Source organism: Carassius carassius, chromosome 30 (assembly GCF_963082965.1).
Source record: "Carassius carassius chromosome 30, fCarCar2.1, whole genome shotgun sequence".
In the NCBI taxonomy this organism is placed as follows: domain Eukaryota; kingdom Metazoa; phylum Chordata; class Actinopteri; order Cypriniformes; family Cyprinidae; genus Carassius; species Carassius carassius.
The window spans coordinates 15,775,356-15,919,534 of record NC_081784.1 but is presented as its reverse complement, the minus strand read 5'-3'; the positions used below and the strand labels follow the sequence as shown (position 1 = coordinate 15,919,534).

At 37.7% G+C, this 144,179-nt stretch overlaps 6 protein-coding genes across 58 annotated transcripts in view; all 6 read left to right on the top strand.

Moving 5' to 3' along the window:
• The window catches only part of LOC132110760 (calcium/calmodulin-dependent protein kinase type II subunit gamma), a 70,612-nt gene extending 43,498 nt beyond the window's left edge, over nt 1–27,114 (top strand). Inside the window, exons 10-23 of one of the 47 annotated variants that reach the window (XM_059517634.1) lie at nt 1,665–1,787; nt 1,956–2,039; nt 2,460–2,502; nt 2,769–2,834; nt 5,583–5,623; nt 10,430–10,507; nt 12,934–12,978; nt 13,304–13,349; nt 16,891–17,001; nt 21,438–21,569; nt 22,018–22,093; nt 22,743–22,837; nt 23,153–23,401; nt 23,479–27,114. In XM_059517634.1, the coding sequence (XP_059373617.1) occupies nt 1,665–1,787; nt 1,956–2,039; nt 2,460–2,502; nt 2,769–2,834; nt 5,583–5,623; nt 10,430–10,507; nt 12,934–12,978; nt 13,304–13,349; nt 16,891–17,001; nt 21,438–21,569; nt 22,018–22,093; nt 22,743–22,837; nt 23,153–23,385 (1,173 nt within the window). In that variant the 3' untranslated portion in view covers nt 23,386–23,401; nt 23,479–27,114. Of the gene's footprint in view, nt 1–1,664; nt 1,788–1,955; nt 2,040–2,459; nt 2,503–2,768; nt 2,835–5,582; nt 5,624–7,945; nt 7,979–10,429; nt 10,508–12,933; nt 12,979–13,303; nt 13,359–16,890; nt 17,002–21,437; nt 21,570–22,017; nt 22,094–22,742; nt 22,838–23,152; nt 23,402–23,478 lie in introns of all 47 variants that reach the window. The other 46 variants (XM_059517633.1, XM_059517635.1, XM_059517640.1 and 43 more) reach the window with 46 other exon arrangements.
• A 1,198-nt stretch (nt 27,115–28,312) lies between these two features.
• LOC132110758 (synaptopodin 2-like protein) lies at nt 28,313–41,487 on the top strand. The gene is made up of 4 exons (XM_059517629.1): nt 28,313–28,616; nt 36,119–36,270; nt 36,435–37,129; nt 38,530–41,487. Exons 1-4 carry the CDS (start codon nt 28,515–28,517, stop codon nt 41,097–41,099), a joined length of 3,519 nt encoding a protein of 1,172 aa, XP_059373612.1. The 5' UTR covers nt 28,313–28,514; the 3' UTR covers nt 41,100–41,487.
• Nucleotides 41,488–45,336: 3,849 nt separating this feature from the next.
• On the top strand, nt 45,337–51,088 carry LOC132110757 (myozenin-1-like). Its single transcript, XM_059517627.1, has 6 exons — nt 45,337–45,529; nt 46,967–47,063; nt 48,817–49,004; nt 49,221–49,461; nt 50,443–50,623; nt 50,738–51,088. Exons 2-6 carry the CDS (start codon nt 46,976–46,978, stop codon nt 50,970–50,972), a joined length of 933 nt encoding a protein of 310 aa, XP_059373610.1. The 5' UTR covers nt 45,337–45,529; nt 46,967–46,975; the 3' UTR covers nt 50,973–51,088.
• A 28,603-nt stretch (nt 51,089–79,691) lies between these two features.
• Nucleotides 79,692–110,895, top strand: LOC132110755 (inactive ubiquitin carboxyl-terminal hydrolase 54-like). 7 transcript variants are annotated; one of them, XR_009424678.1, is made up of 21 exons: nt 79,692–79,989; nt 84,693–84,785; nt 88,125–88,259; nt 89,100–89,213; nt 89,668–89,750; nt 94,829–94,934; nt 95,927–96,073; nt 96,697–96,846; nt 99,157–99,325; nt 100,445–100,624; nt 100,993–101,175; nt 101,454–101,991; nt 102,069–102,205; nt 103,363–103,524; nt 103,781–103,900; nt 105,238–105,394; nt 105,675–106,558; nt 107,011–107,138; nt 107,460–107,597; nt 108,155–108,482; nt 108,518–108,611. XR_009424678.1 is itself a non-coding variant. In XM_059517622.1 (21 exons), the coding sequence occupies exons 1-21, from the start codon at nt 79,843–79,845 to the stop codon at nt 109,195–109,197; spliced, it is 4,542 nt and encodes a 1,513-aa protein (XP_059373605.1). In that variant the 5' UTR covers nt 79,692–79,842; the 3' UTR covers nt 109,198–110,895. The 7 variants fall into 7 exon arrangements, 6 of the variants coding, with proteins under 6 accessions (XP_059373605.1, XP_059373604.1, XP_059373606.1 ...); XM_059517622.1 differs by lacking the exon at nt 108,518–108,611 and adding an exon at nt 108,644–110,895 and having other exon boundaries at nt 103,366–103,524; nt 108,155–108,374; XM_059517621.1 differs by lacking the exon at nt 108,518–108,611 and adding an exon at nt 108,644–110,895 and having other exon boundaries at nt 108,155–108,374.
• A 6,368-nt stretch (nt 110,896–117,263) lies between these two features.
• On the top strand, nt 117,264–138,786 carry LOC132110754 (melanopsin-A-like). Its single transcript, XM_059517620.1, has 10 exons — nt 117,264–117,518; nt 122,984–123,126; nt 123,833–123,966; nt 130,848–131,051; nt 132,431–132,602; nt 132,855–133,016; nt 133,601–133,708; nt 135,740–136,100; nt 137,700–137,768; nt 138,313–138,786. The coding sequence occupies exons 1-10, from the start codon at nt 117,369–117,371 to the stop codon at nt 138,559–138,561; spliced, it is 1,752 nt and encodes a 583-aa protein (XP_059373603.1). The 5' UTR covers nt 117,264–117,368; the 3' UTR covers nt 138,562–138,786.
• Nucleotides 138,787–143,832: 5,046 nt separating this feature from the next.
• Nucleotides 143,833–144,179, top strand: part of LOC132110325 (LIM domain-binding protein 3-like) — a 50,604-nt gene continuing 50,257 nt past the window's right edge. The window contains exon 1 of the mRNA XM_059516878.1: nt 143,833–143,964. The gene's annotated coding sequence lies outside the window, so the exon portion shown is untranslated. The remainder of the gene's footprint in view (nt 143,965–144,179) is intronic.

Sequence of the window (144,179 nt, the reverse complement as noted above, 5' to 3'; positions counted from 1 at the left end):
CAAGCCCTGCTCAAATTTAAAAAGTAATGCAAAAGTAACGTTTAACATTACATAAAAAGTACTTTTTTTAGAGAGTAACACAATATTTTAATGCATTACTTTTAAAAATTAACTTTCCCCAACACTGCTGTTTACATTCACTTAATTGCCTATATACAGACAATGTTTAGTATAAATTAACTGTTTACGTGAATACTCATCAAGACGGGCAATCCCGCGCCGAAATTCCAGCCCTGCACTGCTCACATATCTGATGTAATTAAAGTAGGTGCTTACAAAACAGGTGTGTTGAACAAAAGGTCTGTTTATTGTGGGTTATTTGCTTGTAACCCACTTTAAGCTATGCTCATCTCAACCAGGAACAGAAATTGAATGCCCTTTTAATAAACCTGTCTTTTACTGCCCATCAAACATGTTGACAAAGATGCTCTCATGGCCCCATACAGAGATTTTAGTGCCACCACATCGACCCAAAGTGGCAAACCCAGATTGAAGCCGTTGTAAATATTTAATTGGTTGGGATAGAGAGCAGAGTTACTCAATAATAAATGATGGCAGCCCCCTCCTCTAGAGCTCAGCACAGGAACACACAGGAGTCTTCATCATTATCATCACCACTCCAAACCCCAGAAGAAAACCAGTTTAGATTGGGATATTTCCTATTAACACTATTCTATATAACTTATAAGGTTACAACAATCTTGCAGATTGCATTGTGTCGTATTTTTGTCTGTCAGCGCAGTGACCATCTGTAGCTCACAGCTGCAGTTTGCAAACAAGCCAACATGATCAAAGTATATGGATTCACCCTAATTTGATTTCATTTGTGCTTTCACCATCCCTTTTAGTCCACAAAAGCTCTCTAAGTGCATTGGTGTGTAGCATTGCAGTGTTTGTTGTATAGTGCCGTTGTCCATTTGATGGAGTGCTGTGGTGTGGGAAAGATGTGATTATGAAGGTCAGGTTTGGTTTCAGCATTTTCTGCCATCCAGGTGGAAGACACCACTTTTCCATCCATCGCTTTAGCTGCTCTGCTTTAATCTTATTAAAATCCATTACAGTCCATGGAAGCCATTGATTTGTGTGTCCATGTCTGTGTACATTTAAGCCCTCTGTTTCATACAGAAGTCTGAGACTAGTGAAAATGTTTCTATTTTTCATTATTTCCTAATGTACTGTAATACACGTTTTCATTAGTTTATATTATCAGCATCAGCATAAAGTTGATGTAACATTCATAATATCTTAGTACCTGGTTTGTCCTCCTTTTGTTTTCACATGGAACTTCAAATGGTCCAAAAAGTAGAACTCGAGGTTGTGTAAACCCTGATGATCATGTTCATGTTGAGCCTCACTGGAAGAACATTGTTTGTCCACATCAACAATTAGTGACCTAGAACTATTAAACTCATGTTTATTTCTGTAAAGCTTTTCAAAATGCATATCCTTTTAAAGTAACTATACAGAAAATGTGTTTAAATGTAAAAAATGTCATTGTGACTTAGTTTGTTTACGAATGTGATTTTTCATCATAACATTTTTGTTACAATTGTTTCAAAATCTCTTTTAACTTCCAGGTTTAAATGAAACAAACCACTGTAGACCTCACTGTATATCAAGAAAAATCTGTCATCTTCTCTTTCTCTTGTCTTTTCATGTCTTAGTTTCCCTCTCCAGAGTGGGACACTGTTACTGCAGAGGCCAAAAACCTCATCAACCAGATGTTGACCATCAACCCAGCGAAGAGGATCACGGCTGACCAAGCACTCAAACATCCTTGGGTCTGTGTAAGTGGACTTAAACCCCCAGCACTTTTCCTTGAATCTCTCAAGGCTGGTTTATATTGTTGTTACCCAACTTAACACAGTTACATACAATTTGTGTTATAAACAATCTGTCATGACGTATAGAAAATAAAGATCTGTCCTAAGGATTGATGCCTCTTTCCCACTTAGCAACGCTCCACTGTTGCCTCCATGATTCATCGTCAAGAAACCGTTGAGTGTCTGCGCAAGTTCAATGCCCGCAGAAAACTAAAGGTCTGATTCATTTATTTCCAGCACAATAAGGTTCAATATTTTAACATTTGCTTGTTTTTGCTAGCATGAATAAACGAAGTACAGTACTTTGCAGCATTTATTAATATAGATTAATGTATAATGCATATACTGATACATTTTTGTTTTACAAGTGTTAAGTATACATTAACTAAAAGTAAAATTGTAAATACATACATGAACATTAACCTAAATTAATAAATGCTTAAAATGTTATTAATTGTTAGTTAATGACACCAAATGCATTAACTAATAGTAACAAACTCAACCCAATTGTTTAGTATTACCCATTATTAATACTTCATCCAAATGTATGAATGTTTGAAAACTTTTTCCTTAGCAATGTTCATTTTGATTCCAATTCTAGATAAGATACTAACGTAGTTTTTGTGTTTCATGCAGGGGGCCATTTTGACCACCATGCTGGTGTCCAGGAACTTCTCAGGTGAATGTCTCATTAGTGTATACAAGTACATACGAGTGAGACTTGTGCTCATGAATTGAGGGATCAGTATGTTACGTTTATGTAGTTCTTTTGAAACTTTTGATTTTGTAATCTGGCCCCACTTTCCAGACTGCATAGATGCATCTGGGCTTTGCTTTAGGTTGCTTTGTTAGGATACAAATTAGGTAAGTTTTCCTTGTGATACCGGAAAGGCTGTGCTTCTGCCTTGAGTAAGCCTCTCCAAAACGACATGCTCTTTTGTCCAGTAATGGGTCGGCAGCACACCAGTCCCGCCGCCCCCACCACCAGCACAGCTGCACTGGCACAGGAAGGTATGTGAGATGGGAGCTAGGGGGCCGTTGCCCACTTTCAGCCTCAGCATGTGACCAAGGGGAGCCTGCTATACCCTTGCCAACACACGGGCACTGAAACTCTTCTGAGAAGCTACAAAATACATAGCATACGCTCCAGGGTTTGGGTTCGTTGTCTGAATTTAAGTGAATTGACAAATATAAAACAAGCTCAAATTGAAATTAAGTCCCTCCCATCCCTGAGACACATTTGTATCCCTTTGTGCTTCATGACTTTTGACCAAAGTCTTGGATGAAAGATCCCTTTCCTGTCAAAGGCGACCTTTGCCTTCAGCCTGCACTGAATGTCTTTACAAAAATGCTGTGAACTTGTCAGAAGATGTTTTGTGTCATTGTCAGCAGGTTGGGATGGTAAGAAGAGTATCACAAAAAATGTATTATGCCTTCCAAATGGTGGAAACATAATGCATTATGGGTTTGTGCTCTTGGTGATGGTCCAGGGATGCTCCGGTGGAGGTATTTCAGCCAGAGTCACCTTAAGGAACGGCGTTATACTTAAGTGTTGCATTACAGATAAAGTTGCCTTGTTTGATGTTGATGGTTTCATAAGGTGGCTCGTTCTCCTTGTATACCTCAGTCCAAAGTCAGGTCGGCTTTTGTTTAACCAGATGCACTGAATTTGTGGGTGGATTCTGGCATGCATTTGCCTGTTGTAAGAATGAATATCTACATGTATGTATTAGCATGCTCTTTAGGGAAGACTTGTTGAGAAGAACCACTCTAATGAAGTCTTCACAGTGGGGATCGCTGTGGCATCCCTCAGAAGTACCTTTCAGCATGTGTTCAGGTGTCTTTGTGCATGGAGCCCCCGAAGAAACAGGAACCACATGTCCTTTTGTCTTTTTGTTTATTGCTTAGTTTTTTTGCCTCTTTTCTTATGCATCTTATACGTCTTGTGAATGCTCTGCCAAGTGCTTCTGTTGCTTTACGACACTGATACTTAATAGTTGCAATGGTTTATTTAAGCCTCAGAAGTTAATATGATTTAATAATCAGAGGAAGTTGTTGACGATGTGATAGACTGTTATATCAGCCAGGCCATTTAATTAACTGCTGTTTGGTTATTTTGAGAGCATCGTCCAAAAAGCATTCCCACTTATGAGTTCCTTTAATTTTAGCAAATTTGTGTATGTCATGTCATCGTAAGATTTTAAGAAGTCTCTTGTGTTCACCAAGACTGCATTTCTTTGTTCAAAAATACAGTTAAACAAAAATTTAGTTAAATATTATTACCATTTACCATGAACTTTCTGTGTTAACATATTTAAATGTAATTTATTCCTGAGATGGCAAAGCTGTATTTTCAGCAGTCATCACTTCAGTCTTCAGCTTACATGATGCTTCAAAATCATTCTAGTATGCTGAGAAACAACATTTATTTGAAATAGAAGTATTTAGCAGTGTAAAAGGCTTTACTGTCACTTTTGATCAATTCAATGCACTCTTGCTAAAAAAAAATGTTATCTTCCTTACCCCAAACTTTTGAACAATAGTGCATATAGAAGCACTTTATTGGCCATCAGCCACCATGCAGTGCAGTCTATTGGAAATTGCATTGACTATCTAAAAAAAACCTCTTATCAGTCCACCACTGATCTTTTTAACTCATGCTAAGTAGTTTTTGATTCGTTTCATGCTATCAACAAGTGCAGCACACAAACTCAGTTGACCCCATTATACAATTTTAATTACAAGACCTGTTTAATTAACAGTGAAACAGGTCAGAAAAAAGGACTTATCGTCCACCCACTCTGTCCTCTAATGAATCAGCAGTTCAGCTCTAATGTGCTAGACTGAATTGAAACAGACATTGGCATTGGTTTGTCAGATCTGCATGGAGTCTTATGCAGGAGAAATGCCTTCAGTGATGACAGCAGGCCAAACAGGAGATGCCTCTGCACAGCATGGACCCAGCATGAACAGAAAATCCTCTAGTTTTACTTTGATTCGCTTGATTCTTTTGTTTGCCACAGCTATTTTTCTTTTAATCTGTTTTAATAATCTGTTGATTGATTTATCTTACTTTTTCCCTTTGCATTCTTTCCTACCTCTCTCTACTTTAAAAGGTAAGAGAATTTAGGGATGATACTTAAAAAGTCTGCTTGTGTCCTTGTATGTTTTTTGTTTGTGCATATGTGTTGGCATTGGGTCTCATTAGATCACCTTCGTTTTCAAAAACCATGTTTCTGTTTATGAGAACACGGAATGAGATGTTTATAAAATGTTTCATATCAGTCTGAGGTGATCTTTCACATTTCTTGGTGGAGAGAAACTTCTTGTCGCATTTCATGGTACTCTGGCCTCTGCTTATGGTGCATTTCACTGCCCTATGGATGGTTATTCTGGTCCTGTGACTTGTCTCAACCAGTGTTATTTTACTATTATTTGTATACTATTATAGTATTTATTCATATTTTGGATTAAAGTTTTAGTAATTTCATTTTGTGTTTTCATCATTTTTCTTAGTTTTATTCATTTAAATCGATAGATTGAAGATGGTAATTTAATTTATATAGTTTATTTCAGTTAATGCCAAGGAAACATTTCATTTTATTTCAGCTATTTAAAACAATTTTAAATATTTTTGGTTAGCAATACCATTACACTAAATGAGCGACATTCCTTTGTCAGTAACTATTCAGTTTATCAAATGTTTGAGCATTTCTAACGTTTTTTTTTTTTCCTGTTTTCTCTCCTCTCATCTTTCAGCATGTAAAAGTTTACTGAACAAGAAGTCTGATGGTGTGAAGGTAAGCCCCACACACATTTAAAAAATTCTTCTCATTACTCAAGTTCTTGAATCAGCATTGGAATCATAAAATATAATGTTTTGTAACAAAGAAATGCAGAATTCTACTGCAATTTTTAGGTTTAAAAGATTTTTCCTGTCTCCTAGATTTTCTTACAACCCGAATTCCGGAAAAGTTGGGACGTTTTTTAAATTTTAATAAAATGAAAACTAAAAGACTTTCAAATCACATGAGCCAATATTTTATTCACAATAGAACATAGATAACATAGCAAATGTTTAAACTGAGAAAGTTTACAATTTTATGCACAAAATGAGCTCATTTCAATTTTGATTTCTGCTACAGGTCTCAAAATAGTTGGGACGGGGCATGTTTACCATGGTGTAGCATCTCCTTTTCTTTTCAAAACAGTTTGAAGACGTCTGGGCATTGATGCTATGAGTTGCTGGAGTTTTGCTGTTGGAATTTGGTCCCATTCTTGCCTTATATAGATTTCCAGCTGCTGAAGAGTTCGTGGTCGTCTTTGACGTATTTTTCGTTTAATGATGCGCCAAATGTTCTCTATAGGTGCAAGATCTGGACTGCAGGCAGGCCAGGTTAGCACCCGGACTCTTCTACGACGAAGCCATGCTGTTGTTATAGCTGCAGTATGTGGTTTTGCATTGTCCTGCTGAAATAAACAAGGCCTTCCCTGAAATAGACGTTGTTTGGAGGGAAGCATATGTTGCTCTAAAACCTTTATATACCTTTCATCATTCACAGCGCCTTCCAAAACATGCAAGCTGCCCATACCGTATGCACTTATGCACCCCCATACCATCAGAGATGCTGGCTTTTGAACTGAACGCTGATAACATGCTGGAAGGTCTCCCTCCTCTTTAGCCCGGAGGACACGGTGTCCGTGATTTCCAACAAGAATGTCAAATTTGGACTCGTCTGACCATAAAACACTATTCCACTTTGAAATAGTCCATTTTAAATGAGCCTTGGCCCACAGGACACGACGGCGCTTCTGGACCATGTTCACATATGGCTTCCTTTTTGCATGATAGAGCTTTAGTTGGCATCTGCTGATGGCACGGCGGATTGTGTTTACCGACAGTGGTTTCTGAAAGTATTCCTGGGACCATTTAGTAATGTCATTGACACAATCATGCCGATGAGTGATGCAGTGTCGCCTGAGAGCCCGAAGACCACGGGCATCCAATAAAGGTCTCCGGCCTTGTCCCTTACGCACAGAGATTTCTCCAGTTTCTCTGAATCTTTTGATGATGTTATGCACTGTAGATGATGAGATTTGCAAAGCCTTTGCAATTTGACGTTGAGGAACATTGTTTTTAAAGTTTTCCACAATTTTTTTACGCAGTCTTTCACAGATTGGAGAGCCTCTGCCCATCTTTACTTCTGAGACACTCTGCTTCTCTAAGACAAAGCTTTTATAGCTAATCATGTTACAGACCTGATATCAATTAACTTAATTAATCACTAGATGTTCTCCCAGCTGAATCTTTCCAAAACTGCTTGCTTTTTTAGCCATTTGTTGCCCCCGTGCCAACTTTTTTGAGACCTGTAGCAGGCATTAAATTTTAAATGAGCTAATTAAGTGGATAAAAGTGTAAAATTTCTCAGTTTAAACATTTGCTACGTTATCTATGTTCTATTGTGAATAAAATATTGGCTCATGTGATTTGAAATTCCTTTAGTTTTCCTTTTATTGAAATTTAAAAAACGTCCCAACTTTTCCGGAATTCGGGTTGTATTATAAGGACATATAAACAGAGCTGACAGTCAAGCTAACCGGCAAATGGTTTGCATAAACCAAAATGATTAAACACTCACTGTTTCTAATTTAAAATGATTAGCTGCTTACGTTTTTTTAGGCTGATATACTTCAAGGTGATCTTGAATAATATCCCCCCAAGGAGGCCTAAGCAAAAAACATTCAGCATATTTAGACTATTCGTGGTATTTGCACATTTGTTAGTCCTGAGTCATGGCAAAATCTGTTGAAGCAGAGAGACTTACTCAGCCCTGTGCCGTCTCTGTGCATGCAGTGAATCGTCGGCCTTACACCAAGCAACTGAGAAGCAAATACTTCAAATGAAAGAAGTCTTATTAATATTAATAATTTCAGATTTCAGCAGTTTAACATTTTCAACTGTTGCTACTAAACACCTCTGTCACATCACACTGGCTTTGCAACTTCTTGTGGTTGTTTTTCTTCTCTCTGTGGGATCTAACTAGAAGCTTTAATTTTTTCTGTGTTCACTGGCCTGTTTTTATGCTTCCCTCTTTTGCCCTCCTCTGTTTCACCCTGTTCAGAAAAGGAAGTCGAGCTCCAGTGTTTATTTGATGGTGAGATCTGTTCCGTGTCTCTCCCCTTTTTCTGACTCTCGCTCAACAATTTCTCACTCTCTGGCTCTCTTTTTTTTTCTTGGTTGAGATGCTCGAGTTTGTTTGGGTCTTTTATTTGTGTTTTTTGTCTCATTATAGGATTTTGTGAGTCATAGGATCATCAAACATTAACAGAGTCATGTTCACCCATTCAACTCTGTTTTATTACATACATTTATATTGTAAGCCTGTCTTCCTTGAAACTCATTCCTCATCACCATTGCATCAGTGCTTTCTTGGTTTGCCAGACAAGGGTTTCTCCTTGACCTAAGTTTGGTCTGTCTTCTGCAAGTCTACATCCTGTGAGCTTCCTCCAGCTCGACTCGCTTCAATTTCATGGGCCTTTTAGAATCGGTAGTATGTAGCCACTGTAGCTAATTTTAACCAGGGATGAAGTTTGTGTAGAGTGGACAAAGGACTCTTACTTGGTGCTCTTCGACAGTAAAGAGAGAATTTTAAATTGGAATTGGAAGAGACTGTCTAAAGACACAGACAAACAAGCCTTTCTCTTCGGGAACTCCCCTTTTTCCCACAGTCCATAGTGCGTCAGGCGATTTCTGTTGCCATGGTAATAGCTGCAGTGGCTGTGACATCAGGTTGTCCTAACAAGTGATAAGCCCCTTGTTACGATAAAAATTGTTTTTATTTATCTTATTTTTCATTGTGATGGTTTAATTTAATTATAATGATGTTTAATTAATTTTTCCCGTGAAGAAAAAATAAATGTCCCTCTGTGGTCAAGTGATTGAAAGTAAATTAGAGCAGCAGCAGTTGATGTCTGTGAGTTAGACATGGCAGTTCTGTTTTAGTGTCATCACAGGAGAAGCTCAGTTCTAACAAACATCATTGAGACGTTTGTGCATAAATTGCCATTTCTCATGTCTTGAGTTTCTTCATCAGGTCTGGACATAAGCGCACCCTGACCTCAGTTTTACTCCCCTCTCGGCATTCATGGTCCGTATAAGTAGCCAATAACCAATTAACTATTTGTGGCCTTGAAATCAAATAATAAACTTAAAGGTCACCAAGTCCAGTTAGTGATTCCAGTTAGACTCTTGGATACAAGAATCAATCATCGTTAAAATTTTATTTTAATTATAGATTTCTTTTAAAGCTTATATCATTTATTATATTATATTGTATTATTATATTAAATTAAAAAAAAATAATGTCATATTTCAATAAAAAATGTATATGTTTTATATTAATATTTAAAATTCTTTGTTAACTAAAATTTTTAAATCAATAGAAAATTTAATTTGTTTCAGAAATGGGGTGATATAGTGGCAGCTAATTTGTAGGTCATCCAATGAAGACTGAATGCATAAATAAAGCAGTTTCCTTTTCTTTATGGCTCTTGAACTGCTCTTGGCTGCTGTTTGGCTTCAGTCTGTTTGATCAGTGTTTGCTAACCTGTTTAATCTTCTGTAAGGATTCTTGAACATTCTTCTCAAGAATCGTCTCTGTTTTACCGACGCCTCTTTTCTTTCTTTCCTATAGTCAGACCCTGCATTGATTCACAGAGTCAGAGGTCTGAGCGTAAACTCTTCTCGCTGAAGCTGTTCACTGCATGCACTAGTGGACTATCAGGGTCTTGTGGCTCCATGACAGTAACATTGCCAACAAAAGAATATATTTTAAAAAAATTGTAAATACCAAACACTTTATCTGTAGCCTTGAAACATTTCTTTGAATATGATTTGATTCCGTTTTTTTTTTTTTTTTTTGACTGGAGGAACTGTTGTATCCGTCTTCATGGATATATTCTAATATATATATAGATATGTTTACACATCTATCTACACTGTAACAAATTCTCTGCACATAGATGTTTGAAAGATGCTTACACATTTAGTGAAATTACTCTATTATTATTATTATTATTATTATTATTAAATAATAAAATTAAATGACATGCTGTACTCTGTAATCATATTTTATTGAACCATTACAAGTCCACTGCCCAATTGTAAAGTATAACAATAAAGGACATAATCCTGTAAAGAAAGCTTACTGGCTTTTGTACAGCATCCATGTTTTTATCAAGAACTGTAATGTGATTTACAGATGCATGAGAATTTTTTTCATTTTGTACTATTATCTGCCATCAGTAGTTTAAATCTGTAATTCCGTATAATCTGCATATAATCTCTCATAAAAACAAGACCACAGTTGAGCGTCTTTCATTAAGTCAAGTACAGCTAAAACTGCATTTTTCATCAAAGTGTAATATTAAAGGTGCTCAAGAGTGTTACTTCTCTTACTTCTAAGCAGATTTACCCATACAGGTCCTCTTACGTGCTGTACTGTGGCTCGAGGCGTCACGTATGAGCTGAGGCTGTCGGTTCTTGAATGGCACTGGACAAAAGTCATTTTGTGTTGTCATTGTTTTTTTTTGTTTTTTTGCCCCAGCCACAGACAAACAACAGCAAAAACAGTGTAGTAAGCAGCAGCACCAAAGACAGCAGCATATCATCCACTGCACCAATGGTACCTCATCTTAACTTTTTATTTCCTTCACTCATAGTCTTTCCTTTTCTTAGTCCTTAAGTCTATGTTTAGTAAAAGGCTTTATCAGCTCGTCCCATACCTGTTGTTTTGACTTCCACCACCCATCGCTCAATCCACTCAGATGAAGATGTGTGACGTTGCTCATGGTTTTTGATGAGCTGAACTAAAACATCTGGTTTGTGCCTGTGGATTTCTCTCTGGCTTCCTATTTTACCCAAACAAACTCCCCTGTACTTGCTCTGGCCATATTAAAGTGAGATAACACCTTTTTAGGCTAGTGAAATGTAGATAAGAAATGTCCAAGGGTAAAACAGGATCATTTTATGTCAGGAAGCAATGCTGTTCTGTTTGTTCTGAAGATGCAATCCCTAACTTTGCATTATGGTTAATTGCTCCTTTGACTGACGAATGGCTGTTACTGGTACGGCCCAGTTTATAGCCTTCAAAGGACATGAGACATCTAAAAGTCTGAGATCATGATTTAAAAACTATTTAAATACCAAATATTTAATTGGTATATGTGACCCTGGACCACAAAACCAGTCTTAAGTCGCTGGGGTATATTTTTAGCAATATCCAAAAAACATCGTATTGGGTAAAATTTATCAATTTTTCTTTTATGCCAAAAATCATTAGGATATTAAGTAAAGATCATGTTCCATGAAGATATTTAGTAAATTACCTACTGTAAATATATCAAAACTAAATTTGATTAGTAACATGCATTGCTAAGAATTTTCAATAGTTGTATCTTAACCAAATATTGTCTGATCATAATAAACTATACATCAATGGAAAACTTATTTATTCAGCTTTCAGATGGAATCTAAATTGCGAAAATTTGACACTTAAGACTTTTGTGGTCCAGGGTCATATATATATATATATATATATATAATTTTTAATTGAATATTATTTAAATATTAAATTCAGTTTATCTCAGTGTTTGGTTTTGTCCTCAACTCCGTATTCATGTAACTTGTTAGTCAGTTTCTTTCAGTGTTTTACATTTTCAGTAAGGTTTCAGACTTTTGGGCACTACAGTGTCCCTGTCCTCATGCTACACTCTGTGATTGACCAGTGTGCACATCTTGCTCACCCCCCAGACCTTGAAGCCACTCGGGCTGACAGACGATGAGGGGTTTTGTCCGAAATGCATCAGAGGGAATGAATTTGTAATTGCCTTTCAGCATGTAGGGACTGCATCTTCAAGTCTGCGTTGACAGGTTGCTTATTAGAGGGTGTTGTGTTAGTAGTGGTGGAAATAAAGTAGAATCTAATGCGCAAGACTGTTTGTTTATATGTGGGGTGTGTATGTGCAAAGGCGGGATCAATGCTTTGTTTTTTCAGGAGAAATAACATACTGTGGCATTGAAAGCTAACTGTTTGTGCAATGTTAATCATTCCTGTTATGTCTGTGTGCTGTTGGTGACTGGGGTTGGTCTTGGAGAGAGTCTCGTCAAGCTTAATAACTACTGCTTCTTCCACTGTGTTTCTGTGGTTAACTCTGCCCAGTCCTTGCTTGCATATCCACTGACCTTCAATTGTATAATGTCTTTCTTTACAAAAATTGTAGTTATTGAGTACAGTGGCCTCAAAAGTATTTAGACACTTAACACCTAACATATATGAATACCACTGCGTGTAGAATTCTTTTGTAAATATAGGCAAACTTTATTATTTATTGATTGATTATTCATTCATTCATTTACATTAATAAATACATTTTTAATTTGGATATTTTATTTATTGTTATCGATATTACTATTTATCAAACAACAGACCATTAGTATTTATTTTAAAGAAATATAGCACAAAATATAGCACACATTTATAAATATATTATAAATAGAACCACATAACAAACAAACAAGTGTAATAAATAAATTATTATTATTTTATTAATCACTATATCTGGACATCACACATTTTCTGATTGATTGATTGCCAGACATTACTTGATCATGTTCATTATATACAGTAACAAAACACCAAGCCAAGTGGCATTTTATTTTAAAGAAAAACGGCACAGGCATGTTTATTTATTTATTACTTATTTATATTAATTAATTATTGTTTATTATTGTTATTATTTTATTAGCTTTTTACTGTTATTTCTGGTAAGCAAACAGTTAAAAGAATACAACGCAAGCTCGTTTATTTGTTTGTTTAACATAAAAACATGCAAACACATAATGGCAAATATCACTTTTTGTATATTTTGGGTAACTGTATACATATTAACCGAAGTAACTGAAATGCAGAATTCCCCAATGTCAGTGTTTGATGTACATTCATGACAATCATGACAGTAGTACAGTCTCATCATGCTAGTTGTGGAGTTAGGCTCCCTGCACCCTCTTTCCTCAGTCGTGCATGGTAAACTCTCTCCTGCCTCCCCCCAGGAACCACAGACCACTGTCGTGCACAATCCAGCTGATGGCATCAAGGTAAGCCACCTCTTTTAACTCTGTACTGAGCACCAGTCATTTGAGCTACTTCCCCAAACCTTCACAAATATGACTCAAATGAAGGGGGCTTGCCCTCATGCTGGGTTGGCTGGTTTGTGCAGGGCTTGGTGTGTTCCTGTGAGAGCTCAGTTTGTGTGTGAGGGTGTGCTGGGGTATATCTGTGCTTGCGGGTGGTTCTTTATATGTGTGTATTTGCTGATTTACAGTGTGTGCACATTATATTGTTCTATATATTTCTATACGTCTTCCTATCATCCTGCGATCAACCCTCCATCTTGCACATTGTCTCTTTCTCTCGTCACAGGGGTCTACAGAGAGCTGTAACACCACAGAAGAGGAGGACATGAAAGGTAGGAAAGGTACACTATCAGCTCCTCATGTATTCTGCATGTCTTTCTCTTGTTCTCTGGGATCTACAGAATGGAATGTGTGTCTATTGGTGTATTAATTTAAAAGGCCATTAGTAATTGTTTTAAAGGCCCTTTTTACACCTGATGTTTAGATCTGTCCTGTAACAACAAATTTTGCAGGCAGGGTCAGGGTCTTTGATTTTGTGATCACAACAGTTCCGTGCAAAAGTCTTCGATGCTTCACCAAAACGTTGCTTTCAAGACTATTTGTATCTTTTGCCTAAGTGTGTCAGTAGGTAATATCAGTTTTAGATTTCCAAAAATTACTTTTGCGAATTGTAATTATCCACTGAGATTATTGTTTGACCAAGTAGTCTGACATCAGATGGTGTCGTTGAAACATCGATATGAGCTCTGCATCCACCAACCCTAATTCAACACACCTGAACCAACTAATCAAGCTCTTACTAGGCATACTAGAAACTTGTATGTTGAGACAAGTTGGAGCTAAACTCTGCAAGACACTGGCCCTCCAGGTCAGAGTTTGGACACCGCTGGTTTAGACCTTCCCTGTGAAAACTCACCTGCCTGCAACCTTCTAGTAATCATGAAGACACTGATTAGCTGGTTCAGGTGTATTTGATTAGGGTTGGAGCTAAACACTGCAAGATATCAGCCCTGCAGGATCTAGTTTGCCCAACACTTGTCTAAGTCCATAAAACTTTGACAACTTCAAGATGCTTTGAATAACCTGCTGGCAAGCTGTTCAAAACTATACGAACGTCTATAGCTAAGAGAACTGGTGCTGGTACAAAGAATTGGTACAAAGATAAAGATGGTCAAACTAAATTTTGATTTGACTTCGCTTCGGTTTGTTCATGGGATTATTGTAGAAAACATCCTCACACTTTTTCAAAAGTACTTAAAGGGTAATTCTTCCAACAATTAAAATTGTCATAATTTACGAACCCCTTTATCTCATGAGTAAAATGTAACTATTTTACAAGGTTGGAAATTTTGTATCAAAACATACATTATGATTTGTATGGAAACAAAAAAAAAGTAAGCATGAAGGTTCATCCTTAAACCTAAACATTAAAGGCTTAAGCAGATTGTACTAAAATGTATGAATGAGATTGTATGAATTTATCTGAATTTGCCACCAATTTACCTAAATATGAAAGTTACAAACTGTGTTCCATTTACTCACCCTCATGTTGTTTTCATCTCAGAAACACAAATGAATGTACTATTAATGAAACCTGACAGATTTCTGTCCCTCCATTGAAAGCCCATTGAGGTTTTACAAAGTTCATAAAGATGGTAAAAGAAATCCATATTAACAGAGGAATTTAATCCAAGTCTTTTGAAGAGACGCGATCACTGTATATGATGAACAGATTTAATTTAGCTTCTATTCACATATAAACATTGATCAATTTATGAGATTTGATATCAAGCGGTTTCTGAGTTTGTTTACCATATTTGATAAGCAGTATGTGTGTGTGTTGATCATTGTTAATTTGTGAACAAAAAAAACTGATTTTTATGCATTTTATACTACATATTCAGTGTTTTTTTTTACTACCTCTGAATGTGATTTCAGTGAAAGGATCATGAAATGCTTTGGACAGAATTTATTACCAGGTGTAAATGGGGTCAAGAGTTGTACACTTTCCCAACACTTAAAGAGAAATAGTGGTAATGAGGGCCAGAGGGAATAAATAGATTACAGATACAGGCAAGTGAATGATTGACAGTGAGATTTATTCCTGTGCGGTGAAAGGACCTTCATGGAATGATAATTGCTTTGCGTGTGCATTGACATCCAGCTCATCAGCTGTAGATACATTGCTGGTCACTACAGCAGCAGTTATAGTGTAGTATAAGGCACCGAAACAGGGCCAGACTGACTGATTTTGATATGCTGTAAATGCCAGAGTTACCATGACACTGATGAATCACAGGTTTTGTGTTCGTATGATGAATGTACAAAATTCGTTTTACTGCACTGACCTTTACAGGCAGCAAACACTGCTTTTGACAGAGCCTCTGTATCACATCACAGTATGTTTTCTAACAGAGTCGCATGGTAATTTATTACAGCTCAGCAATAATACACAACAGTTCAACACAACCTTGGCACCATTCATCATCAGATTGGTCTTTTTGTTAAATTCTAAGCTATTCTGAGCTTTTCTATTATCTTTTGAGGGCTATTAGATAATAAAACGTTACCTTACTTAAATCACTTCTATTTAATCTGGGAAATACAAGCAGAGGTTTAATGGCTCACTAGGGCTTTAGGATCAATCATTACTTTACACTAATCTAAGTTTGATGGTCAGGCAATATACTGGGACTTAACCCTCAGAGACCCAAGTTTTTTAAGAAATTAATCATTTTATCAGCAAGGATGCGTTAATTGGTTTAAAAGTGACAGTAAAGAGTTTTATAATGTTATTAAATATTTATATTTAAAGTAAACGCCCCTTTGAACATTTCATCAAACAATCTGAAACTGTATCAGTTTCCACAAAAAAATTACTCATCACAACTGTTTTCAACATTCATAATAAGAAATGTTTCTTGAGTAGCAAATCAGCATATTTGAATGATTTCGGAAGGATCATGTGACACTGAAGACTTCTGAACATTCCGCCATTATAGGCATATATAAAAAGGTTCAAAATAGATTTTAAAAAAAATTAATAGAAAGCTGTTATTTTAAATTGTTTAAATTGTAATGATATTTCACTATATTGCTCTTTTCAGTGTATTTTTGATCAATTAAATGCAGCCTTGCTAAGTAGGAAAGACTTCTTTCAAAAAATTGGAAAAAAAATCTTACCAAGCCCCAAACTTTTTAATAGTTGTGTGTATATTTATATCAAACTGTTTAAAACACAGACTGTATAAAAAAAAAACTGGGGGGATGAATTTGGGAAAAAAATGTTAGACCGTTTTCATAATTGGGTTACAAAATGTACCCGTTTTACCTAGTTGTATCTAACATTTATTTCTTTATGAAGTATTTAATTGCTTTAAATAACTGTTCCAGTTCATCCAACAGTGGGTCTCTGAGGGATAAACCTCAGAAAGCATTCACTTGTGTCATAGCAGAGAGGCCCAAATAGCTCACATTCTATACCAGGGTGAAAATACTGTATGTCCCAGACAGAGAAGTCTTTCAGCTTTTTCTAAAACTCTGTGTAAATACAAACAGTTGTATAACATGTCCTTGTATAGAGGTAATGGAGACTTAAGGGTTTAGAAAATATAGCTTATTTTGAATAAAAAACTATTCACATAATTTTACCCTTTATAGTAATTGCTTTTTGCTCCTATGTTGCATGCACATAGTTTTAGCATGTGTTTTTGTGTACTCTTTTGTGTCTGCTGTTGTTATTTTTGGACGATTATCAAGCAAATTGTCATCATTTCATATATAAATATAACATAAGAGCCAAGCTGGAAAAAGACTTGTGGTATAACTTACCACAACAAATGTCACATTTTCCCCCCTAACTGTTTGTGTCAGTATCGGTGGGTGGGGCTAGCAATGAGACTGACAGTGCAGTGGTGAGCCAGTGCAGTGCCTCCGAGGAGCCAGCTCCTCAGCCCGAGGCCTCTCCCCCCTGCCCAGCGCCCAGTAAGTCAACTGCTACAGCAGTGACCTTATCAGCTCTTTCTACTACTCCCTCTTGGACTCATCTGATCTCTACCTCCCACATTCTCTGTCCCACTGTTCCCACTGCTGACTTGGAGTATCTCACCTTTCTAACCTTGTCATTACTTAATGTGCTACAAAATAATTCTGGCTGAGGTTGACTCACTGGTCTTCTACATTGTTAAATGCCTTAATTTTATTGTTTGGTGTCATTATGACAGGGGTCATATGATACATTTTATTTGTATTCTTGATGTATTATTGGTTTTATTAGTTTTGTTTCCACAAAAACATTAGTTCAGTTTAGTTCTGACCCTTGAATTAAACCATTTTTGTTGCTCTGCCATTATGAATTGTCCACTCAGACATGGGCAGTAGTTTTGTTGCTCAAATTTGATGCATAAACGGATATTATATGAGTGTACTGAATACTGTATTTAAAGTATTCATCTGTGTCTGTGTGAGACAGGAAGGATGCGAGTGTTTGGATTGAGTCGTTTTAGGAAATTTTCTATTTGTACGGAGTAGAAAATGAGAGTTTCCATTTATATTAAAGTATGTTTTTGTAGTATAATATGAATTAAAAATCCAGAAAATTTTGATTCCTTATGATATGACCCCTTCAAGACAATAATATGGAAAATATATTTTTCTGGCTTGCCTAAGTCATTGTGGTACTTCAATAAAAATGCAAAATGCATTGCACACTTATTAGCACAATCAAGGACAGACACTCACCTAATTTTGAGTCTCTCAAAGTCTACTATTTTCCCCTGTACTCGTGTACATCCTCACCTCTGACATGGAAAGAATTGCACTGACCTTCTCAGTTAGAGTGACCTTTTCATTTATTTATCTGTGTGACACTGAATACTTTGAGTGTGACAGATGACCAGAGGGCCCGTGCTGGGACTGTACATGACAGACATCTCTCAACACATGCACATACTGTGCATAGATCTGTGTGGCCATTACTCCTCTTGTGTTCTTCATTAATTCCTACTCCTTATGCTTCTGTTGTATCGTCTTTGCATCTCTGTCTTCTTGGGTGCATGTTGAGTTCAGCGACTGCTCAAACCATTGAACCAGACTGCTGCAGGTTTCAGTTAAAAAGAAAAAACACGAGATCTGCCACCATCTGCTGGACAGTTCAAACAAACGCTACCAGCTCTCTGATTCAGTATCTTGCAGTATTGCTACTGTAATTCTCTAGAATAAGTTCATACTCATCAGTTCTGTATGTTTTCTGTTCATTAATCAAATTCAGTAATCATGTTATTACAGAATTTTTTTCTTCAGTGTTTTCTGTGTGACATGCAGTTAGGGCTGGGCGGTATGATGGTATATTCCGTGACGACGGAATAAAATGTCTACCGTTACAGATTTTTCTATTCCGTGTATACCGTGAAGTTTAAATTAGTGGGCGTGGTTAACCTCACGTGTAGCGCGCCGGGACGTGAGAACGATTGAGAAGCTGCCTGCACACTAGTGATGTGCGATACCACTGGTTTCCGATCCGATACCAAGTAAAATCAAGGCGAGTATCGGCGATACCGATCCGATACCGATACTTTGCCCAAAAATTACTGTTTGGGATATTAAAGTAACAAGTAACGTTAGTGTACTCAAAAGTGTCACTTCATACTGAATACGAGACATATTATGGGTTCTTCTTGATTATTGATGAAGAATTATCATACAAAAAAAGAGCCAACTTACATATTTATTGACAGCATCTGAGCAGCATGTATATCTTAAAACGCCTGCTTGAACATCTTAACATAAAACAATTAACTTTCACACTTTATGGTTTAGTGACATGTTAATCCGGTCCCCTTGAAGATATTTAACCTTCCCTCAAAATTTCTCTCATTCACAGGTTTTTGTTTAGGAACAACAACATATTAACAGTTTTTCCTTTGAGTCTGCTCCTTTTTTTGCTCACAACCTCGCCTGCCTTTGAAAAGATTCACATTTTACTCCAAGCTGAACTATTGCAGACATTTTGGTCATTTAATTATTTCATTACTTATTTATTTACTTTATTTTAGTAAAATGTGTCCCTGAGATAATCGCACATCAATTCAGGTGGCCCAGATTTAGTTAGGTAAGGTTATCTGCAGAGTAGATAATTTAAATTACATTGACAAGGCTGCATTGGACTTTACAGTACGTTTGCCAGGAAAAGTATTTGATAGGTAAGAAGACAGATAATATTGTATCAGTAGAATAATACTCAGTTGTATTATTCTTCGTCTCATTTGTTTTGACTGATGGTTAAATAGAAATTTCAAAATGTGGGTTCTGACAATTATGCAGTTATTATGGTACTTCTCTAATTATGTATTGTACTAGCCATTTCAATTTGAGTCACAGCATTTTTTTTATAAAATAGAAACTGTATGTATAACCAAAGTTCTAAAACAAATTTGTTTTAAGAATTCAGGGAACTGCCGTTATTTTATCATTGTCACTAAAACCCAAGCCCCAAAATACAGCCACATCGCCTCATTTTCTCCCTAGTCTGTACCTGGATAGGGCCTGCCTGCTGCACCAAAGGACTCTGAAAGCGATGTCTGTCTCGCCCTAGCAGCACCTGTACCTCTCCTTTCCTCCTCCTCTGACCGCCTCGTCATGACGTCGTCATATTCTGTCTTGTGATTTATATGTAGATGTTTGATTAGGTTTGTGGTATTACCACAGTACCTCACTGTTTTGTTACACGTGTCACAAACCGCATCGTTTGAGTTTATGGAAGTGAAGTAGCTCCACACGTAACTTCGCTTGCGTTCAGCCATATCCAATCCGCCGGACTGACACAGCGTGACTGAACAACATGTGCCAGCAGCGGACTGAGTGTGAGTGGCTGCTAGCGACGCGTGCTCTGCACTGCAGCCAGTTGTACAGTGCCATATTACGCTCATGACTTGGCAGGCGGAAGAACAAGTAGTTCCGACTAAGTTGGCATTATTCAGATAAACGAGGGTAATTGTGGTTACTTTCCGCTGTCTTTCTATTTCCAATAAACTACATATTTGCTCCAAATTACTGAAATATCGATATTTTGATAAGATAATCGATTCTAGAACATACAAAGCTGGTATCGGAGATATCGATATTTTAGTATCGATCCGCACATCACTACTGCACACAAGCATAGAGAAAGATAAGCATGCTGATAAAGAAATCCCACAAACCAATCCCGAGCAGCAGGAGGAGGAACTTGTTCTGAAACGAGGCGCGACATCAGTTGTATGGACGTGGTTCGGGTTTACAAAGGCTGACAAAGAGCAGAAAAATGTGATTTGCAAACTGTCACGCGAATGTAACCGTTAGCCACGGTAGCACGAGTAACTTGTTTTATCATCTAAAGGTGAAGCATGTCAAAGAATACAATGAAAGCCAACAGATGTGCTCCACATCAGGTGTTCCGTCAACCTCTGGTGCTAAAAGTAAAAAACAATCTCAAACTAGTTTGGCCGAATCATTTACCATAAGATGCTTTAGACTTCTCAACAACAACTGATTTGTGGACAAGCCGCACTGCACAGCCATATATGAGCTTAACAGAGAGTTGACCAGCTTGTTTTTCTTGAACACAATTTGTAATTGTTTTGTTTGACAGAATTTGTATTTATTTATTTAATTTATTGAAGTGTTTATATTTATTAGATTTTTTTTTTTATGTTTCAAAGAGTTTAAATTTCTTTTGCTCAGGAAGTGTTTACAGTTTTTTTTTTTTTTAAGAACAAGCGTTTAGATTCTGACATTTTCCCAAAAATTTTTTACATTTTTATACTTTCTGCAAAAAAAATTTATGTTACTGAAGTTTTATTTATTTCAATGCTCCGAGAAAGTATTAATAATCTGTTCTGATATTAATAATAAGTCTGTTCTCTTTAAACTACACACATGTGGCCTATTTATTGTTATGGTGAGGTTGATCTAAAAGTTCACTCATTCACTGCTAATGCTCTAAATAAAAGAAAAATTAATAAAATAAGATGAGAGCCTATTCTTTATTTTTAAAGTGGTATTTAATATATTAAGCAAGTCCCTTTTGTTGATTTACCTGAAAAATTATTAAATTATTATTCCTTGATATATACCGCTACTGTGAAATAAAATAACTTATTCCGTGAAATAAATTTTTGGTCATTCCGCCCACCCCTACATGCAGTAAATGGCAGTGCAGTGGTTTAAGCATCGATTGCATTAGATTGATGGTCTGTGTAGCATATATTATAATCTTGGTCAGTGGTTTTCAGCCATTTTTACTCAAAACGTTTTCCAGCACAATATCCCATTATAGGATGGTTTACATCTTGTTTTTATGTGTTTATTTTTTTAGCATTTACAAATAAACACAACTCACAACTCACAACACAGCTTTGCTTATTTGTGCCATTGTCTTGCAGCCGATCCACCACATGATCTTAAGAATGTTGCTTGGAGCAGTTCAGGTCAGAGCTCCTGTCCTGATTTAGAGCCTGCTGTACCTGCTTCAGCCTCCACAACACCAGGGGGCAGCAGCGTGCACAGGCAGCAGTGTAAGTCTTAGACTGTTGATTTAGTGACAAATACAATAGTTTTTTTTCTCTCTCTCTCTAAATGCAAGACATCCCTCTGGCTTTACCAAAGTCCCAGCAGTTCACCAACCTATAACAGTCCTCTAGTGAAACATGTCAATCCGAAGGGATTATGAGTGAATCATGTGTTACATGTTTGTACTTTACGGTTGACTTGTTTACTGAACTGCTTGAAATCAGAAGCATTTAATAACCATTGCATATAACTCATTCAAGACCCCTGCTTATACTAAAATCAAGGTCCGTAGGAAAATAGTGCTCATCTTGAAAGACAGCACCCCATTCACAACTAATAGTATGCTGAACTGAATGTGAGATTTCAAGAGCAGATAGTTGGGAACAAAAAATTAGTTTAAAATAATGGTTGTGGATAAAACTTGATTGTTCCTTCTATTTCTCCGAACACCAGCACGAAAGCAGGAGATCATTAAAATCACAGAGCAGCTGATTGAGGCTATCAACAACGGAGATTTTGAAGCTTACACGTAAGTACTGTTTATATGTGCTGTTTTCTTCTACCATACCACTGATTATACAGATTTGTTTGCACTGTGCATTTTATGGATTTTCATCCTTTTTGTTGGTAGATTACGAAATACTTATAAATTGAATTAAAATCATGGTTTCTAAGGTGCATAAGTGATGATTTCTTAAATTACTAGTTTTCTACCAAACCTTTGAGAAAGTACACAAATAAAAGACAATGAAAACTGTAAACGTTAATATAGCGCATACAGCAAATAAAATCTATAGTAAAACACCTTAATTAATGATGATAGAATAACTTTGCTGGTAATCATCAAGTGTTTTATCAGTTTATTAATGGGTATTGTATATTATGAAGCACAAGCATGTTTGCTTATAACATGCATGAAACATTTTATGAAATACTTAGTTTAAATGAACAACCTGTTAAAATGACCAACAAATTAGTTGTTGACATTTTCTGTGGAAATGTTTGTAATAATGCGCAAATTTATGCTGTATTGGTAAGATGATGCCAATTTCAATATTTCCCATTTTGAAATGTGTAAAATTAAACATTCTAGATGTTTTGGGTGGGGGGGGGGGGTTATTGAGTCAAAAACCGAATAGTAGTTTGCATTGTCATCTTGGTAACCTTTACTGTTCAAGGAGGATCTGTGATCCTGGTATGACCTCTTTTGAGCCCGAGGCACTTGGAAACCTGGTTGAGGGAATGGACTTCCATAAGTTCTACTTTGAGAATTGTAAGCCCCATGATTTTTAATGTACATTTGCGATACCTATTAATAACACGCTTTCATGCTTAATAACATGCTTTCTGCAGGGCCAATGTCCTGCTGAGTTTAACTTCAGCCAGCTTGCCTTGTGGTTTCTAGGCAATTTGAAGGCCTTGATTAACTGGTTCAGGTGTGTTTATTTAGGGTTGAAGCTAAACTCTGCAGCATAGTGGCCCTCAAGGAACAGGTTTTGACATCCCTGAGTTAGAGGGTATTAAAGCTAACCTTGTTAGGCTTATGTAACAGAATTTGTCTTTATCTACTGCCTGTGTTTGACTCCAGTGCTGAGTAAGAACAGTAAGCCTGTGCATACAACCATCCTGAACCCTCATGTGCACCTGATTGGAGAGGATGCCGCTTGCATTGCTTATATCCGACTGACACAGTACATGGACAGCCAGGGCCGGCCACGCAGCAGCCAGTCAGAGGAGACGCGTGTGTGGCACCGCCGAGATGCAAAGTGGCTCAACATCCACTTCCACTGCTCTGGAGCGCCTGCCGCACCTCTACAGTGAATCACAGAGGGCAAAGGTACCGATTGACAAACACCTTAGTACCAACAAAACAAGTGAAACATTATTTAGTATTTTTTATATTCTCTCCATTAGCATGCCTGAATACTAAAGCTGATTGGAGCATTTCTTCTCCGTGCACGTCTTGCCGCCTGGAGCCCGGCCAGAAGAGAACCTCTTGAAGTTTTGAAAACGTGAGGGAAAAAAATTTACACAACAAAGAAATATATTTAAAAGTGGCAACCACTTCAGTCCAACTCTAACTGGATGTGGGGCGGGCGGCCACGGCAGCAGCCCTGCCTTCTGGATGCTGCATGCTTCTTATGCCCACACGGGGTGCTGTATTGTCTTTACCCATAATCCCATAATGTCTGCTGCCCAACATTTGGAAATGGTGTTTTAAAGCATTAGTAATATATTGTAAAATACTGAGATCTTCACTTGTGTAATTAACAGCCAGTAGAGATGGAAGTTAGAATCAGATATGTAAGCACACGCCATTTAAAGGGTAAATTATGTGAGTTTATTACATTTTGGAAAACTAGGGATGCACAATATTGAATTTTGCCGATATCCGATATGCCGATATTTTTCATTTTGGCCGATACCTATACTGATTTATAATTCTTTTAAATTTTGGTTAGATTTTAACAAGAACTTATTTGTTAGAATTAAATAAACAAAAATAAAGTTATTTTATAATGACAGTACATTGAAGATTTGAAAATAACTATAAGTAAACTATATATCAATCACTGGAATTTTATTTCTTTTTCAGAAAGATGCAGTGGTAACCTTAACATTTTATTTTAAGATTTAACATTTGTAGATGTTCTAAAGCAAAAGTAAGGAAAATCTTTTAGAGCACATTATTTGTTTAAAAAAAATCTATCATATTACACATTAATGAAGAAATCAGTAAATACAAAATTGTCATGTTTGTGATTTTTTTTTTTTTTTTTTTTTTTTTTATGTAAGCAATAGCTTCTGACCTTTAAATCAAAACATACTTATGATTTCATGGCATCAATTACTGCATTATTTAGAAACAGTCTAAATATTATTTGTGTATTTTGCTTTAATTTTATTAGAAGTAGGCCAACAGCGCCCCCTACAGAATTAAAAGTCCTTACCATACGGGCATTAGGACCTGTCGCTGCTGCTGCTGCAGGTGCTATTGCTGTTTACGCTATCATATACCTTATACCAAAACAGTGAATCTAATCATCATTCAGGCAAAACTTTGCTTTAAGAATGAGCCACACTGCTGACGTGATCTAATCACTAGCACACCCTGAGCACATGTGAGTTCATGTATTCCTCTTATCAGCAAGACATATCGGCATAATTTTTCATATTGGGCTGATGCCAATATTTACATTTAAATCCATCTTTGGCCAATTCCGATTTTGGTCCGATAATATCGTGCATCCCTAAAGAATTTTTGTTTTTGTTTTTCTTTTTTACGCAAAGAATGTGATGGCATGGCATAGCGGAGGGAACCAAAAAATGTATGAGACGTTGAAGCACCAAAGTGTAGACTCTAGACTTTGAGAAGAGGATGTTTTAATATTGCTTTTATTTTCTTTAAAAATTGAGGAATGGGGTTGGGGAAGATTTTTTTTTTTTTTCTTCTGGCTTTCTGTCGTGTTTTGGTGGATCTCTCGGTTTTTATCTTCTGAATGATGCTGTATTTGAAAGTATTTTGTGTTTTCAAGACAATTGTTTTAAAACAGGACACAATTTAATATAGTTGTGCATAAATAGATATTTATAAAAGATAAAGGACAAAACAGTGTGTGGTGTCCTGGGGGTGGGGGGGGGGGGGTGTTTAAGTGTGGTTGTGTATGTAAATGTTTTTTCTTGGGTTCAAAATGCTTGTTGCTATGTAGTGTTTTTGCGTAAAACTTCTTTACACACACTTCCACATGAGGCCTGAACTCAAGTTAGGTTGGTTTACTTGCCTTCCTGTGTGTTTGCACCAATAACCTCTCGGCTCTCTGAACCTGAAGTTGCAGAACTCTCACTTTCTTTGATTCGAGTTTGTTGTATGTCTCTTGGTCCCCAGGGGGCGCTAAACACTACACACAACATGTTCATAGCCCTTGCTCTCCCTCACAGAGTTATTACTCTGTTCACCTTTTAGGCTTCCAGCAGCTGTGCATATCATTTTTTAGACTATAAGCATGTCAAAAAAATTAAATGGCCTGTACTGTTTTGCACATAAGCTTGAGACTCTATGCTGTTCTGTTCACTTTTTGTGGACCGCTTTGCAACTTCAGGTTATGAAATCCATCCTTAGGGGTCTGTGCTCTAGAAGGAGACCCGAACTGTCACATTATCTCTCCATGAGTGTTTGTATACTTGTTCTGATCCTGTTTACGTTGTCTCATCATCATACATTGTGACTTTAAAAGACTTGTTTGTGGTTTTGTAAGATCACCTGACCATCTATAGGCATGGATTTGAATGAAAATGACTTGATGAATGCAGTTCCATGGTGTTTTGGGGTCCATTCTATGGTAGCATCTGTTCTGGGTATGTTGATCTTGTTTTATTAGATTTTGTCCAGTATAACCTGTAAATACTAATGCAGATCATTAATGAGGAATGAACTGAATGCTTAGCCATTCGTCTTCATCCAGATACTCATACACTCACAGACTTTCAGTACACACAACTCACTTAGTTAAAAAAAAATGTTGTTTTGGGTGTGTGGGAACATGTACACATTGTGCTCCCTTTAAAGCTTATCTGTGTGACTGTCATACATCTGAACACTTGTGTTATTGTGTAGATTCCTGTGTGTGAATTGTGGAGGTTTAATGTTCCCACTTTTACTCTGTGCTAAGCCATTTCTTGTGATATTTTACCTTTTTAAAGTTGGGCAAACATTGAACCCAACTCTATATATTCAAAAAAAAAAGGGAGGAAAGAGAGTACTCCTACCCTAAGGCATCTTGTTAGTGAGTTCACTTGTCCACAGATGAAACCGTCTGGCACTGTGATGTCTGCCATACTTTCATACTGTGCTCTGTTGCCCCTGCTGCAGTGTGTTCAGTCCTAGTTTCTGGCCGCTTCTGTCACTCATAGTGCGTCCTGTCAGATATGAGTGTCCTTGTTTAAAAAAAGTGCAGCTTAGTCAGTCACACATACATAAACAAAAAATAAATAATGTAAATGATTAAGAGTTGTTTCCAGATGCAGGAGTTCATTAGTTCTTGTATTTCTTATGACTGTTAGATGGACACAAACGCCTTTGTATGCGAAGTGAATAATTCCTGAACTAAATAACTTCCACAGCCAAACCATATTATGCAGTTCAGGAGGAGGAAGATATGCATGTGTAACTTTCTGGTAATAATTTTCACTGTCTGTGTTGATTAGAATTCTGTATTATATTACCTGCATCTTCAAGGTAAATGAAGTGTGTCTCTGAGATATGGTTTCCAATGTTAAAATCAAAAGCTAATTTTGTAAAGAAATGGACTAAAAGAGATTAACAAAGCTTTAGCTTGATCTGTTTCTCCATTCTTGTTGGTTTTTTGCATTGTTGGGACTACATATGCGTATATTCTGAGGTTTAATTGGATGCTGGATTTTTGCATGACCATATAATTAATAAAACTATGAATTGAAATCTATCAAGTGTTTTTTTGAATGTTGTTAAACCATCATGGATTTGTTGTTATTGAAGCATTTGGAAGTGTTTAATAAAACATTCCAACATCACTGTCTTTGCTCTCCTGCTCAGCGTGCATTTGAAGAAAAGAGGAACGCAAATGAGTGGACTTTGCAGTTGCATGCTTGACTTATGAATTCTGATATTTCAGAAAACAAGGATGCACGATATTGAGCTTGCACTAAAGCGCCCACATAAGCTACTGTACCTGCTTGAAGCTTTTTAGAGTTCATTGGTTTAGGGCATTAAACAGAGAAACGTCTTATTTATTAACTACATTAAAGCAATGTTGTCGGAGTAGTTCTCATTTCATCAGAATCATAGCTGTCCAACATTTTTATGCTCACTAATGCCGCATTTATTTGATCAAATAAACAGTAAAAATGGTAATACTAGTTTAAAAAAACGGTTTTATATTTTATTATATTTTAAGATGTGATATATTCCTGGGATGCCAAAGGTGAATTTTCTCCAGTAATTATCCTTCAGAACTCATCATAAAATGCTGATTTAGTGCTCAAGAAACATTTCTTATTTTTATCATTGTTATTAACAATTGTGCTGTGTTAGTATTTTGTATGTAACATACATTGTTTTCAGGATTCTTTGAGTACAGAAATGTTGTGTTTTTTATGCTGGTGATCAATGTCTAAATCTTGTATGTGGAAAGTGTCACTAAGTCTCATTTAATTCCCTACTCGGGTCAGGCATGTGCGTGCATGCCTAAAGAAAGATTGATTGGCCAAGTGTCCCAGTTTGGACGCCAACTGGACCGGTCTGTTGTCAATATGTTTACAGATGCAATAGTAAAACAAACTAGCTCTGTGATTAATCCCACATTATTAGAAGGTCCAGATTGTTATAATATAAAACTTAGGGAAACCTCAATCGACAGTAATCTAATTCCTTGACCACCATTTACTCAAAAGGTTGCATTAAATATTATGCGCTACTTTTTCATAGAGAGATTGTAAACATAAGTAAAATAACTAATTTCTTTCAATTTCAGACTTGATTCTACTTGTCGCTGTTCTGAATTTGTCAAAAAGCTTGACCGCTGAGCAAGAGAGGCAAAGGGCTATTTTTATATCAGTAATGTACCCCCCTCCCTTTAAGCCAGTGTTGTGAGTGACAGCACAGCTGTGGTAAACTAGCTTCTACCTTCATCCAACACCAGATTCCACTGCACAGGGAGACGCTGGGTATATTTTCTCTTTCCCTTCTATTATAGCTTCCTTTATGGCTGCGCCCCTATCACCAGCATCCAGCCCAGGGTATGGGAGGGGTTCAGCATGCAGTCGTGTTCGTGCAAGAGCAACTAGAAGGAACCCTAGGACGTAGTTGCAGTAGTAGTTGGCTTCTTTAAGGGGGCCCTGAAATAACATGGGCCGTATGTACTAAGGGCCCCCAGGCCAACAAACAGAATCAAAGAGACAAGCACAGACGCACCATGGTGGCTGAGGAGGTTATCATCACCCTGTCCGGAGGAGCACCATGGGGCTTCAGACTACAGGGAGGAATCGAGCACCAGAAGCCTCTGCAGGTGGCCAAGGTATGATTGCCGGGAAACACAACAATGACAGTACTGTACCCGACTTTCCTAAGTCATTTAGTGTTTTCAGCCCAGCATTCTTTAGTTCTAAAGAAACTTAAGATGTTTAGAGCTGCCTGCAGATGTAATGGACACCAGAAGCACAGGCCCCTGCACTGAAGTGTGGTGTGGAACTGATCCTCCACCAAAAAAGCAAAATGATTCATAGAGCAGTGACCTTTCAAGTACCATTTGAACTGAACATTAACCCCCTTAACCTTTGAGTCTTATATAGCTAATGTGCATTAATTGTACATTTTGTAATAACAATGCAAGAGTAGATTACCAGTTACAAGCCAAGCTTGCCGAATTACACTTTGTATGTAAAACGAAGAGGAACTAAAGTATTTGCTGTTTATGGCTCTAATAGTTCATGAGAAGCTAATCAAAAAATGTTATATCTAACTTACTATGAGGAAACAAGGTGTTTTTATACTACATATAATTATTTGATACTGGTTTCTACTGTGATTTTGTAATTACTTTTTTAATAGTTGATTGTGAACCTGTTCTATATTATAGATGTATGCTCTTTATGCTCTCACACACACTGTGTTACTGTAGTTTATGACTTACCTTAGCCTTTGAGGTTTCTGGGCATATTTAATAACATTTGAAATCATCTACTTTGTTTTCTATACACAGGATACAATGCCTGTATTTAATGCATTTATCATCTAATGATAAAGTTGCTTATTCATGTTGTTGTCATGGATGTTTGTAGTGTTTTGGGGGGAAAAAATGGCCCTGGTTATGTATTTACTTTAATCTGACACCTAAACTGATACCTAAACAATTGGTAACGGTGGTGTATTATGGACTGTTTTCTGTCTGTCTATCTATCTATCTATCTATCTATCTATCTATCTATCTATCTATCTATCTATCTAATGTTATATGATCAGGCTAGTTTGATGCGTCCACTAATCTTGGCTGTCAGAAGGAGTGTTGATTTTTATTGGAAGCTAGATGCTTGTCATCAAAGGTGAATTAGATTAAACTAATGGTATGGACACTCCCCCATATCAAGATGCGATTTAGTGACAGGGAAGCTTACAGATCTCAGTTCACCACTTGGTCCTGAATATAACCTTTGCATTTACAGCTGTATCCTAAAAACAATAGGTTACTTGCGTAACCCCGGTTCTCTGATAACATTAAGTGAGGTGTCTCACTATGGGATAAGCCCCTTCCGCGTATTCCTCAGAAGTCCAATTCCATTACGCCAGCCCCAATTGGCTGGCAGACATGACGTTGCGTCAGTGAGTGGCTCCCTCCTCTCGGTATAAAAGGAGCGATGCTCATTACGTCATTCAAAACAAGCACTCCTCTTCCTTGCTTCACACAGCAAGGAGGGTGATCTGGTGAGACGCCTCACTTAATGCTATCAGAGAACCGGGGTTACGCAAGTAACCTATTGTTCTCTTTCAAGCATACGTTTCGGTGTCTCACTATGGGATATCCTAACTCCCGTATTGCCAGATAGCCTGTCTCGAAGTCTCCTGCCAACCAAAGAACTATTACTGGGCTGATTAACACTTAAGGTCCAACGCTCAAAACGGCATGTGCAAACGTTTGAGCTGTAACATCCAGTTTATAGAACCTCGCAAATGTGTGCGGATGAGGACCAACTCGCCGCATCACAAATATATTGTAACGTAACTCCTTTAAAGAGGGCCCATGTCGTCGACATTCCTCTTGTTGAATGAGCACGTAAACCAGATGGAGGCGTAAGACCCTTACTGGAATATGCAAGAGAAATTGTCTCCACTATCCAGTGGGATAAACACTGTTTAGTAATCGGCTTCTCCATACGTGGCTTCACCCAAGACACAAACAGCTGATCATTCTCTCTGAACCCTTTAGTCCTCTCCATTAAATGCGTAAAGCACGCACCGGACATAACGTATTCAGCCTTTGCTGTTCTGCTGAAGCAAAAGGCGGTGGGTTAAAGGCTCTTAACTTGAGAGGAACAATAGAATTGACCACTTTGAGCATAAAAGCAGGTTTAGGTTTTAAAAACACCCCTGCGTCCCCTGGCATATACTGCGTACACGCTGAATTTACAGAAAGTGCATGAATTTCACTTACACGCTTCGCTGAAGCCAAAGCTAACAGCAGTGCCGTCTTAAACGACAATAATTTCAGGTCAGCTTTGTCCAGTGGCTCAAATGGAGTTACTGAAAGCGCATCAAGCACCAGAACCAGATCCCATGACGGAGAGATCTGTTTTGTGACTGGCAAAGCGCGAAGCGCACCCTTCATAAACCGGCACACCAATGGGTGCTGCATCACAGTTTTGTTATCAAAACCTACATGACAGGCAGATATAGCGGCCAGAAACGCCTTTATTGTCGAGAATGCTTTACCCTGATCTATCATATCCTGCAGAAATGATAGAATCACTGCCACTGAACACTGAAAGGGAATTACGTGTCTAGACGCGCACCAACGCTCAAACACACCCCATTTACATTCATAGAGTGAACGAGTGGACAGGGCCCTAGAATTCTGTATAGTTCTAATAACACTGTCTGGCAGACCAGCCGCATTCATATTTAACCACTCACTGGCCAGGCCCACAGTGCCAGGCGCTCTGGATGAGGATGAAATATCTCCCCTCCCGCCTGTGACAGCAGATCCCTGCGCAGTGGCAGGGACCATGGCTCTGCGTACAGCATATGTATGATCTCCGCCAGCCAGAATTTCCCTGGCCACCGCGGAGCTACCAGTATCATTCTCAGGCCCTCCTCCCTCACTCTGTTAAGGGCTGGAGATATCAACGCAATCGGTGGGAACGCGTATAGGAGAATGTGGGTCTATTCCCAGAGGCGCGCTCTGATCCTTCAGAGAGAAGAACAGAGGGCATTGGGCATTGTCCTGCGACGCGAACATATCCATTGTAGCTCTGCCAAATATGCTCCAAATTTGACCAATCACTTCCGTGTTCAGCTTCCACTCTCCATAAAGGGGATTTCCCCTGGACAGCGATCTGCACCCCGGTTCATGATGCCTTGTACGTGTGTCGCTCTCAGGGATAAAAGACTGGCACTGCTCCACAAAATCAGTTTGCGTGCCAAAATGTGTAAAAGGAGTGATCTGAGACCTCCCTGTCTGTTTATGTATGCCACAACTGTAGAGTTGTCCGTTCTCACGAGAACATGATGTCCTTTCAGAAAAGGAAGAAAATGCTTCAACGTTAGAAAGACGGCCAGCGTTTCCAAGTAGTTTATGTGACAGTGGCTCAGATGGGGACCCCATCTCCCGTTCACTGCCCTGCCCTCGTGAATGCCCCCCCATCCAGACAACGACGCGTCCGTCGTTATTACCTTCCTGGTCTGGACAACGCCCATCGGCACCACTTGTACTAGAAAGCACGGGCGCCGCCAGTGACGCAGTGCCAAGATTGCCGCTGACGTCACTCTCACTCTTCTCCGGGAATGCCGTAACGGGTCTAGTCTCAGACGAGCTACTCAGCGTTGAAAAAATCTCATAAATAGTCTGCCTAAAGGGATGACTATTAGAGCTGAGGCCATCAGACCTAATAGTCTGAGGGATGTGCGAAAAGAAACAATGTTCCCTTTCCGAAATTCGGCCAGGCATTTCGTAAAATGTATTACTCTCTCCTCCGACAGTCGCGCTCTGAATGTCACTGAGTCCAGTAACAACCCCAGATACGTTATTGACTGCCTGGGAACTAAAATACTCTTTCTGTTGTTTAATTTTAATCCCAGTTTTTGTAGATGTTCCAGGAGCACGGCTGTGTGATCTCTCGCTTTGTGCTCTGATTGAGCTGTCACCAGCCAGTCGTCTATGTAAGTAGCAAGACAAATGCCTTTCTCCCTGAGCGGAGCAACGGCCGCTTCTGTACATTTCACGAATACCCTCGGACTGAGAGATAAGCTGAAGGGAAGGACTAGATACTCGTATGCCACGCAGAGGAATGCAAACCTCCGAAATTTCCTGTGGGGTGGATATATTTTTATGTGAAAATATGCATCCTTCAGGTCGATTGACGTAAACCAATCGCCTGGGCGCACCAGTTTCAGAAGTGTAGAATGAGTGAGAATTCTGAACTTGTACTTTCTTAGGTATTTGTTCAGTGCACAAAGATCTAATATGGGGCTGAGAGCTCGATTCCCTTTTTTTGGGACTAGGAAATATCTCGAGTAAAACCCACTGTGACTTTCGTCGGGTGGAACCACTCGTATTGCCTTTTTGTTCAACAGGGAGGTAATTTCGTCCTGAAGAACAAGTATCAATGCTCCCCGCACCTGGGAATAAATTATTCCCTTGAACTGTGGTCTGAACTGCGCATGCGTGGACACTTAGCGCTTGGACAGAGTTTACATGGTTCACCACCTTCAGCGGAGCGATGACTCCACGAGGTGGTGTTACGTTGTGTTCTGATAAAGTGTTTTGCAACATTTTTTGCGGCATTATGTTTTGCAACATTTGTGGGGGAAACTGTGAAAACTTTATTGAACTCTGAGCATGTAAAGTGCTTGTGACTAGTGGGTGGGTGTACAGCTCTGGAAAGATTGGAAGGAGTTGTCTCGCTGCCCGTTTAGCTCTCAGCAGCCTTTTCCCCTCATAGCGCGACTTTGCAGTCTCAGCTACTACGGTCGGCCACGGAATGTTGAGTTTCTCGGCAGCGCGTTTGCACACGTCCTGCAGATCCACACTAAGAAGCGGAGAGGATGGTGCCCCACCCTCCCCCTCCGTGGATCCCGCCGTAACGAGGGGTTGTGCCGGTTGCGCAGGGGGGAGAAAAGGGGAATCCTCGAAATCCTCCTCCTCTTCAGAGAGAAGGAAATCCGATTGCCCCTCTTCCTCAAATTCATATGCGCCCTCCTCTTCCTCGTCCGCGCTGAGGACACCGGCCAGAGGGGCGCAGTTGTTCACCCCACTATAAAGTTGCCGTGGTGGGCAGCTCCACAGGAATAGGTACCTTAGGGGCGGGAACCAGAGCGGGACTAGCTGACATGAGGGGATCATGGCCAGACAAGCTAGCTTGGAGTGCTAACCTGTGACGGAGGCTCTTCATTGTGAAACGCGCACAGTGCTCACAGGAACCGGGACTATCGACCGCCATTTGAGCATGTTTCAGCCCAAGACATGCAGAGCAGACCTGGTGTGTGTCTTTGCATGAGATCTTGTTCCCGCATGAGCAAAGCCGTGGATCTCCCTCGCTAGCTAGGGTTGTCTGCATTGCTGCAGCCATAGTCGCGGTACTGAATGACCCTAACAATGAACTGGAATGCCGATTAAGGGGTAGGCGAAAGTGGCGTGGTGGCCAACAGATCGTCTATACGCACAGTACCAGAATGATTAGCCAGCAACCAGCGTGGAGACTAGTTGATAGCCATCAGAGTTGAGGAGGCTTCTGGTGTGAAGCGAGAAGAGGTTTTTAAGTTGTCATTGACATTGTATGACATTGCGTCATTGACATTGTATGACATTGCGTCGCTCCTTTTATACCGAGAGGAGGGAGCCACTCCCTGACACAACGTCATGTCTGCCAGCCAATTGGGGCTGGCGTAATGGAATTGGGCTTCTGAGGAATACGCGGAAGGGGCGTATCCCATAGTAAGACACCGAAACGTATGCTTGAAAGAGAACCAAGTACAGGATTAGAATCTCCAGATCACTGACCATGTGCCATGTTTTAGTCTCTAATGCACAATCAAAGACCAAAGGAGCACCCAGAATATAAAATGTCCTGTTAATCGTATAGTGACTGCAGGAGCTTTTACACAGTATTAAAACGCAGAGAATGTTACATTTCATTAACTCATCTCACTGTCTATTTAAAAGTAAGTATTTATAGACTGATTATTGCATCCTCAGTAAGGCGTGAACCTGTCAGTGTGAACAAAACCACTGAAATCAGAGCCTTTCCTCCTGTGCTGGGTAAGATGACAGACAGGACAGGGGTTTGAGCAATGCCACTGCAAGGTCCAGTTGATAAACAACACTAACACTGGCGCATGGGCAGCATCTGTTAACTGTCTGCCAGCCTACTGGGTGTTTTTTTATTTTTTCATTTAATTTATCATAGTGAAAATATTAGGATAAAATAATTTGACAGTTTAAAGTATTGTAAACAATGTTACACATTTTTGCTGACCGATCCCATCTGATATTAGCAGATGTGTTAATTTTTTAAGAACAAGGCTATATTTTGAATATATTAAATTCAGTTCAAGTTAATTTGTTTTGTGCTTTTTACGATACAAATCATTGCAAAGCAACTTATTTTAAATTAAGTTTCTACAATATTTAGTAGTAGTTTATCAGTGGTGACTGTCAGTTTGTGTGCATATGACAGATTAATTAAAGACATAGCCAAACAGACTATGAACACTATTAACAGCAATTATTATATGATGCAATAACCCTTATAGTTAAATTTGGTAGTTCTGTATGTTGATTCAGGGTTAGCATCTGAGGTCTTCTGAGGGTGAGCATCATCTCTTCTCATGTGTTCTGGATCCTGACTGAAGCTTATGTAAATCCTAGTTACGCAAAACAGAGAAACAAATTGAGACATAATTAGCGTAGCTGCTGTTCCAACCAAGTAAAATTAAGTAGTTTAACCCAAGCTAAATGATAATTATGCACTTTTGATCAGATATAATTGCAGTCCAAAATTATGAGAATTAAAAGATTAAAATTAAGAAATGCATTATTCGACTGCTTGGCGAAAGAGATGTGTTTATAATCTAGATTTAAACTGAGAGAGTGTGTCTGAACCCCAAACATTATCAGGAAGGCTATTCCAGAGTTTGGGAGCCAAATGCAAGAAAGCTCTACTCCTTTAATGGAGTTTGCTATCCTGGGAACTACAAAAAGTCCAGCGTTTTGTGACCTTAGGGAGTGTGATGGATAGTAGCATTGTAGAAAACTATTTAGGGCCTTATAGGTAAGTGATAATATTTTGTAACTGATAGGAAACTTAATAGGTAGCCAGATCTTGATTCTTCTAGATCTAGTATGGACTCTAGCCACTGCATTTTGGCATACCTGTAGCTTGTTTATATATTCCATATTACGGAGTTCATGGACTATGGAACTATGTTGGTTCAATGGGTAACACTGTCGCCTCAGATGGAGATGGTCCCTGGCTCACCTGGTTGGAGTGTGTGCTACGGTTTCCTTATACAATCTGAAGACGTGCAGGATAGGTGAGTTAGAGAGACTAAATGTGAACTATAGGAGACACTTACATAAGACAAGTGGTTTGGAGAATGGAAGGATGGATATAGAGTTAATGTTTACTCATACGTCACTGATACTCATACGTCACTGATTCTGTGCAGATCTACTTTTAAAGATGGGAAGAATCTGAAATGTGATATCAATGCCTTAGTCTGTGTCTAATCTATGGAAAATAGTCAAGGCCATTTTAAAAGACTTTTTGATCTATGCATCAATTATCAACTGCAACATTTATCCTGTAGGTGCGTAAGCGAAGTAAAGCATGTCGTGCCGGACTGCGTGAAGGAGATGAGCTGGTATCCATCAATGAAAATTCCTGTGGGAGTCTGTCACATGCCCAGGCCATGAACCTGATTGACAGCATGCCAGGAACGCTACACATCCGGGTTAGGAGGTAAACCATCCTTTAATTTGCAGTGATTAAGTGTGTCTTTAACTCAAATGGGAGCTGAAAGTAAGTGACTGTATTAACTGTACTTAGATCTCCGACCCAGTGCTGTTGTGAGTTACTGTTTCTGACCACCCCTTTGCTATTTTACCTTCTTTAATGTTTATCAGGGCACCGGCTGGATTCCAGTCAGTGGTTCTGGTTGCTCGATCTCCTTCTCCCCGCATTGATAAAGAGTACCGTGCTGGTATTAGGGCCCTGTCCCTATCCAGCTCCCGACCTCACAAGTCCAGTGTACGGCACATCCACCGTGGATCCCTGATGTCCCCGACCGGACGCAGTGGATTGACTTCGCCGCCGGGCAGTGAGGCCTACTATGGAGAAACAGACAGTGATGCAGACGTGGCTGCTCATGAGAGGCAACGCAAACCGAAACGACGTAGTCCCAGCAATTCACCTGGCAAGGCCGGTCGAGCCTCACCGGAGGGAGCAGAGACTTCAGAAATGAGTGGGTATGACAGTGCCTCGGATGCCCAAGTGTACAATCTTTTGGGGCCTAAAGAAAGAGAAGATGCAATGCCTGGTGTTGCACGCAGAGAAGTGATTTACCAACCCCCTCCGGATGGAGCCTGGTCCTCTCAGACCTCCACTGAGACGGATGACCAGAACCCACGAGAAGGCCTAATGGAAGAGGACAGTGGGTTCCAGGAGCCCAGAAATGTTCCCCCACTTGTTTCTCCAGAGAGAGCCAAAGAAGCTCTTATGCTAAGTTCTCATACTCAGTTGGTGCCCATGGTTGGGCCAGTTGACAATCCAGTGGATGAGGAACTCATATTAACATACATGGATAAAGCAAAACAAGCAAGTGAGTATATGCAGATCATTGCTCTTATGTTTGACTGGCTTCAAATACTGTCGTGAACACCTGCTTTGCTTTCTTAAAGTCACAGCTTGTGATCGCCTGCATGTAAAACCTTGAAGAGATGAGGGCTGGTCATAAGTCTTTTAGCCTGCACCAGTGTCTATATTTGTCTTGAGGCTCACAGGGTTGATAACCTGAGCACTGCTTTGCATGAGCTGGCATAAGTATCTCCAGCTGCTAATTTATATCAGTTGACAGTGCTCCTTACAGGCCTACGCTCATTCTCTCCACCTAGATCAGCTGAAATATTGGAAAGTATTGTCAGTATTCTCCATATTGTTTTCAGACCTGTACAGAAGCATCTGGCTGGAATTTAGAGTCTCTTAAATGTCATTAGTGCCAGACAAATTATCATACTTCAGAAGCCAAGTTAGTGTTCATAAAATGATATGCATACAATTAGTTACACATGTTTAACATTCCAGTGCCTAGACACTTTATTGCACTGGTATTACACTGATCCTGGATCACAGCTGCAGAATGTGTGATTGTTGATCCCAAATCAGGTGATAAACAACACATTGACATCTGTGTTTATGGCCAGATTACGTGCTGTGGAATCAAATGTACTATTAATGGAATATTACTATTAAATATAAATTATATTCAACAGATGGATACACTGCATAATTTACATGAATTCATAAAATTAATTCTAGTGATATTACATTTTAAAAGTAAAGCTATTTTCCTTGTTGTAATAATGATTAGGTTTAAGAATAGTTTAGAGGTGAGACTTGGGGTTATGTGCCATAGTACCACTTTTTATAAAGTGTACAAGCATCTTCAGAGCCACAGCTATTTGAAATTTCAAGCTCTAGCATAAATAAATAGTCATAAATCTTACAACAAACCTAATCTGGATTTTAAATATTATCAAGCTCTTCTTTAAGGACCACAATTAAGCACTAGTAAATAGATGGTAGAGAAATCAACTTGGCAGAAAAATTATGCTCTTTTTCTATAATTGTTATAGAATACATATAATGAGTGGTCCCTGTTGCAAAATGCTTTGATTACAATTTTATTGGGTTATGCTATGAAAACTTTTTTGTTTGTTTGAATTTGTTCTTTGACACATGAATTTGCAATACCATATGAAAAACTGGTCAATCTTATCTAGCCTTTTATGAATTCTTTATCTATGCTATGTTAATGGAGGGGTTGCATTTAGCAAGTACATTTTTCTACACTGTTTTTGCACAATTTTACAAGCCTAATGAGTCAGAAGAGCACTGTTGGCTTTATTAAACTCTATTTCTGACCGACATACAGTGTATAGTTATATATAAACAAATTCTTAACTCAATTCTTTCTTAAACTTTTCATTTCATGTTATGCAGAATTGAACCGTGGAGATACGATCATTGACAAGCAGGTGAAAGAGGCTCGGTCTAAGTGCCGCACCATTGCCTCTCTACTGACAGATGCACCAAACCCTCATTCAAAGGGTGTTTTGATGTTTAAAAAGCGTCGTCAACGCTCCAAGAAATACACACTGACCAGCTTTGGAAGCGTTGACGAGGACATGAGGCAGGACTCTCAAGAGGAGGATAGCATATTTCCTGGCAGTGAATCAGAATTTGATGAGGAAGGTTTCTCTTCTGCACCAGACCCCACATGGGACAGTGACTACCTTGAGATGCTGGAGAAAAGATCTGCTTCCAGAGGTCAGGAAGGAGAGGGTGGTGCTCTTAGTCCTGGTCTGAGTGATACATCTGGGAAGGGGGCACAGTTGTTTGAGCAGCAGAGGAGAAGGGCTGAGGAACATGCAAAGAAAATGGAAGCTGCGCAAGAACACTTACAAAGCCAAATGCTGGGCATTGCACTGAAAGAGAAGCAAGCACTTCCCCAACTACAGACACTTCAACCACAACCAGACCCATTGGCAAAGCCTAATGTCCAGCCACCACAAGTTGCTCCAAAACCTGCCAGACCTTCAAAAACAATACATCATGAGGTTCCACTAGCAGAGACACAAAAAATAACACAGATGAGCACATCTCTCACTGTCCCTGTCATGGTTAATGGAGATACTTCAAACATAATGGCACCAGTCCCCGCTGTGTTGCCCACAGAAACTGGGATACCTCCACAACCAGCTCTTCTAGCAGAACTTCCTACCAGCTCTGTGTTAAACAGAACTGCCCGACCTTTTGCCCCAGGCTGTGTTACCAGTAGGGCAGCCACCGCTCCTGTTGTGTTTTGCCCTACAGTCAGTAAGAATACACCCAGACCTGTTTCAGTGGCTGTGATTGCACCTTCATTCTCTGCAGCATCAGAAGAGCATGCCATGGGTGTCAACCCTGCCTCCTTTGTTAGCCAATTCACAATGAGTCAAATGAGTGCTGATGTCCCTACTGAAAAGTTACCCACACAGGCCTTTATACTTGGAAAGTCTGTTCCTCCACCTGCTTCTGTATCCCTGGAATCATATTCTCAACCTGCTCTTTACTGCTCCTCAGTGGAAAACATCCAGGTTGCATCAGTGCCACCTCCCATAGTTCAAACCCAAGAACCTACATTTTCTGTAGAAGCTGAAACAACTGCTCTTCCAGCATTCTCTGTTGACAACACAATGACCGCTGTGGCTCCTGTTATGGCTCCTGTTACTTCTCGGGCCATAGTAATACCAGCCCAACCCTTTTCTACTTTGACCTCTGCAGCTTCTGACACCCCCTCAGCAGTAACTCTGCTGTCACCTGTAGACTATCGTGAAAAATCCTCTGCCACCCATAGCCGCACTGGTATTCTTCAAGAGGCCCGCCGCCGTAGTACCCACAAGCCAATGTTTAAGATACCTGACAGCAAGAAAAACTCACCAAACCCTGAATTATTGTCTATGGTGCAGAATTTCGACGAAAGACCCAGGCATGGATATTCTGAACCAGAAAATATTACTCACAACATTGATGACAACAGGACAAGGGTGCCACCACCTGTGGCTCCTAAGCCAAGGATCATCCCAGAAATGTCACAGATCCCTCAGGCAGAGGGAAAAGGTGCAGAGTTGTTTGCTCGTAGACAGTCTCGCATGGATTCGTTGGTTGTAAACTCTCCATATCTGCAGCCTGCACCTCTACAACCCCAACAATCCCAATCTGTCATAGACCTGATTGAACCACAAAAAACCTTGCCAAACCCATCCCAATGGAAGTATTCCCCAAATGTCCGTGCTCCTCCACCGATAGGTTACAACCCCTTGCTGTCTCCATCCTGTCCTATTGGGGTGCAGCGTGGGGGTGTCAAGGTGTCTGAGCGAAGTTCCACAGGAAGTAAGAGTTGTTATGGTGTCCCAAAAGAAGGTATCAAAGCCTTAGACTTTATGAGAAGGCAGCCTTACCAACTGAATCCTGCAATGTTCAGTTTTGGTGGTGGCACAAGCACACAGTCTTCAGCCTCCTCCTATCAGAGGCAACAAAGGGAGGGCCACACTCTGACGCCACCCAAGCAGATCCCAGTAAAGGCGGCACGTGTTTATGAAATCAAACGATTCTCCACTCCCACCCCGATGTCTGCACCAAGTCTCAACCCCATAGTGATTGTACCACGCTCACAGACCACACTTGGTGAGCACATCTCTCATTCTGACATGACGTCCCCTCTACCTGAACCTGTACCTGAATCAACTCCAGCTCCTTCACGAGCCCCAGGCCTCCCAGAGCTCCCTAAAATTTCAGCTGTGCCCATCCCTCACCCCATGCCGTACTCATCCCCAGCTCCCATGTCAAGTATGTCAAACCTAAGTTTCTCTGGGCTTCAAGCTGCCAAACAGTTTAAGAGTGCCCCTGAATTAAGTTCCCTAAAACCACACCCCTTAAAGTCCCCTATCCAAGTTCCCAAACCTCGCTTTATTGCAACACGTGGGGGTATTCAGCCCCGCGTCTGGAGGCCTGGAACACTTCCTCACTGATAACGTTACTGTACATGTGGAAGAAGCTGAACCATCTGTCTCAAAATTCACATATTTCAAATATGACTTAATATAACTTGAAGATACAAAGATATTATATTGTCCATTTCAGATTAAATATAATGTGGAGTATCCCTGATAGCACATGTACATCACTGAGATGTCCATTTGACGTCTGCATTTATATCTGCAAGATGTATTTTTTTTTTAGAGTGTTTGCTCATCTTCAATACATCTTGGACGTTTCCTATCAGATGTCAAATAGACATTTAGAAAATTTCTTTAAGATGTTTATGATTTCGAATGTATGTAAAACTGACATCTTAAAGCCGTCTATCAGATGTCTGTACACAGCTTTCCAGATGAAGTGATCTTTAACAGCCATCTTGCATAGAAGTATGTGTGCTTTCTGAGATATTTGTCAAATCAAAACTTTCCAAGCTGAAAAATCCAGAATTTCTGCTAAATGTTAATCAATATGTTTAAAACCTTCAGTATTGTCAACAAAATCTATTCACTCTTTTTAATTTCTCAGTGCACGTTCACATTCATGTGAACAATTGTGGATAATTTATCTATGCTATTCCAAAGAAAAACATTGTTTGGCTTCGTAAACATTAATCAAAGTGTAGCTTCTCTTCCTCTGAACTGGCTCTCCTGATGTCACTTAGATGATGTTAATCAATAGTCAAATAGCTACTTGGTCATTGTTTTAGCAGGGGGCTTTCACACTAGCACTTTTGGTACGCGTGCGCACCTGGGTTCGTTTGATGTCAGAGTTCTGTTTGTCTAAATAATGTGAACGCTGTTTTCAAAGGCTGCTCTGTGGTACGGTTCGATTCTGATGTAAATGCAATCGTACTAAATCACAGAAGCGAGCCGCTATTAATGACATATGAACTGGTCAAACTGTGTATTTATGTGTAATTCACTTGCTTTCCTGATAGGCGTGACTAATGCACTGCAGCAGATAGAATTTAAATCTAATTTCTGCTTGAATAAATTGAGCATTACAATCCTATCAAACAGACGCATGTGTGATGTGCTGTTCTGTGTTCAAATTCTGAAGTACAAAAACGAAGCGAGCAAGACTCCATTCATTTTTCACAAACGCACCATGGTTCGGAACTACAAAAAAAAAAAAAAACGTGTAAACACAAACAAGCGCAGGGAGTGGGTAGCAATCGAGCTCGGATTCGGACCAGGCAACTGAACCTAGTGTGAAAGCACCCTAACATTAGGTCTGGCTCCCTAGTGGTATGTAGGTTAATGGCCAGGTTTTTATTTATTAAAAAAAACAAAATCAATTCAGTCAGTTCCTAATGGAAAACATCAAGATGTGTCATAATTTTTTTTTCTCATTACATATCTTATTTCATTCATATATTAGAACCAGGGTGGGTATTTATTAGCCAAGTGTGCGCAAACACACAGAGAGTCGCATTAAGGACGTAAAAAATGTTTGCAAATGTCAATTCATGTTGACTTTAAATCCAGCATATAATATTGTATAGCTGTGGATAGGCATGTATCACAGAGTATTTATTTGTCAGTGATTGCTAGAAAATGTGTTTGTGCAGTGCAGTGTTATGACATTATGACAAACATTTTACATAAATTGGATCGATAGTTTGTCTTTTGGCACCATTAAAATACTAAATTATGGTCGCTTTGCATATCTTGGGTCTAAAGCTTGATCTGCTTGACATATGAAAGCATGGGAAAAAACCTAAGAAAAAGAAAAAGGCAAGCTGAGGCTTTGTTTTGCTCTTATGCTCTTAGGTCAATCAGAAATGATATATCTCCTGGCAGAGCCTGGGCTGAACAGGTGCATAAGGGTCACAGCCTATTTGTAGTAGAAAAGTAAACAGGGTACTAGGTTTGTTCCTAAAAATGTGCTCTGACTCGATTTTTGGTCCTTATATCTGTCTATTGATATATTAAACAGATGACATTAATGAAAACTTGAGTTTTTATTTTTTTATAGAAACATTTTTAAGTGGTCAAATCAGTAAGTGTTGGAAAGGTAGAATGTTGGAGACAGTCCTAGAAAAAGACATGTAGGCTATCTGAGCACTGAAGCAAATCTGTCTCATGAAGACAGACATGAAAGTGCAAAGCTAGAACTGTTCAGGATTATCAGAAGGTTAATTAGCCAACTGGATTTACTGGAATTAGTCAGAATACTCATAGCAACGTGAAATATTTGAATGGCATGTGCGGCTTTGAGGCTGATGATTTCGAGGATGGTTTGTTTTCGGATGTGTTCCCAAAGTCCTCAAAAACATGGCAGTGCCTTAAGAAAAAAAAATCTAGGGCTTGTGACATTACGGGAACAATGGATTGAGGTTCAAGGAAGGAAAACGGTTTATATCAATGTGTATTAAATATAGAGATAGAATGAATAAATAATAATTGTAGAAACGGCAGTTGAGAATATTTCAGGATTCTTTTTTTTATTATATTTAGAAATTGAATAAGAAGTTGATATGGAGTATATACAGTGTTTAAAATCTGAGCCACAATTTTGTTTGGCTTTCCAGTTAATCCTAACATATTTTATTTTATTTTATTTTATTTTAAAGCTTTACATTGTTCAGTGCTCTTAATTTTGGCTGTTGTACAAATCATTAGATCGATGTGTCTTGGTAAAAATCTACTGTTTAATGTCTCTGGTGATTTTGTTTGTGCTAAGCTGAATTTTAGGACCTAAGTAATTCTAACTGAAAGTATCTTGTATTTCTAATGCAACGAATAGTTTCAATAAAACATGCTTGAAATTTCACATAATGTCTCTGTCTCAAGGCAAGTGACAAACTATTGCATGTAATGATGTCTCACATAAATGCACATTCAAACCAAATGTCTGAATTACTTTTCACAAATGAAGAAAAGTCATTGAATTACTCTGATTAAGATGGAAAAACTCAGTGACAGACTCTAACATTTGAAAAAATTAATTAGCAGTGTCAAAGTGTTCCTTTTAGAAAGAATCAAAACATAGATTTATGGGGTGAGAAAGATAATCACCACATGGTGGCGCTTATGTCTCACTTTTCAGAATAGAAAAAAGGCTAAGTAGGGAAATGTGACGGTATATTTCAGGTTATTTTTATTTATTTATTTTTTACAGCTTTAATAGTTTACTATAATTTTTTTAATACTGATCTAACAACATTTTCTCTCCACTAAAACTAAATCTACCCCAAAAAACCTTTACAGAAATCTTTTTGTGTTTTTAGATAAACATTTAATATTTTTTATAATTTATTTCCCCTCGGGGACTGCTGGTTGGTCCTGTACACACACACACCTGCAGATCTCCTGTTTCCTTTACAAGCATCCTCTCCTCTTGTGCATTTGCTGTCTTCCTATATACTGAGGGCTGATAATGTTCAGGCACTTTTTATGGCTGCTCCACACTTTCTCTACTTAGATTCCTTTTATGAGTGGATCCTTCCTGAATTGACAAAGATAGAGAGAATCTGACGAGTTCTCGGGTTCATACAGTGGAAATGATGTAGGTGAGAAAAGCGATATAATAAGCATCGTCTCTGAGAAAGTTGGGAAAATGTCAACTGAAATTATACTTCTTGACTGGCAGAGAATTTAAGGAGTAATGAAAGAGAATTACATTATTTATAGGAATTTTACTGTACTGAAGGATTGTGTGCGTGTATCTGTGTATATCTATCCATCTATCTATCTATCTATCTATCTATATATATATATATATATATATATTTTTTTTTTTTTTGTTGATCATAGTTTGATTACAAAGCATAACTCTAGACCCAAGCAGCTACATCAAACTTGAGAGACTGCAAATTTGTGAATTTGCCAATAATTTTCTCATTCACACCCCAGCTATTTAGAACCGTGTCATATAAGTGTAACATGGGCTGCCCTGTCCAGCACTGACCTCTCTGAGTGCTTAAATCATTATAATAAAAATATATTTAGCACAGTTTCAGGGCCAACTACTGGATTTAAAAAGTGCAAATCCTCTCACAAGTTGAAGGTGATTAATGAAAGAAGAAAAAGTGCAAATCTACCACTGCCCTTTTGCCCTGTCAAGCTATTTGATAACTATTTGCAATCACCCGGTCTCTCTCTTTCTCTCTATATTTAGCCAATGAAGCATCTGCAATAAAGATATTAGTCTCTTTATATTCCCATCAGCAAAGTGCTGTGCAGACCAAATGCCCCCCCCCACCCCACCCCCACCCCTACCTCCCATTTCATACCCGGACTCTCCCTCACCCATGAAGATCTGCCATCCAAGTCCCAACTGGATTTTGCACGCCTTGGGTTCTTGGTCCAGCCACAGGTCAAAGGTACCCTGGAATTGGTAAACTTCTTAGCAACAAACCTTTTCCTATTTTCACTGTACCTTTGAGGCCACTTCCTGTAAGCAGTCTAGAGCCTTGGTAAGTGGAATATGTGATTTTGTTCTGTCACTTTACTAATCGCACACACTGTTCAACTAACAGCTGCATGAAGGAAATGAAAACAAAACCAGCAGTAACTCCTGTTGCTGGTGTGATACCCACTCTTAAAGTTTGCAAGCATTGACGGCACATTCTTATTTAAGCTTGGACTGATTTTAATATTCATGTTTGAATACTCCAGTGCATTTTTGCTGTGAGAAAGTGGAATGTGCTAAACACTCCCACCCAACCTGGCTGATGATTTTATGTGGAATGCAAAGCCTGAAGCCCGGTGGACCCTAGCTTGTGGTTCTTTTACAGTGTGGAGTCTCACCACATGTCAGTCCATGATGTCATTTCAGTTTGAGAGAGATTTCCTAATTCTACAAAGCATTAAGTAACAGTGTACATGTGTTTATGTGTGTGTTTGTGACCAATCTTGAGTGTCTGACAATAAAGACCAATGCCACGACTTGCCACTAAAAGGCCTTGCTTTAAAAATAGCCATACCTTATTGAGTTACAGTCAAGTCGATGCAGTGATTGCCATTAACATAGCCTTAAAAAAATAGCAGATACACCGTGTGCTGGAAAGTTAATTAAAAAAAATAAAAGACAGACCTAAATTGCACTTTACCTGGACCCCCATGTCCAGACTTTAAAAGTAAAAAAAAAAAAACACTGCTCTAAAAGCTTATTAAAACTACATTTATTTTAACTATGGGATGCTTTTTTTCAGTGTTTCATTAAATGTGTAAATAGATTTGTGTTTTTGAGTGAGTAAAACCAACAAATAGCACAAAATCACACAATTCATATGCATTAATTAGTTGCTAATATATATTGATGTCTGTGCTGTTGATGTCCCACCAAAATGATGTCACTTCTTGGAGAAGGATGCCATTAACAAATTAGTTTTTTTGTTGTTGTAGGAATTGTATAAAATACTTTAGGATGGAAAGTGAAATTAGTGAATTTAGTTTTGTTTGAAAATGTTTGAATACAAAAAAGCACTGAGTATTAATTAATATATATATATATATATATATATATATATATATATATATATATATAATTTTTTTTTTTTTTTTTTTTTTTTTAATTAGTAAGAATGATCCAACCTTATAAACCATAAGGATTTTTATTTCTTGTCATTTCTTCTACGATTCCAGAGTTTGCTTTTCTGTAAGGCTCATACTAGTGAGGCTCAAACACTGTAGTCAATTATTTTTGACATCATGCATCTGTCCTTGGAATCTGAGGAACATGAGCTTGTTCATATCTACACTCTGTTCTTCTCTATTATTCCACAGAGTTTGCAAAAATGATACCTGTTAATTTACTTTCAACTAGAAACTACTCCAAACTACTGCAAAATGACAAGACAGAGACACATTTTAGTATCTGATCAAATCAACTCTGATCTCTGTTTTCCCAGTCTGGAATCATGCCTCTGTCAGGAACACCAGCCCCACCATACAAGAGAAAAAAGCTCTCCAAGATCATCACTGACCTGTCACACGTAACCCAAGATGGTAAAACACCCACAGCTTCAGCTTTATGCTTGATGTTTGCGTAATCATTCCATACTTCCAAACTTATTAGACAGATTATAAAATGTCCTGACCTGAGATAATACTTTCTGATTGCCAGGAAAGCTATTGTTATAACATAATGAAAGGGAAATACAGTACAATTTGAAGCTTCTGTTTTAATATATATTATAATGTGTGTGTGTGTGTGTGTGTGTGTGTATATTTTCCCAGAATTTTTAACAGTCTTCAGTGTCACATAATCCTTTAGAAATTATTATATTATGCTGATTTGGTGCTCAGCTGTCATCTGGCTCTCAGTTATGAATAATGGTCATTATTATGAGTGTTAAAAACTGATTTTGCTACTTAATATTTTTGTGGAAACAGACATTTTTCAGGTTTCTTTGATGGAAAAGTTCAAAAGAACAGCATTTATTTGGAACAGTTGTAACATTATAAATACTAACCTTTTTGATCAATTTAATGCATCTTTGCAGACTAAGAGTATTCTCGCTCTCTTTAAGCTTCTTTCAAACTTTTGAAATGGTAATATTTCATAGTTTCTACAAAAAGTATTAAGCAGTGCAACTATTTTCAGCATTAATAACAGTGAGAAATGTTTCTTAGGTACCAAATCAACTTATGATTTTCATAAGATCATAGAGAAGACTGGAGTAATGATTGCTGACAAATCAGCTTTGCTATGACAAGAAATCTAGTTTGAAATTATACTTTAAGCTTTTAAATTATAAAAATATTTCATAACATTATACACTGTATCATCAAATTAATGCAGCCTTGATGAGCATTGGAGACATCTTTCAAACACACACACACACACACTCACTCACACAAACGTCGAATTTGAGAATAACATGATACTAAGGTCTGGGACTAAATAACAGAATTTTCATATTATTAAAAAGTGTGTTTGTTAAGCATTGCTGACAGGTGCCAACTGTTTATTGAGACCATCATCTTCATTTCGGGGACTGTCACTAAGGTTTCTTTTGGATTTAATATGTTTTAATGAGGAGTAATATGTCAGCAGCAACATGTATCTTGTAGGTTTCATAGCTGAAATGTCAGCTGTGTCTCTGATTATTATCACTCCATCCCCTTCATCATTATAATCTTGGGACATTTACTACACTGAAAGAACATTACATTAGTGTCTCCAGCGGAAATGAAGTCTAATTGATATATTCTTTTTTTCATGCTTTTGAATGTGAGTGAAAAATTGTTGTTGTGGAAGAATGGAGTGACTTAAATGGTTTTCTTTAGGTAGTATTATTTTAATATGATGAAACGGTGACTACTGCATAGACTTGATATTGTTCAAATGATTTTATTGTTTATATTAATACTGTTATGAACATTTCCATGGAACTGCGGGTGATTTTCCAGCACAAACAGTGGGTGGTAGGATGACTAATAGCTATTTAGTTACTGTTATGATTACAATGCAGGAAAAATAGATACATCTGTATAAATACGAATGACGATACTAGAGAATCAGGGACATTATTTTTTTCTTTCCAAGTGACCATGCACAGTTAAAATATATGTGAACTGAATAGAATATTACAATGCTGATTGCACTTTAATATACCTTTCATTTACTAGTTTGCCAGATACTTTTGATCTACTTCATTTTGTGGTGTTTTGTAAAGGATTTAGACTCAGAATTTTGTCATTAAACGATAAACAAAAACTGGCATGTTAGTGAATAACAACTCTTTTTGTTTTCTAGAGTATGAATCAGAGCCCAAGGCCTCAGAATTTGACTTGGGGAAAAAGATCAGGGCACCCAAGGATATCATGCTGGAGGAACTATCCCTAATGAAGAACAAAGGCTCCAAGATGTTCAAGATGAGGCAGCTGCGTGTGGCGAAGTTCATCTATGAGAACAATCCTGACTTCTTCAGTAGTGAGTCCATGGTAAGGCAGGCAAAGAGCTATCAACAACTCTGTATTTGCTGTCAGATTATTTGCTTTAAATGATCATTATTCCTTAATCTCAGTGTTCTACATTCATCCTATTATGATTCTTTATTCTGGCCAAGTTCTTATTTAAATGGAACATTCCAAGCGTGATTTAAATGCTCATTTGAAAAAAAAAATATTCCACTAATTATTTTGTTACTCCGTGTAAAGGATAACCTCCAAAAGTTCATGCCCAGTCTTGGGGGCCAGATGTTGGTGGATGTTGGTGGCCACGTGATTGGTGGACAGATGGCTGGCCAGGCTGGTGGGGCCAGCCTAGCACCAGTGCCTCCTACTAAACCCGGAAGCTATGGAAAGGGAGCAGCAGGTGGGCTCACTGGTGGAGCTGGAGGTGCCGGAGTGGCAGGAGGAGCAGGGGGGAAGGATGGTGTGTCAGGAGATGCCTCACGGAGTGAGTAGGATCCCAGATGGAGACCTTTATACACTAGCCAGCTCTGCTCACCCACACTAGAAACTGCCATGAAGACTCACCATGAAACTTGTTAAACGGGGTTTTTATCGTTAACTAAAACTAAAACGTCACTGTAAACGAAACAAACAAACAAAAAGTACTGGTAATTTTTTGCCGTAAATTTTGTGGCCATTTTCATTAACTGTAAAACACAATTAATGAAGTGCAATATTCAAACTACAGGTAAAACAAATGTAAAAAAAAAAACAATTATTAAAAAAAAAATGCATATATTAGATGAAAAATGTAAACTAGAAATTATAAATGTTGCTTTGGCAACTGAAGTTTAAAGTAAAGCAGTAAAATTTAAACTAAAATAAAAATAAATGAAACATACAGTACATAGATAGGTGTATTTAAAAACATCAAAAACTAATAAAACTGACAAGAATATTACATTTTGTTAAGAAACTAAAATTAAAATGTAAACTAAATATAAAATAAAAGCAAATTCAAGATTTTAATGAAAACTATATTAGTATATAAAAAAAGACAAATGATAATAGTACTTCAAGGTGAAACTGAACTAAAATGGAAATAAAAACCAAATGAAACCTAAACAATCTTATAAAAATAGCAAAAGCACAAAAATTACTACAAATTAAACTAAAATGAAAATGGAACTAAAATTATACAAATAAAAGCCAATGGAAATTTGAATAGTGTTTTTAAATTGAAATTCTCATGAACTGAAATACTCGCCCTCATGTAATTACAATCCTTTTTTTTTTTTTTTTTACTCTAATGACTTACATTGTGTGGACAAAATCAGTCACACAGGTTTTGGAATGATATGAGGGGAAGTAAATGATAGAAGAGAGATTTTTTATTTATGGTAGAACTATGCCTTTAACAAATGGAACACTTACACGTTTACTAATGGAATGCAATTACTTTCAATCAGTTTATATTTCTCAATAGGTGAGGAACATTCTAAGGCTGCTTTGGAAAAAGTAGAAAAGAGAGCTGCATATGAGAATACATACGTTTCCCATTGGGAACGGGCTATGAAGGGCAATGAAGAACTTGTAGCCACAATGAAGGCTCAAATGCCAGTACCCTGCCCTCAAAAGGAGCTGCGCAAATATAAGTGCTTTAACAGGTGCGGCTGCATTTCTTGGTATAGGCTGGTCAATCTTTTCCCTTGCATGCAACAATAGTAATTTTCCAGACCTATTGTTTCCTTTTAGCCTTTAATTGGTCAATCTCTTTCTAGGAGTGCTCTGCCTTATGGAGGTTTTGAGAAGGCCACACAGCTGATGACCTTCCAGCTGCCAGACATCGAGGTGGCCACGGAGGAGCCTGAACCTGCAGTGGTGTACCATCGTGGTATTGGTTCACGACCCTCCTTCAACCGCACACCTATCGGATGGGGGGGCAGTGGTGAACAAGGCAGCATTCACATGGAGTTGGATACTATACCATTCGATGGGGAGACTGACGACCTGTGAATCTACCTGTGCACACAGTCACAATGCAACAATCGATCAGGAGAATGGCAAACCTCTCTCACTGTACATGAATCTAAATCTGCCTCTGAATGTGAGCTTTAAAAAAAAAAAAAAAAAAAAAGATATGCATGTATTGGTGGACAAATTTGTTTTTTTTTGTTTTTTTTGCATGAAGACCAGCTTAAATGAAGGTGTCAGGTGGAGAAGATTTTGATTCGCTTATGTTGCCAGCATGTTGCACTTTAGAAGGGAACAAATGAGCATGATGTCCCTTCAGCAACAATGGCATGTTAGCACCCGCAGTGATGGACTTCTTTTTTCTTTCACTTGCATACAGGTAAACAGTTTTGACTGCATTATCTGTAACCTCCCTTTAAATAAGCTAAAGTCCCACTTTAGCATTTCATTATAGTGTCATTTACAGGAGTAAATACTAATTAAAGTCATGATCATCATGCATTTATGATTATAATGTTGTGGAACATCTTGCACAGTACTGTTGTTTCTGCTATAGTAAATTACTATTATTAAAAGTAACATGTGTGCATTATGCATATTAACATACTAATCATATCCATGTCTTCACAAACATTAATGCAAACTACTTGCCCATGCTTTAATAAATAATTGATTACTTCTGTTTTTGTTGTGGTCTTACGTGAATAAGCTGTGTCGTTTGTGACTATAATTAAATTGGGAAGGATAAAGTGGGCCATAAGTATACAGTTCTCTTTAAAGCATTAAAATAAATGTATAAAATAATAAAAACAAATGAAATAAATCCAACAATAGTGGGAGCAGTAACTGAATTAATGTGACTCACAAATCTACGGAACATGTAGGCTACTTAATTTGTATTTTGTTATGTCTGACTAAAAATAACCAAGAACTGTTTCTTTATTTAAATAAAATTGAATTAAACACACACGCACACACACACACACACACACACACACACACACACACACACACACACACACACAAATGTGTATATATATATATATATATATATATATATATATATATATATATATATATATATATATATATATATATATATATATATATATGTATGTGTGTGTGTGTGTATATATATATGTCTCGCTTGGTTTTCTGGGTTTGTTTTAGAGTTACATTGCGTAGAATCATTTCCCCCAAATTTACTAAAAGTCGTTAATGGAATCGTCAATGATGTCGTTCAAAAATGAACGATTCCCACGGGTACCTACGAACCCCTGTTGTCCAACCATCCCAGGATACGGCCCAATTTTTAGTCACACTCCGTCGACACCTGAGACACCAAACATCGCGAGAGTTGGTTGCCTTGGCTGCAGCACACAGTGACGCTGAGGGATGTTTGAGGTTTAGCGGCAGAAAATAACAGATTTTTACCCTGCCGACCAGCCAGGGGGAGGATGCATACTGCAAGGTAAGGAAACCCTCCTTTCGCCATCCTATCTAAGCCTTGTCTGTTCATGCGACATGAAAGAGGGGCAGAGAAGACGTTTCGCAGTGAGTTGGGAAGATAAGACGTAGCTGCTGTTCCACAGGCATGTGCTGATCTAGTAAACAAACACAGGGATGCATCACTTCCAGAACAAATGGATTTAATAATTTACGCAGAACGGCGTATTTCAAATCGGCGTTTTCTTTTTTAGCTACGCTTCTACGAGAGGGTTGTGTTGTAATAAAGGTACGTTATAGTGCGAAGGAGACGCTATATCTCACATGCGGTGATGTGCTGACGAAGCTATGCACAATGTGCGTTGTGGCGAACACAAAGCTGCGCATCTAGAAGTTCGCTACGTACTGAATAACCACATGGTCGAACCTCGACCGTGTGGATGCATCTGTTTCCATACAGTTTATGGGATGCATGCATCAATCTTATCATACATGTCAAAGTACGCATGAATTTTTAAATTGTGGATTTCTATAACGAGTTAATAAAGCCAACATCACAGAAAAAATGAAATTTATTAGGAGGTGATTCATTGCCCGCCCCGTCTCGTGCGTTTTAACTTATCCAGCATAAGACCGTATGCCCCTCACCATTTTCAGTGACGTAGCGGTTTCTCATCCTTTAAATACACTTGATTGTCCTCTAGCCGCCAATGTCATCTGGTGGCGTTTCAGAGTTTGTGCAGGTGAGAAATAGAGAGAGTGAGTTGAGATCTGTTTATTCACCTACTGTTCTGAGGAAGTTACAAGATGATGAAATCATAATAGCATTCATAAACTTTGGATTTTCTTCCTAAATTGAACAGAATTATTAGAGTTTAATGATTTGGTTCATTTGCGTGCACAAAAATCTGTTAGTTTCCGGCGTGTGATGGTGTGTTACATAATAGAGACATATCCTTCTTGTTTAATACAGCAAAGAGGAGTGATCAAAATAGACACCCCTGCATCTAAACCTTCCCTTTATGTTCTCTCATCACTCCTCCTTTAGCAATGTCTCTGTGAAAAGTAAATAAGAGCCCTGGCATGCATGCAAAAGAAGTTTACTAATTGTTATGTAAAATTTAGAAATGAATAAATTAACATACTGATGGTCACTCCTCGAGGGCCTATGCTCCAATGTTGCCTATTCATCAGCAGACAGAGCCTTCAGTCTGGCTAATTGGTTGGGGGTGTATGGGACTCCTGTAAATTTCACAACATGCTGTTAAGGGCTTCTGACGGGAAGGGAGAGAAAAGCCCTTGAGGATAACTTTTATTAAACTTCTCAAGGTAAAGGAACATTTGAGCTCAGTGGGGGACATTCATGTGTAAATCAAAACTTTGTCTTTATTTGATATTAGCCAAAGTCTTTTCTTTTGGAGAGCAGTTTTCCTTCTCCATCAAGCTCCCAGTCTGGCTGCATTCTCAGCACTGGTCAGGATGAACCAATCACAGTCAGTTGTGATTACAGGTTAAGATTTAATTAATTTTATTATTCAATACTTGTACTTGTGTACATAAGACAAAAAAGTGGTGTGATTTATTTGCATCCCAATGGAATGGATGAATTAATGTATTGCATGAATGGTAGAAGCATATAATTAAAATGGCTTATATATAAATTAATTCTGTGTAAATGCTTTTTTTATATAATGAGCTTTGAGATTTTTATAACAAAAATAATAATAGTTTTTTGTTTCGTATAGTCTGCAGCCCAGTAAAACATGTCATGGACAGTGAGGAGATTTTAAATGAGACTGACACTGCTGCTGGCATTGCACATGTAGTTGATTTATTGCTTTTCAGTTTGCAAGTCTCACAGCAGTCAGTGTAAATAATCTTGCACATTTGGACCGTCATCACCTGTCAATATTACACAATACCCTAACAGAGACAAACTTGCATGAATTGCATATTACAGACTAAAATCTTAAACAGACTGAGTAAATACTAATAAATAAATCACACGTACATGGTCATTTTCCAATGGACAGTTTTCCTAAAAGGTAATTAAGTCACACTTAAAAATGCATGCATTTTATTGTATGCATTGGTAATAAAGTATCAACTCAACAATTGTGGCTTTACTGTCCAAAAATGATTTGTAGCCACTGTGTCTTTGTAGGATTTTACTGGCTGTGTGTTTTCAAGTTTTTGTCTGTGTTGCCCTTTTGTTTCTTATTCTTTATTAATTGTGTTTGTAGAAATGCTTTTAGAAAGCGAAATAAAGAAAGATGAATGCTTTCAGTGGTGTGCTGCTCACACACACCTGTCTGTTTCTCATTAAACTCTGTCTCCTGGCCTGTAGCTGATAGTGAGGCCCTCCTCTTACATGTAACCTGTGTGACAGTCTGGATTCATCATTATGTAACAGTCTCAGAAGCCACAAGCCTCTGCATTTGGTCTTTTAAAAATTTTAAAGGTTTTTCTTTAGAAATGCGTACAGTGAATTTTGAAGTTACTCAGTTAGCCATTACTCAAGTCTTCATTTGTCACATGATCCTTCAGAACTCATTTTAATAAGCTGAACGATTCTCAAAAAATTCCATATTATTATTAATGTTTGTGCTGTTTAATATTTTTGTGGAAACTATAATATTTTTTTCTCAGGATTTTTTTTGATAAATAGTAAGTTACACTTGAACTAGAAATCTTTTGAAACATTATTAATTTAGCCTACACTTTTTTTTTTTTTTTTACACAGTTGTTTTAACAATTTTTGGTGGTAATTTTGTGCATCTTTGCTAAAAAAGAAAAAACGATTATATTAACTTAAAAAGTTTAAACTGACCCCATTTTTTTGAATGACTGTTTAACATTTGTGTTTTGTATTAAAGTCCCAAGGTCTTTTAAAGTGTGCATTTAGCATACATATACTTTTTTGTGACAACATTATAGTTGTATTTTCTACATGTTGTGCAAAAGTAATATTTAAGTTACGTACCATGTTTTATACCTTATATTTCCATGAAAACACTGGCAGTCATTTAGAAGACAGTGCATCTGAGAATTGTGGATGACCTCCTACAGATGTCATATTGTAAACATTTTAGCTCATTGCTTCCCCTGTAAACACATTTCCTATCATTACTTCATTTAGTTTTTTATAGCTGCTTCCTAAAATGACTTGGGTAGGTCAATTACCTTTAAAAACCTGTTGGACATCAGCCAGCCTTAAAAGATTGATGTCTAAACACGAGTCTCTCTCAAACATAATTAACAGAGGCCCTGTGTTTCTTAATTTTCTTGCCGCTTTATTTAATGTCTAATTGTGAGGTGCATGTGAACTATTTGCTGTTCCCATTGAAAAGATCCACAGTAGCTTTAATGACTAATTGGATTTGGAGGCACCAAACTGAACATTAATTGAAGCTGACAATGTATTTGACATACAGGGTCATTACACAGTGTGTTTAGTGTTTAAGCCATGACATGACCTCCTGTAGGTCACTAGGCTGGTAAGCTAAGTTATGATGTTTACTGAGGACAATCATGATCTCTAAGGTAAAAGGTGACCTTGTTTTGAATAGGCATCTGTGAATCATCGAATAGGATTTTTATTTCTTCTCTCTCTCTCTCCCATCTGTTTCTGCTTAAATATTTCTGTGTATTATTGAAAAAGCTTGAGTCATGGACGTTCCTTGAAAACCATGAACTTTCTACACAGCCATGAAGACATGGGGTTGTGGGTTTCTGTAAGGAAGTCTACACCCTGTATGCCTGAAAGATGAAAAATTAAAGACTCTTTGAGACTTTACTTGGCTAATATATCTGCTATCTTGCTGATATGAAAAGAACAGCATAACCCAAATGATTTTGACCCAGACAGGCTTTAAATGAAAACACAATATCCACATTCTTATCTCAGGCATAATGATTTCACGGTTGAGGCCACAGTGTTTATAGATGATAAAAGAATAGAGATGCTTCAGGCCAAGTTCAAGCATGGAAACATGCCGAGGGACAGAAATTCTGAGAAAGCCGCCCATTTGGAACTCTGGGCTATTTTTAACCATCCCCCAGAATTCCCATGGGAGCACAGCACACATTAGTGAATGGCTACTTGTGTGTGCCAGTGGCACTGTGTGTGTACTACTGACCACTCGAGGAGCGGCAGGACAGATATTGACTGATGCTGTTGTGCAATCCAAATTTAACCCCAACAATCCTCTGTTTGAGGGCACTTTTGTTACACTTACATTTTACTTTATTTTTTAGATTTTATTTTAGTTATTGTTTATTTTATTTCATATAATGAACATTTTTAGTTTTAGTGTACTATAATAACCCTGGTTGGAATGGATGTATATCTTTATCAATATGGAAGTAACAATAAGGGCAAAATGGTGCCTTATATTATTATTTTTTTTCATTTAGCACATCACTCTTGAGTTCAGATGGTTGAATGTCAGGTTCTTAATGTTTAACTGCTTTGGTTTTAATTATGTCTAATTAGCAGATCTTTAAGAAAGGTGTACTGTAGCTATTAAAAACTGATTTTCAGGGTAATTAGTGACGAAATTAGACCTATACACTGTTTAGTTGTCCATCCAGGCAACAGCGCTACTTTATTATGACAAAGAGGATTACAGCCAAAAATATCCAATATGGCATTTCTATTGATGTTTCTGGCTATGAATGACATTTCAGTTGCTCATTTGAAGCAACGTTTCAGGGTTTAATCTTCTAAGCATGTGGACTAAATGGCTCATATAAGCTTCTATTAAAGCCAGTTTTTATACGATGTCAAAAGTTTGTATCATTTAAGAATGTGTCAGCTGATTAATATAAAATGGCTGTTGTCCTTTTTAAAATAATTAATCCTGAGGCATATGCAATGCAACACAAAAAAAAGACCTCACAAGACATAATAATGGTCGTACTTATTTATATTTGGCTGACTGGCTCTGTATTCAGTCTCAAGTCATATTTGCTATCTGAGTGAGATCATAAATGCACTGTTTGGCATTGACTCACATGACTGAGTCTGTCCAAACAGATAATGTTCTTTATGAGCTGTCACATGTTTTTTTTTTGTGGTACCCTGCCTGTCCCTTTAAAGGCAGAGAGGTGGGAGGAGCTTCTTGAGGAAACAGGTGTGTGCTGATAGGGATGATGTCATTGTTTCTGAATCACCTGGAAAAACCTGCATGATTGTCAGCAAGATATACACATTACAGCTGCTCATGACCGGATCACAGATGTTGGACAGACAGACGCTGTAAGTACACAGACAGTATAAAGCTTTATAAGGAACTCCTTTTGTCAGCCTGAGGGTTTGTTTTAAAGTTTTACATGAACTGTATGCCGGAGAGCTGTAGCTGACAGGTGCGATTGCTGCATTTTAAACATTTAGTGGCTTCATTCAGGCTTTTCAATCTTTTAATAGGAAATTCTAGAGGGTTCTGTTCATGTTGAAACACAATACTTGTAGCACTAGCTGCGTATGGAGGTCATCAGATATTAACACTTCAGCTTTTCCTAGGAGTTGTGACCCTGTACATTTTTTAACTCAGTCTATGTCACCGCACAGATTTATTTAAGCTTTATTTTATGCAATAAAGTAGTAAATTCAATTTGCACAGATCTGTTTTAGATACCATAAACTGTTGTGCTGTTTCAGAGCGTGATGATACCTACAGCGGATATGAACCTGGTACAGGAAATTAATAATAACATTAGGATTCAGAAACATGCAATGGAAACATTAAACCTGGTGAGGACAAAACCAATAAATTCCAATAGTGACCTATTTTCAATTCTGGTGTGGTATTTATGGAGCAGATGTAGTTTTAGTCAGACAGCGAGTTTAAGCATAAGGAGCCTTTTTGATAATGCATGACTCAGCCCTTGTCTGGGGTAATCACATGACCGAGTGAGTAAAGCATGCCTCGCTGTCCAGGAGGTGTCACTCAGCGAGGATGATGTCATTCAGGAAGTAGATCGAGTAAAACAGGAATAGTTACCCAGACCTCTGAATCACCTGGATTGTCACTCCTTTTTCTCATGAAGGATGTGAATGCAAATTATGTGCTGCATGAGGAGTTTGGTTCATTGTTCTGTGGTTTAGATATGAAAACTTAGATAATATATGAGAACCTGTTTCCCCACTCGTTTTCCTCTCCTCTCTTGCCCTGGAAAATAGATTTTTGCAGTCCATGCAAACCAAAAAGCGAAATTTAAAAAGTGGTTAAAAAAAAGTGACCTGCTTTTTGTAAGAACTATAAATTTTGAAGTTAGATCTTGTGGGATGATAGTTATTTAAAGAGTTTTTTCAACCAGGAAGAATAGATAACGTACCTGTAGGACATTAAAAGGTCAGCATTCAATTTTTGCCTTCAAACATTTTCATATGGGATTTTTTTATTTAACACAACACTGTTCTCATAAGAATGATTTGACTTTGTCACTAGGTCATTACTGTCTGTGGAGATGCTATGTTGTGGAGATGTTAGCTTATATTAGGAAGGCTATAGGGGTCATTGTTAATGAGTACAGTTGTGAAGCTAGGAATACAATTTGTCATGTCTTTGGGACAGGGGTGGAAACTAGTGGTGGAACTAATAGTGCAAGCATTGTGAATGAAACCTTTTCTTTTTAAACATAAGCTTTTGTCTTTTCGATGAATAGCCCATTGTGGGAAACCGTATTGGTTTTCCTTATTTAAATTGACATTGCTAAAATATTGTTGTTGTTGTTTTTTCATTTATTATTTTGTGGGGTAAGGCTATTTTCTATTAAATATTGGCAGTCATTATTTTGTATTGTGGGTTTTTCTCCTTCTGTTTTCCCTCATAGTCATGTTTTTTTGGTGTTTTTTTAATTTTTATTTATTTTTATTCTCTCAGGGTTTGTTTATTGCTGTGCAGACTGGAAGCTGTACAGCTTTCCTATACATGGTTTTTGTTGTATTTTACAGTTTAAATTCCATTTCTATGCAGTGATGTGTAAGAACCGTAGCCTCATTTCTTTCTGTAATAGAATGGTGTAGAACCTGTTTGGTTTATTCAGCACAAGCATTTAAAAAATCACTGACAACACAAAATGCCATTGTATGTTTGGCACTATCCTGTTATTCAACTTCCTCTGACATGCCCTGGCAAACTTGTGAAATTGTTTGAACCAAAATGTATATTAAATAAAATTGCCTTCATCATGGTTTATGGGGCATTGATGTCCATGCTTTAGTTTGGTCAAATCTTTTTCACATTACAGTCACCACATCAGTCATTTTTTTTCAGAAGGAAAAGCCTTTAACATTTGCCAATGTAAAGTTCTGTGTGGACTGGCCCTCCCTTCCTTTCCTTGCTTTGACCTTGCTGAAAACCAACTATATATCAGTTTAGACTGGCTCCCTGAGAAAAAATCATTGCAAAATCTGATACACTTTTTTTGTTTTGACCACAATTGTTCGTGTCATGACTGATATACATTTAAATCTTGATTATTTTTTTCAGCATAATTTGGTTAGGATAAACCTTATAAGAAATATATAGTTCACCCTAAAATTAAACACAAAAGATGATGTTTTGAATCAAACATTTTTTGGTGATTACCTCCTTTCATTGGAAGGACAAAAACACTGAGACATCTCTCAAAATATATTTTATGTGCACAGAAAAAGTGCACAGAAAAGTAAATGATGGCAGAATTAAAATTTGGGTGAACTATCCCTTTAAGCAGTTGTGAATACATTCTTAAGCCCCATTCACACTGCCAGTGATTTTGTCGTTGTATGTATGTCGACAGAGTCTTCACTCCTATTGGTTGTTGCTCAGGAAATTCTCTGTTCATTTTGTCTTTGTGTTCTGTTGCTAATGGACACTGTCACTCGTGTCACCGGAAGTGGCCAGCTCTCCGTTGAAAATGAATGGGATTGTGTCGTTCGCAGTGTGAATGGGGCTTTAGTCATATTTTTCTGATGTGTAATAGAAAATAGTTTCTCAATCTGTGACACTTAAGTCTTCCCACTCATCATATGTTTTTAATCATGAGCCTTTTGGGAGTTGCTGGCTGCTCTCCAAGTTAAACTGTTCTTATGGCCCTGTTAATTATCTCTGGGTGGAGGACGTAACTTGCCCCACACACCATGTAATTTTCATTCAATCAACAGTCAGTCAGTTAACAGTTTGGGGATTGTAAAATTGCTGTTTTTGAAATATGTGCTTGGTGCCTGTCTTCAGACTCAGAGTAAAGTTTTTTTTTTTGTTTTTTTTTTCTCCATGAGTTTAGCTTTTTTTGTCTGTATTTTAATCTATATACTGAGTTTATTCTCAAATACAAATACATTTTTGTATTTTATTACTTTTACATTTAGCAGAAGCTTTTATTGAAAGCGACTTACAAATGAGGACAATTATAGCAATCGAAATCAACAAAAGAGCAATGATATACAAGTGCTATAACAGTTAGCTTAACGCAGTACACATAGCAAGGGCTTTTAAAATAATATAATAAATAGAAAACAGAATAGAAAAAGAAGAGCAAGCTAGTGTTAGAAGTCTTTTTTTGCTTTTGTTAATAGTAATAATATAATACAAAAAGATTGGAAAGCTAGATATTTTTTTTCTTTTTTTTTTTTTAAGAAAACAAGCAGCAATTGAATAGAGTGGTAGTCTAAAAAGGACAGTTGTTAATGGACAAGCTGCGCAAATCCAAGCTGATAATGAACGTGGATTTGCGCAGCTTGTCAGTTGTGCATTAATCATCAGCGATATATATCGTGCACCCCTACTTCTTTGGAATGGCACAATCAAGCGACGTTCACTTGCAGAAGACAAGCTTCGAGAGGGCATACAAGTCTGTAGTATTGAATTTAGGTAAAGGGGTGTAGAGCCAGTGGTGGTTTTGTAGGCAAACATCAATGCCGTGTCTAAACAAGATGTAAGATTGGAGCAGAACGTTGCAAAAAGAGGATTAGTAGCACTTTAGGGGAAGGAAGCGAAGATGAAACCATAGCAGATAGCTAGGAGGGTGAGAGTGAGCGTAGGTTTATTAGTGTCACTTTAAATTAAAAATTTAATATTTAACTTGTATAAAAATAAGTTTAAGACTGGCTCACATGAACTACCAAAGTCATGTTTTCTAGGAAGCATTGAGATGAACACATTATACTATATCGAGATTTTTTTTTTGACCACTAAATCACAAACCAGTATATGCTCTCTGATTTAAGGGCCTTTCACACCAAGGACGACAACTTAGGGTGTACTCACTCTAGGCATGGTTGCCTTGAACTGAGCCCGAGCATGTTTATCGCCCCTCCCCACTCCCCTGCACTCACACTTGCACGAAAACTTTCCGGGCCGGAGCACGCTAAAGCCCCTGTTATACTTTCCGAGTCCGCTAGTGTCCGCTATGGTGCGCGTGATGTAAAAATCGTCATCAGAGAGTGTGCGTGGAGGCTCTGAACAGACGACCCCGTGCCTCCCATTTTTTATGACCGCGCGGACAAGTGCAGACCATTAGCGTACGCTTTTGGAAGTATAAATGGAAGAAGTCCACGTCCAAATTGTAAACGCGGAAAGGATAACAAAGGCTTTGTCATGTATGAGATAACGGAGAAAGCCACTTCATCTAATATTCTGCCGAATAATTAATAGTAATTAATTAATTTATAATTTAATTAGGGATGTGCCGATCTGATATTTAAATCAAGTATCGATACTGCCATTTTTCTCGGATCGGGTATCGGTCAGAGAGGGCCGATCCAAATCTGAGACTTTTTATGTTTTTGGGGTATAAAAAGTTGTAGATCTCTGACAAGCTACGCAATATCGTGTTCATTATCGAATGCTTGTCGAAGGCGATAATGAACGTGATATTGCATAGCTTGTCAGTGATCTACGGCTCTGTCTATTAAATGCTGCTCCATTTGAAAGCAGGTGGTGGCAATTTAGTGGTAATCACTGAACCAGATTTACTGACTAGATGTGCATGATCATATTGTTACATATAGCCTATCGCCCAGCCCTAATAAAAACATTGACAGCCAGTCAGAAGCCAGTCACATGACAGAATTGCAGAGGGTTCCTAATAAACATAACGCTATCATGCTTTGGAGTGGACACCATAATTGTTGTATTTATTTATTTATTGGTGTGATCATGGCCCCTTACTACACACTAGCTTATTTCATAAACCTTCTGTACATCAAGTATGGAAATTTGGATGCAGCACATGATTTATGTATTAGTGGGAGGAAAGAGCATTTGATTGGACAAAAATGTAGTGCAGGATGAGTCATCATTTGTGTTTTACTATGTATATATCTAAATGTGATTCTCCCAATACCAACCCCAACATTAAGTGTAGGCCAATTCTAGCATAAAGATACCCGCAAAGCTAAAGCACACGAACTAAAAGCTATAAAACTAGTATTTTTTGTATTTTTTATTTTTTATTGAATTAGGTCTTTGAAGTGATTAAACTCAACCCTTTTCAAGGGTGGGCACTTCTCAGTAGTTCACCCGCCCCCATTTTATGTCTGGGGACTGCAGGTAATAGCGCCGCCCCGCCCCCCCTCCCCCAGCCCGCATTAGCTCAATGAACGCGCGCCTAATGAGTCCAGAGCTCTCGCGGAGACCGGTAACTTAACTGAAGCTAACAACCAGCTGTTTCCACCAAAATAACTTTGTACGGACGCTGTTTGAATGAAACTGGTGAGTGTTTTTTTTGTGTGTGTGATGAAATGTAAAGATGAACAGCTCTGGCATTCCTCACAGGATTTGCTTCGGAAGAGACGCGTATCTGAATCCTTATGGAGCAAAGCTCCAGACATTTAGCGTTAGTCGCATGCTTCAGAGTAAACAAATGTCGTTTCCACATAACTTTTGAAGAAATGTGCGAAAGTTTAACAGAAATGCACTTGTTTCGCCTAAGCAGACTGTACGTTAGCTAAATAGGTGTAACTAACTTAACCAAAAGTTTTAAGATAAATCTAATGTTATTTTCTTCGCGCTTGTGTTTTTAACGCAACATTGAATGATGTTTCAGAGAATGTTAAACTAAACCGGTAACGTGAGTTAACGTTATTTAACAAGTGTTTAACGTCTGAACGTGTGTGATGTGATTTCATGTGAGAAAAATGTTAAACAAACTATTTTGTTACTATGTTGTGTTCCTTTAATGTTGTGGGACTTTTATAGTTATGCACCTGCTGAACTGATCATAATACCAAGATTTTACCTGTTTCCTTTTAGTTTACTATTTCTCGGAAATGATCTGTGATTACATGAGGACCCTGTGAAGTGCTAAAGTAGACAAGATGTTAGGCTATATATCATGACCGAATGTGACTCTAAATCTGAACTCTGAGAACTGAATATGGTCTGCTCAGAAATAGAAGTCTTTAGAGCATAAAGACATTTGTGTTAAGAATTCTAGACCAGATTTCTTTGTTGTGCTTAAAGTGTAATACTACATGCAGCATAAACACCTTTTCCTTACACACCTTAATGCTTTGTGTGAATTATGGGAATAACTTCTGTTAAACTGTGAACATTCAGTTACTACCAATGAACTTGTTTAAAGTCAGCAAAAACTAGATGCAGTGGGGTAGCAGTCTCCTCACCCTTCAACAATCAATCCTCAAAAGGAAACTTAAAGATCTGAAATTACTGACAAATAATTTTCAGCAGACCATTAACAACACCAAAAGTGCGTTAATTCAAAAAAAAAAAAATCCACTTAAATTCACTAAGTAAGGAGAATAGACCACAAGAGTGCAGTATCTGTTGGCTTTTCCATATTGTTACATTGGAAAGAAAAATAAAATTATCAGGAAGGACATGACACAGCAGACTGAAAAGAGCTTTTGTTACAGATATTCTTTTAGTACCAATGTTACATACAGTAACAGTAGAGAAAAAAAATTAGTATTGGTTGAGTATTTGGAAAATGTATGGCTTGTCAGTCAAAGGATTAGCAGCCTTATTATTTGAAATGGTTTGTTTCAGTACTTTTGAGTGGACATTCCCCAAACTGGAAGTACATCACCCATAATTTAAAATGTAATAGACTATATGGGGAAAAAGGTGGATAGGCTGCTAAAGAGTCAGTGGCATAAGGTGTTGCAGGCCAGCTCTAGTAGTCACATGTCTAATGGCACTAATGTGAGATCTGGCTAAACCCTTGGTCGGGTCAGCTCCAGATCAAACAGACCACACTAACAGGCTTTGGCATACAAAAAGAAAGGGCTCGTGGGAAAAGCCTGTTGATAGTAAAGCCACAGTAGCATGACAAGCGCTATGAGTTTCTGTACTATTTGTTGCTGAATTTGATAAAGAGTATATTTATTTACTGTTGATTTAATTATGTTTTGTAGGTATGCAGGTGAATATTCCTATCAGTGATGCGTGGGTCAATGTATTAATAACCCGCACCGACCGACATTTTCAACTAACCCGACCGCAACTCGGACCGCAAAAAAAGGAAAAGAAAATATTGTACCCGACCCGCTTCCTGACCCACATTTTTTAAATGTAGTAAAGTACTAGACATAGGAACTAGGCAAAAAAAAGAAAACTAAACAAACAAACAAAAAAAAAATCCTTAATATATACAAATTTTGTCAAGAATTTCTGTTTCTGTCATTTCTGTTGTTTTCTTGTGTAATAAACCCCTTCGTATGTTGCAGAAGAATACAATGTCCAGTCTTGATTATGTTCTTTGAACTTTTACTGAAGCTATTGGTGAACTCGTTTACAACTATTCAGTAGCCACGCTATACACACACACTTTTTGTCTCTCCTCATATACGTCATATGTTACGTCATACATTCAGACATAACTAATCATTATTCTATTACACTTGGGCTGTCAAAAAAAATATTTTTTCGAAATATTCATCGAATTTAAAATAAAAGTCCACATTCGAATGCGCATTAGAATTTTAGGTGTGCATTAAGGAAGCTGCCTTATGAGCCCCGGTCCATGTTCCATTCCATCTCGCCGCACGCACAGCTGTGTCTACACAACTTTCAAAGGCGGACGAGCTCGACACGCAGTATCTGCTTTCTCATCTTTCACCTCGTGTATGCGCACCGTCCGAAGTATACTTGATCTTTATCAGTGGCGCACGAGATGCGATGACGATGTATGTGCCATTGCATTATAAGGTTATGTTAGCCTATCCAGTTGAAGCCACTTAAAAAAAAAAAAAAAAGAACATCAATGTGGAGAAGATCTTGTTTACATCAAACTGAAACCAAGCTGTTCACACAGAACGCATATTTCGAGCATTTTCTAGAGGGACACCGTTGGACTCGCGTCTCGCACTTTAGAAAGACATGTAAAATTAATGTATTAATTTAATTTTCTAAAAATATCTCGAGACTTTGAGTTTTTGTTCCCCATCCCACTGCATCTCATGTTTTTAAATGAAAAAATGTGTCCTGTGTGACAGGTTTTCCGCCCTTTTTATTTATTTAACAATGCATGCATACATGATGCTGTTTTGTTTATAGTTTAAGCAACTTAATTAATAATAATTGGTTTATAAACATTATTTTAAGTATTATGTTTTTTTTCTCAGTCATGTATTCTAATGCTTTGAATAAACATGCAGTAATATTTTGCTCGATGCGCTATTTTGAGGCCTCAGAAGAGAAGCAAAAAGCTTTTCTTCACCCTAACTGAAATTATGCATTTTAAATTTGAATACAATTCGAATTTTTATCATATTTAAGTAAAAAATTCGAATTTAGTTTTTCAGCTATTTTTACAGCCCTAGGCGATTCTAGCCCGAAACTGTATGAGACTGAATACGGCAGAATTCACATTTCTGTTGTAAAAAGAGAAACATTGTGCAGAAGTATTATTTGATGTTATGCGTGTTTGTCCGAAGCTGCAGTTGCTGTGTGACGCCTGTTCAAAAAAAAAAAAACCTGGACGCGCGTATGACTTTGAACAGTGACCGCGAACATTTGGTTTACTGCAGCCGCAGCCATCATTACCAAGCGCGAACCGTTGACTCTGACAGTGAATGAGAGGAGGCGAAGCGCACGCACAGGCCATAGTGTGACATCCGTGTAAACAGATTTTTTTTTTTAATTAAAGAAGATAGCCTTCATTTGTATGTAGGCCTAGGCAATTTATATATTTACAATACTTACTTAAATATAATTAATAGTATTTTACTGCTTTTGTATTAGTTGTTTGAAGAGTAAAAAAAAAATTGGTCGGTCTTAACGCAAATGTACAATCGGTAAGTCGGTCAGACTAAACGCAAAAAAAAAAAAAAGAAATTGAGTCGTTCCTAAATTGACAGGGTCGGTCGGGTTACGGCAAACAAGAATATTTTTAAGGATGGCCCGAGGCACAAGCTTTGGCGCCCTCCAGTTCAGATGCAAGTAATCGTGCCGGGGCCTCATTACATTGTCTGCTATATATTTGCTTCTAATTTATAAAATACGGGCAATTGATTAAAACATTGATCAAAATTAAGATACAATTTATACAAAACGAAAATCTTTATCTTAACAATCTGATTTTCTACAAAAAAAAAAAAAACATTTATTGTTATTATTATCATAATTATTATTATTATTAATGTTGAGAATATTTTTCAGGTTTATTAGGGGGGATAAATTGAAAGAACACGTTATTACATTTGTTACATTTACATTTATTTGTTACATTTATATTATTTACATCAAGCTTTTGAATTGTATAGTATTGTATATTGTTACTGAAACTTCATAATTTTTCACTTGATTATACATTTAGTCAGGAATTATATTTTGGAAAAAGTCTTTGGAAAAAGTCTAACTAGTAAAATGTTTAGACGTTATGTGAAAACTAGTACAAGTAAATAAATAAATAAAAAGAAACTTACTCATGTTTATGATCTCTGCTGAATAAAGCACTTCATCCTTTTTTTCTGAGGAAATCCAAATCTCAAATCCTCAACCACATCACATCTTTTCGGGGTTAATTATGTCTTATTCTTCTCATCGTGAAGCAAACAGTAAAATAATTTAAAAAAAAGTATGGCTGGGTTTTCTTCTGTTATGGGCGTATTCAAGCCGCGCGCTTCAGTTTGAATCGTTCAGCGCGGGGGCGTGTTCACATTAGATATAATGAAGGGAGACGTGTAAAACGGACATCGCGTTGTTTTCATATGGATTTATCACAGAATATTTGTTTTCGGTGGCACTTGTTTAGTTTAAAAGCAGACATATCAAGCTTTCTATAGATATCTCTCTCATGTCTCTTCGTTGAGTATTCACGGAGTTACAGGTCATTTTAATGACGTGTTTGTAAATGAAGATCAGCGCAGACAAAGGCTGCAGACAGCACACCTTGTTTGTTATTTTTATTTTATAAGTGCACAAGTTCTGTTTTTTATTATGTCTGTATTCAAAAAAAAAAGTAGACCCTTTACAGATTCGATTGATGTATTGCTCTTATCTGTACGATCAAAACTGAAAGTGTAATTTAAGTTCTTTTCGGGGTTATCAGGAGAAAATGACTCATAACGCGTATACGCGTTAATCGACTCCAGAGGGTTAAAAAGAGTTTTCTATAAAACAAAACTTAATGAAGTCGTCAAAATCATGTTTTACCAAAAACAGCTTCTTCACCTTTTCTCTTGCCGCCTCCATCTCTACGTGCAGACTGACCTTGTGCGTCATCTTCGCGTCAGTTATTCAGCCAATAAAATTTAGGCCTATGTATTTCAAAATTGTGTCTAGTATTATATTAATTACAAAGTTTTAATTGGCATCTTTATTTCCAACGACCCGACCGTCTGTGACCCGAACATCATTAAAAATATTTTTGGATAATTTTGAACTTGAATAATTTTTGGACTTGAATATAAAAAATAAGCTAAATTAGTGCAGACTGATGGTTTCAGTAAAAGCATACCATCTATTCACAACCTTGTAACTCACAGTAGGCCTGTCTTTAAATGTTGAGAATGAATGGATAGGATTTTTTACTTCAAGAACCTAACTGTGGCACTTTGTGGTGTTCCTCGACTGACCTATGCTGACTAAAAAACAAAAAGAGCTGGCATAGTTCTTCGCCTTTGCTTGTTTTCAGCTTTTTTAATCTGATGGCTCCTTAGTTCCTGGGGTTTAATGGGACATAGTACTTTTTATACATTGTATGTATGCTTGTTCAGACACAGAAGGTTGACATAGATGGATTTGTTGAAGTGACAAAGTATTTGGATGATGATATGTAGATGAATTGCTGTTACATGGAACTTATCTTCAGGTGTTCTTCCTGATTATTTAAAAGTGGTTGTGATTTCAAACAGCTGAATTTATTAACTTGTGTTGTAAAAGCACTGAAGCCAATTCTGATGTGACCGACGGGCTAAGTTTGCCCTATAGTTACATTTGCGATCTCAGCCTCTCTGCGCTGTGGAGAGAGAGTTTGTATTGAACTGGCCCAGATTCAGGTGGCCTTGCAGCTTCACAGATGGTACGAGGGAAATGCAGTTGCTTGTGCCATACCAAAGTGAAGTGCACTGGCTCATGCTTCCAGGAGAACTACTAAACTCTCCAACTGTAGGTCACATCCTCTGATCTCCTGGCATGTGATCTGTGCCATTCCATGCTATACAGCTATTCAGTATTTTTTTTTATAACAAAAATGACTTTTTTTATTTTTTATAAATGCTGAAGTCTTCTTGGATGTAATTATTGGAATAGGACATATAAACATAAGGACGCTGTTTGTGCCTGGCTCTATCTTGTGCTTGACCCGCCCCATGTGCTTGCACCTCATCCTTCCAAAAACAGTACCAGGTCTTGGTCTCCATGGCAACCACAACCCATCCTGTCTTATTTCTGTTTAGTGGAAAATAACTGCTCCAGCCTGGACCTGTGCTTCCTCAGCACTGGGCTCCTGCTGCGGGATGATGTCAGTCTGGGGCTGATGGAGACGGTGGAGAGCCTATTACTCCGGGATGGGCCTGTTTCTGTTTTCTATCATCCTACTAAACTTCTCTCAGACAGAAAAATAGCCTGAGCTGCTAGTGTGAACATTCAAGATTTTCTTGTCCTTTCGCACTCCAGAAGCGGCCTTTTAAAAGTAGGTTAAGGCTGATTATATAAGCAGAGTTGTGTCTAGGGCTGCAACTAACGACTATTTTAATAGTCGACTAGTCACCGACTATTGAAACGATTAGTCGACTAATCGAATAATTATAAAATTTTTCTAAAATTTAGCATGAGATTGCTTTAATTCTGTGGAAAATGATAGTAAACACAAGAAAGAAGGGGGTACTTCAATGAAAAATGCATATTTTATTGAACTTTGCTGCTGATAGGCCGATTCATACTAAAAGTAAATAAAAATGCCCTGTCTAAAACCAATTAGGCACAGCACTCAGTCAGTATAGACATAAATGCATAAATAAAGAAACTCTATCATTTTTATAAAGGACAGGCACATTTGTTTTATAAGAAAAAATAAATTAAAATAAAGTTTTAACATTTAACATTTAACATTTTCTTCCTGTAAACCAGGGGCAGGCACATTAGCTTATAAAATGTGACCCTGGATCACAAAACCAGTCTTATGTTGCACGGGTATATTTGTGGCAATAGCCAACAAAACATTGTATGGGTCAAAATTATAGATTTTTCTTTTATGTCAAAAATCATTAGGATAATGATATTAAGTAAATATCATGTTCCATGAAGATATTTTGTAAATTTCCCACCTTAAATATATAAAACATTTATTTGTGTGAATGGATGCAGCACTATCGTCAATAGAAATGGACAACTTTGAAGGCTATTTTCTCAATATTTCAATTTTTTTGCACCCTCAGATTCCAGATTTTCAAATAGTTGTATCTCGGCCAAATATTATCCTATCATAACAAACAATATATCAATGGAAAGATTATGTATTCAGCTTTCAGATGATGTATAAACCAGGGTCACAAATGTACAATGTACATCCAAAACAAAACCTATTGTTATTGAAATCTTACCGAGGCGAGTCAAACTCCGTTTCATTCAACTGTCCGACGTGCTTTCTCTTTAAATGTTCATGCATCACCGAGGTTCTGCCGTGATACGCAATGACTGCTTTGCAAACCATGCAGGTAATCTTTTTATTCGCCGTATCCAGGCTAAAATGCTCCCAAACTTTAGATGTTTTGGTACACGCAGCTGCTGCGTTGGACACCGCCATTTCTGTATGTTATCGCTCAGCAGAGAAGCTAATGCACATGTGCGACTCTCGGCAGAGATTGTAATGAAGAGAGATGCCTCACTCGGTCGGAAAAAACATGTCTGGCGACAACTTCGACAATGAAATTCATTGTCGACTATTTCTATTATCGATTTTTGTCGACAACGTCGACGAATCGTTGCAGCCCTAGTTGTGTCTTATTAATGTAATTAACTGGACAGAGAAAATCCCAAACATAGCTTTTGCATTTGCTTTTTCTGTCTAAACAGCATTGTTAATTTGACAACCGAAGATAAAATGGCAAAAAGCCTCTGACGAAACTAGGGCTGTCGTGATTATGAAATTTGGCTGAGGATTAATTGTCTAAAAATAGTCATGGTGATTTGCAATTAATTGTCTGTATTATGGCTTTGGTCTTATGATGATTAATTGTCTCTCTTTTAATGGCTTTCATTATATAATTGTTATTAATCTAAGTGTTCAGTAAATAATTGTTTTAATATTTTTTTGTTATTATTTTGTAGTCTAAGTTTGCTTAAAGTATTCCAAATTCTAAGAATTGTCCAATACCGATCCAACACCAGTATTTTTTTGTTTGTTTTCTGCACCAGCGCCACTACAGAATAGTGGTCAACCGATATGTTTTTTGACAGCTGATGCCGATATCTTGGAAAGCAGGGGGGGCGATAGCCAATATGATTTTTTTATTATTATTATTATTAATATTTAAGAAATGTGAAATCATTTGACAATGGATAAAAAAACGTGTAAAAAAAGCATGCTTATACTTTATATTAATACGAAGCAACATAAGTCACAGCGTGCTGCACTCACGGTACAAATGAAATGAGCAAGCAATGAACTCCAGCAAGATATAATTTTATGCAAATGTCCAGACATTTATCTACACATCAAGTATTATAATGGGAATATATCATCTTGGAGAGAGAGTTTTACCATGCTGACTGTCATAACTGAATGAGATGTGCTGTTTGAATGCTGAGCGGAGAATGTCTGACAGCTGCAGCAGAAGGAAAATCACTTTCTGTAAACTTAAATTTAACAATGTAAATACAATTACGTCCCTCACAGTAAGATAAGAAATGGCTTTAGATGATAGGCTATATAGTGAATGAAATCTAGATCTAGTGCTCATCTGTTTTTTTTTTCTGGTGTATAACTCCCCTTTGTGCCGTATACAAAGCACAGTAATCATAAGATCAAAAATTCACAATTAAGACGGTTATTTAATTATCGTGACAGGCCTAGACAAAACCGCTTCTAAATCACTTTTGCTAAAGTAAACTGTAGAGACACTTTGACCAGATAGCTTGTTTATCATTCACTTTCAGTAATAGAAATGGGATGCCAAGACTATCAGGCCCGTCCAACCTTTACTGTCGCCCGGCGACATGTTTCCCTCAAGCTTTTGTCCCTGTTGGATATTTTCTCACTGTTGGTTCAAGTATAGTTTTGGCAAAGCAGTTGGTGTCAGACTGAGGTGTGAAGCTTCTCGCCAGTGAGACATTACAGACTTCATTAGTGGCACAAATGTGCCCTTCTGGATTGAAAATGTCAGATAGCTGTGTCAGGGTTGGTGGCTGGGAGTGGGACGGAATGAATTCTCTTACTGGCTAAATGGGCATTTCTGTTCCCGGCAGAGCCTATTATTGCAGGAATAATCCTGTGACACCTTATGTTAGATTAGGTCAGAGGATTCGTCACCTGCGTTTTCCTGGCTTTTCCTAAACTGGAAACTGCCAGGCTTGTGGAATAGCTTTGCTGTGTTACAGATGCAATTAGCACAAGTTCATGTCAGGGTCCAGTATTTCTTAAACTTATTTGATTAAATTATGCTGGATAAAGTTCTCTTTTAATAACTTTTTTTACTCTCCAAACATTTGAATTTTTTCATTTTTTTTAATATTCAAAACCGTATCCATTTTAGAGTTTTTATCCAAATACTTTTATCCAAATACGTTTTCAAATGGCTCTTTTATAGTATTTCAGCTTCTTATTCACTACAAAAATATCCAAGGAAGCTGGCATAGAGTAAACATTCCAACCTACCAGACCTGTAGAGGCTGTTAGGTGCTCAGCATTGACTGTTTGTGTGAGGTGACTGGTGGTTGAATCGTAGCCTGTTGGCCTAAGAGTGCAGTTGTGTGATGCTAGACTTAAGCCAGTGAAGCATCATATGTGATTAGAAGAACGAAGAGCTGGATGTCTTCCCTAGATCTCATGTTGCATAACAGAGTAGAGCCAAACTGCCATGGGAGCAATTGTCAGAAACCTTTAGGCTGTGGGTTTAGGTGACATGGATGGAGAAGGGTGATACTTTAATAGATCTGTTAAAGCTACACTATGTAACTTTTGCCCCTCTAGTGGTTAATACTTAAAATTGCATGTATCTTGCGGAAGAACATTGTTTTGATAGTGCTTTGGCACTGCACCTCTGCGCAAATGTATGTGGTCCATTCTTGAAAATAAAATCCAGCACTACAACAACCCATGATGAAATAACCCTTTACTATAGCTGACACTTTATAAAAAAATAAAAAAAAAACTGTAAGCTGCTTTTAGATAGCTAAATTGCTATCTGTTGGTTATAATACCTTACCTGTTGAGTAATGCCAGGTATACACAACACTGTTTCAAAGTCGTCAAAATTTGTCTGTGAATGCATAGGCATTTTTACTGAATTTAGGACTGGTGGTTCTTTTTTGGTCATTCAGTGTTTCTATAAAAAACAAATGGGGGAAAAAACTAACAATTATACTAATAAGGTGGTGGTAATGATGATGATGATGATAATAATAATAAATTCTACTAATAAGAACAGTATGAAATGCACTAAGGATTATCGAGCTGCTGGATTCATGAATATCAATCAGGTTGTGTGTGTTCGCTCAAACTGGTTCGCTGAAATCAAAACAGGGATGATAATAAAAGAGCCCCAGCCAATGAGATTGCCATTTGCACATTAGTTCCGCCCACTACCGGTGGACCTGGCAGTTCCTAACAAATGGAAGTTTTCACTTGACCCCAGGCAACCTAACTTGTGGAGTTCCTCAGGGTTCTATCTTATCTCCCGCTCTCTTCTCTCTTTATCTTCTTCCTTTGGGCTCTATTTTTAGAAAACACTATCTCTTTTCACTGTTACACTGATGAACTACAAATTTACTTACCTTTTAGTAAGAAAACGTACTTTATCATTGATACTCTTACTGCTTGTCTTGCTGATGTCAAATCATGGCTTTCTAAATACTTTCTGTTCTTGAACAGAGATAAATCCGAAGTTATTGTTTTTAGTCCCTCAGAACATTGGGCAAGTATTCAACCCAATATCGGGACCTTAAATTCCTTTATCTCTCTTTGAGCTGAAGTAAAGTCTTTGAAGTCTTTAAAATTGGATAAACGAATTAGTGCTGTAGTAGGTTCTAGCTTCTTCAATCTTCGCTCCCTTTCTAAAATCAAGTAATTTCTCTCAAAAAGCTGTTTAGAGGTTGCTATCCATGCCTTTATTACGTCTTGGCTGAATTATTGCAACACCCTCTATTTCGGTATATCAAAGTTACAAGTAGTTCAAAATGCAGCAGCTAGATTCTTGGAGGGGTGTAAAAAGTTTGATCATGCCACTCCCCTCTTGCTATCACTGCATTGGTTGCCAGTTCACTATCAAATTATTTAAAATCTTGCTGCTTGTCTATAAATCACTTAACAATCAAGCTCTGTCTTATTTTTCTGACTCACTCCACTCCTGCTCTTCGACGAGGGGACTAAGATCTGAGGGCAAATTTCTCCTCCAGACCCCTAGAACCCAGCTTAAAAACCAGAGAATCTAGAGCCTTTGAAGTGGTTGGCCCCACCCTCTGGATGGCTTCCACTTTATCTGAGTTTAAGTCATATCTTAAGACATCGTTTCTCTCTGGCTTTTAACATGTGCCTTTTGAATTGTTTTAATCCACTTTTGTTGTTGTATGGTTTTTGAAGTGTTTTTATTTGTTTACTGTGTAACGAATTCAAACTCCATGATCACGGAAAGGAGGCGGCGGACAAATGACGCGCACAAATAAAAACCAAACACAAACTAAAACCCAGGCCTGGTCCTCTCTCGTCCTTGACTGTCGTCGCTCCAGTTTTATATCCTTCCATCTCCTCCGTGGGACTCGAGACCGGTGGGTCGAGCAGGTGTTGCTCATTTCCAATATTAGATATCATTTAGAGATTTAGTTGCATATGCGAATGATGTACTCTCAGTATAGAGGGTCGTTTATGGTTATTTTTCGCTCCTTGTTACTGTTAACTTTCAGCTTTACACTACTCCTGCACCATACATGGGCTAGAATAGTCGGAGCTACATTTCTGTGTTTATGGATCTGACATGACCTGCTCAGGTATATGACAAATGTACACACAATCTGCTCTAAAATAATAAGTTATTATAGGCTTACTGCAGTTATTCAGGATATGGCAAAATAAAACTATTTATGATGTACTCACCAGTGTTTATCTTGGCAGGCATTTTTGATTTAGTCTTTATCTTGAGACGAAACTGCTTAATAGCCTTAGTGTAATTTTAGTCAACGAAAAGTCATTACATTTTTGTCATTTACTTTTTCATCAACTTTTAGTCATTACTTTTAGTCGTTATTTTAATCAAACTGCAGTTACCAACATTTATTTTTGGTAGCTATTTTATATGTAGTTTTCAAACAAAAATTTAATTTTTAACTCTTATCTCTTTAGAACAAATCAATGAAGCTTATGAGAAATTTGAATCAAGGATTGAATTTGGATATAAATAAATTATAAATTTTATAACTCATTTTTCAGATACAGTAGGTCTACTTAACATTTGTACATTTATTTAACATCTTTTGTTGGTTAACATTAATGACACTGATAGGTACTTAATTAGGAATACTGTCCCTTTAAGACGGAAGTCATGCATGTAATATTGACACACGTTCAGTTTTCATCATTTTTATAGACTGTTTCATCGGGCGCACGCTCCTGGCCCTAAGTTACCTTCCGTTCTGTGTTGTGTATATTGGTCTGCCTTCTACAAATGCATTTAAAGTCAAGGTGATGAGTAGACTGAAGTTGGGCTCAGGTGGTTATGCTGTGGGATGTGTTTCCCATACATTTTTGGAGACTCGCCACGATTTTAAAGCTGATCAATTTTCAAAAAGGCTTCATTGAATAAACATGAGTAACGTTACGTACTGCACATTTAATAATAATAATTCCTTGCATTTATATGTTTAAATATCAAAATGAGGCACGGGTGTTTTTATATCACTATTTCTGAAGGAAGACTCGCATGTTATATGCCTGATAACGCAGCGTTTGTGAGCGTAGCTCTGCTTGGTTTACAGCTGTTACTGGGGAAACCTCTATTTCTCGCGCTTTATGCATCTCCTGCTCGGAAATAATTAATTTGCATTTTCATTAAGTCCACCTGATTTACGCAGCAAACATATTTTGTTTATCAAAAAAGGTCTACTCTAGAGGGACTTGGCTGTTGTTATTGATTCTATTTGGAAGTCTACCGGAAGTTAAGTTAGGGCCACAAAAGCGCGAATTAGTGGAGCGTGCGTGACAGAGCGCACTTCTAGTGCGATTCTGCCTATCCTTAAGTTAATTGACAAATTGTGACTCCCGGGGAAAACGGGACATCTGGTCAACTTACCCCTTCGGGTGCTGAGACCATTGTTTCAGATAGCTAGTTCATGTTTTGGTAGTCTATCCATCCACTGCAGCTGCCATACTGAGACTAGATATGTAAACGCTCCTTATCCAATTGCAATCCAATGACAGGGACGCACATTTTGAAGGACAAGACCGTAACCTATAGGATGTACTATATTTTGAATGTCCGGTAGTCCTCAAATAACATTATAGTTCTGTCTCATCTTCTTAAAGATCCTTTCTCTCATCCAAAGAGAAAGGAAAAATTTAAATCGCTTCATATGACCCCTTTAACACCTTTCAACAATTAGAAAATAACCATTCACATGTCTTGTTTTTTGGATTATGTTAAGTGAATCTCTGAGACATGCTTGTTTATTGGCCTGTGGTTCACCAAAACCAAATGTTTACAAGAATTACTACAGGGCCCAGCAAGACAGTCTTAGCCACTGTCTGGAAGCTAATGAGGGCTTTACAGTAGACACTACTAGTTCTGTTTTCTTCCAGACAGGATAATCCACCGTCTGATCAGGATAATCTGACCTGTCATTCCACCTACTTCACCCCCTGCTGACCATGCATAGGCACAGTACAGAATCCACCACGAGGCTTTCTTCAGTGTTAAAGTACTTTCTATCATCCTAGTTTAATGTGCTGAGACATCTAAGAAAGTAATTTTTGTTGGAATATCACCAAACAGTATAAACACCTCTGCTCTGTGGTGCTTTCAACATTGCTTGGCTTGTTTGCATGGCCCAGTGAGGTCTGAAATATCTGGAGAGAGATATCAGTTAGCTTTCCCATTCATCACGTGGCTGTTGCTCACTGCCATTGAACAAATCTGTCCCAAAGACTAATGGGTGTTTGAAGAGAACATTATAGTATGTTTTATGTTTTATAGTATGTTGAGTGAATTTAGGTGTTAATGTGGTTTCGAAGTCATAAACCGAGACAAGGAAACCATTGACATCAGCAGTGTAAGATCAGCCACTGACTCACAGCTGGATAAACACTCATCTTAATAAAATTTCTCTCTCCAGTTCAGTTTCTATCAGTCCCTTTTCTTTGTAAATTATTTTTTTTTCTGTTTATCCATTCACTTCATCATTATCTTGGTTTCTGTCTGCCTTTTCCTGTCAGTCTGTTATCTGTGGCTTGTCTTCCTTTCTGTTGTTTTTTCCCTCTCTTGTTTTATTCTGTATTCCTTGAAAACTGCCTTCAAGGCTGTTTTCGTTAAAAGCACATCAGACAGTGACGGACGTAGCCAGATTTGTTACTCTTTGGAGGAATGCTCGAAGCTGCAACTTTTAAACTTCCTGTTAGGAGCTTGAAGTAAAAATCTAAACGTTGCAGGCAATGAATGTTGTCCTCATTGGTTGTCTTTTTCCCCTTAAAGCAAGTTTGTTGCCTGGCTAAGTGCTGCTAATATAAGCCTGCCAGTGGGAGACTGGTTTAAGAGCTTTGACTATCGTATCAGTTGTTGTTATATCAGAGTTTCATCTCTGGGAGGTCAGCTTGTAAGTCATGTGTAGGAGTAGCACATCAACGCTCAGCTTAGATGTTCTGTATGCTGGCTCGGACTGGGACAAACAGATAAATCCTTGTCTGCACCCAAGCTTTATTATAACCAGTAGGATGAGATCTGAGTCAGATTGTAACGGAAATTCCACAGCTACAGTGTTAAGACATGACCGTTTGTGTTTTCGTGGAGTGCGAGTCTATGCTCACTTGAGGTGTTCACACATACTGAGATTTTTATTGCTGTAGGTCGCTAAGTGGATCTAAGGGATAGTTCACACAAAAATACTGTCATTTATTCACTCTCATGTTGTTTAAAACCTAATTGGCTTTCTTTGTTCTCTAAGACATAAAAATAAAGGAAGACTATTATTGGTTCCCTTGGTTCACGACGTCAAACATGTTAAGAACAACTTCAGGGTGAATAAATGATATGCATTTTTTTTATTTTTATCCTCATACTTTTTTATCCGCCCAAAATAATGAAACCATCCGCAATTGATTAACTAGTGTTAAATCTCTCGTTTCGTGTTTGCTCGTTCTGTGTGTGCGAGAACAGTTTCCTCCAGCTGACGTTCCCTGCACTGCAAAGACACCGCGGATATTTCACAGACACAGGTCTTGACAGTGCGGCCGCTTCAGTCGCAAATAAAAATGGATGTGCGCAAACTGTAAAATGTTTTTAAGGTGCCAGGTGCGAATACAGCAAAATCCCTCCGGGTGAGTTTTCTTAAATTTACGCTCATAAAAAGTCTTCAATACATGAAATGGTAAAACAAACATCTTAAAGAGCGCACACTGCAGTGTCGCTGCTGTTAGTTCAGGCTGCTTCAAAGCAATTCTTAATCAGTGAATAGCGCACATTTATGTCAAGCGATTGTCATTATTCATCAACTCAAGTTCATAAGCAATGTCTACTTTATGACCTTTATAAAATATGTTTTAGATGGTTGTAAGAAGGCATTTTCTCTCTGATCTGAAAGATCAGCCCACAGTAGTATAGACATTTCAAAATAAGAGAATATTTCGGGCTTGTTTATAATTTAATTTTTTTTTCTTTTTTCTTGGCATTATTTGTATTTTTTTTTTCTGTGGACCATTTGTTGGCTATGTGTGATATATGAATTTAACTTCTATCTTTGCAGCATTTTATTATATCCCTTTATGTAAGCAGAGACTGATTGTGATCATAATCATAATTCAATAGCCAGATCAGACACTGTAACAATAACTTCTCATCCATCTTGTCTATGCTAGACAACAGTATCTGAGAGATCACGTGTGCTCCAGTGTATTCACTCCTGTTAGAAGATTTTGAAACCATTCACTTTCCATTTGCATGAAGTAAAACTTTTTTCATTACGGGACCTTTACGGGTTGTGTGTGAAAGCATGCGCACATCCCGGGTAATCACTGGCAGTGTGAAAGTGCAAAATCTAGCGACCCGGGAACAATTGCCAGAACACTTTACCCGTGTATTTGCTGGAATCGCAGTGTGAAAGGGGCTAGTGTGAAAAATGCATGAACTTTAGATTGGATTGAGCGTGAGATGTTAACTTTTTTATTTCTGTTTATTTTTCCAGATATAGTGTTGTGAAGAATGACAATTGTTTACAAGCAGGACGAGACTCTAGCAGTCAATCTGCACACTTTTGCTACTGTTAAAGGGTGTAACACAGAGCACTGCAGTGAAGATCACCACACCTCCCACAACCCAGAATCCTGAGTATAATGGTGTGAAATTCCACAACCAAATCCCAGAGAGCAGTTAACAAGGCCAAGAGACAGCATTTGCTTTTTCTGTCTGATGCAAGACGACAACAAGAAGCCAACTCCCTTGGATAATTTTTTTTCCCCAGAACAATTTTATATATATATATATTTATATATATATATATCATCTAGTTTATAAAAATTGTGGCTATTGGCAGCTCTGAATTTTCAGATCTTACATTTTTTGGATAAAACCGCAATGCATTCGATTTTGGGAAGATGAACTTGGTATTTTTAAGTGGAGGGACGATTTAGAGTTCAAGCGATACTGATTTCCTCCACCATGTCATGGAAAAGAAACTACTTTGCATCTGGCAGCAGTGGCTTACAGGGTATATTCACCCCACGAACCATGACGTCAGTCGCCCCCAGCAAAGGACTCATCAATGAGCCAGGACAGAACAGCTGCTTCCTGAACAGCGCTCTGCAGGTAGGACTACACTGGTTCTTGTAAACGCATCTTATATGTTACCTTTTATACTTTTAGAAATCTTACTTGGGTCTTTCTGAAATATACAAATAGTTTCTTAGTTGAACAAGACTCTTGACCGAAATGATTAGTCTTTATATGGTGCTTTCAGGGATGTATCTCAGATGTGGCTCAGTGTGGTCTCCATTAAACTTAGCAAACTTTGAGGACACCCCGCATGAGCTTGCTGAGATGTTTACATCAACTGTTATGCTATACTTGTAGTCTATGAGGATAAATGTTTTGCAGACTCTCATTAATTAATGACTCGTGCATCGTATGACCTCAAAAGATGCTTGCTCTCATGGGTAGATGCCCCCCCCCCTTGTGATTAGCCATTTGAAGCAACAAGTCAAGTGGCTAGATGCATATGGCAGCTGTAAGAATGGTACGCTGACTTTTCACTTGTTGTTCTCCTTACGCATGAGCACTATTAGACCAAAACTGCTGTGCCTTTTATCCATTGTGCTGCTTGTTGGAGCCTGCATTAGATTTAGTGATGATTCAAGCACTGTCTGCATTGGACCCCACAAACAACTGTCAGACGCGCACTGTCCTGGCCGGTAATTACCCTGCACAGCAACCTGCCATTACTTACCCTCTATTTTTGGATTACTGTATAATCAGCTATATGGAAATAAAGGGGCTTAGCTGGCAGATAATATGTCTAAAGCTACAAATTAGTGTCAGTTATGACTGGTTTGGGGGGTTGGGTGTTTGAGGGAGCATTGCGGCTGGATTGTCTGTTGTCATGAAGCATTAAAATATGGCAAGACAATGAACTTAAAACCTGGGGGTGAAAACATTATTATTTTTTTATCTGTAGAACAAATTGTGGTGCTTTAGCTTTCTTTAATACTTTTCTAAGGAATTGTAATTCTTATTTTTTTAAGGACTTTTTGGCTTTTAAGAACTTCAAAGTCTGTAAAAATGTTACTGACATGAGTTAATTTTGGCTCTGATGGCTTTGCAAATTATAATATAGGCCTATTTACATGTAAGGTGAGTCAGTTCTCTAGTATTGTTCTCTTTCCCTCAGTTTTCATGTTCTTTTTACATTAAGTGATAATGTCTTTTTATTTTGGCGTTACATGGCCTACAATGCAATAAGCTGTCCTTTAAGTTTTCCCAGAAACCTCTTTTAAAATCAATATAGTTCACAACAGCCATTCAATAAAATCTATTATGCAATCAATAAACTCCTGATTGAGCATAAATGAGGTTGAAGGAAGGAGAGGGAGAGAGCTATGTCTAGACTGCATGGGTTTTCAAAGCTGACGTCTTCTGGTCTCCTGCTGATTCTGAGACAGAAGGTAAGTGTCAGGATGTGTAATCAGCATCTTCCTGTTGAGTGCGTCAGCAGCTAAAGGAATGTTTGGTTTTAGGCTAATAATAAATGTTTAACCAACTTGCTACTTTTTTAGTAAAATTCTCTTAATCAGTTAAATCTGAATCAAAAAATTGCACTGTTGTATTGTTTGCAAGCTAAGGTGAGTTTGAACAACTTGTACAAAGTCCTTCAAACTCATATGCTAATCCAGGCTGCATTTATTTGATTAAAACAACAACAGAATTATTATGAAATAATATACATTTTGGTCACTTTATTTTATGGTCCAATTCTCGCTATTAACAAACCATTAAAGGGTTAGTTCACCCAAAAATGAAAATTATATCATTATTGACTCACCCTTGTGTCGTTCCAAACCCGTAAGACCGCTATTCATCTTCAGAACACAGTTTAAGATATTTTAGATTTAGTCAGAGAGCTTTCTGTCCCTCCATTGAAAATGTATGTACGGTATACTGTCCATGTCCAGAAAGGTAATAAAAACATCATCAAAGTAGTCCATGTGACATCAGAGGGTCAGTTCGAATTTGTTGAAGCATCTAAAATACATTTTGCTCCAAAAATAACAAAAATTACGACTTAATTCAGCATTGTCTTCTCTTCCGTGTCTGTTGTGAGCGTGTTCAGACAGCGTGAACAGACAGCGCCAGCGTCCTCTCCCACTAATGGCCACTAATATAAAGTGTTACCTACATTTTTATTTTGATAATGTGATGGTAAAGCAAAGCTGAATTTTCAGTAGGCAGTCAGAAATCATTTTAATATGCTGATTTTGCCCAAGAAAAATTTCTTATTGTTGAAAATGGTTGTGCTGCTTAATATTTGTACTGTATGCAAGCTGGAAAATCATTTTAAAAATTATCATTTTTAAACTCTGAACTTTTAATTAAAAATACTGACTATTGTTGTTAGGCCAGGTTTGTTCTTGAAATAAACTTGAATGCTTTACTGCTGCACATGCTGTCAAATGACCACATTCCGTGAAGGGAAGTTTTTACGTGGCCGCACACATTGTTTAATGTCTGATGAGCTGAAGGAACTCCATTTTAGTCAGTCATTGTTATTTTCATTCTGTTTCAGTCTATCTCTGTTTCATCAACTATGCCTCATCCTTTTTCCATCCCCTTGATCCGAAGCATGTAATTTATGGTTAGTAATGGGCCATGGTGTCCCTCTTTGCAGAGGGCTATCTCTGATCTGTCCAGTTTGGGGACTCATGCAGATTTGCTTGCTCTTATTGAACTAATCTTTCAAGAAGTGGTCTACTGCAGTTCACGTATTAGACATTGACAGACTCCATGGTTTCTCAGTTTCAGCTTTCGTTCTCCTAAAAGACCATTTTATAAAGTTCTTGTCTAAAGGATTCTGCTGGCATTTATGCGTTTGTTAAAAAAATGCATCACATCAGAGACTAGACAGTCCCCTCAGCATGATAGTGAGTCAGAACATCGCTTTAATGAGCAGAAGTGACCTGGGTTGTCAAGCAAACACCTGTACTTCTTGTAAGATCCTGTAGGCTTCTCATCAATATTGGCATTCTCATCCTATACAAACTCTACTGGACATTTCCAGATCTCAAAAAAAAAAGAAAGAAAAATATGAAAGGATGGATTTTGTTGTTAGACATTCTCAGAGGCAAACTCCGTAGCATGACAAGAGCTCCCAGAACTTAAGTGTCAAATCAGTGAGGTCCGATCAATAGAAGGGGACACTGTGCCCTGATGCTGAGCGCTTGAGACATGGACACACTAGCTAGTCCATGGCCACTGGCTCAGAATGTTTCTGTGTATAAAAAAAAATAAAAAATGCATGTGCACAATAAAAAAGTTAGATATGATGCTGATATAATGTATATCTAACTCCTGTCAATCTGTCCCGAAATACTCTTGCATCTTTAATTTTATAGCTCTTCTTTGCAAGGCTTCAAGTAAAACAAAAATGAGTTTATTGATCGATTGAATACTTGTGATAGTGTAGTTCTTTGGACAGATCGCACGTTTTCATGCCTGAGAAAACATTTACATTCAGGCTTTTGTTTAACAAAAACAGCATTGCTTTTCATACATTTTATTCGCTTACAGTTCCACTTGCCATGCAAAGCGCGTCAGCAAGGTCATACAGGGTGAAGGGTGATCGTAATGGCATGAGAGATCGATGCTGCTGAGTACTGTTAAGTTTTATTGTGCAGAGAGAGAGACACAGTGCCAACTGCAGTAAAACAGATGTTTTCTGATTTGTGAAATTACTCTCTGAAATTGATTGTCAGCACTATAGATTTTAAATGGATTCAAAGTAAAACAAGTGGACAGCTATGCTTAAGACTTTTGACTGAAACAAGTAGGTCTCTTAAATGTGTTGGTTTACAGGCCAACTAACGTTTGAAGTTCATTTACAGACTTTATCACTTTTAGAGTGATTAAGACATCCGTGAAGGTAAAGTTAGACAGCAGATTAATTTGGGTAACAGTTGTGCTAACTGGGACTGACAGCTCTCTCAATAATTCAGCATGCGAGCGTGTAGATCCGCCGGGCGAGCAGAGGGGATCATGGCACACACAGTCCCTGCTCATGGCAGGTAGATGGGGTCAGGTCACCTCTGTAGCCTCCCAGGCATGGCCAGATGGGAGGTGTGTATAATTGTGTGTCTGTGCATGGATTTGAGCTGCCCAGCAGGAAGCTAGCAGGTTTTTGTTTGTTTTCCACTGACATACTGCATCATCTTTCACCTGGAGATGCATACGTTCCTCAAGATGAAAGTTTAAATCTGGGAAACATGCTCATCACTTCATCTTACTCTCAGACTTTGCTTTGCTTGTTAACCTGCTCCATGTTTCTTCAAACTCTTGGATAAAGCACAGGCTTATCAGATCTTTGACGCTTGATTGGTGACACATAATTTCTTCTCTCATGTGATTGGTTGAGATTGTATTACTGGGGTTTCAAGAAAGCTGGATTTAGGAGATTGTTGAGGAAAAGTCTGTCAGCTTCAGAAACAACTTGCACAATCTCCATCTCCAACACGCCTCCTGTTTTTAGATGCCTTGCACTTCTGAGAGAGAAACTCAAGAAGAGGTGAAAAGTCAACTGCAGGCAGTGCTGAGCAGCAAGTGCTTTTTGAGCCAAATACATTTTTGATGACTAGTGCATCTCAGGCTTTTTAGAAAGGGTGGTGAGTGTCTGATGCTTGATTCAACCTTTTCTCAGCCTTTCAGAGAGCTCTCATATCATGTGCAGGCAGCATCAAAGATCAGAGGACGATGTACACTTTTTCTTTCATCTAATTGCATTACATTTTTTTTTATTTTTTTTATAGGTTCTCTGGCATCTGGATATCTTCCGGCGAAGTTTCCGGCAGCTCACCACACACAAGTGCATGGAGGACTCATGCATCTTCTGCGCTCTGAAGGTAAAGCACTGAGCCCATCAGGTTTTAACTTTATTCATGATGCATTAAGTTAATGGAGCTGACAGGGATCTCTGCTCCATTATAGCTTTTCTAATTCAGTAGTTTCCTTTTTTTAAATGAACTATAATGTGTTTCTGCCATCTGTATATGCTTTAAGATTCTGAAATGTTATCAAATATTAAATGGTTAACTTCATTGTAGAAGTAGAGAGATAATCAGCTTGACCCTTTTTTTTTTTACAGATGTATTTACATTTTTAGTTTAAAGGCATAGTTCAGCCACAAGTGAAAACTATCATCATTAACTCACCCCCATGTTGTTCCAAACCTTTATGACTGACTGACGTCTGTGAAACATAAAAATCTAAATACCTTTGTCAGTGGTCACCAAAACGTTTGTAATGTTGTGTTATAGCTCCCTTTCGTAAGTCTATAAAAAACAGCACCCAACAACTCCATTACACTACTTTGCATCCAAAAGGATAATAACTTGTTTCATGATTTGTTTGCATTTGTTACTCCACTTTGAGATATTTATCACTTTTGTGATATATGTGATAGATATTAATTCTCAGGTGAGGAATAATTAACATTAGTTAGTATAATTACTAGTTTACTTGTCTATTCTAATTCTTAGTTATTTTGTCAAAAAGCTTAAAGGAAACCAGTTCTGGATCTCATTTGTCTGATACAAAACATAAAAATCAGTGTTGGATCTTTTCTTTGTCATTTTGTCCAGGAATGGTTCCAGGAATTGTCATGCCATTTTATGTATTTTGCATAATGCATTAAAAAAAAAACTAGCCATCCCGTGTTTAACTAGAGCTGTTAGGCAAGCAGTGTTGCGTGTATGCAGCTCTTGCTGTGTCACTTCTTTTTCCATCCCGTTTCTTTTCAGTCCCTCCCTTACTTTCATTTTTTATTAGATTCCTTCTAATGTTCAGGATTGCCATTGGCATTTTCCATCAAAAGTTCAATAACTCTGGAAATTAGAGATCTCTCTCCTGAGCCCTGTGCCAGCGCAGTAGGGGGCTGCCTGTCTGCTCTCACACACAGGACTGGGACAGTGTCTATCAGCCTGTCCACTCTCTCTCATGGGTCTGGTACTGGCTCTGTATTCAGCTGTCTATCTCTTTTTGACTTTATTCCACTATGTTTCACGGTCAGTGACATAAGTGCAGTTTCCAACCTCTAAGAGTTATATAACATAGTTTTCAGCCTCCAAAGAAAAGAAGTTAATCCTGTAAAGACTCTTAATTCAGCATAGAAGTCTTTACAGCATGGGAAATCTTAGAGGTTCATATAAACCAGGAGACTCTTAATTATGTTGTTTAAATGTGGCCTAAGAGGGGGAAAAATGCTTTTTAATAGTATAATTCACCTAAAAATGAAAATTCATGCATTTACTCACTGGTGTGTGTCAGTTGAATGAATTATTTCCTTCGTAAAACACTTTCTTTTTCAATCTCTTTGCTTGTCCTGCTACTTTTTTAATACAAAAAAGTTGATTGTTTACATTAAAACTTAAATTGAATAATATTGTTCATTTTCTCTCATCACATTTGAAAAGATTTCAAAATCATAAAACGTTTTCTTTTAAATTTTGAATATCAGCTTCCCTTGTGTTCTATACAGTGCCACTGTATACTGCCAGCAAAAATTTTACCTTATCTACCCCTAAAAGGTGCATTGTGTCACAAGTTCAGTGACGCAGGTAGTGAAGATTCTCTCTCTGCCATACCATACAGTGGAAAAGCGCCATTAGTTAGAGATGCATGATATTATTGAAACCGATTTGAAAAAATTATGCTAATAAATAGCTCACAATGTGCTCGGTGAGATGGCTATAAGATCACATCAGCAATGTGGTGATTCTTGAAGTGAACTTCTTCGATGTAGACTCATTAAAAAAGAACTTTGATAATGTTTATTAGTTCTAACAAATAATTTTTTGCTTAAAACTAACCAAAATTATACAATTTTAATTTAACGACAGAAAAAAAATGGTCTGCGCTCCAGGCACTTGGTCCAAAGGGGTTGTACCTTTTCTCTTAATGACTCATGGGTGTGTTTTGGGCATAATGTGCAATAAACTAATCAGAGTCTCATCTCCCATTCCCTTTTAAAGCCAGCTGTGCTTGCAACATGCCAGATTTGCTATATACATTTGCAAGAGCAAAGACTGAACACTTCTCCAGAGAGGAAACGGGATCTGCTCATGTGCGAGGATAAAGCACACAAGCAGACCTTCTACGGGGCACAATACTAATCTTTTACATTGTAATCCTTTCATTTTAATATTTGGCATGTTTGTGTGCTGCTGTGCATTCCTGTGTGTAATAAGCATAGTTTAAGCGCATTGTGCACCTGCCTATAGGTGCATATTACTAACATGCCCTTTAAATAAATTTAAAGTACTGCATCATTGACTTTAGAACAGGTTTTAGTTGATCAATGGTGCAATAATTTTTAGTCTTCTCTAAATAACAACGTGCCAACAATGGACACACCTCATTTTCAGACCAGTGCGTTTGCTATTTAAACAACATGGCACTGGACGTGAAAATGATAACTGCGTTGGGCAGAAACTTGCAAAAAACACTTGCATTGCATTGCACTGGGTGTATGATAGGTCCCCTACTGTGTGTGTTGTTTCAAAACAAAGGGAAATATATATTGGTATTATCATGGGGTAAATGATTTAAAAATTCTTGTCATATTGGATATCGGCAAAAATCTAATATCGTGCATGCCTATTGTGTCCCTGGACCACAAAACGTAAGTCGCTTAAGTCACTTGGGGTATATTTTAGCAATAGAAAAAACATTGTATGGGTCAAAATTATCGATTTTTCTTTTATGCCAAAAATCATTAGGATATTAAGTAAAGATCATGTTCCATTTAAGATATTTTGTAAATTTCCTACCATAAATATATCAAAACTTATTTTTTGATTTAGTAATATGCATTGCTAAGAATATTCATTTTCTCTGTATTTATTTTTCACCCTCAAATTCCAAATTTTCAAATAGTTTTCTCACCAAATATCACCCGATCTTAATAAATCATACATCAATGGAAAGCTTATTTATCCATCTTTCAGACGATGTTTTGAAAAAAATTGACACTTAAGACTGGTTTGTGGTCCAGTGTCACATATTAGTACCTTTTAGAGTAGTAATTTGTGCTGTTATGGTACTACTATGAACCTTTTAGGGGTAAATAAGGTTCTGCTCCAGTGACAAACTGTGTGTAAAGGTACATTTTTTGAAGAAGTTGTGTGCTGAGGTGTTGTTGATGTTTTCTTTAACATTAATCGAGAGCTGTGGTTGTTTTTCAGAGCATATTTGTACAGTTCCAGTTCAGCAGTGAGAAGGTGCTGCCTTCTGATGCTCTTCGCTGTGCTCTGGCCAAAACCTTCCAGGATGAGCAGCGATTCCAACTCGGCATTATGGACGACGCAGCCGAGTGCTTTGTAAGGGCTCTTGACTCTCTACCATTGCCCTTTAGCTTTCCTCCCCTATAGTGTTACTGCTTTCCCTCCTACTCCCCTCCATGTCCTTGTTTGTTCCATACTCTTTATTATGCTTTCACATGCCAAATTAGACTCTCTGCTCTAGATGTAGGAGGACGTTGTGCAGTCTGACAGATTTCTTGCGAACATTGTTAGCCTCAGCTATGACTTGAGTCCACCAGTGCAAGTAAAAGGAACCTATCCTATTGGCCCTGTATTTCTATCTGTCCTTCCCTGTCATTTTTGGTTGCATGTCAGCTTTCTTGTCAATTTTTAACTCTTGATGCAAACTTTTCTTGTTTAAACCTTTGCTGTAATCTCAAAGACATGCATCTCCTATTTTGTACAGTGATTAACTTCCTCCTAATGGCTCATTTTAAAGGCCATAGCATCATAACATATAAGATAAAGAATGGCTCCCTGCCTCTGCCTCTCTTGACTGCTGGTTTAGCAACATCATACAATGTGCTGACCAGTAAGAACTGCAACCACAAACTGCAAATGTACATTTTTTGCCCCCTTAACCACTATTGTTGTCGGGCCATTATGCAAGACTGGAGACACTGGAAAAGGCCAGTTGCTTAGCAAATTTCAACATCTCCCTACAGAACACAAACCTCCCCCAACCAAACATCCTCAGCCATATCCTTCAGCCAAAAGGGCTGAGCACGCTGTTATTCACAGATAGTGAGAATCAATTAACATGAGACACGCAGGAAAGACGCATGCCGTTTCTTTTAAGTGGGATTTGGATTCAAGTACAATGATTGTTAATAATAAAGCAATATGTATATCTCACAGGAGAATATCCTCATGAGGATCCACTTTCACATCTCTGATGAGACTAAGGAGGACATCTGCACGGCCAAACACTGCATCCCTCACCAGAAGTTTGCCATGACACTCTTTGAGCAGGTGAAGCCCCTTTATTAACAAGTAGCAATCTTTTTGAAGACAATGTGAAACCCATTTGCTATCCATTTAACTTGTATAATAGGACATATTTCTGAATGACACACTTGTTGGTAGGAAATTTAAAACCGTAAAATAAACATCTGGATTTGACTGGATCATGGTTGGTCTACATTGCACATGCCAGTAAATGCATTTTTGATATTTTTGATAATCATAGATCATTTCTCTTTTATAATAGCATGCATTGATGTATCATGCACAAAAATGTATTTAATTTGTTTGCTTACTTAAATAACTCTTTGTAAGTGACATGCATCAATTGTCATTTAATTAATTTGTGTTTTGTCAGGAGGTGTGGGAACTAATAGACCTAATTTTTTATATAAAATGTTTGCCACTCGGTCCAGTTGAATAGAAAAGATTATTTAATAGATAATGTTTTGTTCTCATTTAGTGTGTGTGCAGCAACTGTGGAGCCTCTTCAGACCCCTTGCCCTTCATTCAGATGGTCCACTACATCTCCACCACCTCTCTGTGGTGAGCAAAATCATTCCTGCAGCACATACACTTGCACCAAAATGAGTGATGCTAAAGAATGAGGTCATTTTGAAAGCTGGGACCAAAAAGAGCCACACTGTGCACGGCACAGAAAACATCATGTCCTATACTCCTCACCAGCTGAGCAAATGAGCTCTCTGCCACATCAAACACAGTGAAATCAATTAGAACAGAGAGAGATTCCTCAATGGCCGAGACCACATGGCAACAGCCAGCTTAAATATTACTCTAGTCTTCTGGACAGCAGTGCCACTGCTTTTAATCATGGATAGTGAGTGGCCAGATACAAAGCAGAGCCTCACATTAGAGAAGATCCCCTTGAACCTCTCCAGTCAAACATTGTCAGCATCTGCTTTTAGAGCTGTGCATTTGCAGACACAGTCTGGATTACTGCATTCAGCCTGCCAGTGCAGCAGATAATTAACATTGTGAACAAACAGTCGTAAGCACAACAACGATGAAGGACTGCATGAATATTTCAGCATGCAGCTCTGTGATAAAGGAGGATTTTTATGGTAATAGGTGACATTGCAGTGGACAACTGCTTTCATCTGCACAAGGACATTGACTCCCTTGTCGTCCCACTACAAATATTACAATCAATGGATTAATAAATTAATACAATAATTTATTATTATTATTATTTCGCCATGTCATTTATCTCTGTGCTAAAACTTGGTGATCTCCAGGGCTGGGTTTTGACACAAATTAGGCCTATTATTATTTTTTTAATCAAGCATGCGTGCCAGTGCGATCGAATGGCTAAGACATAAAAAAAAAAAAAAAATCTTAAAATAAGATATAATCCGCAAAATTTATTCCAGTTAATATTTGTGCACACTCACAATACAAACAGAAGATTTGTGCTCTTGTAAAATAAAGCAAACAAACAGAATGCACGTTGTCATCCTTTCCTTTCCGTGAACTTGTTTATGGAGTGCCGTGACACACTTCTGTTTTACATTTTTTTTTTTTTTTTTATGAAAACAAATAATTTTATTTTAGGCCTATTACTTACAACCCGAATTCCGGAAAAGTTGGGACGTTTTTTAAATTTTAATAAAATGAAAACTAAAGGAATTTCAAATCACATGAGCCAATATTTTATTCACAATAGAACATAGATAACGTAGCAAATGTTTAAACTGAGAAATTTTACACTTTTATCCACTTAATTAGCTCATTTAAAATTTAATGCCTGCTACAGGTCTCAAAAAAGTTGGCACGGGGGCAACAAATGGCTAAAAAAGCAAGCAGTTTTGAAAAGATTCAGCTGGGAGAACATCTAGTGATTAATTAAGTTAATTGATATCAGGTCTGTAACATGATTAGCTATAAAAGCTTTGTCTTAGAGAAGCAGAGTCTCTCAGAAGTAAAGATGGGCAGAGGCTCTCCAATCTGTGAAAGACTGCGTATAAAAATTGTGGAAAACTTTAAAAACAATGTTCCTCAACGTCAAATTGCAAAGACTTTGCAAATCTCATCATCTACAGTGCATAACATCATCAAAAGATTCAGAGAAACTGGAGAAATCTCTGTGCGTAAGGGACAAGGCCGGAGACCTTTATTGGATGCCCGTGGTCTTCGGGCTCTCAGACGACACTGCATCACTCATCGGCATGATTGTGTCAATGACATTTCTAAATGGGCCCAGGAATACTTTCAGAAACCACTGTTGGTAAACACAATCCGCCGTGCCATCAGCAGATGCCAACTAAAGCTCTATCATGCAAAAAGGAAGCCATATGTGAACATGGTCCAGAAGCGCCGTCGTGTCCTGTGGGCCAAGGCTCATTTAAAATGGACTATTTCAAAGTGGAATAGTGTTTTATGGTCAGACGATTCCAAATTTGACATTCTTGTTGGAAATCGCGGACACCGTGTCCTCCGGGCTAAAGAGGAGGGAGACCTTCCAGCATGTTATCAGCGTTCAGTTCAAAAGCCAGCATCTCTGATGGTATGGGGGTGCATAAGTGCATACGGTATGGGCAGCTTGCATGTTTTGGAAGGCTCTGTGAATGCTGAAAGGTATATAAAGGTTTTAGAGCAACATATGCTTCCCTCTAAACAACGTCTATTTCAGGGAAGGCCTTGTTTATTTCAGCAGGACAATGCAAAACCACATACTGCAGCTATAACAACAGCATGGCTTCGTCGTAGAAGAGTCCGGGTGCTAACCTGGCCTGCCTGCAGTCCAGATCTTTCACCTATAGAGAACATTTGGCGCATCATTAAACGAAAAATACGTCAAAGACGACCACGAACTCTTCAGCAGCTGGAAATCTATATAAGGCAAGAATGGGACCAAATTCCAACAGCAAAACTCCAGCAACTCATAGTCTCAATGCCCAGACGTCTTCAAACTGTTTTGAAAAGAAAAGGAGATGCTACACCATGGTAAACATGCCCCGTCCCAACTATTTTGAGACCTGTAGCAGAAATCAAAATTGAAATGAGCTCATTTTGTGCATAAAATTGTAAACTTTCTCAGTTTAAACATTTTCTATGTTATCTATGTTCTATTGTGAATAAAATATTGGCTCATGTGATTTGAAAGTCTTTTAGTTTTCATTTTATTAACATTTAAAAAACGTCCCAACTTTTCCGGAATTCGGGTTGTACATAGGCTATGCATTTTCCTTAAAGCATCCCATTTTTTCATCAGTTCCATTTAGATTCAGTTAAATCATGGGTTATTTAAAGAACAAAATTAATAAAACATGAACAGCCACAAAGCAGTAAGTTGTAGGAATGAATTAACAAGTTGTAGCAATGAATCTGTCCTGTGTCCCACAGCCCTGCAAAGCGCACTTTATAAAACAGTTATCTGGTGAAATGACTTAGTTGCTACATTTCTATTGCTTTCCATGTTGAAGAACTTTGTGTTGTTTCTATTTTAATGTACTTTTAAAGTTTAAAAGCTTAATTTGTACATTATGAATGAATGATGATGCGTATATATATCGTCACCATCACTCACAGCTGCTCACTAGTGTTGGGCGATGTGGTCATTTTTCAAATTGTCACATTGTCAGCCTGTGAGATCGATGATACACAATATTATCGTGCATGGGTGGAGCAAGAGACTCTTTGTTCTTTTTTTTTTTTTTTTTTTTTTTTTTTTTTTTTTATACTTTATTTTTTTATGCAACACATGTAAAAGAACAGAACAGACAGGTCATTAGGGGTATCACAAACCATTATCTTGTTCATATACAGTTAACTTCATATCAGGGGTTTCTCTCCCAATGGTCTTGGAAGAGAAAGAAAGAAAGAAAATTATAATTAAAAAAAAAAAAAAGACATTGCAGTCGACTTGCAATAACTCACTATGTTCCATCCATACTCCTGTACCTTAACCATTTTGACCAGCACTTGTAAAATTTATTTTATATTTATTTAACTATTTGGTGTTTTAAACCGCGCAGGTGCTCGAGAGAAAGCCTGTGGAATCGCCAATAATCTAAAAAAAATATACTTTAAAACATACTGATAATCTAATGTTAAATATAAAAATACTGTATTTAAAAAGCTAGTTCATATATAGTCAGACGCAGCTGTCATATTGTGCGTCCTGTGACAAATCTGTCGCATCTGTGCACAGAAGTTATCAGTCTAAATGTTCTGCAAAATCAGTCAATGGTGAAAATCAATAGTAGATTTCATTTAAAGTCCAAAATTTGAACACTATTATTGGACCTAAACGAACTCGTTAAATATAAAGTATTCAAAACAGGTAAGTTCATATATTTGGAGTAATGTTTAATTGAACTGATGCATCAGTCATCATCGCTCCGGACCACGCACTTCATGACGAGTTTGTCGCACCGCCACAGAAACAAGAATGAGATTCATTCAAACATAACTGTGGCATTAAACTCAGTTAGTGAGGGCTTGTTTAAAATAGTGCACATATACAGGCCGTTCAGTTTATTTGTTAAAGTGCAATGAAATATCTTATATCTGCAGACGATGTACATCTGTTTGTGGATGGAGCATTTGTAACGGCCAAAAATATGTATTTTGCATGAATCTCATTATAGTGCGGTGTGCATGAAAATAAGGCGGCAGAGCAAAATTATCATCCATAGTGGTTCTCATGTAGTCCTTCTACGTCATCACCACATAGTGTGTTATAAATTAAGTGATCAGTCTTTAAGAGAAGGACTAAGTGAGAACCACTATTGATAAGTTCGCTCTGTCGCCTTATTATTTTGACTTTATTTGTAACGCCAAGAAAGAGTTAATCTCTCGTGTATGAGAAGAGCGCGTTGTCATGTACCAGCCATTAAATGTGTGGGACACCAGCTCCTCATTTTCTATCTCTTTCATTTCATGGATTTAACGAGTTATCAGAGTCAAAGCAGACAACTTCAGCGACTACAGGCTCTGATCCTCTTGCGCTTGTGCGATGTGTGTGAGAGAGAAATGCGGTGCTGAAGTGAAATAGCTGGGCAGTTTGATAGCCGAATTATAATAAGCCGCCAAATAAAAATAGTAGTTATTATTATTATTATTATTATTATTATTATTATAATCTAATACATTAATGGGAAAACAAGCCTAATTTTGTCTTGATTATCAACAGAGAAATCGAATGTTTTTTTAGAAGATTTTAGACTTGTGTAATGTCATATTTGATTCGATGTGTTTTAATATCAGTGTTTCAGATATTTTTTTGTATACACATTCTCACTCAGTTGAGCCTGTCCAGGTAACATTGTGACATTGGCAACGCTGTCTCCCTGAAATCTGCCTGAGCTGTGATGTTGCTCAAGGCATGTGGTGTCGCAGTGTCTTTGAGGTGCAGTGACCTCTGTGGCAACAATAAGATCAAACTGGTCTCAGGAGACCTCATGAATATAAAAAACACTGTACACAAACACACCTAAACACTTCTTGTCAAAAACTCCATTTCAGTTTTTCAATTTAGTAATTATAGGCTGTTTATTAATCAGAGCCAATACATACAAACACTTCACCTATAAAAACAGCACAAGCAATACACTGAAGCTCTCATATCTATCTTAATGTGTGACGTGTTGGTTATGCTACAGTAACCAGGCAGTGCGGATGCTGGAATGCCGGGAGAAGGCCACCCCAGACATGTTTGGAGAGCTGCTGAGAAACGCCAGCACTGTGGGAGACCTGCGCAACTGTCCGGTTAGCATTACCAAACTGCACCATACACTCAGCTCCATCAAATCAAGTGCTGAATAGGCATAATGAAGCCGGGGAGTGTGTATGTGAATGTGGCGCTTGTCTGGGTGTTGAATAGGATTGTGGCCATTTAAGTAATCGCTGAGTCAAAACAGGATGCAATCAAGTCTCGTGGCCCTGAGGAGGTTCAACTACTTACGCAGAACACACACTTGTTTTCATGTCAGATCAGGATTTCCTTGGATAAGGAATGATGGCTTATCACAATGCAAAAAATAATTTTCTTAATCAGTATTTCCGTCTTGTTTTTCAACAAAAAATATCTAAACATCCTTGAAACGATATGTATTTATATTATATATAACATAAGACACACTACAGTCAGTAGAATTGTTTTTAATGAAATAAATACTTTCTTTAAAGGTGAGAGTAAAGATTTATAGTGTTACAAAAGATTTTGATCAAATAAATGCAGTATTAGTAAGAGACTTCTGATATTCAAAGGAAAAACTATTTTGTTTTTACCTATTGGCAAGTATTTATTTAATTTTAAGCTCCAACCGAAACTAAATTTTGACTTCTCTGCTGTTCATATAAGACATTCACGTAGTAATGAATCATTACATTATTAGATGATGAAATGCTTGGACTGTCTGTTCACTAGTATTAATGGAAGTAAACATGTTTTGAGATTTGACACTGCAGCAAGATTTTCTGTATCTATTGAACACATTTGAAAGTTGAAGAACAATGTGTGTAGATCTGAAATGGATTTGTTATCCTGAACCTCAGACATGCTTCGCATGCAATATAAACACACACAGAATATAGTTGTTCATCTGTGATTTATGATCTGTGTCAGGGTGACTGTGTAAGTTTGGCCAGGGGGATTGGGAATTAATGGTAATTGCTAATGTAAATGTATATATGTGTTTGTTTAAGCTCCAGTATGGAAAAAAGCCCCTTTTTTTTCTCTCCACTTTTCTCCTCTACAGGGGAACTGTGGAGAGAAGCTCCGCATTCGACGTGTCCTGATGAACTCCCCAGAGATCATCACCATTGGCCTGGTGTGGGACTCGGACCACTCTGACCTGGCAGAAGATGTCATCCATAGCCTGGGCACCGTCCTGCGGCTCGGAGATGTAAGACATGCTCCTAGCCATAAGTTTAAATATCCCACAAATTATACTCAATTCTGCTGACATAAATCAGTTGATAGATGAACAAACCCAGAGCTGAAAACAGATGCTTTAGAATGTTAAGGATGGTGATAAATGGAGTCTGATAAAACTGCTGGCACTTCGTTTCCTGTCCAAAATTCCTCCTTTTTTGTCTGAGACCCCATCTTGTCTGAAAGTATGGATCGCTGTCAGGACCTTCACAAATGAATAACAACAAAAGTCACCATTTGAGTTGTTGTAGAATAATAGGACAGGTGGCGCACATGGATCAGTGATAAAACAGCAGTGCTGCAACTCTGAGATCACTGTGATGCACATAGGATTTACAGACAGAATTTGTCAAACTTGTTGCATCAATGACAATGACTCACACATAAAAAACAGTCTGCCACTGATTTCACACAGGGTGTCCTAAGTGTTTTGCATTTCACAGAGTACTGAGTTCATGTTTCAGTGTAAAATGTAAACCGTTTTAAAAAAGGCCCAAACAAATAATTACTATAAACTAAAATACATCTAGAGATTAAGAGTGGTGTGTATGTATTTATGAGTAATTAGTGACCTTTCCTTCGTTTCACCCATAGCTGTTCTACAGAGTGACAGAGGACAAGGCCAAACAGGCGGAGCTCTACCTGGTGGGCGTGGTCTGTTACTATGGGAAACACTACTCTACTTTCTTCTTCCAAACCAAAATCCGCAAGTGGATTTACTTCGATGATGCTCATGTGAAAGAGGTAATCATCTGAGCTTCGTGTAACCAGTGAATGTGAAAAAACGCAGCCCTTAGTTCTCTCGTTTGCCAGGGTTGTTCGTTAGGGCTTTATTTATACATGCCCTGATCTAATGTTCCTTGCTTGCTCTGTCCACGGGGAGTTTGTGTAGAATCATTAACTGGGATAGGCCAATGTGTTGTCTCGTTATTTAGCAGTGCCCCACAGGCTCCCAGCATGTGGTGGGTGGGTGGGTGAATGAATGTATGTTTGTTTTCTCTGTTAGTGCTTGAGTGCTGTTTTACATAATTCAGCAGTTTGTTGAATCACCTATTAGGTGTCTGTGTTAGTCTGTGTGTGCAGGTATATGTGAGGGTCTATAGAAAAAGAAGATCCTCAAATGTGCGTGTGACAAACGTGAGGTCTGTCCTAGCGTGTCATATACGTTTGAGATTACCTGTTCAGTGTATTTGATGCACACTTTTGTAATAATCAATCATTCATCAGACTATCTGAGACATCATTGTCGTAACTTGTTGCATCTTGTTTCGGATTTGACTGACAGACTGGCATTCTGACACCACAAACTTCATGCTTTCTGACCTTATCTCCACTTTGTTGCAATTATTCTGCTAATTGTAAATATAAAATACAAGAAGTTTGTATCAGTAGTCCCATATTCATAACTGTGACCACACAGTCTGGTTACAATGTCTACTATTGTAACATGTTTACATCTGCCAATGTCTTTATACAATATGTGCAGATGTATACATTGAGAGAGGCAGTGTGAGTGCCGCATACACCCGAAGCGTGCGCGCTAAAGCCTGTCAAACAGCACCTGATTATTGAACTAAGTTATCTTTTGTGCTAATACTAACAAAACGCACAAGGTTTACATGTAGACTCGGTTATGTCTAAAATGAAAGTAAACAGTTGAGAGAAAAACGTATACGTGCCTGTATATTATATGCCTGCATGTCTTATAAAGGGACAGCAGGCCTATTAAACATGCAGCCTACTGTCATTACAGGGATAGAGCACCCTAAAATTTCAATTCTGTCATTATTTGCTCACCGTCACGTTGTCCCAAACCTATATTAATTTCTTTCTTGTGCTAAACAAAAAATAAGATATTTTGAAAAATGTGGGTAACTAAAAAAATTCAAAACAATGTTTTATAATGTACAGTATGACAAATGGATATTAATTTTGAAAATGTCTGAAGAATACATTTAACGTTTACATTATTAGTATTTATTTTCAGATGAGCGCAAGGATAATCTGAATATAAAAATAGATAAAATGAAAATGCTCAATTAAATTCTCATTATCAGCTGATACTAATCAATGGACTGATATTACCAATATATTGTGCATCCCTAATTTTTACAGTGATACGTTAGCTGTATAATTCCTAAAACTATTGAAACTACTTGTAAGAACATAATCCCCCAGTTTCACAGACAAGGCTTAAGCCTAGTCCCAGACTAAAATGTAAATCTGAGCAGTTTCAACTGCAAGAAGCTTGCACTGACTGATATTAAACCATGCCTTTTTGTCTTAAGATGCACACCAGTAATGCTTTGTTCTAAGGCATGTTTATAAAAAATTACTTAAATCTCCTAATTGAACTATGGCCTAATCCTGCTCTAGGCTAAATCCTGTCTATGAAACTGGGCCAATGTGTGTTATGTCACTCAGAGTTGGTGTGTCATTCCCTTAGTTCTGAACTTGCAGAATTGTATCTTTGTAATAGCAGTGCAGGACTGTGGATCGTAGACAGTTGCAAATGAAGCAGCTTTTTCTGTGGGGTCTGGCAAGCCTATGCTGACCTGCACGTGAGCTGTGCAGACCTCTTTCAATAGCCCTCTGAAAACAAGGATATCCCACTATTGTTTACAACCCCAGCTGGTCAGTGGCAGGGTGTGGCCTACAGAGAGAAACCGCCATGATAGTCCACCGCAACCAAACACATACACACTCCCGCTCACATATTCACATTTTCGTGCATGCTTGTCTGTTACTGCGGCTCGCTCGGACATCCTGTCTGGATATGGAGGGAGTGTAGAGAAAGTCGTCCATTCGGGAAGTTGGAGTCAGGGTAAGATTGGTCTGAAAATAATGGAAACATGTCAGGCTTGAGTTTCAGTTTCAGTCTTTATCCAGAATATTTCAAACAGGTCTTTGCTTTTTAGTTTTTCACTAGGCGAGAGTTAATTTGGTTGAGCTTTTTAGGGACCGATTTTAAAAATCTGTCAAATGTATTATTTATGTATTATTTAAACTGCTTTAAAACTATACTCTGTCTCGCTCATTTTCTCTCTTTCACAGATTGGGCCCAAGTGGAAGGATGTGGTGTCCCGCTGTATAAAGGGGCATTACCAGCCTCTGTTGCTGCTCTATGCTGACCCCCGGGGGAAGCCAGTGTCAGTTCAGGATTTGGCTTCACGCCTAGACTTACATCACTACACTAAAGCATACTACGACAGTGAGGATTCAGGTACTTTCACACCAGCATAAGGCCAGTTTACTGGGCCAGTATGTTTCTTTGCATTTTTATTTGGTGCACCTTCAGGAGGAAGTTCTAAGCACTGAAGCAAATGTTAATTCAAACAAAATGAGTAATATTTCAGCACTAATTATGAGTATTCTATCTATGCGTTGCATTTTAGACAGATTAGTGGAGTTTGCTCAAAAAAAAATAAAAAAACTTGTTAAATTTAAGCTAAAGAATCAGCAGCTGTAATAACCATATATTTCATTAGGTGATATGATGTCGGTATACCAATCTACTTGAACTACAAAAGCCTGCTTTTTACTGTAAAATATACTGAAAAGCACTGTGATAATATTGGTGGTAGTAGAGTTCATTGTAAGTGACCTGTCCATAAAAAATTGACAATACTTGTGTTTAAATGGGGCACAGGATTATACCCACAAATACACTAAAATGATGCAATATATATTGGCATGAAATGCAACCCAAATCATCCTAATAGACATCATGTAGTCAAAATATAAAAGAAACAAGTGTTCAAATAATATGTAATCTCATATGATGTGTCATGCAGGGATTTATGGGAGTGCCTTTTTACTGTTTTTCTCCATAAATTATATAGTAATTTATCATTTTAACTTGCAAAATGTTACTTATAAACAATTTACTGTACAATTAAATGTAGTGCAATGTTAAACCATTTGTTGTTTTTCATTGTATATGGTAAGGTAATTTACAGTTAACCAATTAAAAATGATAAAACATTTAAATTAAACATTTTTACAAACTATTACTTCGCAGAAGAGTTAAGTGTGTTAAGTGCTATGGACATCATATTCTGAGACTTGTTTGAGGAGCAGTGTGCTGTTAATTTTCTAAGCTTTTGGACTTACCGTTTTACTGCTTGACAGACAATAAAACAGCAGAAAATAAGGGTGGACCTGAGCTATATCTAAAATTTGGGATGGGCTTCTTTGACCTGAGTAAACATCCACCCAGAATACCTAGATGTGCCCTGTCACCTCTCAGAACTCTTTCTGCCAGACACATTTTTATAGCAGTATCGGTTCTCCAGTTTGTAGCATCAGTGATAAGCATCAAATCTTCTGTTTGTTTTGTCAGGCCGCGAACCATCAATTTCCAGCGACACACGGACCGACTCCTCCACTGACAGCTACAGCTATAAGTATTCACACTCCCACCACGAGTCTATGGCCTCCCACTTCTCCTCTGACTCCCAGGGAACCGTCATCTGTAACCCAGACAACGACTCTGCCTCCCACAGCAGCCTGGAAAACACAGGTACATCAGTACATACATTCACCCTAGAATCAAACACAGTTTAGACACCATATTAGGTATTTTGACATTGAGTTGATCCATACAGTAGTTCATTTAATGTTATCTGTCTTATGCCCTGCTTTGGGCTGCACAATTAATAGTTGATCTGGTTTAGTGTTATTTCTCAAATTGCAAAGGCTGTGATATAATTACATTGCTTGAGTGTTTCAGAGTAAAGCATGGTCCTGTGTTCATTTACACATGAGCAGCTCATGATCCAGTGTTTTTAGTGTCTCGGAGTGCCTAGGTTTCACTGTAAATGTGCGCCACCTGTCCTATTCTTCTACAACAACTCAAACGGTGACTTTTGTTGTTATTCATTTGTGAAGGTCCTGATAGGGATCCAGTGCGATGCCATACTTTCAGACAAGATGGGGTCTCAGATAAAAAAGGAGGAATTTTGGACCGGAAACGAAGTGCCAGCAGGCCTCGAAAATTCGAGGCCCGGGGTGATTCAAGGAGTCGTTGCGCTAAGACAGATGAGGCGTTATCTGCCGGCTACCACAGTGAAGGTATGCAGTTAAACAATATAATGCTGTCACCACACCACAAACATTGCTGGGTTATTTTATTGGAAACCTGGTTAATAATCTGTAACTGCGTCAGTTGATTGATGCTGACAGATCATTAGTGGATCGAGTAGCATGTTGGACAATAAATGCGAGCTGCATTAGTCATCGCTGTTGCTTGTACTGGCTGTGTTGAGTAATATTAGCTTATGTTAAAATAACATTCCTCCTTCCTCCTTTTTTTTTTTTTTCTAATGATTTCCTCTCCTTCTCTTTTACAGGCGAGACTTTAAAAGAGCAGCAGGTTCCTCGTTCCCTACCTAAACCTAGCTCCAGTCGGCTTCGAGACTTTAAGGAGACAATGAGCAACATTATCCATAATCGGCCGCTTTCTGCATCATCCTCGGGCTCTCTTGGCCCACCCGACTCCACTATTAAGACCCGAGACTGGGAAGCTGACAGCACCAGCAGCGAGTCCAAGTCCAGCTCCTCTGGAGGGCGGTACCATCCACCCTGGAAGCCTCGCCGAGAGGCCCTCAACATCGACAGCATCTTTAGCAGGGAACGTCGCAAGCAGGCCGGGTATAGTCCACTAGGAGCTCTCTTGTCTGAAGACTCAGGGCCTCAGGGAGACCTGGCGGCCTCAACGGGGCAGACCATCTTTCGAGACCTACCGGGACCCCTGAGACGAGGATCAGGGCAGCCCCCACGGCTTATCCAGAGGATGGAGAGTGGCTATGAGAGCAGTGAGAGGAACAGCAACAGCCCCGTCAGTCTGGACATACCCGTTAGTGAGGGCACCAGTAATGGCACGTACAGGTATGATGCAAAAAATCTTGTCAGAACTGATAAGGATCTTTGTTAGCTCCTTATTCATCTCTCTTTTTGTTTTCCAGCTTACAAGAGGGAGGAAAGAAAAAGCCTCCTCCTGGTGTCAGCCCATCATTAAAGACCGTCACCAAATCCAAGAGCAGCAGTGCCCTACTACAGGATGTCAAAGCATCACTCAAGGGCAGCAGTCACATGAGTTTAGGTGTGTTCAGTATGAATCTGTGTGTTTATAGTCGTCATACAGCCAACATGTAGGCAATTTCACCTGTTGTTTACCTTACTATATGAATCATTCTTTCTAAATGTTTGAACTAGGTGTCACATGGCCTTCTTGCTGTTTCTACATGAACTATAAGACTATAATAAGGATAGCAGTATTGAGCAGAATCAGCTGCAAAATACATCCTGTTCCTTTCTGTGAAATATTATCTCTGTATCTGTTATGTAAACTGAGGAACATGAGTCTGCCCTGGAGAACTATCAACTGCTATACCTGTTTGTGCTTCTCCATGTGACCAGAATAGATCCCTTTGGTCACCGCCTACTGTTTGTTATATATGTAGAATTGTGTGCATGTTAAAACTATGTGCCGCTGATATCATATTCTAAGGCTTAATGCACACATACAATATTTTGACAATGCATCCATTTTTTTCCTGTCTATTTTCTTAGGACTATGTTTACATTAATAGCAGAGATTAACGTAGGAACCAGAGTTATGAAGTGACAGTGTTTATTTATTATTGAGTGGTACCTTTGGTCAGATTGGGTGTAGTTGAGACAGAGACAGTCTCAACCATGGAAACGATTCAGAATTAAGAAGAGAATCAGATATAATGGTTTTTATGTAAGCTGTCTGAGTTTAGTATTAATTATATGTTGTATTCTGTTTAATAACAATTTCATATTTTCACTTAAATTTTAGTTTGAGTGTATGTATGTGTATATATATATATATATATACATACACACACACACACACACGCACACAAATTTCCATATGGCTTTAATTTATATTTCAGCTTTAGTAGATTTAGTACTTAAACTTAGACTTATTTCAATTAGTTGCCGAGGCAAAAAAAAAATATTTACATAAATCATTGAATATTTTCAGTTTTGAAATTATCCAAAAATATAATAGATTTGTTTTAGTTAACACTAACAATACTGCATTTAAGTCAGATGGCATTTGAAAGTTGAATGCCAAAACAGTTTTTGCTGCTTACACTCATTCAAAAAGAACTCATATATACTGTATGTCCAAGGTGTCAGTAAAAAACATTGATTGACACTGTAAATGCAACAATGGATTGTCCCAGACTGTTTACTTAATATTCTCATGTTTCTGTTTGTGTGTAGCAGGCGAGGGCCGCAGTGAACTGGATGAGTTACAGGAGGAAGTAGCTCTTCGGGCCAAGGAGCAAGAGTTACAGAGGCGAAAGGAAAAGGAAAAGGAAGCGGCCATGGGCTTCAATCCCAGACCCAGCAAGTTCATGGATCTGGATGAGCTCCAGAACCAAGGTGAGGTGTCAGCATGCTATTCAAGGGCGAAGGGAGTGGTTCTGTCTTCGAATGCGTTTCCTTGTGTTTCTGCTGTGGCTTATTCTTTGGAGCTTGGGACTGCGTGTGTGTGTTTGTGTGTGTGTGTGTGTGTGTGTGTGTGTGTGTGTGTGTGTGTGTGAGAGAGAGAGAGAGAGAGAGAGAGAGAGAGAGAGAAATGCAGGTGTGCTGGTTTCCATGCTGAATAGCACTGCGCTATGATGTTTGTTACCTGCAGGGAAAGGGGAAGGCTTTGAGAGGTGTGTGTTGGAGGCAGAGTCTCTGTTAGACCAGTCTCTGAGGTTGGAACAGGCAGGAGAGGTGGCCACTGCTCTGTCTGTGGTTAACGAAGCTATGTGTAAGTAATCCTGCCCTTAGCCTGCTGCTGCCATCACCACTGCCATGTGTTTTGTGTGTCTGTACAGCTCTGTTTGTGTTTCGGTTTCCATATAGAAACTGTCACTAGTGCTATGTGTCATACACCAAATGCATTTTTACTATATATTACTTTCAGACAATAGTAGGTTCATGGTTTAAGTCTGCATATACAGGGGCCAACATGCCTTGGTATTCTGAATATTCTGGAGTTTGGCTGTGAGGTCATAATGGTACAACCATAGAAACCTACCAGCAGCCATAAAGAAGTGCAATCTGGGCCCAGCGCTATGGCAACCTCAATGAATTCCCAGCATGTAGTGTATGATGTACACTATAAGTTATATTTAAGTATTTTAAATATTGCCAATAATAGACATGTGTGACCATGTTGCAGTCTGCATCAGCTGATCACCTTTGTCCCTTGGCTAATAAACAAAAATTGTTGACCTTTGTTTCAGTTCCAAATCTTAATTAACTTCATCCCCTGCAAGCCTGTTTATTCTGCCTCCACTTATATTAATAAAAACTTTTTTTTTTGAGAACCTAAGAATTGCACTTCTGAACATTCTTACCAAACTTTTTAGAATTTATCTTAATAAACTTCTTAACTTCTCTCTTAAAAAGATTTTTGTGAATCCAGCCCCTGGGCTAGAACTATCTATAGAACTATATTTTATAAATGTCAATAAAATGCTCTGTGTCTTTCTGACTGTGACTGATGTGGAATGCGTTTAATTACAATGTAATTTTACGTCTGTCTGTCTTTTGTGTGTCATACTCTGAGGTTTGTCATTTATGTGGTGACCATATGCACGGACACACACACACACACACACACACACACACACACACAAAAACTCTCACATCTTCCATGGCCTGGCCCCTGTGTGTTACCTACACCTCACTCCCTCACCAGCCTCACGGTTTCCAGAGCCTCTGTAGGGCTGGGTAGATTGCAGCTCATATGATCGGGAAAGAATTCTTGTTCTGTAATTATTTACAATTAACTTACCCCGACGGTGTTAGGCTCGTGTTATTTGCTTTTTTGTTTTTTTTCAGTGGCTGAACTACAATTCATTTTGATTTAAGTCCATTTCATTATGATTTAATAATTTTGTGATTGAGAGAATTTAACATTTGTGTAAAGGATTTTACTAGGTTACCCATCTTCCCTATTTGTGTGACCCTCCCCTCGAGACCCTTTTCATTTCAGTTCTTTGTAATGTGTGTTTGCATGTGTCCCCATGACTCGGCTCTTTATTTTCTGCATCTGTTTCATTTTTCTTTTGCCTTTTTTTTTATTTATTTGCGTTGTAGCTAAACTCAGGCATACCTTGCATGAGAACAGCGCTAACTCTCAGGGCAGGATGCAAAAGTGCATGAGGAGAGCACGGAGTCTGCAGCAGCGCATGCAGCAGCAGGAACTGCAGCAGAAGCAACAGGAGGAAGAGAAGGAACAGAAACAGCCCCACAGGTACCTGCTGCTCGCTGCAGTTGAGTATATGTGTGTGTCTGTGCTCTAGGAGCCCTGCACACAGGAAGAGGAAACGTGCATTGTGCCTTAAAATAATAATCATCAATTCTGTTTTAAGGATTGAAAGCTAGGTTAGTGTAAGAGACCATATTGGAACGAGCTGCTCAGTTGATGTCATGTTAGAGACGCTGAAACAAATCTGTATACTATAAGATACTGACTCCATAGGTTCACTTCATTTATTATCAGAAACTCATTATTTTTCATGTTCTGTGTTTAGTGAAAAGTCTGTCCCGGTCCAAATACTTCTGACGAATGTTAAAGAAGAGGATGAGAAGTCAGTTTCGGAAGATGCATTAAGACCACCATCACCTCTCCACATGAAACCTCAGTCTACAAATAAACTGATTTCTGAAGCCCCCGGCCTTCCTGTCTCCTACCATACAGACACACTTTCCCATCAGCAGGGTAGCTCAGGAGACAACTCCAGTCCTCTTGCTATGACAGATAATGGGCCGCAGTCAAACACGTTGGGTTCCAGAGACCCTGTAACCACCACAAACTCTCTTGTACAAACTGCTAGTATACGCAGTTCTGCCACTGTGCCTGTGATTGCAGTGAATGGATGCGAGGCTCCTTTCAAATCATCAGTTCTGCTTAATACGCCCTCTAGCCCATCTCATTTCAGTGACCGTCAAACACCTTCCATCTCTGATCACTCCAACTCTGGGGAAGAACCGCAAAACCCGCCACGTCCTCGCTCTCTCCATGGCCTAACGCACGTACCCCACAGCAACACTTCTGATGCCTGTCAAAAATCACTCCCGGCACCCTCACGTAATTGGTCCTGTCACAGTCTGGGCCATCCTACAGTGATGGAGTCCTCCCCATTCTCTCCATCAGACCTCCGCTCCCCCTCATCCCCCTATCCTCCTTCCCTATCTTCACCAGCACTGGATCAGCATCCAGCTGGCCCTATGCCTGTGGAGCGATGGGCGGAGAATGTCAATCGATACTACAGCTCCCAGAATTATGCGCAGTCAGGACGTGGCTCACCCTGTGAGGAGCTGTCAGACCTGGACTCACTTTATCAGGCCAGCTTGAAGGCTCCCAGCATGCCCCGAGCCCCACTGGGACCCAGTCCCCAGGTTGCCAACAGATCCGGTAATTTTGAACAAGGTCCCACCTAGTTCCCATATATCTCTTTATACATTGTTTTATTTATATTTTATTCATTAAATTTTTTTGTTTGTTTGTGTCCTGTGGAAAATAAAAACAGTAATATTCAGTTATTAAAAAATATTCATTATAATTGTAATAATTATAATATAAATGTTATATACATATGTGTGTGTGTGTGTGTGTTCATATAGTCTTGTTACGCTAGCCACAATGTGTGGGTGCGTGTTTTTCAATATAATATATCATAATGACTTTTTCGTTGCTTTTGATCAAATATATTCAACCTTGGTGAGCATAAGAAAGTTCTTTTAGGAACATTAAAAATTATAATTATTTGGTAGTGTATATATTTTTTGTTTTAGATGATGATAATAATAATAAACAATGAGTTGTCCTATCTGGAAACTGGTTGTATAAATGTAGTGTTCTCCTAGGTCCTGCTGCTTCTCGAAAGCACAGCGCTGGATTCTCTGCCACTCTTGGCCGTTCCAAAACCCCCACAGCAGAGATCGAGAGGAGTGCCTACAGGACACCAGCATACAGCACTAAACCACTTCAGAAGGTGAGTTGGCATACCAGTATTACCTCACTAGAATTTATAGCAGTGATACTCAAATCTGGCTCGCGAGATCCACTTTCCTGTAGAGTTTAGCTCCAATCCTGGTCAAGCTCGCCATACTGATTAGCATGCTCAGGTGTGTTTGATTAGGGTTAGCGCTAAACTCTGCAGGAAAGTTGATCTCACAAGCCAGACTTGAGTATCCCTGATTTATAGTATTGATACATTTGAGATCTGAGTGTAATTGTGATTGCACAAAGTGAAGAACTTTCTTACTGTTAATAATGATGTGAAATGCTAATGCACTGTGTTATGTGTGTGCAGCCTGTGTCTGCTGTGGCCTGTGATGCTCCACTGGGTGGGGATGAATCATACAGTGTTGAGAACTTGCGACGAATTTCTCGGAGTCTCAGTGGGACTTTCGTCGAGGGAAGGACTGATGTTCCCCCATCTCGCAGCTTTGTGGGTGTCTCACAGTTTAAAGTCACTTGGTCAAACACTCAAACCTCATATTATGCTCTCAAAATACATAACCACCATTTAATTTGCTGCAAAATTAGCTTTCAATTACTTTTCTCAGTATTTATGAACTGATACATCATGGGTTTAGGCAGTGTGGTCTAAAATATTTGTGACCTCATTTTAAAAGGGAAATACTGCCACCTGGTGTGACTAAAGAGAACATAAAGAAACATTAGTACATAGTTGTTCTCAGGTGGTGTCACTTCAGCTGCAAAACTGTTTAGAGTTTTATAATATTTATTTAGTTTTTTTTAAATTAGCCAGTCATCTCGCAGACCTCTTAGAATCCTTCATGGCGCACCAGTAGTTGGCAGACTCCAGTTTGAGAACCAAAATAGTTTTGCATGTTGTGTAATGTGTATGTCCATTGTCCATCTGTTCTGTAATTATCTTTTTTGTCATTTATGTCCTAGTCATGTTGCTTATGTTAACTCGTATTATTTTCATGCCTCCTCTTCTCTCATCCTGTTTTATTTTTTTATTTTTTTTTCATAAAGGACCCTCATGTCTCCAGGATCTCGAAGCATATGAATGTGCAAATCCCCACACATCGCTCCAACACATCCCTGCATGTTTTACCCCCTCCTTCCCACAATCCTACTGTGTTCCCTCATGGACTGCAGCCCCAAAACCTTCACCCAAGCCACCGCCGCAACCACCCCGCCCCTCCATCACACCTCCACCAGCAGACACTGAGGCCCTCTCATGGACAAACAGGTAACCATCTCACCCCACTCACACTTTCAGTCTCCATGTAGGACACCGATGCTTTTTGTCTCTGTCTGCAAGAGGCTGCCATCTTTGTTGTCTGTGAGCGTTTTATCAGTTTTGTTGTTAAACTAGTCAGAGAATTTAATCAGCTGTTGTGATTTGTTAATTGCTCTAAACTACATCAAGATTTAGTTTTATTTCAATTGATCATGCAGCGCTACACTGAATGCATTATTGCTATAAGCAATTCAAATCTTCTTTGCTCCTCTCTGCAGGAGATTGCCAAAAGGCCAACAAGTTTCTGGCTGTGCTTGACAGGGGTGAAGCGTTCTCCCGTGAAAACTACCACAAAGTTGCACTGAGCTACGGCACCCTTCCACGAGCCCCCCGTAGGTCAGTTTCATCTGGGCCTCCTGTGCACCAAATGAGGCCCCCAACGGGCCCGGGGCCCCAGAACTACCCAGACGCAGTCTACGCCACTCTGTCCCACCCTCACCGCACGACAGCATCAAATAGGACAATGGATGGTTTTTACAGACAGCCCCACCAGAAATCTGCTTCAACCACCCTGATCCCGCATCACTCCAGCCATCATCACCCACACCTAGAGCTACCAACCCAACCCCTCCGCCTCGATGTGCCCCCCGAGAGGGACTGGAGGGCTGCTAGGGACTCTCATTCCTTCCCCAGGACAGAACCACGTGGTGGGACATCCCGTGGCCCTCCTGTTTATATCTGTGGGTTGTGCAAGCAGAACCCAGCTGAGCCTACTAGAAGCTACTGCCAGACCTGCAGAGCTCATGTGAACCACTACAGGAAGACCAGCTGAGTCATACAGGAAATGCATCCTTCAATGCACTCATTCTCAGTTTTGGAAGTAAACGTGAGAGCCCATGCCAATTCTGTGAAGCTCTTCACAAAGCAAAAAGCAGGAAGTTCTTGTTAGCTGCTTTGGCTAAAGACTCATAAGTGAATGTTTGACTCATGTGAATGTGGAGTGCTCATGTTCTAAAACCATATTTTAACACCGCTGCTTCATTTAAACCCTAAAAGGAGGATATCCGCTCTCTGTGCTTTTACCTACAGTAAATGTTTCCACTGCTAATTCATTTCTGTAGAGTTAAGTTCACTTTAATTGGCCACCATCTCAGCAAAAAAGCTGTGAAGAACAGAGCACTTTGCTACATGGGACGCTGCATCTTCACTGATGCAAACACAAAACGCCAAGACTGACAAATTTTGCCTGCTGGTATACAGTGTCTGCTCCATATATGCACAAAATACGCTTTAGTTTCCTACTAGCTTTCCAAGCTAACATTAGTTAGTTCTGTGATTGTAATTGAACTATGTTAACTCAAGTTTAGTGCACTTCAGAAGTGTTAAGTTAGAAGTTTCTCTGTTGTAACTTCTCCCATTTTTATGGAAAAACAATGTTTAAGTGTAACTACTTCATTTAGAGGGCTGTAACGTGTGTGCAAATAATAAGAGGTACATCAGATTCCTCTAGTGTACTAACAGTCAACTTTCAACAACCTCAATGGCATTTGTGTCGGTATTTTTGTGGACAGTATTGCTCTGCCTGATAGTAGCACCTACACCTGTTGTGATCTTTTTTTATATATATATTTTGTAGTAGCAACAGTTTAACTTTTTGATTCATACAGTATATCTTACATTAACTGTTAAGTGCAAAACTTTTTCAGGCTGTTCTAAGACTAAAGAGATCGTAAACAGAAGGACAGAACATTCTGCAGTGCCTTGGTTTGCAAAAGGCAACGTAACTGGGTGCCAGTGACCATTTTATAGATTTTCAGTCATATAATAATGCTTATTATATTAGTGCTAAATTCAAGAATTGCAATTCTCAACTGAGATCAGTTTTTCCCCCACTGGAGGATAGGTGATTTTATATTTATTGTATTTAATTTCTTAGATGCTGTTGAGGAGAATCTTGTGGCTTAAGATTAACTGTTGAGAGTGTCTGTCAGCTATTAGCAGAGTTTGACAATGTACCATTTCATGGAAATGAAAGTGTTACCTGCTCATCCAAGTGAACACGAGTAGTTTATATTGAAAAAAGGCCAAACATTTGTTTCATTTTAGAGCATGTCATATACCTCAACCAATCACATGCTCTCTTGTTTTTATTTCACCAGAACAGTTGAGCATGTACTATGGTTTGTTAATCAGGACCTAACGGTGAATCAGAGTGCCTCTGCATTAAATTCCCACTGAATTATCTGAAGCTTTTTTTTTTTTGGTTTGGCCAATCTGCAGTGTAGCACTGCCCTGGTGTGATTACTGACAACAGGGATCGGTGATTGATTTACCCTCCCTTCCTTTTTTTCTGAGTTAAAATACGAACAGATATGGCAAAAAAGCAAGGCTGTATATATAAGTGTGTACAGATATTCAGTCTTCGACCTTAAGAACAGACGGATTCGGATTTGTTGTAAATGCTGTGCTAGAAATGAAACGTGTATTTTTGCAATAAAGTTATATTGAGCTCCAGTCAGGAGCAGAACGTCCTACCTTTTCCTGGCTGCCTTTTTCTTTTCTTTTCTTTTAAATCTCTCTGTCTGTCCATTTGTCTGTCTTTCTGTGTTTGTCCATCCTATCTGTTTGTCCATCTGTCTAATTTGTTTTTACTGTTTCTTAATGATTGCTCCTCTTCAACTAAATCTTAAGTCTTTTTCTCTAAAATGATTTTTAAGATATTCGTTAGTCATGAACAACTGGCTAAGTCATTGATATTATTTGGGAACACTTTTCTAAGAAACCTAGTGTTGCTTATAAATGGGCCCAAATCTCAGGGATTAAGATGTCAAGCAGGGCAGGCATTTTATGATTGTGTCAGGGAAACAAAAAATGTTGGTATGATAGGGAAAATCTGATGTCTGTATGTTCATGTGCTGCTGTTAATACGCTAATTTAGACTTGAGATGCCCTCCAGTGAGCAACTTGCACTGCTGTGGTCATAGCATTTTTATTGTCTGATATTTTTCATATCTTGCGAGTCACAACAGGAATGTTTGTTAACCTTGACCCAACATGAGAGCGTCTCTAAAGATTTCACTTGTACTTCAAACATAAACAATTACAGTGAGATGACAATGAGGTTCTATTTTTGCATAACTTCATATCTCTAATGAGGTTGTTTCAGTTTCTTAGCAACAAGAAAGACTTGGATACGTATAAAACAATCTAGTATGTTGATGGAAGTATTGCCTTTGTGTTTAAAGATAAGTTAATGTTTGTTTGGAAGAAAGATATATAAGTATCTAAAAAGCAAATGAATATAAAAGTATGACTTTAAGTCAAAGTAATTGGTCTCCTGCAATTGCTATCCTGTAGAATAGTGTAGTGTTGTAGCTACACAAGTGAAGTGTTAACCAATGTCACACAGCAATGACTAAATAGTAAGTCAATTGCAAATTAACTTGGAAGAGGTCATTGTAGCAACTGCCACTTCAGTCTGCTGTGAATTGATTTGTGCTCTCAGATTCACAAAGAAGGCCATGGGTCAAGGCAGCATCTGCAGACGAAGGTCAGGCTGTGCTTGAGTGAAAGATTGTCTCTTTGTTGGAAAAGCATACTTCTCTCAGCAAAGCACTGGATGCAGGATGTTACATAGTAAACACAAGGTACCGTTTACACCAAAAACAATAACTGTTAATATGACTGTATAAGCGTTCACACCAACGCAAAATAAAGACCTTTTTATTATAAGTGCACTGCAATTATGTTGTCTGTCCCTTTAAATGCTCAGCTTTAAAATAATTATAAAGTTTTTATCGTTCATCAGAAAAAAAAGTTTTGAAAGTGTTTCAATCAACGTCGTTCAACCTTAATCTCAGAACTGTGGTGTGGACTGTGCTATTTAAAAGTTCAATTTTTAAAACTAAATTTCTATCTATTTGTAAAACTTTGTTCATCATTGTCGCTGGTGTGAACTGGCCTTAACCTTGAAAACGCTTATTTTCAAACCAGGCCACTGCTGAGCATTTTCGTCTTCTGTCACAGTTTATGATTCATAAGTTGATGCACCAATTTAAAAGCGTGAAACTTTGCACTCTACCTGTGGTGGTAACATTATCTGTGCTCTTTATGTACTCTCTATAAGATGCCATGGTAAGAAGGTACCTGCTAAGAAAGTAAATGCTCTCAAATTAATATTCAGGGTTCAGTACAATATTCTATGTTCTTTAAAATCCTCAAGCTGATTTTCTTTTTGCAAGATGCTGTCAGAAAAATAGATGTTATTCACACTGTTCCAAACAAACACCAGCTGTGCTTCCTTTACAATATTGTTCTTGATGCTTGTTGTTAAGCTGCAGATTTGAAGACGCATTGATGTGGAGCCATTGATCCACCAAACCAGCCAACCGTGGGTCAGTATCTCTCAGCAAAGATGTCTTATGCATTCATCTGAAAATGCAGATGTAAGTGGGTCATTCTTAGGGCATATCTCACACTGACACTGACTGTTGTTCTGATCAAGCAGTGAGAAAACAGCTCTTGAAAAATGGAGATGCAAACCACGTGGTACTGGACACAGTGGCTGTAATCTCTCATTTGCTGTAGCATCACTGGAACGGCTGTCCAGCTAAACTCCAAAGACGTGCGAAAGCAAAAGAGCCATGTTTTAGCATAATCTGAAAAGACCATGCAAGTGGTTTGATCATCAGCAGGGGAGATATGTGCTTTCTGAAATCTGAAGGGAATGAGGGGTTATGTTGGTTTTTAAATCACTGCTCTGCATGCTGCATAATGGATTTTTGTCCTGAAAGCTCTCCATTTGGAATTACTTATAAAGATTTAATGAGCATTAATCTAATCGACATAGGAAGTCTTCATTGCTGTCAATAAGATGCAAAGTGTATTCTTGAATCTGCTGCAGTGACCATGAAAGTCACATTTCATTGTGAATGAAAAAAATTGGAATCAGTGGGAAAATGTTAGTAAAATGATTAAAAATAACTTTTCACTCAAAGGTTCCTTGGAGAATCTAAAATTGATCTGTGAAAACCTCCTTAAGAGTGAATTAGGAGAGAGTTGTTAGTGAAAAGGTTTAACTTAATAGGTAGGTGCATGGAACTTTGTGTCCATATTATATAGTTCTGAATCAAATTATTTCAAAGATGCTTGGGTATTTTTCCATATTTGTGGAGTAATAGGTATGTCTTTCCACAAGGTGATCTAATAAATCCATTCATCAGTTCCTGGCTTGGTCTTTCATTTAAAAAATAACCGATAAAAAATAAAAAATAACTTGTTCTATTTTACGAATCATGTTACTGAATTGGCAGTGCTGAACTAATCCATTCATTCACATCTTCTACAACAGATGACCCTCAAGAAGTAGAGTGAAGATGACTAGCTTTCGTCAGGCTCTTTGTGCTCCAGAGTCTGCTTAATTGTTACATTTCTCATAGACAGAAATGATTACTAATGCTGACTGACCTTGACCAGTTCAATGTGTCCGCTGTTTTCAGCTTTTCAGCTCTGTTTCCATACAAGCTAGAGCTATTTCGTCAGTGTAGACATATTACTGATACCTTTTTACTCTAAAATCATGCCTGATTCTGTACCATATTTAGAGGCCTAAATTATTATTAATTCAGCAATATATATTACTTAATAAAAAATGTACAATATAGTCAAGTCTGCTTTACTGCTATACAATAGTATACACTGAATGGCACACAACGATTACTTTTAATGAAACGGTATACATGGTTGACCCCTCTGACACCTGTTTACCTCATTCTGTAGAAGCTGAACATATTTAAAGCTATAGATCAACCAAAAATTACATTTCTGTCATCATTTACTCACATTTTAAAAAATGTATGACTTTCTATACTCTGTGGAACATCAAATAATGTGTTTTGAGAAATGTCTCTGTATTTTTATTCAGACTGCAGCATTCAATAAAATATATTCATTTTGTGTTTCCCTTTTAATATTTAGATAAAAACCTTTTGATTGTCAAACGTGTGCATGTAACACCTGGAGTTCATTAAGCCTAATTGATAATCAACCATTTCATCTTTCAAGAATTCCTTGAAAGACTGCATAGAATTGCTGCAATGGTGCTTGGAATCATATCTTTTTATACATGACAGGAAAGTACTAAGTTATTATGCCATATAACTCAACATTACTATGCACATGTAATAATTTCTCATATATATTGTTTCTGAAATTATTGTGACTTATAATAAGTATTCTGTGATGTGATAGAAGTAGTGTTGTCCTAATCTTTGCCGTGTGAATTCTGGTTCTGTAAGCCTGCCCATGTGTCATCAGATAAGTACAGTAGGATTATTGTGAATATGTGATGAGACTGTGAATGTGTTTCAGCATCACTGCTGTGAGAGCTTGTCTGATCTGGAGGTTTATTACATGTATGAATTTACTCTTAATATACCACCAAATGGATTGTTATTGCTTTATTTGTGAAGCAAATGTTTTATTTGTATTTTTGAAGGGGCTTTATGCATGAAAATGGACAGCTAAGATATTTACAATTAAAGACCTTAGTGAGGTTGTTCATGGCTGCTTGGCCAATTATCATAAATTATGAGAGACTGTTGTGTGTGTTTGTTTGTAATTATTTAACTGAGTATGTTTGAGTATTTCTTTCTTTAAGTAAAGCCACATTTTAAACATCATCATAAACTCCCATGGCCTTAGTGTGGGAAAATATATTTTTTTGGCTATCCATTCTTTTTATGTGAAAAAAATAATTTCACAATATTTTGGGGCATTTTGTAAAGAAACACACTCATAACAGACCAAAGCACAATGTATTCTTTAATGAAAAGCTGAAACTTAAGGACACACTTCACAGCTTCACATGAGACAGAATGTGACAGATCACCAGCCTAAGGTTTCTGTGTGTGTGTGTGTGTGTGTGTGTGTGTGTGTGTGTGTGTGATATTCAGGAACTAATATTTATTCAGGAGCTAGAATCTTTTCTAAGGGATTAAACTGAACTTAAAAAACTACAAGAGAAACAAGTCACACCAAATAAATAAAAAAAAACTAAGACAAAATGCAAAAAATATTAAGAAATATTTTGAAAAACGTTTCACATATTCAGGAAAGCATTTGGTACAGTCAAATGCTATTTGGTATTTAGTTTTGAAAAAAAATTGCTGGACTGATTTCCACTAGATTTGTGAAGTGATGCAATAAAGTGACGCAAATGCTGACATTAATCTTTCATTAGCACAGCATCTGACCTCTTTTTTATTGCATCTGTTCACAGGTCAGAATTAGATTAGGTTTATTTGAGTATATAAATATTGATTTAGAATGGCATATTTTTTGTTAAAGTTTGGAGTACCTAGTAAAATATTGCATCATAATGTATTTACTTGGAGATATTATTTTTACATTTTAAACCGTATGGTATACAATAAGTGATTTTAAATGAATTTGCCATCAATGCTAGTTGCCTGTAACCTGTTTACAGGCTGTCGGTTTGCATTTTTCTTACTTTTCATCAAATCAGCATTCATTGATTTTTTTACTTTTATGTTACTTTTTATGTTTTATGTGACTTCAGAAGCACTCCTGCTGTCATCAGCTGTTGCTTAGATTAATGTTCTGCATGCAAAGGCAGGTTTAAGAACTACGGCTCAATGTGACTGCAACTAATTCTGACCTGAAAGTGATTTGAACCCTGCAGGGGTTGTGTTGACTGATGGGGGGTTGCTGAACTGCCATTTACCTCCTTAAGTGCAGGTGTGTGTGAGTGACCAGCCTTCTGAGCATCTGTTCCTAAATCCAACTGAGACACTTCTGTGTGCTCTGAACTGGAGATCAGTGTCTGTGTGTCTTTTCCATAGCTCTTTTTCGAGTTGGACCAAAATATTCTTGTTGGCCTTTAATGTTAAAGAGATGAAAAAATGACAATTCTCAACATTATTTACTCATCCTCATGTTGTCCAAAGCTGTATGACTTTCATTCTTCTGTGGGACTTTTGGTAACCAAGCCGTTTTGGTTCCCATTGACTTTGTTTCGGTTTGTACAGTTGTATGGACAAAAAATAAAATAAAAATGATACTGATTCCAAATTGCATGACAATTTTTTTTGTTATTAACGTAATCCATCACATAAAGAAAATAAATTGTGGTAATATAATCAGACTACTTTTTTAGATTACTTTTTGACCAAATTTTTTTTTATCACATTGATTTAAATAGGATATAAAAATGCAAAGAAAAATAAAACATATTCCATTTGTTGTTACTGGCAACACAAAGTGCATTAAACATTACATTACCTGCATGTCATGTGATGATCATTAACCAGTGTCAGAGACTGTGAACATGCAAAATGTGATACTAAATTATGAATTTATTACCATCAAATCTAAGGTAAATATATAAGGTCCAGATGACAAAAACAGTTTGGGAATCCTATGCATTAAATACACACACAAAAAAAGTGAAAATGTAATTTTATGTAAATACAAGTAGCCTACATCATTTTTGGAATCTGATTAGTTATCCAGATTAGGTCCATATGTAATAAAATACCATCCAGTACGTTGCATGTTCTTTGCGATTACGACAATTAAGTGTCCAAAAACATTACATCAGTTCGCACTTAAGTATTTGCTGAAGTGTATTCCCTTTTTTCAAGAGTAAATAGCCATATAAACGAGTCAGAAATTTGAAATAATAAAATTTCCTCTAATTTCTATGCAAATTGTGATGTCACTATAGTGCTTCAATTTCATAACAATCGTCTCTCTCTCTCTCTCTCTCTCTCTCTCTCTCTCTCTCTCTCTCTCTCTCTCTCTCTGTGTGTGTGTGTGTTTATGTCTGAATGAACTATAAAGGTGTGCGAAGAGTTCGGCTGTCACTGGCTACTTCGGCGCGCGCTCGCACGCACACGGTGAGCACGACAGAACAGAATCTGACATCTGTACAAGCCTCGCTCTAATCGCGTTTAACGCTTTCTGTCAGTTACGCGCGTGGTGATGAGCGGCGCCACGCGCTCAGTGAAGAAGGGCATCTCGTGTCCGACACAAGACCCGAACTGCACGCGCATCGTGGAAAGCCTCTCCTCGTGGAACAACTCCGTGATGAGCGCGTACAAGCTGGTAGATCTACCCCCCACGACCACATCTGTGAGTTAAACATGTTTCTCCAAGCTATTTCTTTCAGTCTTTCTCATCTTTTCCTTTGCACATGTTCAGGTGTAAGTGAAAATGTTTGGCCAAATGCCATAAATGTTTATCTTGATGTGTAAATAGATTGGGCTCTATTTGGTTCCAATCAAATTTACAGTAGGTTTTACAACATCAACATATTGATGTTTGCAATGTAGCCTACATTATGCTGGATATGTTTATGTTGTGCATTTGACTAGACAAAACAAATAGTTTAGACAACACATAGTGTAACTGCTCTACAGTTGTAATAGTGCTTAAAAAGTTCAACTCTACATAATTATGATGATCTATGCAAAGGAGCAACAACTTTTGGTAAATTTTTAGAATAGCCTTTGCGATTTATTTCTTGATGCTACATCCTTCCTAAAGTTAAAAACTATTTCTGACATTTAAACAATTTAAGCTTTTCAGCTTTTTACAGGTGAAGTGTGTGCAAGTGTTCATGGTTTTTTAAATATATATATGTGTTCTTCCAGTGGAAAATCTAACCAGTGTTTGTAACATGGTAGCTTGCTTGTCATTGGTCTAAGGTGCCTGTTTTTAAAGTGTGCCAAACTTAACCAGCTTTATCAAACTCTTAACAGATTGATTTAGACCCCAACATCTGACAGTCCCTCTAATTTTTCATCGAGATAAACTTGGACCTGCATAGTGTACAAAGAAACCATAGAAAACCAGTTTCCATCAGAATGGTAACTGAAAAAAAAATCCATAGATTTTGATATTTAGTTTATACATTTCCAGGAGTTAAGATATTCCAATAGCTTACACATAAAAATTGTGGGACACCCATCTTGTTTTAATTGTCTTATAATTAATACCTATAGTTTAGACTGTGTCTTTATGCTACTGAGTCAGGTCAGGTGCGTTGCATTTGTCTCATGTGAAATCTCAATTCTTAAGTACAGATGACTGAAACTGTCCTTCGCCGTTAATCACTTAATTTGAACATATATGGCTTGAGTCTGTGGTTTGAGCCTGAAGATGTATTTGTGAGGTTAAGTCCTTGGGGGTTTTCACTGTTGAGATAATTATTAAACACTAAGCTTTGAAAGGACTTATGAAGGCATGTCAGTGCCACAGAGGAGTACCACTGAATTATATATTTATGCTAATTGGGTATATCTTGAGGCTGTTTATTTCTTTCTCTTACATGTTGCATGTTGATGTGTCTTTCTCCCGTCATTTAATGAGGTGAACTTCCCACAAACACAAAGTGTGCTAGATTGGTACAGGCATTCATTTAACCAATAAATACATATACAGTACCAGTCGAAACTTTGAAAAAATAAGGATTTTAAAATGTTTTTGAAAGAAGTTTTTGAAAGTTACTTAAGGATAAATCGTCAACAAATGTCTTGTTCCTAGCTATAATTCAGCATGTCTACATCAGTAAATGAGATCTGAAAATAAAGCTAAAATAAATTTGATTTATTTAAGAGAGAATTTGAAGAGTCATTCATTTTAAAGAAACACATGATTTCAGTGAGATTATAACTTAATGACCTGGACTAGGATTTTAATTATTTTATTTTACGCAATTTGAATAGGACTCTGTTATTGACCCAAGCGCTTGTTGCAATGTTTTAGCACAAAATGAACAGAGGGGGGTGCTGTATTTATATCCTGAATCTGTATTTGGGTGGATCGTGGGGGACCTTGAAATGGGCCCAAAAAGCTGTTACTGTAACACATCACTATTTGACCTCTCTGAAATTATTTTATGTAACTCTGAGCCTTATTTAGGAGAATACATTTTTAGGTCAAATGAGATTTATTATGCGATTAACCAAATTTGCATAAATCATACACACACTCACACACACTTGTGCTTGTGACCCATCAGAAATAAAATGTGACCCAGATACCCAGTGACACCCAGGTTGATAAGATGCTCATATTGTGATGTAGATTTAAGTCTATCAATAACTTTAATGGGTGTCTCAAACTGATGGAAACACACCTCACAGGAAAACTAGCTTCACTGAGCATGAGGGATTAGGATAAAAAAGTTGCACCATAATCACGCGATTATGATATAATCATATTGAAGTCTATGCTCACATATTGACCTCTCAATGTGTTCTTTTCCCCCTGTTGATTAAAATAATGTGATCTGTGAGCAGACTCAGAACATGGACTGTTTTATAGATGTAGGACAGTTTGTTTGCTTAAGGAGAGTTTGTTGACTTTGGGATCTTGAGATTAATATCAAATTTTATGGGTGCGTAAATGTTTATTATTATGAAAATTTTTATTATTTTGAAAACATCCAGCAAGGACAATTATTTTGACTGATGGGAATTAGCCTTTCACCATAAACAAAATGAAGGGAAACATTAATTGACTGATTGTTTGGCGCTAAAACCCAATATATTGTGTAACAACCAAAACAAACTTATCTGCCAACTTTGGACAACATTTGCATGCCTTTTACAGTATTTCTCATGGAAATGCAGCATTCTCTTTAATTTGTGGAGAAAAACTTTCCCCAAAAGAACAAGTGGAACTAAAAAGCTCTGGGTAGTGTAGAGGAAAAACAGTTTCAGATGAAAGAGTGGAAGGTATTGGCAGTGAGTGTGTTTAGCCAAGCTCAGGCAGCTTTGCTTTCTAACTGAGCTAAGTAATCGTAGTAATGCAGCCAAACAAGCACAGAAGCATCTGGAGCGCAAGAGAACCTATTCATATATGAAGGACAGCTGTGAACATCCTGCAAATTACAGTATTTTCATATCTCTCTTTTTTTGGGGATTAAGGACGAAGCAATCATGCACAGTAAAGTGCATCAAAAATGTGCATGTATATTTATTTTTTATATATATCAGTAATGACGTTACAGTAAATGTACAGTAAATATAAATCAAAGTATTGATTTTCACATAGGCTACTAGATTAATGTGTATCAGAATGTTCAAAATAATGCTGATAATAATGCAAAATAATGAATGTTCAAAATAATGCTGTTAATTTATAATCCAAAATATTGTAAAAGATGATTATAATTCTCTGCAGTTGTAATGTTATAGTTTTTGAGACAATAGAAACAAGTGTTCTTTTAATAGGGCTTTCATCATTTATTTGAATAATTTTTAATGATTTGAATGTACAAAGGGAAAAAAGAACATATGTGTTTTAAATTGCTTTATATTCTTTAATAATACATTTTAAATCATTTGCTCAATGTAGGTCACTAATCTCTATGTAGCTATGACTCTTTCAGATTAATTACTGTTTGGCTTGTTACATCATTTATCTGAACTGCTGAACTATAACATTAATTAAATGACTAAATTATCTTAAATTATATATTCATTATATAACATAAGAAGCACTGTGCACTTAATTGTAATTAAATGTTAAAATATTCAAAAGCTCCCATTTTAAGAAACAATCTGTGTAATGTTAACTATTTAGTTTTATTCATCCTCAGGAGTGAGATACATAATAGTAAAAATGTCAAAACAATAATTATTTTTTGTTCTTGGTGAGGCGATCCTGATTCCAGAGCAAATGTTTTCATGATGAGTTATCCTATCTGCGTTATCATCTGCAGTAAATTAAAAATAGCTTTAAAACACCTTTCTTCTCTAGTATAACATGGTTTTGAAGAGGCTGGCACTTTGAAGCATCTTCAAAAAATCCCACCAAAACGCCTCAACACAGTTCCTGTCATATTACTCTGAGTGAGAAACAGATGTAGAACTCAAACAGTATCTATTTCATTGGAGTCCTGCTCATTCGGAAGAAATCAGACAGTTTTATCTCAGCCCTCAAAGTTTCTCATGGCTTTGATCTCCATTTGACCCCAAAGTCAGAAGTAATGAATAAAATACACAGATATGGCCACTACTATATTTTGAAAAAACCTTCAGAAAAAAAAAATTCGCCAGTGCATCTCAAGATGAAAGAGGTTTAACAAATGTTTTGATGACACAAAATGGCCCGTGTCTGTTGAGGTTCATGAGAAACATGATTTGCATTAATTCAATTTGGGTGTTTGTAAAAGCGACCATTTTTCTACATCTCCAAGGTTTTAATCTTTATTTGAACATGATTTCTATCAGCCACATTCTTAAACATATAATTTGCCATCATTGGACAAAACAAAGAAACAAAAACTATTTGTCTGTATAATGTAAAACAGTGGTTCTTAACCGGTGCTTTGTTTTGCCTAAAGAAAAATTACTAGTGCTAAATGTAAACGGAAAAAAAAATCAGCAAAACATATAATCATAGTAAGGATAACAAATTGCATGAGCTCATAAACATTTAAAAGAAAGGAGAAAATGCTTCCCATATAATGTGTTTTGTTGTTGAAGCCAAAGGCTGTGTCCATGCAAACCCATTTTGGCTCAAACTCATATAGGAGAAACTAGCCATATTAGACAGATTGCAAGACATCCTCGAGAACGTGAACACATCTACACAAAACAAGATATGACCTAGAAAAATGGATGGCTGTGTTAAAGCTGACTCTGTATTGCATGCAATAATTTCCCAGGATTTAAATGAACTGAGTTTTGTGAGAGATTATGCCATCAAAAACAACTCTTTGCCATAGTAGGATTTCTTAACTCTGCTTCTTTTAAATATCTATTTCAGTTTATTTAAAAAAAGATTTACTGCTCTAATTGATCTGTCATTTATAAATCAAGAGTCAGACATTTGAGAAAAGCTAAAGAAGATTTTATAATAAAGATTTCAGCTATTCAGATTCTAGTTTTTACTATAGCAGTTTGTCTCTCAATACACACAAAACAGAAACAGGTATTTATATGAACAGGTAAAATGTAGACCTGAATCTGCAATGAAAAGCATAAAAAAATGCCAGCTCACTGTCATTTTGGCCTGTTTAAATCCCTCAAGATTAAAATGTGCATGAAAATTAACTGCAAGTGCACAGACTTTTCAACATTAATACAATGTGTTTCATATCTATAGTCAAGAAGTCAATCAAAAATATTGCCAGACCTCATAACCACTGTATTGTTCTGGAGAATAATAATTTACTATAAATATATAATACAATGAAAACATATCTAGATTGAGGCGTATTGTTCACATAAACATATTATATATGTCTATAAACACAAAAAATCCCTGAATCCGCCTTCTGTTTTCAATACTTTCAATGTTTCCCATTTAGAGGAGATACCACACCTGGATATCCTTTCAGGAAAAAAATGAGGCATTGTGAGATCTGTCTAAAAATGAGTGATGTAAATCTATTTATCATTTGATGAAATATACAGTACAGAACATCTGCAGTGTAAATGAATTAATGTCTTGCTGGTGTCAGTTGAGCTCAGGCCTAATGGTGTTTCTTAAACAGACTGCACACCTTTGATGCAAAGGTCATTAAAAAACAGTGCTGCTTTTCATCTGAGATATTAATTAATGTGTGCCCCTGTGTCTTCAAGGTTGCCATGGTGGAAAAGGCAGTTTACCCTTTCCCAACAGTGGACGTGCCTGATCATGCGCATTACACTATCGGTGCTGTCATCCTTGCTGTTGGCATCACTGGCATGTTGGGAAACTTCCTGGTCATCTATGCATTCAGCAGGTAAATAAAAAAAACACTTATTATGAAATCAATTTGAAATATGAAATATTCAAAAGAAGCCAAACTGTAGTCAGATGGATTGGTGCTCAGCATCATTAGACCTGTGCCACTTCTGTGTCACTAACTTTGAATCGACACATTTCTACAATAGATAGTTCCAGTCTTTGCGTTTTCTCGTAAAACCGAAACACACAGCTTGTATCAAATGCTAAGTTATCTCAGGGCATGTTTTACAGCTAATCTCCACACATTAGTGGGATAAGAAGAGAGATTTATTGAGAAATATAATGATAAAGAAGATTAGAAAGACATGAGAAAGTATATTTCCTCCTCCTGATGACAACAATTTCAAGTACAGATGCATCAATATCGTGGAAAAGTTATTTTTTCCCCCATACTTTAATTTAAAAAGTAAATCTTTAATATATTCTACATTCATTACATAAAAAATAAATATTTCAAGCCTTTTTTTTTTTTATCCCCCTGGGGGAGTATGCCCCTGGACCCCCTTTGGTTTGGGCTAACCCTGGAATGTTTACATCATCTGGCTCCGCCCCTGGCTTTGTCTTAGTTTTGAATTATTTGAGTTGCACAGGGAGTCTAATATTCTCACAAATGTCATATAGCTAATATAATTTACCAAATTAAAGAGAAATTAACAACTGATCTTCTCTCTCTCTCTGTGTGTGTGTGTGTCTGTGGGTAGGAGCCGGACCCTAAGGACACCTGCCAACTTGTTCATAATAAACCTTGCCATCACAGACTTCCTCATGTGTGCCACCCAGGCACCCATCTTCTTCACCACCAGCATGCACAAGAGATGGATCTTTGGGGAGAAAGGTACACATGCATGGTTACATGCATGGTTTCACTATATATTATATGAAAAAAAAATGTTATACCATGATGATGCCCCTGTTGATAAGAAGCAAAATGAACAGTTTATAGGCAGTGTCTGAATAAAAAATGTGTGTCCATGATTTACTGTACTATGCTATACTTTTTGAATTATAATGAACATATTTAAGATTAAAGATGAGTTACCGTATTTTTCAGACTATAAGTCGCACCTGAGTATAAGTCGCATCAGTCCAAAAAATACGTCATGATGAGGATAAAACATATATAAGTCGCACTGGACTATAAGTCCAAGACCAAGAACCAAGAGAAAACATTACCGTCTCCAGCCGCGAGAGGGCGCCTCTATGTCTTCAGTGTAGACTACAGGAGCACTGAGCAGCAGTGATGCGCAGGTCAATGTATTAATAACCCGCACCCGACGACGTTTTCAACTAACCTGCCCGCAAATCGGACCGCAAAAAAATAAAAATGAAATATTGTACCGGACCCGCTTCTATGGAATGATATTGCGGACATTATTCAAAAGGCATTGCAAATTGTATTTGCAATTGCGTTTTCAAATTTGTGGACGCATAAAATGTGACATAATCCAAACGCAAATGTAAATCGCGCATTACCGTTTTCATTTTTGATTAAGTGAATGCACAGTGTCTCCCAAATTTAAAATGGAAATGCAAAGTCCGTTTGCAATTGTGTTTTCCATATCTTACGAGCTATGAGCCTGTCATATTTAAATAGCAATATTAATTACCACATTTGCCTTTTCACTCTCTCTGCACTGTGCATGTAAACTGCCAAAACTCAAATGGAATCGCAATACCTTTTGCATTTGAATTTCCAACGTCTACATGGAAACCTGTCAATCAAGTGACAGGGGTGGGGCCATTTTATTGGGCGTGTTTGCATTGTGAAGTGAAGATCGTACCAAAATGTACCATGTTTTTACTAGGGTAAATATGAGTTAACGATAGTGTTTATAATTAAGCCACAGTAGCCACAAATGTACAGTTGTCTGAGATGTTATGAAATGTTCTTTAATATCATGAACCATAAAATGTAGTCAGTGTTCTGCTATTGTTTATTTTCATAATAGGTAAACACAGGTGGCTGAAGTTAGTAGGATAAACAAAAAAAATAAAGAACGTCTGTGTTGGCCCGGGTTTCGAACATGCGCTAAAAGACAGTATGCCATTAGAGATGACAGTCACTAACCACTGAGCTACCAAGCTACACTGAATCAGCCCCAGATCTGTGACCATCTTAACGTGTGGCCTGTGTTTACCTATTATGAAAATAAACAATAGCAGAACACTGACTACATTTTATGGTTCATGATATTAAAGAACATTTCATAATGTCTCAGACAACTGTACATTTGTGGCTACTGTGGCTTAATTATAAACACTATCGTTAACTTATATTTACCCTAGTAAAAACATGGTACATTTTAGTACGATCTCCACTTCCCAATGCAAACACGCCCAATGAAATGGCCCCACCCCTGTCACTTGATTGACAGGTTTCCGTGTAGACGTTGGAAATTCAAATGCAAAAGGTATTGCGATTCCATTTGAGTTTTGGCAGTTTACATGCACAGTGCAGAGAGAGTGAAAAGGCAAATGTGGTAATTAATATTGCTATTTAAATATGACAGGCTCATAGCTCGTAAGATATGGAAAACACAATTGCAAACGGACTTTGCATTTCCATTTTAAATTTGGCAGACACTGTGCGTTCACTTAATCGAAAATGAAAACGGTAATGCGCGATTTGCATTTGCGTTTGGATTATGTCACATTTTATGCGTCCACAAATTGAAAACGCAATTGCAAATACAATTTGCAATGCCTTTTGATTAATGTCCGCAATATCATTCCATACGCTTCCTGACCCGCATTTTTAAAAAGCAGTAAATGCTCATCGTAGCGTCATTTGGCCATAGGACCGTAGGCAAAACTAACTAGGCAAAAAAAAATAAAAAAAAAATAAAAAAAACTTAATATATTATAATTTTGCAAGGTCAGCAGACATTGAGGCTCAGGTTTGTTCCGATCAGAGCTCGTGGGAGAGCGCATTTCTGAATATCCCGATCCGCTCGCTCATTCCGCTCGGTCTCGCTCAACCCAGAATGGCCTGCTGGTTCCAAAATAGGCAAGGAGTTATTTAATTGTTTAGTAATAAACTGGTGTTTTCTGTGTTGCTGCAAAGATGAAGTTGACAATGCAGACTCGCCATGAACGCCAGAGAGAAATGCACATTTCATATGGATTAGATCATCAGAGATTAGCCCATTTATTTTGGTTTGAATATTTTCGTTTAAAAGAAGACATTTCAAGCTTTATGTAATATATAGGCTATATTTCTCAAATCTGTGAGGCACAAGCTGAATTTCGGCGCCCTCCAGATCATGCAAGTGATCGTGCCGGCGCCTTATTACATTGTCTGCTAGGCTATATATTTGCTTCTTATTTATTAAATACGGGCAACATATTGATAAAACATTGATCAAAATTAAGATACAATTTATAAAAAATGAAAATCTTTTAAAAATAGTTTTCTATAAAACAAAACTTAATGAAGTCGTCAAAATCATGTTTAACCAAGCGACGTTGCTCCCCATGCAGTCTTCTTTGCCGCCTCCATCTCTACGTGCAGACTGAGCTTGTGCGTCATCTTCGCGCCAGTTATTCAGCCAATAAAGTGTAGGCCTATGTATTTCAAAAATGTGTCTAGTACTATATAAATGACAAAGGTTTAATTGCCATTTTTATTTCAAAGGTTCCGACCGACCGCGACCCGAATATCATAAAAAATATTTTTGGATGACTCGTAACCGCGGGCGACCACAGGCACCCGCTCATTTTGGATAAACCCGCGCATCACTGCTGAGCAGCATAGAGCGCCCTCTCACTTCTCAGGTTGAATGGGTTCAAATGAAGGAGAGGTTGCCCTTGGAAGTGGCTTTGGTCTCTTACTACTTACATGGATTCATACTGATCTTTCTTTATGCTTTTGTTGCTAAGAATGATGAATGTCTTTCTGACAGATCTATGTAACCTTTTCTAGTACAGTTGTTTCTTTTTCATCAGCTGCCAAATTATAATATCTATATTCCTCTCAAAACTGTGCATCAAGGCTTTTCTTGTTGATTTTCAGCACTAGCTAGTAATTTTGCTCAGCTGTGAAATGCCACTGTTTGTGGTTCTAGATGATGTCAGACTCTATTTTCCCTGAGGTGATTTAAATGTCAGTTCCTATCAGGACCGAATCTTAATTGCCTTCATCAGGTTTGACTGGTGCTTGCTGACGTTTGCAATGAGATCAGGCGCTCTGTGATTGTGATTACTGTAGTGATTGATGCTGATCTATTGTGTTAAGGGGGTTTACTGGGCAGCCATTGTTGTCCACTCTTTTCCTCTGTGACAAGAAATCAGGTCATCCAGTCTTGTCCTATAGAGGTGGTTGGTTTTAGTGGAAAACAAGTTGCAGATCTCAAAGTAGCAGATCTAAAAAAACAATGATATACATAGCCTGACTATTGGTGGAGACCAATAGATAAATCAAAAAGATAAGTTAAAATAAGACAAAACAAGCACTCAAATAAGCACAAAAAACAACAAATAATATCAAGCCTCTGGTCTCCCTGTTGGGATCATGATGTGTTACGCTTTTTTAAGCTGAACTTAAAAGCCTCCCTCCTGGAGGTGGAAAGAGTTAAAAGACGTGCTTCCTGCTTCTGTCAGCACTACAAAACAAGACACAAATATGACCATCGTTAATTCGATCATGATAACCATGCGCTTGATCCCACTGAAAGCTTTCTCAATCAATCAGATACAACTCACAAAAATGCTCACTTCCAGGATTAACCTGAAAGCATAATCTACCTGACAAGGTGTGAGAGAAGAGAGAAGACATCCTGATGTGTGAGAGAATTATCTTCTATAACAGACATCTGTTTTGTAATTTATTAAAGTGCATGCCATAAATGGGTCCTGAGAAAACAAGCACAAATGATCATAAATCAGATTAAATGCATTGCAGTTTATTCTGTTGTTTACATATGCCATGACAGCATAGAGGAAAGGGTGTGTGAATGTTAAGGAGGTGCCAGACTTTGTGTGAATCGAGTATAATGGTGTGAAATGATCTGTTTCTTGTCTCTCCACTGGTTTCTTCTTCTGTTTGACCTGTTTTATTGCCAACATAATCAATTATGTGAAATAAACTTTATACAGTCCCAAACTGTCTCTCTCTCACTGTACAGTCGTGGCCAAAAGTTTTGAGAATTACATAAATATTAGTTTTCAAAAAGTTTGCTGCTAAACTGCTTTTAGATCTTTGTTTCAGTTGTTTCTGTGATGTACTGAAATAAAATTACAAGCACTTCATAAGTTTCAAAGGCTTTTATCGACAATTACATGACATTTATGCAAAGAGTCAGTGTTTGCAGTGTTGGCCCTTCTTTTTCAGGACCTCTGCAATTCGACTGGGCATGCTCTCAATCAACTTCTGGGCCAAATCCTGACTGATAGCAACCCATTCTTTCATAATCACTTCCTGGAGTTTGTCAGAATTAGTGGGTTTTTGTTTGTCCACCCGCCTCTTGAGGATTGACCACAAGTTCTCAATGGGATTAAGATCTGGGGAGTTTCCAGGCCATGGATCCAAATTTTCAACATTCTGGTCCCCGAGCCACTTAGTTATCACTTTTGCCTTATGACACGGTGCTCCATCGTGCTGGAAAATGCATTGTTCTTCACCAAACTGTTGTTGGAAGAAGTTGCTGTTGGAGGGTGTTTTGGTACCATTCTTTATTCATGGCTGTGTTTTTGGGCAGAATTGTGAGTGAGCCCACTCCCTTGGATGAGAAGCAACCCCACACATGAATGGTGTCAGGATGCTTTACTGTTGGCATGACACAGGACTGATGGTAGCGCTCACCTTTTCTTCTCCGGACAAGCCTTTTTCCAGATGCCCCAAACAATCGGAAAGGGGCTTCATCTGAGAATATGACTTTGCCCCAGTCCTCAGCAGTCCATTCACTATACTTTCTGCAGAAGATCAATCTGTCCCTGATTTTTTTTTGGAGAGAAGTGGCTTCTTTGCTGCCCTTCTTGACACCAGGCCATCTTCCAAAAGTCTTGGCCTCACTGTGCGTGCAGATGCGCTCACACCTGCCTGCTGCCATTCCTGAGCAAGCTCTGCACTGGTGGCACTCCGATCCCGCAGCTGAATCCTCTTTAGGAGATGATCCTGGCGCTTGCTGGACTTTCTTGGACGCCTTGAAGCCTTCTTTACAAGAATTGAACCTCTTTCCTTGAAGTTCTTGATGATACTATAAATTGTTGATTTAGGTGCAATCTTAGTAGCCACAATATCATTGCCTGTGAAGCCATTTTTATGCAACGCAATGATGGCTGCACGCGTTTCTTTGCAGGTCACCATGGTTAACAATGGAAGAACAATGATTTCAAGCATCACCCTCCTTTTAACATGTCAAGTCTGCCATTCTAACCCAACAGCCTGACATAATGATCTCCAGCCTTGTGCTCGTCAACATTCTCACCTGAGTTAACAAGACGATTACTGAAATGATCTCAGCAGGTCCTTTAATGACAGCAATGAAATGCAGTGGAAAGGTTTTTTTGGGATTAAGTTAATTTTCATGGCAAAGAAGGACTATGCAATTCATCTGATCACTCTTCATAACATTCTGGAGTATATGCAAATTGCTATTATAAAAACTTAAAAACTTCCAATTTCCAATATTTATGTAATTCTCAAAACTTTTGGCCACGATTGTATTTGTGTGTGTTTATTTTGTCAGGAAGTCATGGATTTACAAAAGGCACACAAAGAATGAGAAGGAATAAAGGAGTTTTTAGTAAAAAAAAAAAAAAACACACTTTGACCATTCAAACATAACATTAATCAAGGACCAGGGAGAACAGATCAGGCTCGAACTCAAATAGGGCAGATAACGAGGGGCAGACAGGTTATGAGGATAACTAAAAACCAGGAACAGGTGGACTAAATGAATGAAGAACTAAACAGGAGCAAACCGGAATTTAAACGAAATCAACACGTGACATATTTGATGTAGAATCCACTTAAAACATTATTGACATACATAACATACATACATAAACATATCCATGATGTGCATTTGGATATGTGGCGTGAACAAAGTTAATTTAAAACAGTGGTTCTCAACCAAGGTACCGGGGCCCACTAGAAGACCTTAGCAATACTCAATATTTCATCAGGTGGAAGTTTATTTAATGTAAAAAATCTTTATTCAGTAAATCATGTACAATAGGCCTCATGAGCCTTGGAGTCAAAAAATAAGTTTGAGTACACTGATTTTAAAAGAAGTAAAATTCAAGTAAAAATAACTTTGCCATTTTAAAACGTATGAAATACTTCCACTGCAATGCAAATTAGTCCACCAATTTCCAATTCTGTGGCAATGCACTGTATTATAACATTAAGTGGTCAGTTAACCTAAGCATGTCTACAAACAAATCTGTTTAGCAAAATATGGAGATGGACAGCAGTAACCAGAAAGACAGATTATTTAATGTCAGTCCTCAAATGGAGCCAGCGACTGTCTGCGTTCCTGCCAGCAAACAGTCTCCAGGCCTAAAAGCTAGTTCACACTGCCCCAAAAAACAGCAGCAAACACCAACATTTCAAATTTAGAATTTTTTCAAATTTAGAATGTTTGGAAGCATAAATGTAATTTTCACACTGACTCAACAAACACCCGGGTAAACTGCTAGAATTTACCACATAAATGTCTATTCTGTATAAATTGCTTTGTTACAGACTTAATTCTGTTCCTCCTGCCTCTCCAGGTTGTGAGTTGTATGCATTCTGTGGGGCTTTATTTGGCATCTGCTCCATGATCACGCTCATGGTCATCGCCGTGGATCGATACTTCGTGATCACCCGGCCGCTAGCCTCCATCGGTGTGTTGTCTCAGAAGAGAGCTCTGCTGATCCTTCTGATAGCTTGGGTTTATTCACTTGGCTGGAGCCTGCCACCCTTCTTTGGCTGGAGTAAGTGTAGTATATCTGTTGTTTTAACATTTTAAACCAATTAAACTTTGTGAAACGATTTAATAGGAAAGTGTTCTTTTGCTTTGTCCCCCATTTTTCTTTTGAAATGAATGTCACTTTTTTCTATTTTTTATCTAACTGGCCTACAAGGTCATTCATACAAGATTAAGTGTGGCCTCAAGGGATAGTTCACCCAAAAATTAAAATTATGTCATCACATTATGTCATGTTGTTCCAAAACTGTATGACTTTCTTTTTTCTGTGGTTGACTATAGTTTTTTTGCTGTGTTGTGATGTGAAGAGCTCCTCTTTTCACATTTATTGATTGTCACCATTCACAATATCTGAATGCATCATGTTGCCTTGGACTTTTAGCTTTTCTCAACTATTCATTTTATCCAGTGCAGGTTACATTGTAAGAGAAACAGGCATGTGCATATGGGAAATATTCATTCTCTTCCATTGCTCTTTTTGAAAGCATTTTTATAAACATGATTAATACAGAATTTTAAAAAAGGTAATATTGCAAAACTAGACAACACAGAGTCCTTCTTTGTATAAAGACATACAGTGACCTGATTTACACATCCATCAAATAAATACATGAATATAACTGAATTAGCTAAAAACAAAATAAAAAAACAAACAAAATGTTATTTATTTTAAGCCAGCCAACATGTCATGTGCATTTTCAGGTGATTAAGTGTGGTCCTGTGTTAATGGTATTGAGTATACCTTTGATGCTCCTTCCACAAGATGCATCAGTCTTTTATAAGCTCAGATCTTTTGGGACAAGTACACTGAGCATTCTGGGTCATCCATGTGTGAGCACATGAGCATGTGAGTTGTGAGCCAATGGCTTTACAAACAGTGCGCTGTTGGACTCTGATCTGTATCGCATAAAGGTGGTCTCTGAAGACCAAGGCTTTTAGCTTAAGAGGGATAGAAAGTTAAAGCCTGGTGCTTTTAGCTCTCCAGCACTTTCTGTCTCCGGTTTACAGGCGAACTGCTCTTCACACGAAGGGTGTCTGTCTGCTTTAACAGTTCTGACAGCTTATATCTTCACCGCTGAATGTCACACCAACCTCAAACCTCAGAGAACTGATGATAGCAGCACACATGCATGAAAGCCAGATTGTGATTGGTTGCAATGAGAAATACTGTTATTATAGCGTATTCTAAAATATCCTCAGCTGTGTGTGCATTGGGTTGTATTTCACTGTGTTTGCCCAGCAGCCAGACAGTAAACTCAAATCCTTTTTCTTTGTGAGTTTGTTCCAGTTTTTACAATATTTCATAGGGTTGTAAAACAGCTTAGCTGCTGGCAATCCTTCACTTCCCTCAAATCTTTTTTTGTTTTCTCTCTGTCTGTCTTGCAGGTGCTTATGTTCCTGAAGGGCTGTTGACCTCTTGCACCTGGGATTATATGACCTTCACACCCTCCGTGCGAGCTTACACTATGCTCCTTTTCACCTTTGTCTTCTTCATTCCGCTTATCGTCATCATCTACTGCTATTTCTTTATTTTCCGATCCATTCGCAGCACTAATGAGTGAGTTTCGTCAATACAGATCTAACAGAACAGTATGAATTATTTAGCATCAGCATTGTTCCAAAGTTGTCTGTTCCTAAAATTTCTTTTGTTTTAAATATGTAAGTTTCATTGTTGAAATGTGAGTGCAGTGTAACAATGAAGTACTTAATCTTGAGGTATGACCTATTGAAAATAGTAAAGCTTTTGATGGCAATAAACCAATGTTTGCAAATTAGTGTTGTTTAACTGTTGCTTTTTTGTCTTTGGAAGAGCTGTGGGCAAAATTAATGGAGATAACAAGAGAGATTCAATGAAACGGTTCCAACGGCTGAAAAATGAATGGAAGATGGCAAAAATTGCTCTTATTGTCATTCTCATGTATGTCATCTCCTGGTCTCCATATTCAACTGTGGCACTGACAGCCTTTGCTGGGTAAATAAATCCCAACCCTGACAACACAGTATAATGTAATATTAAATATACAATACCATTCAAAATTTGGTGTCAGTAAGATTTGTCTTTTAGGAAATTATTACTTTTATTCTGCAAGGACACATTAATTGGATTAAAAGTGACAGTAAATACATTTATTATTTTTATTGAAGAATCATGAAAAAAAAGTGTACCATGGTTTTAACAAAAATATTTAGCAGCATAATTGTTTTTAACATTGATAATAATAATTAAAACTATATATTTATTGAGCAGCTAATCATATTAGAATGATTTCTGAAGACTGGAGTAATGGCTGCTGGAAATTCAGCTTTGCCATCAGGAATAAATTTAATTAAAATATATTAAAATATAATTTTTTTTTAATACTACTGTATCTTGTTATTTTTATTGCAATTTATTATTATTATTTTTTTTTGCTTTTACATATATTTACCATATTTATGGTAATTTAGATTTTTCTTAAACTTACGGTCATTATACTGCAAGTACCATACAATAAAATATATACATATATTGACATGTTAATTAATCTATACACTTATTTTCCTTGTGTTTTTCAGGTATTCTGATATGCTCACACCATACATGAATTCAGTACCTGCTGTGATAGCCAAAGCTTCAGCAATCCACAATCCCATCATCTACGCCATCACACACCCCAAATACAGGTACTGGAGGGAGCCGGATTTTCTGAGGATCACTGATGTCAGTTCAGTATATTTTTGAAACAAGACTGGTTTAGTTTTGACTCTCAAAGTGGTAATGAAAAACGTTATTGGTACTGTAAGTGGTAAGGTTTGAAAATTTAATGGACAAACTCACTTTCCATTATTGCAGAACATGGGTCAGAGTTAAGATTACCCTGTCTGGCCCCATTAGGACTAAACACCTGAGGCAAATTGTGATTGTTTTAATTTTTCCTAGCATCTAGCTCACTGAGCAATTCAATCACAAATTGATCAAAAACATGAATTGTTTCTAGGGTAAAGTGTGAAATTCAATTTTGATTGATTTCATTAACCTGAATATCCATTTTAGCAGAAAGACTCATTAATCTTACTCAGAGCGTCCTGACGGTATTGTACCCTGTGTAAGGCCTGCTGGGGTAAAAAGTCTTTTTGATTGGATTTTCTCCCACAACACTAAGCCATATTTTCCTAAGCACATTTTAGTTTCTATGCACTAAACACATTTCCATGCATGCACAGACAAAAGGTTTATTTTGATTTAGGTCTAAAATGTAACAATACTGTTTCAAATGCACAGTATCTGAATTATGTAGCTGACTTGAAGCTCTGACACAAAAAATTTCAGTAAACTTATTTTGTCTATTAAAATTTCTGCCTTCAAAACAGGTTTCACTGCTACTGAATTAAAACATATGTGAATATATTTTTAACAAGACAACACACTAAGTTTTTTTACATTTCTGATACCAATTAGTGTTATTTTAGTATTATTTGTATATTATTGTAATCTTATTTAACATTTTAATAATGATGTAATTCTTTTTTGGGACATGCTTTTGTCATTTTTATTCATTTTTACTGTTAAAGGCAGGGTTGGTAAAAAATGTATAAAAAACTTTTTTTCCAAATTTGTTTAAACTTTATTTATATATCAATACATAATTAAAATGTAAGTACTATGAAAAAGAAAGTATAAAAATCGAGTGTCTGTAGACCTCTCACGACTGTTTTAAAGACAGCTCATTATTTCCATTCACTCCACCCCCTCCCTTCTGGGCTCCTATAGATTATTTATCGTCTCTACTACGACTCGCTAAGTAATGTTATGTTAGCTATATTACGCAGCTACGTGTGCTAATGACACATGCTTCATGAAAAAATAAACAAAAAAATATGTATGATTAAAATACAAAAAGATAGATTTACCTGTCCAGCAGAAATAAAGCCATCAAGGAGTCACTTTTCAGCCCCTTGAGTTCCCTCAGTTCTCGCCATCGCTGGAAAGCCACGCCAATATTAACTCGCGTTTTATTTCTTTGTTTATCCAAAGACTTTTTGTTCATTGCCTTTTCTTGTACTGTTACTGTCTTCCTTTTTTTTTTGCCTGGTTTGCCTTCACTAACTGCATAGGCTGGTACTGTGAATTTTGCTTGCTGTTTCTCTGCCATTGTTTTGGTATTCCTAGGATCCGTGCCTGTTGAATTCCTCAAATCAAACGTGAGCGCGCAAGTGGGCAGGTCATGTGTGGCAAAAGGGTGGTTGCCATGGTTGCGAGAGAGTGACATTCGCCTAAGCCAATCCTATGTTTCGTCCCAAATGGAAATAATGAGCTGTGTTTAATACAGATTAAACGGTCTAGAGTCACTCGATTTTTATACTCTTTTTATCAGAGTACTTACATTTTAATTATGCATTGATATAAATAGAAAGTTTAAACAAATTTGGAAGAAAGTTGTTTATACATTTTTTTACCTACCCTGCCTTTAAACTGTACTTGTACTGTTTAGCTGCCAAGTCAACATTTCTAATATTTACTTAAGTTTGTTTAATGTTAAGTTTTTAATAATTTTTATTTTAATTTTGTTTTCTTTCAGTTGCATTTTAATAACTGAAAACATTTGACTGTTGGTGATTATTATTTGAACAGATCTGGATCATGATCTATGTACAGTAAATATGGATCCACCATGTGTGTCTCATGCCTGTATCTCATCTGTGTCTTTTTTTCAGGTTGGCCATAGCGAAATACATTCCGTGTCTTCGTGTGCTGTTGTGCGTCCCCAAGCGTGACCTTAACTCGTTCCACAGCAGCTTTACATCTACACGTCGCTCCACTGTCACAAGCCAGTCCTCTGATATGTCGGGACAGTTTTGCAGAACTAGCACCGGCAAGTCCCGGCTCTCCTCAGCCTCCGACAGTGAATGGACAGATACTGAGGCCGATCTCTCGAGCTTGAGCTCCAGGCCTGCCAGCCGACAGGTGTCTTGTGACATCAGCAAGGACACCGCAGAGACCGCAGGCTTCAAACCTTGTAACTCATCCAGCTTCAAGACTAAGCTCAAAAGCCATGACTCGGGCATCTTTGAAAAGGTGACCTCACAGGCTGAATGTATTACATATGTGGCAAGTATCAAAGGAGTGTAGCTTGTGTTACAAAAATGTGTTCATGCAGAATTGCTAATCCTGTCTTCCTCTGATTGTCCTCATATTGCTCTGTTAAACCATTGGTGTAGCTTGACATTTGATCTAGCCAGTCAATTTGGTCAGTCACACTTTTAAACCAAGGACTATAGAATACCCAAGATGTGTCACTCGTATCATTTTGTGGAATGCAGCGCTTAATATGGCCACTCTATTAAAAAAGCCCCGTCATCTGAATGAAAGAGCCAATCGATAATCTGTAAAGTCATCGCATCACTACAGCTGCTGTTAGAAGTCCTGGTTGTTATAAGAACAGTAAGCCTTTAGGAGATGTGCACTTAGGACTGCACATGTGCACTGGCTGGTCTAGCCTAATCTTTTTTTAGCAAAAGAAACATTTTTGGTTGCCAAATTTGATGTTTCCTCATTCAAAGAGATAGGAGCAGCGCTCGCGTGCATGAGATGCATTTCAAAGATAGCCACAGTGTGAAATGAATTGCCTTAAAGGGACTTTGTTTAAAACACATTTAAGGTTTTCTACAGTAAACCTACAAATTCACACGTTCCAATAAACCCATTGAAAATAATGTAGTATAAACATATTTGTCACCACAATCTCAAAGTAGTCTTGTATTACTGTAAGTGAAACAAGAAGTATGCTACTCTCCTTCTGCTTTAAAACAACCATCTATTGGGCACGATTTAGGTTAAATGCACAAAGATAGGCACACAAACACGTTATACTTTGAAAATGTAACTGAAAATAAATAATAGATGAGCAGTTTATAGTTCTAAACCCTGTGTTGAGGTTTTGTTGTGAGTAAATGAAAAAACCTTTGATGTACAGTAAATGATCCTTCTTCTGACATAAATGTAGCAAACTGAGCTGCTACAATGGAGTACATCCTGCAGATCACCACAAGTCCTGATTATCAAACACCACATCAGCATATTCATCTAAATAAGATCATATACAGTCAGTTGGTTATTGTCACAAAACAACAGGATAATACGAAATCACCCTGTTGATGTTGGTGTTGGTTTTTGTGATTATCCTTTACATATTGCTTACAAAGGTGCACTGTGCCACAAACTAAGTCTCTAATTCTCACAAATGCTGAATTCATTTGATCAAAATACAGTGAAAACAGTAATAATAATACTAATAATGTTTTATTGATATAGTGCCCTTTCAGTGCTCAAGGACGCTTTGCATTAAATATACAATTAGAAATGAAAATACATCAATATAATAAAATAATTTGGTGAAATATTATTACTATATATATATAGAATATTATGTATATAATTTATTCCTGTGATGTTACATGATTCTTCAGAAATCATTTTGATGATTTGATGCTTAAGAAACATTTTCTTTATTATAAAAGAACCACATTTATTTTAAATATATTTTTTTGTTAGTAAATGTCTCACTTTGATGTGTCCTGAGTAAAGTATTGCTTTCTTTAAAAAACACTTTCTGTGCCCCGACAACATTAGTGTATGTACCTGATTATTATCCTGGCTCTCTTATTTCGGATCTAGAGTTTCTTTGATGTGGATGATGCATCTGTGGCCGGACTCGTTCAGACGGACCGTACTAACCCTTTAGCTGTAAGTGTGAGTCTGTTTAAGTTCAGTATAAACCACTCAAGCTTTTGCAGGATCCTGTAGGTCGTATGGTTTGTAAAATTTGCTGACCTCAGGAATGTTTTGCTCTGGTGTCACTGGCAGAATAACTCAACCAGGCAATCAAATTTGTTCATGAAAAATCTGAAAGTATATTCAAATTGCTAGAATGCTGTTTGTTGAAACACAGTGCTGTTAAACTAGTTAATGAATTTGAATTTCTGATTGCAGAAGAAAATTGTGGAATAAAGTGACTGTTCCATTTTTCCATGGAATCCATTTTTAGGCAGGAGAAATATATGCCTTCAAAATAATAACCCTAATAATCATCTTTCATACATTAATGCTTATTAATAAAAGCTAGAATTATGCTGTCATTGTTTTGTTACTGGGATCATGTTGAGCTTGACTGCAGTAGTATTATCTGCAGGAAAAATCTGTTTTAATTCTGATTTAATGCACAGTAAATGCTGATAATTGGCAATAGATGCATTTAATCTATCAAAACTTTCTTCTGCGCTGTTTGCAGGCTGGTGACAGTACAGACATGCCAATTTCAAGAGGTGCTATTGGTCGGATTCCCAGTATTGTCATCACCTCTGAGTCTAGGTCTTTCCTGCCCTCGGCAAGGGCCAGCTACAGAAGCAGCCGCTCAAGCGTGTCCAGTGCTGGGGCGAATCCATCCAGGAGAGACTCTCGTGGAGGAGTCCAGCAGGGGGCAGTGCATCTCTCCACTGCTGCTGAAACACCTGCATCTGCTCATCCTGAATATCTTTAGAGCTTATACCTCTTCACTCGCATCTGAAACTTACCTTCCAGCTTTGTTTTGGGGTTCAGTGTTTTTTTGTGAGATATCCTGTTCTGTGGTTTAGATCTTTAGTGAAAATGAAGACAAATCCTGTGAGAGTAATCAATGCTCTGTATCGCAGAAGGTCAAATATGAAAGTCACACATGGATGTCTTTTACATGTGTAATACATTTTTATAGTGACCTCAACTGTTACACACTGTCCAGCACCTTTGTTTCCCTCTATTTTACTGAAGTATTTAACAGACAGTGCTTTGAATCAGGCAAAGTTACTGCTCAGTCCATGGAGACTTGGATGGATGGAGAGAAAGCATCTCAAATGATTTTAGTCTTTAGCTCACAAGACACTGAAATTCTTGCTTCCACAGAACTTCAAGGTATGCATCATGAAGACATACTGTATTACAGGAACATCCTAACTCAGAATCCTGTTTAGTAACCATGGTGATCTCATTTTGAATATTAAATATTCAGACTTAAAGCTACACTATGTCCCTTTAAAAAACAAAAAACAAAAAAAAACACTGCAAATTGTTATTGGTAAGAGATTGAAAGAGTTTGATCTTCCAAGCTTTGACTTTTCGTTACCCCAAAACACTTTGACAAACCTATAATACTGAATTATAGTTTAGACAGGAAATCTTATACATATGTTATTCTCCTGTGCTTGTCACGTCATATCTGTACACAAACTAAACCTCTGCTATTAAAACAAAGAAATGCTCTGGTAAGAAACCCTGTATCCATGTGTACACCAGTGCCCCAGACCACTTTCATGTACACAGAGACAGCTGAAGCACAACCAAAGCAATTTTCTATTGATGAATTCAGTTGTATTTTTTAACCGCTAGAGGGCCACAAGTTCCTCAGGGCTTGTCCCTGTGCCCACACTTATATTGGAATTTTACATTGGAATTAATTGATTTTCTTCCAAAAAGCCCATAGTGTAGCTTTAAGATAGGAAGTTTCTGTAATTTTACCTCTCACTGGTTTTTAAAAGCATTTTTTAATTTTTTAGTTTCACTATACGTAAGCTGTAAATAGCCGCGTTTCCACTGTCGGGCTTAAAGCGGGCGTGCTAGTGCGTGCCAGGGCCAGCCACGTTTCCACTCTCACTTCTTGGGCTTGATCGTGCCTAGTCAGGGCTTCCTCGGGGCCAACGGCTGTGTTTTTTCGCCCGACGAAAACCTTGGGCCAAAGCTGGCCAGCTGGGGCTAGAGGAGTGGTCATGAACAATGGCGGAGTTTCTCTGAGTCTGGAGAGCGTCAGCGCCGCAGATCATTTCAGAAAGATCACAGTAGTATTAAAGACTTTTTAAAATAAGTTGAGCTCAAAACTCACTTTTAGTCATCAGCGAATGTTTCAAATAACTTGATCCGATGTGGATTATAATCACTAAACAAGGCAGAAATATTTATAAGCGATGCAAAAGACTGTGCAGGCTAAACATTAACGTTACCAAAGTAAACATGATAAATGCAACCACTTGAAGAAATCATACGGCAGCTTCTTATTCTCTGTCACAATCGTGAATTTATTTAGTAACATATTTTATCTGTTATAAGTCTAGTCTCCAGAGTTTAGCTCCGTGTAGCCTGTCATAAAAATATAATAATGTTTTTTGTTCGGGAGCTTATATAAAAATAGAGATAGCCTATTATTATTCATTGTAAATGTGAATAATCGTTAAAAATAAATAAATAAAATAGAAAAACATTTATTTCTGTGTGACTAATTTTGAGTCTTGATAAATTAATTCATTATGATCAATGTATCACGTATTCTATAGTGAAACATCGATGCTTTTTACTTTAATATTTAACAAAGCATGCAAACAAACGGCCAATTTGATCATATTCATTTGTGATCGCGCTAGTTCCAGTGACTTATTTCTTAGTTTTCTGATAACTTCTCTTTGTTGGTGAAATGATGGGGTTGCATGACGTTGTTTCTGAGAGGCGTGTAAAGGGCGGGTTTGAGTGAAGCGCAGCAGAGCATCAGGACCGACTGTGGAAACACTGCACTATTCTGGCCTCGGTGCTACTGGCCCGATGCTATTAGCCCCGCCTGGCTCGTTTTAAGCTCTGGCTCGCACTGGCCCGACAGTGGAAACACGGCTAATGAGTGTTTTTAATCATAAAAGTCTTATGTTATATGAGGATACTGAAAGTCGATGTCTGGTGCAATAGAACCCTGAGAACTTCAGAGTTAAGAACGTGTAATTTCATTTGTTATCATTGTTAGCAAGTTTGGGCTTATCATATTATTGAGAAGAGAAATAGCACATAATTTCACCATAAAGCATCTGTTTATCATGTTTAACTGATTGAATCTAGTGATTGGAGGGATAAAAAGATTTTTGTATTGCTTTGGGGTAAATTATCTTAAACAGCACAAGCCACAGAATGCATATGCCTGGAGCAGAGACACATCATCATCTCGCTGAATCACAAACAACTGATGTCATACATGCATACATGTTTCCATCAGGACCCTAATGAATATTGATCACATGCTCACATGTACATCCACCTCTAAAGGTGTGTTGTTTTTTTAATATTCTATATTATTCTTTGTCTTTTTAACTAGCACTTTTTGAATATTCACTTTAGAGTACACAATCAAATTAGTCAACTATTAATGTTTGAACAATTATGATGCCTTTTAATAACTCAATAACTGGTTGTAACTCGATTGTGATAGTGGCAGCTCTTCTAGATGGTTCCGAAGACACGGTTTAGCAAAAAAAAAAAAAAAAAAAAACATTGCTGTGCTCTTTAGAGTTATCTGACGTTAGCTGGTTTGTTTGTAAAAAGGAATCATTTATTTGTGCAGATGACTACAGTCTGTGGACTGTTTATATTCTTAAGGATAGTCTCAGATTGTATCAGAGCAGAGTAATTCAGATGAATTACATCTTATATAAAAATAATTGTGATTTTAAAAATAAAAGACTGTAAAAATGCTACAGTAAAAACCTGTTAATTGTTTAACAGTAAGTTTCCATACATATATATGGTAAATAACTAATTACTTTTTATATTATTTTACAATAAAATGCTGTTGAAAATATGTTTTTTTGGAAATTAAAAAGAAAAAGTCATTGTATAATTTACAACCATAAACCATAAATTGACACTCCCAGAATTCCCTGCATGACACTTCATATTTGATTTTTTTTTTTTATAACTGTTTCTTCTTAGTTTTTCCCATTAGTTGTGTACATTAGGGTTTTATCTTACATCTAATGTTGTTAAAATTCAGTATCATGTGTGTCATGAGACACACCTTCTATATTTAAATATTGCCCTACTCAGCTCGTAGAAAAGCTGTTTGTGATGAGCTTTGGTTCGTCGTGTGACTATCTCACCACCAGTTTTTGGTGATTATCAGTGCATTACAATGGTTCAAAACAGACAATAGTACTTCAATATGTTTGTTTATTAATATCAAATCAGTTAATGAAATACTGTATTTTATTGTGAATTTAAGTTACTGTTGTAAGTCTGCAAAACCTAAAATATTGCTACCATTTTTTTTTTACAGTAAAGTTCTGGCAACCACAGCTACCGGTATTTTACCATAAATGTCACAGAATGTTTTTTTTTTTTTTTTTTTTTACAGTGTATGTATCCGACACCAAGGAGAAAATTGTTGTATATTTGTAATGCTCTTATGTGGTTGTCCCTTTATATTTATTTTTAAATAAACCTTCAGTTCTACTCATTGTTTCTTTTCTTTATAGAATATGAAGAGGAGCAAATTTTTCTCAACCACAGCTTTGAGGGTTTCTCATTTGCATTTAGAGAATCACAGCAAACGTTCCCTATAATTGTCAGGATGAATGCTTCTGAGGATGAATGGGCTTTTTCGTGACTAGAAGCTCTCTCTTTAACTGAATGAATGAGGAGGGATACAGACATATAAGTTGTTTACTAGAAGTATTATTTTCTTTTTGTTGGTTCTGCAAGTAATTTTGAGTTATTTGTGCCCAAAGGAAAAACACACGTGCACCCCCCTGGACACTTGTTGAACGGCATGAGCCCACATTGTAATATTTCACAGTGATAATGTTTTTACTATTATTTTTGATCAAATAAATGCAGCTGTGAGCATAAGAGTCTCATTCAAAAACATTAACAAATCTCACTGACCCCAAAAATATGAATAATAATGTATATACCCTGGAATAGGCTATTTAAATGTTGGGCATAACAATTAGCCAGCATGTGAATGTAAAAAAATTTTGATTCCCATCTCAGTCAAGTCTTTCTTTAAAGGTATCTGGGAACATTATTCATGTAATCATGTCTGCGTGCACTGTGGTTTGTGGTTAAAATGCTCTTACACTGAGTTCTTTCATTACAACTACACAGGTTGTTATTTCTAAACAATGCAGCATCTGCTTTTTCAGACAATGCCCTATAATAATATTTTTACAAAAGCAAAATCATAGACAAAAAATGATTATATTAAAGTCAACTAAATTAAGCTAATTGAACATTTTATATATTTAATATATTTTAATAGTCTCCCAGGCTGGTCGGGCTTTTTGGTGAACTCATAATCCAGTTTGCAGACTAAACCAGCAGAGAACCAATTTAGCTGGAAGACCAGTTTAAACCATCTAAGACCAGTTTAGGCTGGTTTAAGACGCTTTTTTCAAGGTTTAATTTAAACAGCTGAAACACTTCATTTAAATATTCCAAATACAATCGTTAAAAACGCAGAACCCAAGAACTAATCGATCAACCTATGTTTTGTCAATTTAATAGTCTTTGATTAAATACAGGGCCCTGAATGTCTGATGGCTTTTGAGGGTTTTGGGGTCAGATGTTAAATTGGCTCATTTTCAAAAAAGTTTACAAGGACAACAAAGGGACGACTGTCTCTTTAATAATTCCTCTCTAATGAAAATCCCTCGCCCTTTGCCTCCCGTCCCGTGAGAAATTACGAATCCTACTATGGAAAACAAAAAAGACTTTGCTCATTAATATTTATTAGGTCATGATGCGTTGCTTGGTAACCCTACTTACTAACTAACACATCCATCACAAAGCTACTTAATATTCATGAGACAAACGCTAACCATGTGATGATTCGTTAATTCACCATGGTAATTAGCTAACCGTCTGCATTTCAGCCAATCAGTGAGCCCCACTGGGGTAACGCCACATTATATACTTAACATTCATGAGCAAATCCTTCAGCATAGTATGATTGGTCACTTTGCGTCCCGTGTGCTTCTGCTTACGTACACCCGGGGTTCCGAGGATCTGGCGTGAGTGACAGAGCTCGCCTCTGGAGGAAACGGAGCGACTCCAAACTGCAAGGCCCGCGGCAGTCAGTATAAAGCAACTTTTAGCATGCAATGTAGGTTGAAACAGGAGTTTGAGAAGTTGTTTGTCTTTAATGGTTTGTTGGATGGAAATGGAGGCAGGCAACAGGCTTCACACTGTTCTCGAGACGCTCAGTGGCTCCAGTCGCGTGAAAACATTTTTAGGGCTTCATGAATTTTCAAATTCATCCATACCTACCGATATATACTATAAATATAATGTGAGGCTAAATATAGACTATTATGCAGT

Coding starts and splice junctions, on each gene's coding strand:
- LOC132110755 (XM_059517621.1), top strand. CDS start 79,843: ATGTCATGGAAAAGAAACTACTTTGCATCTGGCAGCAGTGGCTTACAG. Junction 89,751..94,828: donor ATCTCCACCACCTCTCTGTG/GTGAGCAAAATC, acceptor GTTATGCTACAG/TAACCAGGCAGTGCGGATGC. Junction 101,992..102,068: donor ACCAGTAATGGCACGTACAG/GTATGATGCAAA, acceptor TTTGTTTTCCAG/CTTACAAGAGGGAGGAAAGA.
- LOC132110758 (XM_059517629.1), top strand. CDS start 28,515: ATGGTGGCTGAGGAGGTTATCATCACCCTGTCCGGAGGAGCACCATGG. Junction 28,617..36,118: donor AGCCTCTGCAGGTGGCCAAG/GTATGATTGCCG, acceptor TTTATCCTGTAG/GTGCGTAAGCGAAGTAAAGC. Junction 37,130..38,529: donor GGATAAAGCAAAACAAGCAA/GTGAGTATATGC, acceptor CATGTTATGCAG/AATTGAACCGTGGAGATACG.
- LOC132110757 (XM_059517627.1), top strand. CDS start 46,976: ATGCCTCTGTCAGGAACACCAGCCCCACCATACAAGAGAAAAAAGCTC. Junction 47,064..48,816: donor GTCACACGTAACCCAAGATG/GTAAAACACCCA, acceptor TTTGTTTTCTAG/AGTATGAATCAGAGCCCAAG. Junction 49,005..49,220: donor TCTTCAGTAGTGAGTCCATG/GTAAGGCAGGCA, acceptor CTCCGTGTAAAG/GATAACCTCCAAAAGTTCAT.
- LOC132110754 (XM_059517620.1), top strand. CDS start 117,369: ATGAGCGGCGCCACGCGCTCAGTGAAGAAGGGCATCTCGTGTCCGACA. Junction 131,052..132,430: donor GCCACCCTTCTTTGGCTGGA/GTAAGTGTAGTA, acceptor TCTGTCTTGCAG/GTGCTTATGTTCCTGAAGGG. Junction 136,101..137,699: donor ACTCGGGCATCTTTGAAAAG/GTGACCTCACAG, acceptor TTTCGGATCTAG/AGTTTCTTTGATGTGGATGA.